The sequence below is a fragment of the Salmo salar genome, chromosome ssa20, assembly GCF_905237065.1.
Source record: "Salmo salar chromosome ssa20, Ssal_v3.1, whole genome shotgun sequence".
Taxonomy (NCBI): domain Eukaryota; kingdom Metazoa; phylum Chordata; class Actinopteri; order Salmoniformes; family Salmonidae; genus Salmo; species Salmo salar.
Window position 1 is genome coordinate 7,036,722 of NC_059461.1, and position 111,221 is coordinate 7,147,942.

At 42.6% G+C, this 111,221-nt stretch overlaps 2 protein-coding genes and 1 pseudogene across 9 annotated transcripts; 1 reads left to right on the forward strand and 2 right to left on the reverse strand.

Annotated features, from left to right (window-relative positions):
* Nucleotides 1–39,349: 39,349 nt before the first annotated feature.
* LOC123729326 (COMM domain-containing protein 10-like) lies at nucleotides 39,350–48,867 on the reverse strand (annotated as a pseudogene).
* A 3,103-nt stretch (nucleotides 48,868–51,970) lies between these two features.
* Nucleotides 51,971–108,454, reverse strand: LOC100196459 (adaptor-related protein complex 3, sigma 1 subunit). Of its 7 annotated transcripts, none has more exons than XM_045702923.1 (8): nucleotides 108,179–108,454; nucleotides 63,515–63,606; nucleotides 62,239–62,350; nucleotides 62,022–62,093; nucleotides 61,275–61,382; nucleotides 59,812–59,879; nucleotides 52,931–52,944; nucleotides 51,971–52,551 (listed from the first exon to the last, which is right to left on the reverse strand). In XM_045702923.1, coding segments are annotated over exons 2-8 (513 nt in total). In that variant the 5' UTR covers nucleotides 63,517–63,606; nucleotides 108,179–108,454; the 3' UTR covers nucleotides 51,971–52,414.
* LOC106580183 (cysteine dioxygenase type 1) lies at nucleotides 97,077–109,663 on the forward strand. Of its 2 annotated transcripts, XM_045704293.1 has the most exons (6): nucleotides 97,077–97,355; nucleotides 99,013–99,090; nucleotides 99,694–99,848; nucleotides 106,837–107,006; nucleotides 107,893–107,928; nucleotides 108,333–109,663. In XM_045704293.1, exons 1-6 carry the CDS (start codon nucleotides 97,186–97,188, stop codon nucleotides 108,360–108,362), a joined length of 639 nt encoding a protein of 212 aa, XP_045560249.1. In that variant the 5' UTR covers nucleotides 97,077–97,185; the 3' UTR covers nucleotides 108,363–109,663. The 2 variants fall into 2 exon arrangements, with proteins under 2 accessions (XP_045560249.1, XP_014016430.1); XM_014160955.2 differs by lacking the exon at nucleotides 107,893–107,928 and having other exon boundaries at nucleotides 97,078–97,355.
* The last annotated feature ends 1,558 nt before the right edge of the window (nucleotides 109,664–111,221 follow it).

Below are 111,221 nucleotides of genomic sequence, written 5' to 3' on the forward strand. Positions count from 1 at the left end.
AACCTTTCCAGAAATAAGTCTCTCACCGTTGCCGCTTGCTATAGACCACCCTCCGCCCCCAGCTGTGCCCTCGACGCCATATGTAATCTGATTGCCCCCCATCTATCTTCTGAGCTCGTGCTGCTAGGGGACCTAAACTGGGACATGCTTAACGCCCCGGCCATCGTACAATCTAAGCTTGATGCCCTCAACCTCACACAACTTATCAATGAACCTACCAGATATAACCCCAAATCCGTAAACATGGGCACCCTCATAGATATCATCCTAACTAACTCGCCCTCCAAATACACTTCTGCTGTTTTCAACCAAGATCTCAGCGATCACTGCCTCATTGCCTGCATCCGTAATGGGTCTGCGATCAAACGACCACCCCTCATCACTGTCAAATGCTCCCTAAAACACTTCTGCGAGCAGGCCTTTCTAATCGACCTGGCCGGGGTATCCTGGAATGACATTGACCTCATCCCGACAGTAGAGGATGCCTGGTTGTTCTTTAAAAATGCCTTCCTCACCAACTTAAATAAGCATGCCCCATTCAAAAAATGTAGAACCAGGAATAGATATAGCCCTTGGTTCACTCCAGACCTGTCTGCCCTTGACCAGAACAAAAACATCCTGTGGCGTTCTGCATTAGCATCGAATAGCCCACGTGATATGCAACTTTTCAGGTAAGTTAGGAACCAATATACACAGGCAATCAGGAAAGCTAAGGCTAGCTTTTTCAAACAGAAATTTGCATCCTGCAGTACAAACTCAAAAAAGTTCTGGGACACTGTAAAGTCCATGGAGAATAAAAGCACCTCCTCCCAGCTACCCACTGCTCTGAGGCTAGGAAACACTGTTACAACCTATAAATCCACTATAATTGAGAATTTCAATGAGCATTTCTCTACGGCTGGCCATGCTTTCCACCTGGCTACCCCTACCCCGGTCAACTGCCCGGCACCCTCCACAGCAACCCGCCCAAGCCCCCACCATTTCTCCTTCACCCATATCCAGATAGCTGATGTTCTGAAAGAGCTGCAAAATCTGGACCCCTACAAATCAGCCTGGCTAGACAATCTGGACCCTCTCTTTCTAAAATGATCTGCCGAAATTGTTGCAACCCCTATTACTAGCCTGTTCAACCTCTCTTTCGTATCGTCTGAGATTCCCAAAGATTGGAAAGCTGCTGCGGTCATCCCCCTCTTCAAAGAGGGAGACACTCTAGACCCAAACTGCTACAGACCTATATCTATCCTACCCTTCATCTCTAAGGTCTTCGAAAGCCAAGTTAACAAACAGATTACCGACCATTTTGAATCACACCATACCTTCTCCGCTATGCAATCTGGTTTCAGAGCCGGTCATGGGTGCACTGCAGCCACGCTCAAGGTCCTTAACGATATCATAACCGCCATCGATAAGAGACATTGTGCAGCCGTATTCATCGACCTGGCCAAGGCTTTCGACTCTGTCAATCACCACATTCTTATTGGCAGACTAAACAGCCTTGGTTTCTCAAATGATTGCCTCGCCTGGTTCACCAACTACTTCTCTGATAGAGTTCAGTGTGTCAAATTGGAAGGCCTGTTGTCCAGACCTCTGGCAGTCTCTATGGGGGTGCCACAGGGTTCAATTCTTGGGCCGACTCTCTTCTCTGTATACATCAATGATGTCGCTCTTGCTGCTGGTGATTCTCTGATCCACCTCTACGCAGATGACACCATTCTGTATACTTCTGGCCATTCTTTGGACACTGTGTTAACTAACCTCCAGACGAGCTTCAATGCCATACAACTCTCCTTCCGTGGCCTCCAACTGCTCTTAAACGTAAATAAAACTAAATGCATGCTATTCAACCGATCATTGCCCGCACCTGCCCGCCCATCCAGCATCACTACTCTGGATGGCTCTGACTTAGAATACGTGGATAACTACAAATACCTGGGTGTCTGGCTAGACTGTAAACTCTCCTTCCAGACTCATATTAAGCATCTCCAATCCAAAATTAAATCTAGAATCGGCTTCCTATATCGCAACAAAGCATCCTTCACTCATGCTGCCAAACATACCCTCGTAAAACTGACCATCCTACCAATCCTCGACTTCAGCGATGTCATCTATAAAATAGCCTCCAACACTCTACTCAACAAACTGGATGCAGTCTATCACAGTGCCATCCATTTTGTCACCAAAGCCCCATACACTACCCACCATTGCGACCTATATGCTCTCGTTGGCTGGCCCTCACTTCATACTCGTCGCCAAACCCACTGGCTACAGGTTATCTACAAGTCTCTGCTAAGTAAAGCCCCGCCTTATCTCAGCTCGCTGGTCACCATAGTAGCACCCACTCGTAGCACGTGCTCCAGCAGGTACAGTATATCTCACTGGTCACCCCCAAAGCCAATTCCTACCTTTGGTCGCCTTTCCTTCCAGTTCTCTGCTACCAATGACTGGAATGAACTGCAAAAATCTCTGAAGCTGGAGATTCCCATCTCCCTCACTAGCTTTATGCACCAGCTGTCAGCGCAGCTCACAGATCACTGCACCTGTACATAGCCCATCTGTATACAGCCCGTCTATCTCCCTCATCCCCATACTGTATTTATTTATTTATTCTGCTCCTTTTGCACCCCAGTATCTCTACTTGCACATTCCATCTTTTGCACATCTACCATTCAAGTGTTTAATTACCATACTGTAATTACTTCGCAACCATGGCCTATTTATTGCCTTAATTGCCTTATTTTACCTAATTTGCACTCACTGTATATAAACTTTTTTTTTTCTTTTTTTTCTTCTGTATTATTGACTGTATGTTTTGTTCATTCCATGTGTAACTCTGTGTTGTATGTGTCTAACTGCTATGCTTTATCTTGGCCAGGTCGCAGTTGTAAATGAGAACTTGTTCTCAACTAGCCTACCTGGTTAAATAAAGGTGAAATAAATTTTTTTTTAAAAAACCTTCTTGCCCTTTGTGCTGTTGTCTGTGCCCAATAATGTTTGTATCATGTTTTGTGCTCTTACCATTTTGTGCTGCTGCATTGTTGTTACCATGTTGTGTTGCTACCATGCTGTGTTGTCATGTGTTGCTATGTTGTTGTCTTAATCTCTTTATGTAGTGTTGTCTCTTGTCGTGATATGTGTTTTGACCTATATTTTATTTTTAATTCCAGTCCTCGTCCCCGCAGGAGGCCTTTTGGTAGACCATCATTGTAAATAAGAATTTGTTCTTAACTGACTTTCCTAGTTAAATAAAAAAAAATTCAAAATGGTTGTAAAACATCTCACCCATCTAAACACAATACCCCATAATGACGAAGTGAAAACATGTTTAGAAATGTTAGCAAATTTATTGAAAATAAAATTCTGAAACATCTAATTTACATAAGTATTCACACCCCTAAGTCAATACTTTGTAGAAGCACCTTTGGCAGAGATTACAGCTTTGAGTCTTTCTGGGTAAGTCCAAGAGCTTTCCACACCTGGATTGTGCAACATTTATCCATTATTCTTTTCAAAATTCTTAAAGCTCTGTCAAATTGGTTGTTGATCATTGCCAGAGGTGTAAAGTACTTGAGTAAAAATACTTTAAAGTAGTTTTTGGGGGAATCTGTACTTACTACTTATATTTCTGACAACTTTTACTTGACTATAAGGGCACAAGGCGAGACCCAGATGCAGATGGTTTGAGTCTTTGATATTTATAAATAATCCAAAAGGGGTAGGCAAGAGAAGGGTCATGGACAGGAAAAAGGTCAAAACCAGTTCAGAGTCCAGAAGGTACTGAGTGGCAGGCAGGCTCGAGGTCAGGGCAGGCAGGCGGGTACAGAGTCCATAAAACAAGCAAGGGTCAAAACCGGGAGGACTATCAAAAGAGAATAGAAATGGCAGGAGCACGGGAATAACACGCTGGTTGACTTGGAACATACCAGATGAACTAGCACAGACAGACAGAAAACAGAGGTATAACCTGTTAGGGCTAGGGGGCAGCATTGACACGGCTGGATAAAAAACATACCCGATTTAATCTGGTTACCACTCCTACTCAGTAACTAGAATATGCATATACTTATTACATATGGATAGAAAACACCCTAAATTTTCTAAAACTGTTTGAATGGTGTCTGTGAGTATAACAGAACTCAAATGGCAGGTCAAAACCTGAGAGATTCCTTTACAGGAAGTGGCCTGTCTGACCATTTGTTGAACTTCTTTTCCATCTCTATCATTTACTAAGGATCTCTGCTCTAACGTGACACTTCCCACGTCGTCCATAGGCGCTCAGAGCCCGGGAAAAAACAGAATGTCGTCATTCCAGCCCCAGGCTGAAACACATTATCGCCTTTCTCAAGTGGCTGATCAAGAGACACTAGCTTATGCGCGTGACCCCGACCGCCCCCGCCTTTGGGATTTTTTCCTCTGTTTGCCGAAAAGGAGATTCCCTGTCGGAATATTATCGCTTTTCTACGAGAAAAATGACGTAAAAATTGATTTTAAACAGCGGTTGACATGCTTCGAAGTACGGTAATGGAATACTTAGAATTTTATTGTCACGAATTGCGCCAAGCGCGTGACACTTCTTTACTATTTCGGATAGTGTCTGGAACGCATACGAACAAAACGCCGCTATTCGGATATAACGATGGATTATTTTGGACCAAACCAACATTTGTTATTGAAGTAGCTGTCCTGGGTGTGTATTCTGACGAAGACAACAAAAGGTAATGAAATTTTTATAATAGTAAATATGATTATGGTGAGTGCTAAACTTGCCGGGTGTCTAAATAAGCGAGCCCGTGATGCCTGGGCTATGTACTTAGAATATTGCAAAATGTGCTTTCACCAAAAAGCTATTTTAAAATCGGACATATCGAGTGCATAGAGGAGGTCTGTATCTATAATTCTTAAAATAATTGTTATGCTTTTTGTGAACGTTTATCGTGAGTAATTTAGTAAAATGTTAGCGAATTCCCGGAAGTTTGCGGGGGTATGCTAGTTCTGAACGTCACATGCTAATGTAAAAAGCTGGTTTTTGATATAAATATGAACTTGATTGAACAAAACATGCATGTATTGTATAACATAATGTCCTAGGGTTGTCATCTGATGAAGATCATCAAAGGTGAGTGCTGCATTTAGCTGTCTTCTGTGTTTTGGTGACATTATATGCTGGCTTGAAAAATGGGTGTCTGATTATTTCTGGCTTGGTACTCTGCTGACATAATCTAATGTTTTGCTTTCGTTGTAAAGCCTTTTTGAAATCGGACAGTGTGGTTAGATTAACGAGAGTCTTATCTTTAAATGGCTGTAAAATAGTCATATGTTTGAGAAATTGAAGTAATAGGATTTTTAAGGTTTTGAAAATCGAGCCTCAGGATAGCAGTGGCTGTTACGTAGGTGGGACGAATTCGTCCCGCCTAGCCTAGAGAGGTTAACTACACAGGGGATAATGGGTGACACCTGGAAGGGGTGGAGACAAGCACAAGGACAGGTGAAACAGATAAGGGCGTGACAGTACCCCCCCAGAGGTGCCACCTGGCATCCTACCCAGGTGCATACCTGATTGACCGGGTGCCGGCGGTGGAAGTCGGCGATGAAGACTGGGTCCAGCATGTCTCTAGCAGGGACCCAGCACCTCTTTTCTGGGCCATAACCCTCCCAGTCAACCAGGTACTGGAAATCCCTGCCCCATGGTCGAACACTCAGGAGGCGTCTCACTGTGTACGCCGGATGGCCATCGATGACATGGGGCGGAGGGATGGGCCTGGAAAAAGAAGACAAAGGGCTGTGAGACACGGGCTTAATCCTAGACACATGGAATGTAGCGTGAATACGGAGAGTCTGGGGTAACAAAAGACGAACAGCAGAGGAACTAAGGACTCCAGAGATGGGGAAAGGGACAATAAAACAGGGGGAAAGTTTGCAGGACTCCACCCGAAGGGGCAGGTCCCGTGTGGATAGCCATACCCTCTGCCCAATGCGATAGCGAGGAGCTGGAGTCCGGCGGCGATCAGCTTGTCGACGATACCTGGAGTTGGTCTTGTAAAGCACCACCCGGGCTCTTCTCCGGGTACGCCGACAGCGGTGGAAGAACATCTGGGCCGATGGTATGTTGACTACCTGCTCTTGTTCATGGAAGAGCGGAGGCTGATACCCCATGGAGCACTCGAAAGGGGAGAGTCCCGTGGCCGAACAGGGAAGAGTGTTCTGGGCATTCTCCACCCAAACCCGTTGTCGGCTCCAGGTAGTGGGGTTCGTCGAGACGAGGCATCCTAAGGTTGTTTCCAGGTCTTGGTTTGTCTGCTCTGACTGGCCGTTGGATTGGGGATGGAATCCGGAGGACAGGCTGGCCGAAACGACCCAATAAGGGTGCAGAACGCCTTCCAGAACTGAGACGAGAACTGAGGACCCCAGTCGGAGACCATGTCCACCGGGAGTCAGTGGATCCTGAAGACCTGCTGCACCATGAGCTGGGCCGTCTCTTTGGCAGAGGGTAGTTTGTTGAGAGGAAAGAAATGGGCGGCCTTGGAAAACCGATCCATTACTGTCAGAATGACGGTGTTGCCATCAGATGGAGGGAGCCCAGTGACAAATTCCAGGGAGATATGGGACCAGGGACGATGAGGGACAGGTAGTGGCTGAAGGAGACCGGAAGGGGCTTGCCGTGGAGTCTTATTCTGAGCACAAACGGTGCATGCGGCGACGAAGGCAGATGCGTCAGGAACCATTGTGGGCCACCAGAAACGTTGTCGGAGGAAGTCCAGGGTTCGACGGGAACCCGGATGACAGGTAAGCCTGGAGGAATGAAGCCCATTCCAGGACCGGACTGAATTAGGGACAAACCGGTTAGCCGGGCCCCCTCCTGGGGCAGGCTGGGAGCATTGTGCCTTGCAGACCAGGGTCTCAATATCCCAGCACACAGCAGCCGCAAGGCATGAGGTAGGGAGGATGGTCTCGGAGTCAGAGGATGTGGCAGTGGGACTGTACAGGTGAGAGAGGGCGTCAGGTTTAACATTCTTGGACCCTGGGCGATAGGAAATGGTGAATAACAGAGCCCACAGGGCCTGCTTGGAGTTAAGGCACTTGGCTGTGCGGAGATATTACAAATTCTTGTGGTCGGTCCATACCAAAAATGGATGTCCTGCTCCCTCCAGCCAGTCTCTCCACTCCTCCAGTGCCATCTTGACCACCAGGAGTTCTCGGTTACCCACATCGTAGTTTAATTCTGAAGAGTTGAGACGATGGGACAGGAAGGCACAGGGATGGAGCTTTGGGTCCTGGATGGATCACTGGGACAGGATAGCCCCCACTCCAACGTCAGAAGCATTGACCTCAACCACAAACTGATGGGATGGGCCGGATGGACGAGGATGAGGGCCGTAGTGAACCGCCACTTCAGATCATGCTGGGTCTGTACATACTATAAGGGAACAAGGCGAGATCCAGATGCAGACACGGGAGGCCGATGGTTTGAGTCTTTGATATTTATTAATAATCCAAAAGGGGGAGCAGGCAAGAGAATGGTCGTGGACGGGAAAAAGGTCAAAACCAGTTCAGTGTCCAGGAGGTACTGTGTGGCAGGCAGGCTCGAGGTCAGGGCAGGCAGAATGGTCAAGCAGGCGGGTACAGAGTCCATAAAACAGGCAAGGGTCAAAACCGGGAGGACTATCAAAAGAGAATAGAAAAGGCAGGCGCACGGGAAAAGCACACTGGTTGACTTGTAACATTCGAGACGAACTGGCACAGACAGACAGAAAACACAGGTATAAATACCCAGGGGATAATGGGGAAGATGGGTGACACCTGGAGGGGGTGGAGACAAGCACAAGAACAGGTGAAACAGATCAGGGTGTGGCACTTGACTACATTTCTAAAGAAAATAATGTACTTTTTACTCCATACATTTTCCCTGACACCCAAAAGTACTTCAATGCTTAGCAGGACAGGAAAATGGTCTAATTCTCACAGTGTGTGAATTGAATCATTTTCCTGCCTCTGATCTGGCGGACTCACTAAACACACATGCTTTGTTTGTAAATTATGTCTGAGTGTTGGAGTGTGCCCCTGGCTATCCGTAAATAAATTTAAAAAACAAAGATAATTGGGCCATCTGGTTTGCTTATTATAAGGAATTTTCATTATTTATACTTTTACTTTTGATACTTAAGTATATTTCAGCAATAACATTTACTTTTGATACTTAAACCAAATACTTTCATACTTTTACTCAAGTAGTATTTTACTGGGTGACTTTCACTTTTACTTAAGTCATTTTCTACTAAGGTATCTTTCCTTTTAATCGTATGACACTTGGGTACTTTTTCAACCATTGATCATCGCTAGACAACCATTTTCAGGTCTTGCCATAGATTTTCAAGCAGATTTAAGTAAAAACTGTAATGCTGCCACTCAGGCCCATTCGCTGTCTTCTTGGTAAGTAACTCCAGTGTAGATTTGGACTTGTGATTTAGGTTATTGTCCTGCTGAAAGGTGAATTCATCTCCTGAAAGGTGAACACATCTATACATAAATTGTCATCAGGCAGTAATCATTGTGGTGCCTCTGACGCCTCTTAACTTCCATGACCAATCTTCTCTCTCTGGCTGCTGTGGCTGGGTGCTGTCTGTCTTAGTCTGAGCTCATTTTGAAAGGCTGACTTTGGTAACTCTCCACCGCATGAGAAATCAACTGGCCCTTGTGGTAATGACTGGGAGCTGCTTTTTATTTGTCTGGAAACAAGCGTGAGTGGCTGCCATGTGCTGTGGCCTTAAATGACCATGGGGAGATTCCAGGGTTTCAAAGCCTGCAGTGTTTGAGGGGAGAGCAGATGTCAGAGGAGAGTCTGAGGCCCTCCCTCTGTTTACTCAAGGAATGACACGGAGCTGCAGAGGCTGTAATAATACTCAACACTGATTCAAATCTGTGGTTGAAGAGGCCTGGCCAAAATCAGCATTTCATATGTGGTACATGAGCTGGCCTAGATACATGCAAATGAATCAAGTGGTATTCTTTGATAAAAGTCTGGGAATAAGGATTATACATCTGTTCCTGGTTTAAATCTGGTTAAAGTATTTCCCTAAATATAGCTATATATTATAATTATCGTCACCATATATTATGCACGGCAGGCTCTGACATGCTTAATAGAACATGCTAATTGGATGGAAAATGTTAATCCAAATTGATTCCTTTTTCAGCCAAGTAATTCAACATATACAGTGCCTTCAGAAAGAATTCATACCCTCGAATTTCCCACATTTTCTTGTGTTAAAGCCTGAATATAATTTTTTTTTTACTTTTTCTCTCACCCATCTACATAAGATGCCCCATGATGACAAAATGAAAACATGTTTTGGTGTTTTGGGGGAAAATTAAATACAGAAATATCTCATTTACATAATTATTTACACCCCAGAGTCAATACATTGTAGAAGCACCTTTGGCAGAGTTTACAGCTGTGAGTCTTTCTTGGGAAGTATGTAAGAGCTTTCCACACCTGGATGGGGCAACATTTGTCCATAATTCTTTTCAAAATTCTTCAAGCTCTGTCAAATTGGTTGTTGATTATTGCTAGACAACCATTTACAGGTAATGACATAGATTTTGAAGCAGATTTAATGTTAAGTCAAAACTTTCACTCAGGAACATTTATTGTCTTCTTGGTGAACAATTCCAGTGTAGATTTGGCCTTGTGTTTTAGGTTATTGTCCTGCTGAAAGGTGAATTCATGTCCCGGTGTCTGGTGGAAAGAAGACTGAAACAAGTTTTCCTCTAGGATTTTGCCTGAGCTTGGTCCCAAACATAACACTTTGTATTCAGAACAACTGCTTTGACACATTTTTTGCAGTATTACTTTAGTGGCTTGTTTTAAACAGCATGCATGTTTTGGAATATTTGTATTCTGTACAGGCTTCCTTCTTTTCACTCTGTCATTTAGGTTAGTATTGTGGAGTAACTACAATGTTGTTGATCCATCCTCAGTTCTCCTATCACAGCCATTACACTCTGTAACTGTTTAAAAAGTCACAATGGGCCTCACGGTGAAATCCTTCAACAGATTCCTTCCTTGGCAACTAAGTTAGGAAGCACACCTGTATCTTTGTAGTGACTAGGTGTATTGATACACCATCCAAAGTGTAATTAATAACTTTACCATGCTCAAATGGATATTTAATGTCTGCTTTTTAAAAAATGTACCCATCTACCAATAGGTGCCCTTCTTTGCGAGCCATTGGAAAATCTCCTGGGTCTTTGTGGTTGAATCTGTGTTTGAAATTCACTGCTTGACTGAGGGACCTTACAGATAATTGTATGTGTGAAGTACAGCGATACGGTAGTCATTAAAAATCATGTTAAACACTATTATTGCACAGAGTGAGTGAATGCAACTTATGTGACTTTTTTTTACTCCTGAACTTATTTATGCTTGCCATAACAAAGAGATTGAATACTTATTGACTCAAGACATTTTAGCTTTTCATTGTTGGCCAGGTCACAGTTGTAAATGAGAACTTGTTCTCAACTGGCCTACCTGGTTAAATAAAGGTGAAAAAAAAGATTATTCATTTGTAAACATTTTGAAAATCACAATTCCATTTTGACATTATGGTGTATTGTGTGTGGGCCAGTGACCAAACAATCAAGGGGTGTGAATACTTTCTCAAGGCACTGTATGTTCCACTGCATTAGGTGTAGAACAGGATATATATAGAACAGTGCCCACGTACACTAGTCATTTTAGAACAACAAGTCGAAGCACATCATGGATGGTGCTTGGATGCTTCTCTAACGGTGGCCTATTTACCACCATACTTTGTCTGAAGCATCAGACCTCACTTGTGAAGTCTTTCCAAGCAAGTCATTACCCAGCTAACACATTTGGTTCCTTGGAAGCTGTGGGAACGTATGTTTTTGGTGTCACATTGGTTGTGGGAACGATGCCATGCGTTTCCTGACCGGTAAAACGGATCGTTCTGAGAATAGAAATGAAAATGTATTTTTAAGTTACAGGGAGGTTCTGAGAACGATTTACTCTGATTCCTTGAAAGTTTTCGTGGGAGGTTTTATTAATGTTCTGAGAACAGAAATAATAGGGTATTAGGCGGTTTTTGAATAAATTCCTTAAATCTCTCACTGAATGTTTCAATACAATTTTTAATAACACTGATAGCTTAATTTGGGTTAACTTTTTTCTTACTCCAAGCACAGATAGGGCTCATGGAAATTCATTTCCTTTAGGCATTAATCATGCAAACACATATCTTTTTTACTGTGACACAGCATCAGTGAGATTCAAACCTATAGTCTTCTGTTCTCTACCCATGGAATTAGTCCACTGCGCCACCAGGATGGAGATAGCATTCCATGTTTTACGCATACAAAGTTGATAATTTTAGTCTATTCAAACAGACCCCATTTCAAAGGAAACAAGAAAGGTATAAACGCCGACGTTCTGTACATATCTTTTCCAACTGTCCCGTTATCTGGTTTTTATGTCCATTCTAGAATGCCCTTCTAGCCAATCAGAAACGAGTATTCAACAATGCTGTGGTATAAGCACTCATTAAAGGTGCACTATGCAGAAATCGATCCGCCATTTTCTGGTTGTTAAAATCAAAATAGTTAGCTTAATTTCAGTTTATGTGACAAAACTACCAAGTATAGTGTAGAGAATCATTGTACCATCTAAACCGCTGTGAAATATATTTTCCATTATATATATTGTATTTTCAGCTGTTTGAAGCTGGTGTACAAAACCGAAAGCCAAAGATGCAAAAAATAAACTTTGAAATAGTGCACATAGAACAGATTTCTATGTGAATTTGGTTGGGTCACCAAAAAGTTACACATTGCAGCTTTAAGATCAGGGGTGGCCAATTAGGGGGCATTGCCAACACGCCTGAATATACTTAACAAGATAGAGGATAGAGAGTTTTGTTGATGCTAAAAACAGAATGTATATGTTTTTAAATAACATTCTCAGAACGTTCTGTGAAAGTTACTAAAGATTTCTTGTGGTTTTTATGGAAAGTTTTCACAAAGTTCTCTGAACAATTTGAGAACGACTTTAAATAGAACCATGAGGAAACATTATGCTGAAGTACTGAAATTCCCACAGAAGAACGTTGTTTCTTAACGTTCTCTGAACTATTTGAGAACATTCTCAATGTCAAACCAGTTGGAGAATGTTCCTAGAACATTACCAAAATTCAAATTAAATGTAACCATGTCTGAACTTTTAGGAAATGTTCTATTGAAGTAATTAAAAACCAACAAAATAATGTTTTTTTTGTCAGATTCCTTAACCTTTCGAAGAGTACGTTCTAAATACTAATAACGGCCCTTACAGCATGAGTTGTTTTTGCACGTGATACCAGAATGCTATGCTGCTGTTCTAGAAATGTTGTAGCTATTCTCTGCACCCCTCACTGTATCAAGATCACATTGCCTGCTTCATATCGGGTTTTATAAAACAGTCATTTTTAACCACTCAATCTCTTATGATTTCTTCCTATAGGAGTAGTTGCGAGTATCTATTGTATTATTGATCATTATATCATTGTTATTATCATCTATATTCAATTTATTATTATCTGAAAGAGGCTTTGTTATTAGCCCATCTGAGGGGCTGCGAGTGTGAGACAGGGTGGGAAACCTGAGGTTCTAAGTCCATTATATTTCATACAATAGTGGCAATCAAACAAAGTGAGAATGGGGTATGAGCATATGGAGTGCATTCAGAAAGTATTCAGACCCCTTAATTTTGTCCACATTTTGATACGTTACAGTCCTATTCTAAAATGGATTAATTTTATTTTTTTCACTCAATACAAAAAAATTGAAATATCACATTTACATTCAGACCCTTTATTCAGTACTTTCTTTTTTTCTTTTTCTTTTTTTACCCCTTTTTTTCTCCCCAATTTCATGGTATTCAATTGGTAGTAGATACAGTCCTGTCTCATCGCTGCAACTCCCGTATGGACTCGGGAGAGGCAAAGGTCGAGAGCCATGCGTCCTCCGAAACACAACCCAACCTAGCCGCACTGCCTCTTGACACAACACATATCCAACCCGGAAGCCAGCCGCACCAATGTGTCGGAGGAAACACCATACACCTGGCGACATGGTCAGCGTGCACTGTGCCCAGCCCGCCACAGGAGTCGCTAGTGCGCGATGAGACAAGGATATCTCTGCCGGCCCTCCTTAACCCGGATGACGCTGGGCCAATTGTGCGTCGCCCCATGGACCTCCCGGTCGTGGCCGGCTGCGACAGAGCCTGGGCTCAAACCCAGAGGTTCTGGTGGCACAGCTAGCACAGCTACCTGCGATGCAGTGCCTTAGACCACTGCACCACCCGGGAGGCCCCTATTCAGTACTTTGTTGAAGCACCTTCGGCAGCGGTTACAGCCTCGAGTCTTCTTGGGTATGACGCTACAAGCTTTAAACACCTGTATTTGGGTAGTTTCTCCCAGTCTTCTCTGCAGATCCGGGTTGGATGAGGAGCGTCACTATTTTCAGGTCTCTCCAGAGATGTTCGATTGAGTTCAAATCCGGGCTCTGGCTGGGCCACTCAAGGACATTCAGAGACTCATCCCGAAGCCACTCCTGCGTTGTCTTGGCTGTGTGCTTAGGGTCAATGTCCTGTTGGAAGATGAACCTTCTTCCCAGTCTGAGGTCCTGATCGCTCTGGAGCAGGCTATCATCAAGGATCTCTCTGCACTTTCATCCGTTCATCTTTCCCTCGATCCTGACTAGTCTCCCAGTCCCTGCCGCTGAAAAACATCCCCACAGCATGATTCTGCCACCACTAGGACTGTGGTGGTCACAAAATTGTGTCTGCCGGTGATTGTCAAGCAAATAACTGTCTCACGTTAGTTCACACAAACACATTTAGCATCTCCTGGCTTCCACAAATAGCCTACAAGCCACTGATGCAGACCTTCGGAACATCTACATTTTAAAAAGTTGAATAAATCCATGTAAATCCTGCTTCTTGACACACTGCTCGCTTAACACGGAAGGTAGCCGCATCAATGTGTCGAAGGAAACACTGTCCAGCTAGTGACGGAGTCAGCTTGCAGGCGCCCTTCCCGCCACAAGGAGTCGCAAGAGCGCAATGGGACAAGGAAATCCCAGCTGACCGACCACTCCCCTAACCCGGATGATGCTGGGCCAATAGTGCGCCGCCTCATGGGTCTCCTGGCAAATACACTGCTCAAAAAAATAAAGGGAACACTTAAACAACACAATGTAACTCCAAGTCAATCACACTTCTGTGAAATTAAACTGTCCACTTAGGAAGCAACACTGATTGACAATAAATTTCACATGCTGTTGTGCAAATGGAATAGACAACAGGTGGAAATTATAGGCAATTAGCAAGACACCCCCAATAAAGGAGTGGTTCTGCAAGTGGTAACCACAGACCACTTCTCAGTTCCTATGCTTCCTGGCTGATGTTTTGGTCACTTTTGAATGCTGGCGGTGCTTTCACTCTAGTGGTAGCATGAGACGGAGTCTACAACCCACACAAGTGGCTCAGGTAGTGCAGCTCATCCAGGATGGCACATCAATGCGAGCTGTGACAAGAAGGTTTGCTGTGTTTGTCAGCGTAGTGTCCAGAGCATGGAGGCGCTACCAGGAGACAGGCCAGTACATCAGGAGACGTGGAGGAGGCCGTAGGAGGGCAACAACCCAGCAGCAGGACCGCTACCTCCGCCTTTGTGCAAGGAGGAGCAGGAGAAGCACTGTAAGAGCCCTGAAAAATGACCTCCAGCAGGCTACAAATGTGCATGTGTCTGCTCAAACGGTCAGAAACAGACTCCATGAGGGTGGTATGAGGGCCCGACTCCACAGGTGGGGGTTGTGCTTACAGCCCAACACCGTGCAGGACGTTTGGCATTTGCCAGAGAACACCAAGATTGGCAAATTCGCCACTGGCGCCCTGTGCTCTTCACAGATGAAAGCAGGTTCACACTGAGCACGTGACATACGTGACAGAGTCTGGAGACGCCGTGGAGAACGTTCTGCTGCCTGCAACATCCTCCAGCATGACCGGTTTGGCGGTGGGTCAGTCATGGTGTGGGGTGGCATTTCTTTGGGGGGGCGCACAGCCCACCATGTGCTCGCCAGAGGTAGCCTGACTGCCATTAGGTACCGAGATGAGATCCTCAGACCCCTTGTGAGACCATATGCTGGTGCGGTTGGCCCTGGGTTCCTCCTAATGCAAGACAATGCTAGACCTCATGTGGCTGGAGTGTGTCAGCAGTTCCTGCATTGATGCTATGGACTGGCCCGCCCATTCCCCAGACCTGAATCCAATTGAGCACATCTGGGACATCATGTCTCGCTCCATCCACCAACGCCACGTTGCACCACAGACTGTCCAGGAGTTGGCGGATGCTTTAGTCCAGGTCTGGGAGGAGATCCCTCAGGAGACCATCCGCCACCTCATCAGGAGCATGCCCAGGCGTTGTAGGGAGGTCATACAGGCACGTGGAGGCCACACACACTACTGAGCCTCATTTTGACTTGTTTTAGGGGCATTACATCAAAGTTGGATCAGCCTGTAGTGTGGTTTTCCACTTTAATTTTGAGTGTGACTCCAAATCCAGACCTCCATGGGTTGATACATTGGATTTCCATTGATTCTTTTTGTGTGATTTTGTTGTCAGCACATTCAACTATGTAAAGAAAAAAGTATTTAATAAGATTATTTATTTCATTCAGATCTAGGATGTGTTGTTTAAGTGTTCCCTTTATTTTTTTGAGCAGTATATATTTTCTCTATTTTCTCCAAACGATTTGAAGGAGTGCGGACATGCGGCTATTCTGTGTTGAGCGGTTAACAAAGAAATAGATACTCCTATATGCTTAATTTAGAGTTATTAATGTAACTTTAGTTGTTCTTCATACGTTGGGCTGAATGTTTAGATTTTTAATACATTGTAAGGCTGCATGATGCGACTCTAATGATGATTTGAAAAAGGTTACTTGAACGGCATGAGCTCTGCTTTGTTTTTTGCGCAGGCTGTACAGACTTCATCAGTCTCTCATTCACAATTTGACAAGCACTTGATAATGCCTCAAATTTCCCATCAGCATCCCCTTTGTGGCTGTAATTTACCCTAAAAGAATCCATGCCTTTTGCGGCCAGTGACCGTTGTGCCCTTGGCCCGGAGTGCTGCGTTGTGCACTTTTCCCTAAGTGCTGAGCGCTCCTAAGCACCTCTCACTCGCATGGCTCTCCATCACATGATTGGATCTTTCTCACATGCTACAATTGAAGGCAGACACATCGGGGACGTAACTGTGCGCGTCCTTATCCAATTCCGAGGAAGAAGATATTGGAAGAACTGTCCACGTTTACTTTTCATCAGCCAACAAGATAAGTGAGCCTATGAAGAACAAAAGCACTAGCCTATGTCAATCTCCTATCCCCGATCGTACAAAAGTCGACCTATTCTATTCTGTGTGAGAAATAAATATTCCAAACCTAGTCTGGGACAGTTGTGGGATGTAATAGATCCCTAATTAATACAACCACTAGCATTAAAAAAACTTTTTTATGCAATGTGGCTGACTCAACAGGTCAGAACATTTAGCTAAAAATGTTGAAAAACTATTAGGCTATTTCTTCACATTATAAGCGCAGCAATGCACACATGGCAGTAGGCTATAAACGTGAATGTTCCTTTAGTGGGAAAACACCGTTATCAAAAGTGACCGCAAATACGATAATGCATGTAATGCTGAACTGAAACAGTTTTGTGAAAAGGAATGGTCCAAAATTCCTCCTGACCGTTGTGCAGGTCTGATCTGCAACAACAGAAAACGTTTGGTTTAGGTTATTGCTGCCAAAGGAGTGTCAACCGGTTATTAAATCCAAGGGTTCACATACTTTTTCCACCCTGCACTGTGAATGTTTACACAGTGTGTTCAATAAAGACATGAAAATGTATAAGTTATTTAATTTATTTAATTAATTGCATTTATTCTCCCATGGAAAAACGAGGCTACAGCGGTGGCTACATTTCATCATCATGTCAATGTATTATCACCACTGGACATGTAGCCAGATACCTGCCTCGTCAGCAAGCGGGGAAGATATTTCGCAATGATCAAATGCGGTGAGTATTATGGCTTGGATAGGTTTTAGCCTGGTCGGGGCAGAGGAGAGTGACGGCAGGGTGGATCATGTCACGTAAGCAACAAGTGAGGTAGTTTGTGTGTGTGATCAGATTGAATGGTGTGTGTATGCAATAAGCTATATCAGTGGAGGCTGCTGAGGGGAGGACGGCTCATAATAATGGCTGGAACTGAGTAAATGGAATGGCATAAAACACATGGAAACCATGTGTTTGATGTATTTGATACCATTCCACTATTCTGCTCCAGTCATTGCCACGAGCCCGTCCTCCCCAATTAAGGTGCCACCAACCTCCTGTGAGCTATATTGTATGCAGAGACCATGGCAACTGTGGGGCGAGGTTGTAGATATAATGGGTTATGATTAGTTTATGATTAGATATAATCATAAACAAAGGAGCTAGACGGGATTATCTAGGTTTATGCTTTGGCGACATCAACGGGCTGAATGTTACGTGGACCAGTTATGGCTCTTCTTCCAAAATGTGGTTACATTTGTCTAAACTTCAAGTATTACGAACTATATTCCTAGAAAAAATCTTTGTAATGTAACAACTCAAATCATGCCTTTTAATCTACAGTAGTAGCCAGCTGATGAAACATGCTAGACTAAAGGTTGTTGGCTTTAGTATGAGGAAAATATGATTTTGAAAAGCTTTCTTGAAATTGCTAAATCATGATTGTGAGAATGCATTACAAATCAAGGAATATCAAATTAATTACATACTTTTCTTTTTCTATGTTTTATTTCAGCAATGGTGACCAGGAATTAAACAAAGTATTTCATTTGAGGTAAACAAACATATGTTAGATTTCAATTTTTTGTATTTTATTTGTTATTTACTTTTTACACTTCCCCAATCCCCCTCACCCAGCACGCATCAAACACCTCAAGTCATGTATTTCAATACATTTTACAATTACATTTTTTTAAAGATCAGCATAAAACATCAGTTGCCACCCCCCAGATGTAACTACTCCTTCTCCTATCAGTCATTATATACAGGTCATAGGTCAATCAGCTATTCTTGTCAGCCACTACAGGCCTACTTTTCACTCAGTGGTACTTGAGGGTGTGGTACTTGCCAAAGCAAGGGACTGCACACAGGGCTGTGTTACAAGTAATATGTTATTGTTGTACTGTATGTGTGTTTATAGCTTTGTTTAATGCTGTGTTAGTGTATGTAAGTTGTTTTGTCTGAAACTTTGTTCCCCCTGCTGCTATTGGACCAGGTCTCTCTGAAAAAGAGATGTTATCTCAATGAGAAAAACCTGTATAAAGGTAAAAAAACAACAACAAAAAAACAAGGCTCACACATGTACTTGTACTACACACATTTACTGGAAATGGGTAGGGCTGCTGTAGCAGTTGTTCACAAAGACAGTGTGCCCCATTTTGATGCTGGTCATGATCACTGATCCAGATATGCCAAGACCCTCAACATGCCTTATATACAGCATGTGATGGTACCGGTGTAGATGATCTGGTCCTGTCAGAGTAACATAAAACAAATAACTACAGTCCAAATCTTTGGCACTTTGATGGGATGCATTGGTGGAATGCAAGCCTCCCTTTCCAAGCCATGAGAGACTCCTCAATGCACAAGTACCTGTGAGGCAAAAACACACTTCCAAATGCCCTGGTCAAGCTGCCCAGGACATTCCACATTTTGTGAAGGGGGTCGGTGTGCTTGGCAGTGGCGTTGTTCAAAGTGGATCCCTCTCAGCAAGACAAGAAAGAGGTCCTGGGAGAAAAGGGTTGGAAAAATGGGGTCTGCAGCATTGGGTGTGGTCCAGTAGTCCCTCACAGAGCCCTTCTTCACTAGCCACATCATCAGCACCGTGATCAGGAAGGTATTCATTTCACTGATGGTAGTGTAGACCGATTTTGAGACTTTCCCTTTTACGCCAATGGCAGTCTTCTCTTTCAGTTTAAGAGCATACCTGCATATTTAAGTAGGCTAAAATCATTCTGAATTTTTATACATTTTAAAAGAGAGCCTTGCGTTTTTCTCTAATATGATAATGGGCATACCTGTTGTTTTTTTGCAGCGCACTCCACCAATTCCTCATCAAGGAAGAGTTTAAAACACTCTGCCTCTGAGGGGGTAGGCAGGGTGCTCTGTACGCCAGACAGGGTGTCATCGACATCTATCTCTGATGGTGTGAAGTGACAGGATCTCCAGCATCCTCCTCAACTTCAAACTCTTCTCCCTCACAGTCCACAAGATTGGCAGTGCACCAGCATCTTGGGAAGGTGAGGGATGCTCATTGCCTGCAGGGTCTGTCAAGAGTTACGTTTTTCTGTCAGGACTGAGCTCAGGCCCCACCAAGGGTTTTATTCTTATTCATTTGATAAACTTCTCCTGTTTTTCCCCCATTTATTGATAAATCCCGCATCATAGTAATATTTCCTCCTTCATATCCCCCAATGATACATTTCCCCACTTCTACCCCCCAAAGATTTGACCCCCCCCCCCCCCACACACACACACACACACACACACACACACACACAAATGACCCCACCTAAAATTGTTTCACCCAATTCTGGCAACCCTGGTTAGCTTTCGTGACAAGTTGTTTACAGTTTTTGACAAATCACAAAGCAAATAAAAGGTTATCACCTTACATATTATCACCTGTCAAAAACTGTAAACGACTTGTTAAATCATGTGCTTCTGTCAGGGGTGCGTAACTGGTGGCATGGAAGTCAAACGCAGGAGAGCAGAACTTGGTAAATAGCCGGAGCCGTTTAATGTACATAACTACCGGCATACAAAAGTAGCAAAACACATGGAAAACAAAACCCGTATCGCACCAGTCACATAAAGCACACGTACTTACAATAAACAATTCCCGACAAGGACATGGGGGAAACAGAGGGAACATATACAACATGTAATTAGGTCATTGAAACCAGGTGAGTGTGACAACCAGACAAAACAAATGGAACATGAAAAATGGATCGGCGATGGCTAGAAGACCGGTGACGTCGCCCACCGAACACCACCCGAACAAGGAGAGGAACCGACTTCGGCAGAAGTTGTGACAGCTTCAGTTTTACGTTTGTACGTCCAATACCAGATGCGGAGGTCCTGGGCTGGCATGGTTATACAGTGGTCTGTGTTTGTGAGGCCGGTTGGACGTACTGCCAAATTCTCTAAAATGACATCGGAGGCAGTTTATGGTAGAGAAATTAACATTTAATTCTCTGGCAACAGCTCTGGTGAACATTCCTGCAGCCAGAATGCCAATTGTACGCTCCCTCAAAACTTGAGACATCTGTGGCATTGTGTTGTGTGACAAAACTGCACATTTTAAAGTGGCCTTCTATTGTCCCCAGCACAAGTTGCCCCTGTGTAATGATCATGCTGTTTAATCAGCTTCTTGATATGCCACACATATGCTCACTAACAGAGATGCTCACTAACAGGGATGTAAACAAATTTGTGCACAACATTTGAGAGAAATAAGCTTTTTGTGCGTACAGAAAAGTTATGGGATGTTTTATTTCAGCTCATGAAACAAGGGACCAATACAAAAATGAAGATTTGTAATATGCTGAAAAGTGCCCAAACTAAGTTGATCTTATTCGGGCAATGGCCTGTAACGGCTGTCTGAAGAGAGTAGACCAAGGTGCAGCGGAGTTAGTGTTCATCATGAATATTTAATTACGTAAGAACACGATACAAAAAACAAGAAAAAACCGACAGCCAAACAGTACTGACAGCTAACACATTGAACAGAAACAATTACCCACAAAACCCGAAGGAAAAACATGCTCCTTATGTGTGACTCGCAATCAGCAACAACGAGCTTCAGCTGTGCCTGATTGGAAGCCACACACGGCCCAAAACAAAGAAATACAAAAACATAGAGAAAGGAACATAGAATGCCCACCCAATGTAACACCCTGGCCTAACCAAAATAAAGGACAAAAACCCCTCTCTATGGCCAGGGCGTTACATGGCCGTAGCTATCTTTGACATTGTTTATTTGCATGTTATAGTGAATGGCATTCTGGGATTAGGGAGTGTTCGCTTGTCAAACATAAACAAACGGCTGCCATCATAAAGAATTTAGCCGCTGTTAGGTTAGCTGACACGTATCTGTTTTCTAAACAATATTACATTTCTCCCTTGTGCTCACCAGAGATGTGGTACATTGTAAACAAGTCTAGCTGTTAGGTTGCGCTGAAAGAAAACAAAACATAAGTTAGCGACCTGTTATTTAGACTGGCTTATAGTTTGGCTGTGGATTTGTTCCGTGTGATCAAATCAAATCAAAATGTATTTGCCACATGCGCCGAATACAACAAGTGTAGACTTTACCATGTAATGCTTACTTACAAGCCCTTAACCAACAGTGCCGTTCAAGAAGAAGAAAATATTTACCAAGCAGGCTAAAATAAAAAGTAATAATAAAAAGTAACACAATAAGAATAACAATAACGAGGCTATATACAGGGGGCACCGGTACCGAGTCAGTGTGCAGGGAGGGGTACAGGCTAGTTGAGGTAATCTGTACATGTAGGTGGGGGTGAAGTGACTATGCATAGGTAACAAACAAACAACTAGTAGCAGCAGTGTACCTGATGCTTGGATGATGAAGTTCAGTTTTATCTTTACAATAAAAGTTGTGAAGACCATTATTTTCCATCAGTACAAAACGTTGTTTAGATGCTTTTCATACAACAACGCTATTTAGACGCATTTGTTGCATCATATGTAGACGTTCTGTTGATACTGCTCCAATCACATATTTTTGCGATGGTACGCTGCAGGGACCACTCAACAATGATCACTATATGTGATCGTATGCGTCAAAAGGTTAAAGGTTAAAAGCCAAGCAACTACTCTGCACCATTCCCAGAAAGTTGTGGGAAGGGTGTTTGCAAAATAACCAGAGGACAACCACGCTCTCACCAAGCTCTAAGAAACATATGGTTCTCAGAACGTTATGTGCTAGCTGGGTACTGTGTTTTGTTTATCTTCACCTTGTGGCCTCAAAGGACAACATACCTTGTTAGGGAAGCATTAAAACTGGAAATAAGCCATACATTTCTGCTGTCCACAAAGCTAGTTATTTACATGGTGCAGCTCTCACAGAGGGCACATCACCCTCATTAAGACAATCGCTCAGGACCAGATTAGCACTGCATTAGCATACAGGAGGTTCCTACAATATAATTACTTTCCATTTCACTGTAAAGTGCAGAGATGGAAATAATTGTGAGAAAATTGATTAATTTCAGGGTGAAATAAAATCAATTCATATCCAGAGTTAGTGACTCACTACAATGGCACCCTGAAGCTTTTTCGTGAAGCGAAACGTCGGACAGACCTTCGTTAACCAACTCAAAGGAGCTCTGGCCTGGATATTGTTTTAATGACGCAGGCTACAGCAGACAGGAAAGAGAAACTTCCCCCCTTCTAATTAGTGAGAAGTGAAGGGAAACAGAGTTCCAGTAGGAGGAACGGTGGAACAATGAGTCTGTACAGAGAGAGTACCACGAGGCCAGGCACCTCCAGCAGCCTCCGTAATAGTCATGTGCTGCTCATGTCCCACTGCTCTCCATTGAAATTCCTCTCCAATTTGAGCTCCTGGGGCCAAGTGATGATTAGTTAAAGGTTGGCCAGTTCATTAGAAGCCAGTCCATGCTCATACCAGCCAGGTCCCACTCGGAGAGTGTGAAACCTAACTCCTAATGAGGTCTACCCCTCTACGTGCTCAACTCATGTAGTTATTCACCTTTAATCGGTTCTTAAAGTATATCTTTCAGATATTCTTTGAGATAAGAAATGATTGGTTGATTTGGATGAATTTGGAGATGCAGTGCTATATACAAGAATCACATTAGGTTTGATCGTTACTATGATAAAGAAATCAAGCGAACCGCACTGAGTTCACAAAAATGTCACTTTGCTGGAATTCATTTTCAAAATAATATATAATATATGCATCATGTACAGTGGATTTGGAAAGAATTCAGACCCCTTGACTTTTTTCACATTTTGGTATGTTACAGCCATATTCTAAAATGCATTAAATTAGATTTTCCCTCATCAATCTACACACAATACACCTATAATGACAAAGCAAAAACAGATTTTTAGAAATTTTAGCAAACTTAAATACCTTATTTACATAAGTATTCAGACCCTTTGCTATGAAACTCGAAACTGAGCTCAGTTGCATCCTGTTCCATTGAGGTCAAAGGAATTGTCTGTAGAGCACCGAGACAGGATAGTGTCGAGGCACAGATCTGGGGAAGGGCACCAAAAAAGATTCTGCAGCATTGAAGGTCCCCAAGAACACAGTGGACTCCATCATTCTTAAATGGAAGAAGTTTGGAACCACGAAGTCTCTTCCTAGAGCTGGCCGCCTGGCCAAACTGAGCAATCAGGGGACAAGGCCCTTGGTCAGGGAGGTGACCAAGATACCAATGGTCACTCTAACAGAGCTCCAGAGTTACTCTGTGGAACTCTGGAGAGGACAACCATCTCTGCAGCACTCCACCAATCAGGCCTTTATGGTAGAGTGGCCAGACGGAAGCCACTCCTCAGTAAAAGGCACATGACAGCCCGCTTGGAGTTTGCCAAAAGGCACCTAAATACTCTCAGACCATGAGAAACAAGATTCTCTGGTCTACTGAAACCAAGACTGAACTCTTTGGCCAGAATGCCAAGTCTGAAGGAAACCTGGCACCATCCCTACGGTGAAGCATGGTGGTGGCAGCATCATGCTGTGGGGGATGTTTTTCAGTGGCAGGGACATTAGTCAGGATCCTTGATGAAAACCTGCTCCAGATCACTCAGGACCTCAGACTGGGGCGAAGGTTCACCTTCCAACAGGACAACGTCCCTAGGCACATAGCTAAGACAATGCAGGACTGGCTTCAGAACAAGTCTCTGAATGTCCTTGAGTGGCCCAGGCAGACCCCTGACTTGAACCCGATCGAACATCTCTGGAGAGACCTGAAAATAGCCGTGCAGCAACGCTCCCCATCAAACCTGACAGAGCTTGAGAGGATCTGCAGAGAAGAATGGGAGAAACTCCCCAAATACAGGTGTGCCAAGCTTGTAGCATAATACCCAAGAAGACTCGAGGCTGTAATCGCTGCCAAAGCTGCCTCAACAAAAGGGTCTGAATACTTATGTAAATGTGGTATTTAGGTTTTACATTTTTAATACATTTGCAAAAATGTTTTGCTTTGTCATTGTGGTGTATTGTGTGTAGATTGATGATAAAAAAAATATTTATTCAATTTTAGAATAAGGCTGTAACGTACACTGTAACAAAATGTGGAAAAAGTCCAGGGGTATGAATACTTTCTGAATGCACTGTATAAACCTATTAATGAGATTACTAAAAGACTTAAAATGAAATAATAATAATAATACTGTCAGAAAGTTTAAAAAAAACTCAACTCTCAGCAATATTACAAAAGTACTCTTCAGCCTTTCATAACCAAATCAAAAAAGTTCAGTAGTTGACTTCTGAATGTAAAGCAGCACCCCTCTGGTCACCTTTGAGCTGCTCCGTCTTTCATACCTAAGTCGGGACAAAGACAGAGACGTGATCGAGGAGACCTGTGCCCTTGCCAAGATGTCAGAATTGCTTGAGTTGTTTTTCTACCCTATTTCTCCATCTCAGGCCAGGCACAGTCACATCAGACTTGTCATGCAAACTCTGTAAAGGTCTAAAAATGTTGAGGTCTGATGGTTTCTCTCAGAAATTGATGACTTCAGGTGACTGTTTTAAATAGAAATTCACAGTGCTACAGTGTATAGGTTACACTGCAGACTGGCATCTGACCATAAACAGAGCGAGGGATAAGGTAGACCCTAAAAGTGAAGGCGAAATTGTCTCCTTTTGAGTACTTCTTCCAGCACAGCTGTGACTAAAAGGATTCTGGGGCTTTTGACGTAATGGTGAGGAAACTGCCTTGTTGGAGTAATTGCCAAAGGCAGAGAGGGCTTTTTTACTCTCTTCCCCATCTTATCTCCTCATTCTGCTAGACACCAATGTGCCTTTTTAGGGGCTGCAGAGCTTGGCGTCTTATCAACGATTCCCAGGTCCCTGCAATGCAGAGTCGAATCCACTGTCAAAACCATCCCGTATCATTCCTTCACCAGTACAATTAAGCTGAAATACACATTTCTGGTTACAGATTTATCGCGCTCAACAAAAGTCTGACGTCTACTGGATTCCATTCCTACAGAATTCCAAGAGTATATGAAACCTGTCAAAGGAACTGACCCAAGAAAGTCACTAGGAGTGGGAACATCTCAATCTAGACAGGAGCCTTAATGAAATTAGATTTGAAACACATACTGGTCATTACCATACAGATAAATGATTCATACAGAGGCAATAATTGGGAGAGATGGAGTGTTAATTTATGAAGGTAAATGACACAACATGGCAGACCAGGGTTGAATATGCATCAAAAATATTTGAAACACCTGGTGGCATGCAGATTAAGCACCTGGTTCCATTGCGTCAGAAAACCTAAATCATATAAAATAATGCATATCGAATACTATTTGAATAACACACTAGATTGCATGGTCCAAAATATTACGCATCTTACATGTATAAAAACGCTCCTGTTTACTACAGTAGGTCTCACATCGTCATCTATTCACCATTGCTTATTTTCTTATTTCATACATTTCACATACTGTGAAGTGACCAAAAGAGGCAAGGTATTTTGAGCAGTGTAATCTAGTACGTGCAGTAGACAGAATTCGTCAGATACTGACAATGCAAAACAAAAGCAGGGAACTTCCTGTAAAAGTGCTGCTATTTGATGCATGACTGAGGCAGATCCATGACAAGAAAAGACAGGCAGGAGTGTTCGTCGTCCATTGTTCACAGGCTATCCAGATATGCATGCAATCAAAATACCCATATTGTGTTATCATCTCAACCTGCTCAAGTTTAGACAAAGTTGTAATCACAGTGTTGCCTAGAGAGACTTTTCCACTTCCTTGTAGCTCCCCATTGCCATGTTTTCCATCCTGTTGGGAAAGTGACAACCAAATGAGAAGGTGATAGTGTGGGGGGCCAGATGGGGGTGGGATTAGAGCCAGAGAGAGGGTGTATGCAGAGCCCAACTCTTGGCCAAAGACCCAGGATAGATGACCTGCAGGATGCATTACACCTAGAGAGGCATCCTGTCTAGGCCACAGCCTTGGAAATATCACACGCCTACAGAAAGAGCATGGTTTGACAGTTGTAATAAGCTACTGAGAAGAACAATAGATATGAGACCTCCTACAGCATGTTTTGTCTTGTAAAAAGCACAGTCTGTGTAGAATACAATAATAGCACACAAAAATGTACCTAAATCCGAGGAGCTTATGTAGAAGCCAAAGTCCTCATATAGAAACGAACAATTCAGATATAAAATATTTGGCTTGCCTGCTTACCAGTTGGAAGAATCAATGTTGAAATGAATTATCAACACATAGCCTATTTATAATACCAAATGTACTTTAAAAAAACATGTTTGCAGTGAACAAACAAGTAGCTAGGAGCTGCTTGGCGTGGTATGAAACTTTCATGAATCTACCATTCATAGCTGTAGGGATTTGAGGAGTACATCATTAGTGTGAGCAGAAAAAGGTCAGTGTGACACTAACATTAGCTCATAAATAATAATTAAGTGATACAGAAATTAGAATGTATAATTACACTTCTCAACAGTATTGTGTGACGAGCTGTAATGTAATTTTCTCATGGAGAATATATATTTTCAGAGTGGTTAAAGTCTAGGCAGAGGAGCGTAGTGCGTGCGTGCGTGCACGTCTGTTAGTCTTTCAGGTTAACTGCAGTTCACTTCGCTATCACCCATCTTCAGCAGCGCATGATATTTGGTTGCTGCTCCGATGACATTTAGGAAGGACCAAGAGGGACCATCACTCAGACCATTAAACAGATGCGGTATTACACATTAACTACAGTAGGTAGGAGCAGTTTTAAACAGCCTCCCTAAAATGTGGGGTGCATAATTAAAGAGGGCACAGCAGAGCACCTTGCGGAGCACCTTGATGAGGCAAACACATTTGCCTGAATGGTCAAAAACAAAAGTCAAAATGTGAAAAGTCATGCTATATCAGCACCTTGGGGCTTAACTCATCCTTTGTGAGTCTACTCCTTAACACACAACTCTAAAGGTTAGGGTTTCAGGGGCTACACACCTCAACATAGCTCAAGCAACGGCAAGCCTGTCCTGTATGTCCTATGGGAGGTAAAAAAAAGGGTCACTTACTCTGGCTTATGAAGACAATGGGTAGTATTCTAGTACTGTATAAACCCTTGAATGGTACTTCAGGACAATCAAAGAAGCAACATTATGTAATATAATCTTGGCTAGCCATTTGCGGTTCAGTCTGTAAAACCAGCTGTACTGACCACTGTGGAGGATAGTTTTCATGAAGCGCAGAATGAATGTACAGTATTTGACTTTGAGTGACAACTTTATTGGGACTTTAAAACGGGGAGGCGTGAATGTATAAGACGTGGTTCTTAGTCTACTGCTATTCTAACCGGATCTGTTTGAAAGGCAATGACACTGACAGACTATGGGAATGCAGTCTAGTTCCCCAGGCCCCTAACCTACAAATTGTTTTGGCATGATTAAAGTAGAATTCATCAAAGAACGGACTGTTTTACTGTTTTAACGTTCAGGTTAAATCCTATGCATAAAGCACACAATGTATTTAAAGTATGACAGGCCCCAGTCAGGCAGCAGCCCCTGAGAAAGCAAAGAGAAAACAAAACAAAACTACCTTAATTCATTCTTTCTGCGTTAAAGCTAAGGTCTATTGATTCAAATCCAGTATCAATGTCATTGCTTGAACAGCGTAATGTCCAAATAATCTTCCTCTTAAATACAGTAAATCATAAATAGTTGATCCGTCATGTTTATTTTACACTATTTTTAGAGTTTAAATGAGAGGTGTTTGATACAAACCTTAGTTGTTGAGTTCGAATCACTGGATATTAGCTGAGAGCTTCACACTCTCTACAATATGGGCCTCTTATGTTATGCCTCTCTCCACGTCATTAGCTAACTAGCGACGCCACAACAATAAACAAGGTTTCCCTCACATCTCAAACATCTTTCATTTAGCTTTGTTTGCGAGAGCCATATCTCAGCGCCACCTATCTGCACTACCTTCGCTATCTAGCTCGCCCAAGAATGCATTGGAATTTAGAATTGCTTTGATGAAGCATTGATGCAATAAAGCTATCTGGTCTCATCATGCAGAGCTTGCTTGCTTTTCTAAGCCCCGTCTCTGCCGAGCAGATCCTAGCGGATAAACTCCAACAAGGAGTGGGTTCCAAGTATTGTGTCCACACAGCCTTTGTGATCCAACAACCGATAAGAACCCCTGCTATTAATAGAACAATAATGGAGACCTTTGGCAGAGCGGGGAAAATGACAGGGAATGTAAGTAAATTGCTTACAAGTTAATTACAACCAATCCCATATATTCATTGAAAAGGTGCAGTGCAGCAGAAAATGAACGCTTAATGCTTTTAGAAGTTCAGTGCCACTGTAAGCAACATTGCCATTACTCAGATTTGATGATGTTAAGAGTAGATACACAGGGGCCAAGGACAAGAGAGCTGAGCAGGAAAGAGATCCGTTTATAGCTATGGATGGATGGAGTATTCCTAATCGGTAATACAGTACTGTACTGACGTAGGCATGCTTTCATTAACCCAATGTTGTACAAAAATATACAATTATCAAACTGATGAGAGCTGAAGAGAGACCTGAAAAGAGCTGCCACAGTATTCTTCAAAAACTCGCCTAAATTGTTTATGACAAGGGGGGAAAAAATACATTTAGCTTAACCAACCAACACACATTTCAGAGCTCGTTTTAACAAAGCTTTTCAAGCACATCTTATGTGCTGTCCCAAATTTAAACGATGAAGCTTTGATGTCGAAAACGCCTTGTTTGTGTTATGGTGGGGATTCAACACTGACGGCACACAGACATGAAACAAAAATGGCTTCTAGAGAGCGGGATGCTGTGGGCATCTCTTTAGGCACTCCAGTGAAGCCTGCCGAGCCATTTCCCATGGAGCAATCTAACGGGAAGAGCTGAGCATGAAAGTGACATATTGATGCTGCTTCCTGTGTCTATAATTCATCTGGATGCTCTAAACAAAGGTCTGAGTGTGGGGTTTGATCAGACATGCAATGGGGATTTGCCACTGAATAAAACAAAAACAACACCCCTTTTGCTCCTTTGGACATATATCGAACACAGTATATTAGAGCGAGAAGGTTATGCATACACCGCCCACTAGTGCCAGGTAAATAGTGAATCGTGATCAAAGAAAGGTAGGTACACAGGTAGGAATAAAGCAATCTATTGGTTGCTGTCACGCTCGTAGAAAAGGTCGGACCAAGGCGCAGCGTGATTTGAGTTCCACATTTTTTATTACTGTGAAACTTAAGCAAAACAATAAACAAACTACTACAAATGTGAAAACCGTAGTGCACAAAACACTAACAATATCCCACAAAACACAGGTGGGGAAAAAGGCTACCTAAATATGATCCCCAATTAGAGGCAAAGTTTACCAGCTACCTCTAATTGGGAACCATACAACTCACCAACATAGAAATACAATGACTAGAACACCCCCCTAGTCACGCTCTGACCTAAACACCATAGAGAACCAAGGGCTCTCTATGGTCAGGACGTGACAGTTGCATGTAACAAAACAACATATTTCTCAGATAAAACTGTCTTAACATCACTTCATCTTTCTGTATATAATATTAGGTTATTATTAGATATATAGATCTTCTCACGTGTTACATGCGGCTGATAATGTTAAGCTCAAACATTTTTAGCACTTGTGTGCGTCATAGGGCGATTAACAAGAAGTATATTGTTAATAATTCTCAGGCGAGCAAAGCAGATGCCTGTGATTGTGGAGATGGAGAGAGAGAGAGAGAGGCGCCTTTCTAGCCAATGCATGGATTCCCTGCATCTATTCATATGTCATGACTCATCTTCTGAATGCCCCAAAATAGCTTGGCACAAACATTATTCAACCCTTTCCACTCACTCCATTTCAGATCTCTCATTGAGCCCATTCGGAAGCCACGCTGTGGATAAAGGTCTGTCTGAGGATGTTTTCACATATAGTCCTTTTTAAAATATCCAATCTCAGTCCTCTTTAAAATTAACTTTGGGGTAAAAAAAAAAAGCTAAATAAGTCAGTTCTTTGTATTCACACTTCCCTTGCATTTGAATGAGGACTCAACTCTTTGCCAGTACACTTCAACTATTTTGTGCTCCGAGTCCCCTTTGCATTCACATTACTATGTTTGGAAAGGAACCAAGATCTTTTCCCGACATTCACTCAATGCACTGTACACCCAATGTAGGCTACTGCCCCTTTAAGAGAAAGAACTGATTTTGTACCCTATGTTGTGATTCTCACAAAATATGTTGTAATCTCACATTATTCAAACCCCACAATCGAATAAACAGTGTATGAAGATCTCTTAGCCTATAGAGCACATATTGCAAACAAATAATCTGAGCTAAAAACTCCACACATATATTGTGCAATTTCTGTGCATCCATGACAATCGCTAATTGATATCCAAAAAACAGCACCCATTTTTTCCCCCGAACCTGCACATAATCATATTCTCTCTTTTGTGGCACCATTGTGAGAGTTACGGCAGAAGAAACAGTGTTGCAGTAGTCTAGTGTGTGGTGCAGGAATAATGACAAGCAAACTTGGGGAGCTTTGTGTTCACATTGCCCTAAAAAAGGGAACAAGACCATGGAATACAAGCGAACCGAACTCAGACCACCTCTCGAGATGGTCTCAGTTCAGTTCGCTTCAGGGGCTCTTTTGAGGGGTCTGAGTTTCTTTGGAGTGTTCACGCTGCACACAAAAAATGTGAAAACACCCTGACACCGAATCCATTGTGGCTGTAGATCGTGAGTGATACATTAACTTTGGGATTTTTGGTAGTGAGGCACTTTATCTACTTCCTCAGAGTCAGATACCCATAGACTTCCAGTCATTAGCACTGGCTCGCAAAACCACCTCTAACTTCCTTCATACTGGACATTGAGACATAAAAATGGTATCCACGAGTTAATCTGACTCTGGGGAAGTAGATAAAGTGCCTCATTGCCAAAAAGTATCCTTTTAACAACAATAGCACACACTTGGTGTGCTGTTGATTAATATTCAAATACACTTTCATCAAATATTAATGTTCTACAATACATTTTTAGGATGTGAAAATTAGAGAATATTGCCTTACAATATTGCCTTGTGTCTTACAGCCTCGCTACAAGTGGTTCAGGATGGAAAGCATGGTAGAGACAATTTACACTGAACAAAAATATAAACATTGGTCCCATGTTTCGTGAACTGAAATAAAAAGATCCCAGAAAAGACCATACGCACAAAAATCTGGGCACAATAGAAGGTGACTCTAAAATGTGCAGTTTTGTCACACAACACAATGCCACAGATGTCTCAAGTTTTGAGGGAGTGTGCAATTGGCATGTTGACTGCAGGTATATCCACCAGAGCTTTTGACAGAGAATTTTATGTTAATTTCTCTACCATAAGCCGCCTCAAATGTCATTTTTGAGAATTTGGATGTATGTGCAACCTGCCTCCCAACCGCAGACCATGTGTAACAATGCCAGCCAAGGACCTCCACACCGGTTTCTTCACCTGCGGGATTGTCTGAGACCAGCCACCCTGTCAGCTGATGAAACTGTGGGTTTGCACAACTGAAGACTTTCTGCACAAACTGTCTGAAACCGTCTCAGGGAAGCTCCTCTGCTTGCTCAACAAGGCAGGTCCTACAGATTCTAGTTTAATCGCAACTGGACTACTGTTCAATTGGCTCAGAACAGGGCACGGAAAGCTAACATTAATAATATGCATGTAAATATCTCATGGCTCAAAGTGGAGGAAAGATTGACTTTGTTATTACTTATTTTTGTAATAAGTGTTGACAAGCTGAATGCACCGAGGTGTCTGTTTAAACTACTAGCACACAGCTCAGACACCCATGCAGACCCCACAAGACATGCCACCAAAGGTCTCTTCACAATCCCCAAGAGCACACTTTGGGAGGCTCACAGTACAATATAGAGCCATGGCCTATATGGAACTCGATTCCACATCAGGTAACTGATGCAAGCAGTAGAATCGGATTTAAAAAACAGATAAAATACATCTTATGGAACAGCGGGGACTGTGAAAAGACACACACAGGCACAGACACACATACACATGACACGCAATCTACACACACGTGCACATGGATGTTGTATTGTAAATATGTGGTGGTGTAGTGGTGGCAAGAGGGAACACACTGAATGTGTTAGGTGTTATGAAATGTAATGTCATGTAGTATTTTAAACTGTATGTAACTGTCTTATGTTGCTGGACCCCAGGAAAAGTAGCTGCTACCTTGGCAGCAGCTAATGGGGATCCATAATAAATACAAATACCAGGGTCTAGACCTGACTGCAGTTCAGCATCGGAACCGAATTCAGTGGGCAAATGCTCACCTTCGATGGCCTCTGGCACGCTAATGAAGTGTGCTCTTCACGGATGAATAATGGTTTCAACTGTATCAGGCAGAAGGACGAGCAGTTTGCTGATGTTAACGTTATGAACAGAGTGCCCCATGGTGGCAGTGGCTTTATGGTATGGGCAGAAACAAGCTACGGACAACGAACACAGTTACATTTTATCACTGGCAAGTTCAATGCACAGAAATACAGTACCGTGATGAGATCCTGAGGCCCATTGTCATGCCATTCAACCTCCTCCATCACCTAATGTTTCATCATGATAATGCACGGCCCCACGTCGCAAGGATCTGTACACAATTCCTGGAAGCTGAAAATGTCCCAGTTCTTTCATGGCCTGCATACTCACCAGACATTGAGCTTGTTTGGGATGCTCTGGATCAACATGTAACCACAGTGTGTTCCAGTTCCAGCCCATATCCAGCAACTTCGCACAGCCATTGAAGAGGAGTAGGACAACATTCCACAGGCCACAATCAACAGCCTGATCAGCTCTATGTGAAGAAGCTGTGCCGTGCTGCATGAGGCAAATGGTGGTCACACCAGATCCTGACTGGTTTTCTGATCCACGCCCCTACCTTTTTTTCAAGGTATCTGTGACCAACAGATGCATATCTGTATTCCCAGTCATGTGAAATCCATAGATTAGGGCCTAATGAATTTATATAAATTGAGTGATTTCCTTTTATGAACTGTAACTCAGTAAAATCTCAGTCAAAAATTGTTGCATGTTGCGTTTATATTTGTTGTGTAATTCTGCCAAGATAAAACAGTCAAAAACAGGACTAGTGTAAGTCATAACAAAATGATTATAGGGAGCTTTGCCTGATACGGACTAGGCACTATACACTTACACCGGTGCCAACAGCCAACCCCACAGCCCTTTCAAGAGCAGCTCACGCTGGAAACAATGCGCTCAAACGAAATGACAGAAACAGCAACATGCCAAGTGTCTGTATACACATGGACCCACCGCGGCCTCCATTTTGAAACAATATACATTTAGTAGCATGTATGCTTTGACCCAGGGAGGAGGGATAGGGGAGGCTGATGGCTGCTATTCATAACTGTAGAGTCTCTTCTGTGTGGCAAGCCTAGTGATTGCCTAGGCAGCCAGCTTGAGCCCTTTGGTATGCAGACACTGCGGCTGTGAGAGTTGGAGAGCCTTGTCCGTTTTTACAGTATGGTTGTTGGAAACAAGCATCTTCCAGGTCAAACATCTACAGCTGCCTCCCTCTCCAAATCCAAAAGGTTTAATCAACTTAATATAACCCATTGCTGGACATAAAGGTGTGCCGCCAACAAACGATATATTGTATCCAACTGCAGCACTGTTATCGTCGCATTTATTTAGCAAAAAATACAGAACAAAGAAAATAGGCTACATATAACAGTTCATGACATAATAAATCTTGGCTGACAGCCCTGAAAATGCATTTAATTTACATGCAGTTATAATATTATTCATTATATACCTGTGGCATGTCAATTTTAAGTAGTGAGGTAAATCGTGTGCATGGCAAAACGCCAAGATTTTATTCCCTAGATAACATGCAGAATCATTCAACAGTATCCTCTAAGACATTAAAATGTAGTAGGTCTATGCTATAAAAATATCACACAAAAAAAGATATGCATTGGCAAGAAAAAGTATTTGAACCCTTTGGAAATACCTGGATTTCTGCATAAATTGGTCATAAAATTTGATCTAATCTTCATCACAACAATAGACAAACAAAGTCTGCTTAATACTAATAACACACAAGCAACTAATGTTTTAATGTCTTTATTGAACACACCATGTAAACAATCACAGTGCAGGGTGGAAAAAGTATGTGAACTGCTTGACACTCCTTTGGCAGCAATAACATCAACCAAACATTTCTGTAGTTGTGGATCAGACCTGCACAATGGTCAGGAGGAATTTTGGACCATTCCTCTTTACAAAACTTTTTCAGTTCAGCAATACTCTTGGGATATCTGGTATGAACTGCTCTCTTGAGGTCATGCTACAGCATCTCAATTGGGTTGAGGTCAGGACTCTGACTGGGCCACTCCAGAAGGCGTATTTTCTTCTGTTGAAGCCATTCTATTGTTGATTTACTTCTGTGTTTTGGGTCGTTGTCCTGTTGCATCACCCAACTTCTGTTGAGCTTCAATTGGCGGACAGATAGCCTAACATTCTCTTGCAAAATGTCTTGATAAACTTGGGAATACATTTTTCTGTCGATGATAGCAAGCTGTCCAGGCCCTGAGACAGCAAAACAGCCCCAAACCATGATGCTCCCGCCACCATACTTTACAGTTGGGATAAGGTTTTGCAAACTTCAGACGTGCATCAATGTTTTTTTTGGACAGCAATGGCTTCTTCCGTGGTGTCCTCCCATGAACACCATTCTTGTTTAGTGTTTTACGTATCGTAGACTCGTCAACAGAGATGTTAGCAGGTTCCAGAGATTTCTGTAAGTCTTTAGCTGACACTCTAGGATTCTTCTTAACCTCATTGAACATTCTGGGCTGTGCTCATGCACTCATCTTTTGCGGCCACTTCTAGGGAGAGTAGCAACAGTGCTGAACTTTCTCCATTTATAGACAATTTGTCTTACTGTGGACTGATAAACATCAAGGCTTTTAGAGATACTTTTGTAACCCTTTCCAGCTTTATGTAAGTCAACAATTCTTAATCTTAGGTCTTCTGAGATCTCTTTTGTTCGAGGCATGGCTCCCATCAGGCAATGCTTCTTGTGAATAGCAAACTCACATTTTGTGAGTGTTTTTTATAGGGCAAGGCAGCTCTAACCAACATCTCCAATCTCGTCTCATTGATTGGACTCCAGGTTAGCCGACTCCTGATTCCAATGAGCTTTTGGAGAAGTCATTATCTTAGGGATTCACATAGTTTTTCCAACCTACACTGTGAATGTTTAAATGATGTATTCAATATAGACAAGAAAAATATAATAATTTGTGTGTTATTAGCTTAAGCACACTATGTTTGTCTATTGTTGGGACTTAGATGAAGATCAGATCAAATTTGATGACCAATTTATGCAGAAATCCAGGTAATTCCAAAGGGTTCACATACTTTTTCTTGCCACTGTATAAGGGAAAACTGTCATTACATGGCTGTTGACAGTACCAGGTCTGGCAAAGAAAACCATACCGTAATTATTATTAGAAGGAAAGAATGGTTAACTACCCTTTCACAACCATTATGTGTTACCCAAAATAATTCTACAAAAAAATAAATAAACGGTTATGGTATATCAATACAGAAATATGCCTTTGTTTAGATGAAAATTTCTGATTTTTCTTCCCATTCTGCAATTATCAGGGCTTGTTTGAGATGTCAGAAAGCACATAAATGTGTACTAACAGAGAGAGAGAGTCCTCCAGAATACCTAATACAACACCTCTAACAAAAACATTGGCTAACACCTGAAAATCACGCTTTGCTACTGCAGTAAGAAAAACTGTCATTTGGTAATTTACAATCGACTGAAAAAAACGTGTTGTATAGTGCAATAAAATGAGCTCAGATGTGAGAACCAAGATCTGACACCAAACAAGTCAAACAAATGGGAATTAAATGCCACCTTCCCCGCTCATGTCTGCATGTCAAACGTGTATCGTGGGTGTGCTAAACACCCACAAATCCCCAAGCTCTTTAAAAAGCACAGAATTGGGGGATAAAAAAAAAGAGGAAAAGGAGGAAAGAGGGGAAACAATGGTCCCCAGAGCAAGTAAAGCTGTGACATCATTGTATGGGTAAGAGGACTATTATGCCACTGGGCTGTACACATCACCAGAGGAATGGATAATCACGGAACAATGGACGCCCTGAATGGGATCCCAAAGGAGAAAAACAAGTCACCAAGGAGAAAGGAGCCCAAAAGATGGCTGCACAAAGCATCCTGGACCATGGAGAGGAAGACAAGCCTCAGACAGGGCTTTATTGTGCTATGTGACGGGAGGGAGTTTGAAGGGATTTCAGTCTGTCTGCCTACCACCATTTTGGTTTAAGCTATCCAATGTATTGCTCGCCTAACATATACCGTCAAATAACAGGAAGAGGTTTTATTTCTAAGACTGCTTGTTAGTTCTGCATGTTTGGGTCGGGAGGGACGGGGGAAGATGGAAACAGAGCTTTGTGCAACTTTCGGGGCTGTGTGTTTGAAACTTGTAGTGATCGTCTGTGGCAGAGACATGTGTGGATGTTTTGAATAGGGATGATCACAGCGCCTCTTCACAAGTCAAAATGTGATGTTTAATTGCATTATTTATCTCTAGGTGATAATAAATGAGGTCACAGCCTTCACTGGGAAAATTCCAACAAAGAGCTTCCGCTCCTCAGTGGCTGAACCCAGAAAAAATAAATTAGAATCAGCAGTCTTTCAAGTCAGACGCTTTGATACAAAACAAGTAGGTTCGATGAAATAGAATTAGTTAGCGCTCACTGGCTGGGAAAAGCATTACAAGGAAATGGAAACCAACAACACCTCTCATTAATAAGTCACAATGAAGTAATAGAAAAATACAAGTAGGCATCATCTATTTATGGAATCTATACCAAGTAAGATGCTAGAAAAGGTACACTGTAGAGGTAGGATGCAGGATTAGTAAGGTGGGCAGAGTTTTGAGGAGGCGACAAAACAGTTCCGAGGAAGAGATGACCACATGTTTGGCTAAAAGTCACCCAAATTCCATCGTAATCAACTTAATACACAATCAACCTAATATACTGTACCTTAGACCATCAGATCAAAGACCAGTAAAGGAATAGCCAATCGATGACTACTGAAGGTTACATTATATTATCACACTCACAGGTTTACAATAAATATTTAAATGAGCTATGTCTACAAACACATATGTATAATGAATGAACTAGTCCCCCAAGATAGTCCATTTAGAGCGGTGAGCCATTGAACACTCTAATGCTGAGGGACAGAGAGATGACAGCGAGACCACCAGAGTTCTGAAGGATTTTACTTTCTCAGAGTCCTCCAAGGTACATCTGAGAGACTGTTTGTGTGTGTGTGTGTGTGTGTGTTAGAGATAATGTATATTCAGCTGCTCACTGACTGGCTTACATTTACATTTTACATTTTAGTAATTTAGCAGACGCTCTTATCCAGAGCAACTTACAGTAGTGAATGCATACATTTCATTTCATACTTTTTTTTTTCTGTGCTGGCCCCCCGTGGGAATCAAACCCACAACCCTGGCGTTGCAAACACCATGCGTTGCAAACACCATGCTCTACCAACTGAGCTACAGGGAAGGCTGGCTTGGATGGAGAGGAGACGTTTCGTTCTGTACACTGGAGGTCTGCCTGCTTCACCTCGGGATTGGGCTGACAAAGCACGACACTGATCAGGTGGGAGTTCTCTAACTCTGCTGCTTGGCTTCCAAATCAATAATGTACAGCTGTCTTCATCCACCACCACCTCTCCTCCTCCTGTTTCTTCCCTCTCTACTGGAGACACTACTGGAAGATTATGAGGGTATTATCAAGCCTTCTCCTTTCAATCAACAATATCGCTACATTTATTTCTGAGATAGTCCTTATTTTGTTATAACGTGCATGCAGAATAACTTCAGAATTTAATTGCATGAAATATTTTTATTTGTTAATGATATTGTGATACTGTGGAGCCAAACAAGACATACAAGATCTACAACAGAGAGAAAAATTAAGTAACTCAACTTAGAAGAAAAACAATGTGTGTAGCCATACACTTGATCTCCAGGGTAAATTTGAACCAGTAAACCATTCCTCTCTGTAGACAGGAGAGAGCCTGGGAAAGCCAGTATATGTTGTGGGGCAACAGTGCCCCCTCTTGGGTGTTAGAGGAACCGCCTCTCAACAGATTGGTGAACTGTGGGCTGGCTGCTCCCATTAGCTTGGCTTGCCTCAGGCCTGTAGCAATCTATTCCCAACAGGGCCCATGTAAGTGGATTTAAATAAATTAATTCATGTTTTACTTGCTTGGGAGAAAAAAAATAATTGTATCGTATGCATGTCAGAGAGACAGAATACTAAACAATACATAATAAACAACAATTGATAAACCTGGTGTTACCATAACAACCAAGGGAACCATTAGGTTAATGTTTTTTGATGAAAAGCTGCAGATGCTGTCCATTTAGATGGACATGTACGGCCTGCTGATACTGTACAGATACAGACTCCCGTAAGACCAAAAGGAAAACTGGCCCTCGAGGCCATCGTTAACAAGCTACCTGCTCTCTGGTTTCAGGTCTACTTCAGTGTCAACAGGGACAAATGCAGAATTAGCATCCATTTGGAAGCCTGGATGGATCCCCTGAGTAATGCTAAGTAAACAGCCCCTCTGTTTTGAGCAGGTAACAAAGGACAGTATGTGTGTGTGTGTGTGTGTGTGTGTGTGTGTGTGTGTGTGTGTGTGTGTGTGTGTGTGTGTGTGTGTGTGTGTGTGTGTGTGTGTGTGTGTGTGTGTGTGTGTGTGTGTGTGTGTGTGTGTGTGTGTGTGTGTGTGTGTGTGTGTGTGTGTGTGTGTGTGTGTGTGTGTGTGACAGTGTGTGACAGTGTGTGACAGTGTCAAGTATTTACCTCAGAATCCTAATTTCTGACACCGAGCTCCAGCACTGCATCTGGATCCTTCAACGTGGCTTGAGTGGACTGGGCCATCTGAATGTTATGCTGCCATCCGGCATGCTCCAGCTATCAACCACACAGACGTGACAATAAACAATTAAACAAATAAACAAACACCAAACAAATGGATACAAACTATATGAATAACATCAGGTAATTCATTGTCATTGCATTGCCATCTTAAACAAAAAATCAAAAGAAACGTAAGAAACTATATTAAGAAACCATCTTGAGAAACAATTGTGATTAGTTGGATGGCACAAGACAGCACATTTAGAGCAGAGGCCTAAAAGGACCGCTAAGTGGCTGATTTTTAAATGGACCGTCCAGTCTGCATTAACAGTGGCATATAATAAGTGTACTGAGAGGAGGGAGAGCGCTAACAGTTGTATGATGCAGAGTGGGATTATAAACCAGGAGTTATCTCTGTGTGGTCCCAGGTCGTCACAGCACCAGGTGTGATGACACCAGCCCCAGCCTCCCATGGGGGACAACGCTATGTCCCAAATGGCACCCTATTCCCTACTTTTGACCCTGGCCGATAGGTATTGCACTATATAGGTAATAGGGTGCCATTTGGGACACCCCCAAAGACTGCTGTCGCTGAGGTTATCATGACAACATCACAGGCTATGGCTGCTTTTGAGTCTCTATTCTATGGTTTTAAAGCGGCAATCAGCAGTTGAAACAATAACAAAGTGTTCCCCTCGCCACTGTTTCACTAAAGAGCTGAGGGATGGAGAAATGCAACCAATCTCAAATTCATAGATAGAGCTAGGGACTGACAATCCATGATACCAAAATGATAGTTTTAACAATGTTTTGAGGCTATACAGTGTTTGTTTACATTACCTTTCTTTACAAATATTGGAGAAAACAAGCTTATATTTTTGATTCTGATGGGGGGTACCACAGTTGAACTAAGCTCATGAGGCATTTTTAAGTTATATTCTTCAAGAATCAATGGGTACATATGCATAATTTATAAGTCACAAAATGGATGTAGCAACTGCACATTTTTCCTTTAACCTACACAGGGATTTTTTTATCATCCTTTATGTTCAAATGATCAGTTGGATCTGGCAGTTTCCTATGCATGCCAGTGTTGATCGGGGATCCAGCTCAACTGGACTGGTTTAATGTCACAAAAAAGTGCAAACGTTGGCTGCTTTCATTGCAAGGCCACCAGAAATGTATACCTCACATATGTAAGTACACAACCCAAGAATGCAATTATGTACGCAAAATGCCTGTTCTGCCTTCTTGGGTCGCAAAAATACCCAAATGTGTATGGAGACATAATTTGCAACTCGATGCAACTATGCAGGATTGCCATTTTGCGTAGCTTGTTGCATTCATGCGTTTTGGACATTTTGAAGTTATAATTTAGGCTTTATCATCATTGCAGGAGCATACTTATTGCACCGCCCTTGCAATTTTTTTTGTAGGAGACTCGGGAAGTTTTCCTCACCATTTTGGGGGTGAAAATTCTCTGCCAGACCTTCTCCACGACATCTGGGCCGGCAGTGGTCCAGGCCTGGCAGAAGGCCTCCACCTTCCCTGGGGAGAGATGGATGTTCTCAAACTGCTGCTTCAGGGAGGCTGGCTTAACATTATGATAAACAGCCTGCAGAGGGATAGAGAGAGGATCTGCATAGGACTCAAGGTACTTTTTTTCTTGGCCTTAGCTAAATAATAGCCTGGGTACCACACCTGGTGGCAAGGAGTGGAATAATAGCTGAACAGACTGGTACCTAGTCTAGCTCAAAGCATGTTCTGCATCTTATCTGCATCTTATCTCATGCATGATAGTAGTCACTTGACAGTATTGTTCTGCAAAACACGTATTGTATTGTACTGAGCATTAACCTAAGCTTTACTTCGTTTTACGTGGCCATACCAATACATTGTTGTTTTGCCAATTCTACACATGATACCTCACTTCATATTGCACAATGGAGATACCTACCTTAAGGTAAAGTTTCTGCAGAATTTGTGGTCAATTTAATTGATGAAAGTCAGTTTGGCTGGCAGCTGCCGCTGATAAAACACACTTATCCCAATGATGCTTCTCAAAACATATTGTTACCTCTCTTTAGGCATGACTTCTTTTACATTGTAAAAACCATTATCACCAATAGCGTCATAATAAAGTTGCAGTGTGCATACTTTGGATACTTGTGCACAGTTTATACATAATTCTTTGAATTGCTCTGCATGTGACAACTAGAAATTCTCCCTCAGCTTCAGACTGGGAAACAGTACACTAAAGGCTGGAGTGGAAAGGTAGGTTAACGGAGCAACAATGAATTAAAGATTCTTTGTTCCAGCTACAGTTGAGGCGGACATCGAGGCCCACCTACCTGTTCAAGAATGAAGAACCAGGCAGAGGGCCTGCTTGTCCAATGACAGAGCACTCTGCAGTTTCTGTTCTTCCTCCTCACTGAACATGCGCTCTTCCTGAAGGAAACGACTAACTAGAAACTTCTTTAAAAACGTGCACTGGGCAAATAATGATTAAAGTAAGCTGAAGTAAAATTATTACAGAGCCTGATGTTTGATGGCACTAGAAAAATGGATGATAACTAGAATGCACCATTCTAGACAAGAGCATTTCCATCGAAAGTTCATAGGAGCATATCAAATTTGGTGTCAAATGAAAGCTAAGAGTCAATATTTTTGAAAAAGAAAAAGTCTTAAAAGGTATCAGAAACGCATCAAAACACAATCATGTTGACATAAAGATCCCTACCAACTAATATCAAGACTTTTGGAGAAATTGTTTACCTTTTGTACGTTTAAGAAATATTGCCTTGTGCCTTGTAACTCGTTACCTTAAACCCACATATCTTTAAGATATTTTCAAATTTCTCTCCCTCATGAGGAGGGAGGATAATGCAAGTTCACAGAAGTAATAAGTAATGGTAGACCGACTAATTAGTTAGTGATTTTACTGAAATTTGTTTATGAATTATTAAGTGATTAAACTCGTAATTCCATTACCAAATTGGTAATGGAATTACCAACAAATCAGTAACTAAAATGGGAAATAATAGTCACAAACCATAGTTGGGTCACCTGCTACTGTCCTCCCTTCCCCTGGCATACTGTTATGTTCAGCTGATAACTGCTTTTTTTCTCTTTCTGTTGTCTGGTGGTCAAATCTCTGGACAACCCCTCCCTCTCTACCTCCCTTTCTCACTCTCCAGTTAATGTCACCTCTCCCAGGTCTTACTTACTTATTTACTGCAACCAGCATCCTCACCCACTGAGCACGGACCCATACCGGACATCCATGGACATTGAAAAGTAGTTGAAATTTGGTCAGTCCACCCTGACCTTGATGTTAACGTCCTGCAGATGGACCGGCCTGGACCAAATCTGAAGCTATCATAGAGGTACAGTATGTTTCACAAGTTTGGATTTGTACAGTACAGTACAATGAGTAGAGCACAGTAGAGTACAGTACAATACAGTAGTGAGTAGAGCACAGTAAAGAAAAGTAGAGTATAGTACAGTAGAGTAGTGTACAGTATATTGTAATGTACTCTACTGTACTAAACTATAGTCTACTTTACTAACCTCTACTGCACTGAACTCTACCCTGCTGTATTGTACTGCACTGTACTCTACTGTGCTCTGCTGAGCTGTGAGGTCCAAACTTGTGAAACATGAGGAGATTCATATCCATAATTATGCATTTCTGTGTAGTACAGATCAGGTACCCATGATGTAATTCTGTTACTGTACTTCCGTTACAGGGTGTAAATCCAATTCACTTACTGTAATTCAATAACCAAATTCAAAAAAAATTTAACTCACGGTGCCATGTTATAGCTGCCACCCCATTCTTACTGCAGACATCTGTGAATCTTAATTAGGAACAGATATTTAATCGAGTTTTTGGAAAAAGTGGTCGCATAAAAACCTATGGGAAATGTTACTGCAATTACATTACCAAAGTTTGCATCTGCACAGTTCTTCCACTAAATTCATTTTAGTCAATGGTTTTTGTTTGGCATACATTTTAAAGTGAAAGAAACTGAGTCAAAATGTAATTCCGTTACCGTAGAATTGCCCACAACCCATATGAGGCTTATCATGCATGATGCAGTTTGTCTAGCCTGGGTGCGAGTCTAAAGCCGTTTACTACATACGTGATTTGAGGAGTTAGAGAGGTAACTTTGGTCAACTCGGAGTTCAACTCGGGCTAACCGGCACCACGAAAGTGGCTCACCTTTTACCCAGGTGCATTTCTATGGCAATGAATGGATTGATGTTTCAGCATTGTCTCAATGAAGAGTTTGGCTTTCGACATGCACCTACAGTTACAAGACTGCTAGCCCATACAAGTGCTTGGGAGTATGGCTGGGCGGTTCACTGTCCTTCCCTCAGCACATATCAAAGCTGCAGGCTAAGGTTAAATCTAGACTTGGTTTCCTCTATTGTAATCGCTCCTCTTTCACCCCAGCTGCCAAACTGTCAATTAGCCTATCAGAAGCTTCTAAAGCCATGACATCATTTTCTGGAATTTTCCAAGCTGTTTAAAGGCACAGTCAACTTACTGTATGTAAACTTCTGACCACTGGAATTGTGATACAGTGAATTATAAGTTAAATAATCTGTCTGTAAACAATTGTTAGAAAAATGACTTGTGTCATGCACAAAGTAGATGTCATAACCGACTTGCCAAAACTATAGTTTGTTAACAAGAAATGTGTGGAGTGGTTGAAAAACGAGTTTTAATGACTCCAACCTAAGAGTATGTAAACTTCTGACTTCAACTGTATCTTCATATCAGCGAGAAATAATTTTCAAAAAACAAATGTTTAAAATTACTACACGTTTTATAGGGTTAGGGTTAGTGTTCCCACAGCCAAATCTCCATGTTTTAGCACTTTACGGAAGATAAGAGGCGATCACCAGTGCTAATTAGCTATCTAGTGTGCTCAAACACCTGTGTGTAAGCGTAACTGGGTTTCGAAAAACATATCGCCAGCAATGGTTATTGACGTTTCTGAACATTAAAACAGAGAGTTGGGATTGTAGTTTACATGGTCCCACCGGTAATTGGTGCTTATAACTGAGAACCCTTGTGATAAGACAGAATGCCTTGTTAATGCCTTGGGTTCTCGAGAGCAACAAGCCTGCTAGAGTTAGCAGCAGGCAGGCGAGGAACTCAGTCGGGGTCTCAACTTAATGTTGCGAGTTAAAACAGTACGATACACAAGGTGCAATTTCAGCATCTGGTTGTGCATCAGCAGATTTTCTCTTATTTCAGTCACTGATAGTCGCTCAATTTGCCCATGTCAGCAAAACATTTTTTAGATTGGTATATTAGTCTAGAAGCCAGCTATCTAAACTTGTAGTAATCATGGTCGAATTACCAGCCAGGGGGCCCCCACACATTTTGTTAGTCAGTCCCATTCAGATATCATATTAAAAACGGCAAACATTTCTCTCCACCCTCCAGCAAAATGTGTAGAATTGCAGGAAATTAGCTGTAAAACAGAAAATGTTCCTCTTCACCTCCTTGGCAAAATGTGTAGAATTGTAGCAAACTTGGGGGTGGATGTGGGTACGCAGACTCCAGCGCAACTGCGGCCCCTCATGAGTTCAGATTTTTTGTGGCCCCACCCGCATCAAAGTTGCCTATCCCTGTGGTATGGGTTTGTGACCAACCAGAAACAAGTTACGGCAATTCTACACCATATGTGGAGACAGCTAGCTTCAGGTGAAGTTTCTGCAGAATTCGTGAAAGAAGTCTGGATAATCTATTTTGGTCAATTGTGTTGATGGGAGTGACCGCTTCATTTATGCTGTGGATTTAATAAACATGTCAGCTTGTGCACACTAAACTAGCTAACATAGATGAATGAAACTGCTCTCTGAACAGATGGACATGACTATATTTCTCTTGTAAATATTGCTATATACCCTCGTGCAATTTTGTAAAGATTCACTAGCAAGATTACATTTTTGCACTTCTCTTTAGCTACAATATGTATCTCTTAGACAGCTGGGCTAACAGGGCTAGCTAGACGTTTCTGATCAAACATCAATCAGTCATGTTACCATGTAGAAAAAGCGTGAACTAGCTGCCTACCTTTGTTTCTTTGATGATGGCAGCCATCACTGTCTTCTGTTTGTTTAACAAATGAATGATTCGTTTCAAAGCTGAAATCTGTCACTGCAACACACAGCCCTCTTCCTCTTTTCTCTTCTTGTTGTGATACGGTCGGTGCTATCCGGACTCCTTGGGACATCCCTACCCCATTGAAGTTCAAATTAAAAATGGTTAAAGAGGCATGGAAACACTTTAGGAAGTACATTTACATTTAACATTTAAGTCATTTAGCAGACGCTCTTATCCAGAGCGACTTACAAATTGGTGCATTCACCTTATAATATCCAGTGGAACAACCACTTTACAATAGTGCATCTAAATCTTTAAGGGGGGGGGGTTAGAAGGATTACTTTATCCTATCCCAGGTATTCCTTAAAGAGGTGGGGTTTCAGGTGTCTCCGGAAGGTGGTGATTGACTCCGCTGTCCTGGCGTCGTGAGGGAGCTTGTTCCACCATTGGGGTGCCAGAGCAGCGAACAGTTTTGACTGGGCTGAGCGGGAACTGTGCTTCCTCAGAGGTAGGGAGGCGAGCAGGCCAGAGGTGGATGAACGGAGTGCCCTTGTTTGGGTGTAGGGCCTGATCAGAGCCTGAAGGTACGGAGGTGCCGTTCCCCTCACAGCTCCGTAGGCAAGCACAATGGTCTTGTAGCGGATGCGAGCTTCGACTGGAAGCCAGTGGAGAGAGCGGAGGAGCGGGGTGACGTGAGAGAACTTGGGAAGGTTGAACACCAGACGGGCTGCGGCGTTCTGGATGAGTTGTAGGGGTTTAATGGCACAGGCAGGGAGCCCAGCCAACAGCGAGTTGCAATAATCCAGACGGGAGATGACAAGTGCCTGGATTAGGACCTGCGCCGCTTCCTGTGTGAGGCAGGGTCGTACTCTGCGAATGTTGTAGAGCATGAACCTACAGGATCGGGTCACCGCCTTGATGTTGGTGGAGAACGACAGGGTGTTGTCGAGGGTCACGCCAAGGCTCTTAGCACTCTGGGAGGAGGACACAAGGGAGTTGTCAACCGTGATGGCGAGATCATGGAACGGGCAGTCCTTCCCCGGGAGGAAGAGCAGCTCCGTCTTGCCGAGGTTCAGCTTGAGGTGGTGATCCGTCATCCACACTGATATGTCTGCCAGACATGCAGAGATGCGATTCGCCACCTGGTTCGCCAAGTAAAGCGAAGGAAAGAGATGTATTCCATCCACTAATATTGAACATGTGCATTTAACGTAGAAACATCTCAGTTTTCCATTCCCCTTTAAGGTAATGTTTAAGGTTAGGTTTAAATAAGGGCTATGGTTAGGGTAGGAGTTCGGATTAGGATTTACAGTAGGGACGTCCCAAGGATCTCGGATAGCACTGACCATCAGGGTTGACAGGTCAAGCTAACATTTCTATCACAATGACCACTTAAAACCCGCCCAAAAGGCCTGAAAACTAGCCCACATTTGTTTTCACAGCAAGAGGAGTTGCCATATTTATATAATAAACCTTTTTTCCATAACATTATTGAGCCAATTTAGAAGGAATATCAAATCTATATGTCACATGCGCGGAATACAACAGCTGTAGACCTTACCGTGAAATGCTTACTTACAAGCCCTTAACCAACATTGCAGTTAATTAAGAAAATAGAGTTAAGAAAATATTTACTAAATAAAGTAAAAAAACAAAAATTATAAAAAGTTACTACCTTTACATGGTACCATGTACAGGTAGTACCAGTACCGAGTCAATGTGCGGGGGTACAGGTTAGTTGAGGTCATTTGTACATGTAGGTAGGGGTAAATTGATTATGCATAGATAATAAACACCTACTAGCAGCAGCGGGGGGGGGTCAATGCAAATAGCCAGGTGTCCATTTCATTATTTGTTCAGCAGTCTTATGGCTTGGGGGTAGAAGCTGTTAAGGAGCCATTTGGACCTAGACTTGGCGCTCCGGTACAGTTTGCCGTGCAGTAGCAGAGAGAATAATTATTGCGAGCTATGACATGACGTAATAAAGAAATTTGAATGTCGCAAGATTAAATATAATTCGCCATCATCAAACTCAACAGATCATTGTCCATCAGTGGATGTCGATTTAACTCGTTTGACTGCTATGGTTAAGCAATAAACTACAAGGGGGCCTTGACGCAATGCGGAGTGACTGGATACATATACCAAAAACCCCTAGGGTGCCTTATTGCCATCATAAACTGTTTTTTTGGCATACCAATGGTATATGGTCTGATATACCACAGCTTTCAGCCAATCAACATTCAGGGCTCAAACCAGGTTTATAATTGAAAATAAATCCCTTTTGCACATGTGCATAACTATACATAAGTATTGGGAAGGAATACTCTTTGGGAAGGAATACTGTCACTTCCAGGTAGATGTTTGTCCCCCTGTGTGCTGACAGTGTCAGGTTCTTGTCCAGTTCTGGCATTTAGGACGCCACAGACTAGTACTATCCATGTCCCTGGCCCTGGAAATGGTTGATCTCCCCTCTAGGATGGAGAAGCGGTCTTCATTAAAGTATGGGGATTCTATTGGGGGGATATAGGTCGAACACAAGGACATTTTTCGCTGTTGAGATAATTTCCTTATTAATTTCTAGCCAGATGTAAAATGTTCCTGTTTTGACTAATTTAATAGAGTGGGTTAGGTCTGCTCTATACCAAATTAGCATAGCCCTGAGTCTCTTCCCTGTTTCACACCTGGTAGTTTGGTGGATGGGACTACCAGATCTCTGTAACCTAGAGGGCAACCAGTGGGTCAGTCTCCTCTATACCATGTTTCTTGTAGGATGACAATGTCTGTATTTCCAAACTCTTTGATGAAGTCTGGGTTCCTGTTCTTTAGGCCAAAGGCAGATGATCTCAGACCTTGTATATTCCAGGATGAGATAGTAAAAGCTTTGTGTTCCATAGTGTCTAGTGTTGTTTTCCTGTGGTTTAGGCCCGGACCATTACAGTAGGTGTAAGCAGAGCATGTTGAGCATCTGATACATACCTCTTAGGTCACAGTATGAGGCTTGGGCCTGTTACTCTGCTCACGGCCTGGGCACATGTGCGGCTATCATGTTGAGGTCTTTGCTGCAGGGGCGGGGGGCAGATGTGGCATAGGTCTGATCTGGGGGGCCTATAATGTGTGGCCAGGGTTTGTTTGGGGTGGTCTCAGCTGGTTGGGGTGTGGCTGGTGAAGCTGTGGTCTGGGTGTAGGTCCTCTTGGCGTGGGTTCTCTCGGTGCAGGTCCTTCGGGAGGGGGTCTTGAAGGACTGAGAGGGTGTCTCACTGGTCTGGGCAGGGTGTCCGTTGCTCCTGTGTGAGGTGCTGGGGCTGCGGTTGAGGTTTGACATCCTTCAGGGTCCTGGCAAAAGTTGGGATTGCTGCCTTGTAGAGGTGGACCTGGTCGTAAAAGCTGTTCCTAGTCAATGGTGGAGTGGTGAGCCAAGTAGACATCAGGTTTTGAGGCACAGTGTTTTCGTGGTAGCAGGGTGGAGATAACCATTTGCGCGTTGGAGAAAGTGGAAGAAGCTTTTTCAATCACTCCCTTGAGTGCTGTGGCCTCCCTTTTCTTGCTGGGCCCTCAGGTCGTTTGTGCGTGTGTGAATTATCATGTGGCTGGGGGACCCTAGTCTGTCCTCTGACAACCGCTCCAGGGCATGCCTAGTGTTTGAGCACCAGAGTTTAGCCACTTTTTATTTGGGAAAGTTCTCTCGTTTGAATATTTTTGCCATTTGAGTCAATGAGGAGCATAATTTCTGGCTTTTGTGTGTCCACAGTGGGTGTGTGGGGGTTGTCAGGAGGGCTATCAGGGGGACTGTTAGGAGGGTGGTGGGGTCTGTTGGGATGGTGGGTCCTGTGTTGTCTGTCCCATTGTGGTTTTGAGGTAGTGGTCCAGGTCTGAGTTGGGCTGTTCTGCTGGCTTCTCTGTGGGAGTGTCCTGCTCTCTGTCACACCTCAGCTTTCTCACCTTCTCCTTCTTAGGGATAGGCGTCCCGTCAACGGGACAGGTGTCAATCACGCAGCGCCTTGTGTCACGATCGCAGATTTTAAAGAAACAACAAATGTCGGTACATACAAGTGTCTTATATTGGCTGAAAGCTTAAATTCTTGTTAATATAACTGCCCAGTCCAATTTACAGTAGCTATTACTGTGGAAAAAAATGCCATGCTAATGTTTGAGGAGAGCTCCAAACAACAAAACACTTTTTTCCCCACGATAGGTTTGATAAATTCACCTCTGAAGGTGAAATGTGTACTTACATTCTGAACTCTTGCTCTGATTTATCATCCAAAAGGTCCCAGAGATTACATTTACATTTAAGTTATCCGTCTGAAACTTCGCACATACACTGCTGCCATCTTGTGGACACCATTGGAATTACAACCAGACTGATGGCTAGATTTGGGACCTTTCTGTTGCATTTCAAAGATGGTGGTAGAAAGAAAAGAAAACTGTTGTTTTTATCTTTGTTTTTCTTCCACCAGATCTATTGTGTTATATTCTCCCACATTTCCACAAACTTCAAAGTGTTTCCTTTCAAATGGTACCAAGAATATGCGTATCCTTGCTTCAGTGCCTGAGCTACAGGGAGTTAGATTTGGGTATGTCATTTTAGGCAAAAATTAAAAAAAAGGGGGCTATCCCTATTAATGCTGTTAGCTGTGCCACTCCCTCCTCCTCCACTGCATTTACCTGTGCCATGTGTTACTCTCCCTCCTCCTTCACTGCATTTACCTGTGCCATGTGTTCCTCTCTCACCTCATTCCGGAATGCAGCCAGCTGTCTCAGACAGGTGTCCATCTCTACCTTCAGCCCTCCGGGTCTTGTTGTGGGGGCTGTTGTGCTGGTCTGTTTTGTGGGGTCTGTTCTGTCTGGATTGTGTGGTCTAGCTCTCTGAGCTCCACCATGTCGCTCCAGCTCTGTGAATTGTTCAATGATGGAGAAGTGCAGTCCAGCTGACGACTATCCTCGTCTGCAGGACAGTTTGAGGAGGTGATCAGACTCACTCAGGATGGGGGAGTCATCACAGAGAGAGCTTTTCCTGCTGTGCTCGCTCTCTGATCCCGTATAAGTCCAGCTGGAACTGCTTGAGGATGCCCTGCACCATTAATGTCCCAGACTTGTTTCAATTTCCTCAATGTCTAGTATTTTGAGTTTCCACCCTGGGCCAATACCCTCTCTCTTGACATAAGGGTAGTGTGCTCCTCTAGCACTGTCCATGCCAGGGGATGGTTTGTGTGGAAAATTAAGTTTCTTACGTTCTCCTCTTTGTAGCAGTCAGCAAATAGTGTTTCTGGATTGTCCTTAAGTTTATTTTTGTAATTATTCCGTGCAGTATATTTAATATACTGTGATGACATCTGCACAGGGTTAAGCCATAGCGCAGGGGGGATTCAAAGACCTCTGCATTTGGTTAGGCTCAAGAGTTTTCATATCTCACTTCAGTGCTAATTTAAGTTGCAGCCAGGTCTGTTCCGTCCTAGCAGCTTGGTAGCCTTATTTACTAGGCTTTAAATAAACGAAATTACCTAGAGATTGTCTTTTACTTTTTCAGAAGTAGGTTCAGACTGAACATTACTCAGTTGTGTGTTGGATGGTATTTCCAGGTTTTGGTTTGTTAGAGTCTTTCTGATAGTCCTTGGTAGTCAGAATCTATTCAGGTCATTTTGTCCAAAATCAAGGTTTAGGTATGGAATTTTGATGTAGAGGGTATAGGTCCTGTATAAGTCCTTGTGGAAAAAAAATCCAAGTTTTTCTACATTATTCCAACAATAATTATATTTTTTTGCAAAGGAACTCATGACTTCTCTCTCTCAGCAACAGCCTGCCTCGCTTCCTGACAGTCATCATGGCACAGTGAAATAGTGTTATAAAGAGAAATGCCTTGGCAGCCACAGTGAAAAAAAGAAATTGCCCAAAATCCTGCAACCAACACATTTTCACACACGACTTCATTTTCAAAGTAGGCCCATTTATTAGGAAAACCAGACATGACAACCCTGCTGACCATTGTGAATTGCTGCATTCGCGACCAGCGTATTGCACACTTCATTGAATCACTTTATTATACAACAAATACGAAATCAACTGAATAGGACATTGTCATCTATGGTCCTATTACTTGTTTTCATAGAACCGGCTATGAAAGAAAGTACATTTTTACTAATTGTGTTGCGCAAGAGCAGAGAAAAGCAGTCACGTGCCATTATAAGCTGTGCTGTCACTGGGACACGTGATGGCCAAACTGCACCTAATAAGTGTAAACCACAGTACATTGTGAATCAATTATTAATTGCATTGCAAAAAGTCTCAATCATAGGATATTTACTGTCCATAAGATGCAAGCTACTTGGATCAACAGCGGTCCAACTTGCTCTTCTTTCAGAAAACCTATCAGGCACTATTACACAATTGTATAGTATGAAACCAGGTTCACTGCAAACACATAGGCATAAAATGATTCAATACTTTATTGAGTTGCAAAAAGGAGAAAAACTTACATGCACTGATTAAAATCAAGAGAAAATAATTTGATAAGACAAGATCATTTAAAATGTTGTATACAGACAAGACAAAGAAATACAATTCCATCATATTGTATATAAGAATATTCTGTTCAGTTTGCTTTACAAACTACTAAGGTATGGATTTCCAATACTGTAGCAGCCAATACATAATGGAACACCTCCAGTGAGGGTAGAGGAATGTAATAAATAAATACTTAATTTTCTCAAACAAGCCACATCAATGACAGCCATTTAAAACAAGGAAACAAAAGAATGATTTAACACCAAAGGAATTCACACAGTACCTTCCTTCATGATCTTTGTTGATATTTGTTTTGATTTTGGTAAACAAATTGCATCGTAAACATTGGTCAACTTCTGCACAGTGGGTCATGCCGCTATTTGAAGGAGGGTAAGTTTGGCACTTTTATACTGATGTCTCCAATGTTGATGTTTCTGGGCATTTCGGGAAGGTTCATGTTCTTTACGGCAGATACAGCACGAGCAGGTGCACCTGCAATACCAGCCTACACACAAAACACAGTTAAGAGTCACCAGAAACGCTTACAAACATATTGCACATTACAACTTTCCCACCACCAGACCTAATCACAATGGACAGGGACACACAACTCCACAGTACTAAATATAAAAGCACTATACGGAGACAGTCACCAACAGACAAAATGCAAAGCATCAACTATTAACAGACGTGTGCAAATGTACATTCAAATGCCTAGCTTCATATGCACATGCATTATTTAATTCATTTATGATTTACATCACAACCAGAGCCAATTATGAATCAACTTTGAGAACATAGTGCTACATTCATAAATCTTGAAATATTCAATAATATTGACTTTTAAAAAGACGGAGGCAGCATTGCTTGAAAAGTGAACCCACCAAATTCTGGAGGACTGATGAGGATAAAATGCAAGGAGAGAATTGGGTAAAGAAAAAAATTGAATTTGATATGAGAAGGAAATGAAGCTATAGATATGTATAGAATCTTTATTGAATTCCGAAAAACAAATTTGAACATGACTGAAGTGAAATATCTTATTTATGCGTCTTAGGAAAGAGGAACAAACTAGAGCAATATCAGATGGCCTAAAGGAAATTATCACATTGCACTAAGATGTATTTTGCTACATATTTATATATACTGTATTTATGTGAAAAGTTCTCAGATTAAAATTGTTCTCTGTGAAATATAACACAATTATGACAATTCAGTATAGTTTCGTAGTCCTTTTTCTGGCCATTCCTAAAGTACAATAAACAGACTGTTTCACTGAAAGTGGATTTAAAAATTTGAGAACTTTTTCAAGGATATACAGTGCATTCGGAAAGTATTCAGACGCCTTCCCCTTTTCCACATTACAGCCTTATTCTAAAATGGATTAAATATTTGTTTTCCAATCTACACACAATACCCCATAATGACAAAGCAAAAACAGGTTAAGATATATATATATATTTTTTTTTTTACAGAAATACCTTTACATAAGTATTCACACCCTTTGCTATGAGACTAGAAATTGAGCTCAGGTGCATCCTGTTTCCATTGATCATCCTTGAGATGTTTCTACAACTTGGGTGTCCACCTGTGGTAAATTCAATTGATTGGACATGATTTGAAAAGGTACACACAACCAGTCTATATTAGGGCTGTGGTGGTCACAACATTTTGTCAGCAGGTGATTGTCAAGCAAATAACTGCTGGTCTCACAGTAATTGACCTTTAACACAAACACACCATCTCCTGGCTTCCACACAGCCTACAAGCCACTGATGCAGACCTTAGGAACATCTACAGTTTAGTCAATCAATGTAATATAGCATACACCTTAACAATAAATCCATGTCTAAAGAAACATGATATGAAGAAAATGTAGTCTATTTCAGAAGAAAAGAATCCCAAACTCTGAGTTGTCCTTATGTTAGGTCCTGATCTGGCTATGCCATATGGCTGTGGGCTACACTAGTTCATTTAGCAGACAAGGTTTGCTTAGAATTCCGTGGCATTATTTTATATTATGAAGAATACAATTGAACAAAGCTGAATAAAATAGAAAGGATATTTTCTCCAAACAATGAGGGAGTGCGCATATGCGGCTATTCTGTGTTGAGCGGTTAACAAAGAAATAGGTACCCCTTTATGCTTCATTTAAAGTTAGGTAACTAGTTCTACAAACGTTAGGGTATATGTTTTGATTTTTAATACATTGTAAGGCTGCTTGAAAGGCATGACCTCTGCTTTGTTTTTGGCGCAGGCTGTACACACTTCAGTCTCTCATTCACAATTTGACAAGCATTTGATAATGCCTCAAATTTCCCGGCAGCATCCCGTGTGTGGCCGAAACGCCCCCTAAAAAATATACATGCCTTTTGCAGGCTAGTGGCCATTGTGCCCTTGGGCTATATATAATAATTATAATTTCCTTCTCCCCGAGTGCTCCAAATCTGGGGAAGGGTACCAAAACATTTCTGCAGCATTGAAGGTCCCCAAGAACAAAGTGGCCTACATCATTCTTAAATGCAAGAAGTCTGTAACCACCAAGACTCTTACTAAAGCTGGCCACACAGCCAAACTGAGCAATCGGGGTAGAAGGGCCCTGATCAGGGAGGTGACCAAGAACCAGATGGTCGCTTCAGAGTTCCTCTGTGGAGATTGGAGAACTTTCCAGAAGGACAACCATCTCTGCAGCACTCCACAAATCAGGGCTTTATGGTAGAGTGGCCAGACGGAACCCACTCCTCAGTAAAGGCACATGACAGCCCACTTGGCGTTTGCAAAAAGGCAACTAAAGGACTCTCAGACCATGAGAAACAAGATCCTCTGGTCTGATGAAACCAAGATTGAACTTCTTGGCCTGAATGACAAACGTCACGTGTGGAGGAAACCTGGCAACATCCCTATGGTGAAGCATTGGGGTGGCAGCATCAAGCTGTGGGGATGTCTTTCAGCGGCGGGGACTGGGAGACTAGTCAGGATCGAGGGAAAGATGGACAGAGCAAAGTACAGAGAGATTGTTGATGAAAACCTGCTCCAGAGCACTCAGGACCTCAGACTGGGGCGAAGGGACAAGTCTCTGAATGTCCTTGAGCCCGGACTTGAACCCGATCAAACATCTATGGAGAGACCTGAAAATAGCTGTGCAACGACGCTCCCCATCCAACTTGACAGAGCTTGAGTAGATCTGCAGAGAAGAATGGGAGAAACCCCCTAAATACAGGTGTGCCAAGACAAGGCTGTAATCACTGCCAAAAGTGCTTCAACAAACTAGAGTCTGAATACTTAATGTTGGGGCTAGGGGGCAGTATTGAGAATTGAAAAAAAAATATGTGCCCATTTTTAACTGCCTCCTACACCAACTCAGAAGCTAGGATATGCATATTATTAACATATTTGGATAGAAAACACTCTGAATTTTCTAAAACTGTTTGAATGGTGTCTGTAAGTATAACATAACTCATATGGCAGTCAAAACCCTGAGACAAATTCTGACAGGAAGTGGATACCTGATGTGTTGAATTACTTTTAAGCCTATGCCATTGAAACACACAGGGACTTAATCATTGAGCACTTCCTACGCCATCCACTAGATGTCACCAGTCTTTACAAAGTGGTTTGAGTCTTCTACTGTGAAAACTGACCGAACAAGAGACTTGGAACGTTGGTCATAAGCGGATGGCCAATACTACTCTGGCGCACGAGTGCATGTTTGGGTACTCTCGTTCCAATACGTTTTAAAAGAGAATACAATCGTCCGCCTTGAATATTATTGAAGTTCTGATTGAAAAAGGCCCTAATGATTTATGCTACACAACGTTTGACATGTTTGAACGAACATAAATATTTTTTTTTCCCCCTCTGATGAAGACAAGTCCGGCGGGCGTCGTTCATGTTTTTGAATAGCCTACAGGACGCGCTAACAACACAGAGCTTTTTGGACATAAATTATTAGCTTTTTCGAACAAAACTACATTTGTTATGGACCTGGGATCCCTGGAAGTGCCTTCTGATGGAGATAATCAAAGGGATTATTTACATTGTATTTTTGATCTCTCCAACATGGCGCCTAGTCTGTATCGCAAAGCCTATTTTTCTGGGCGCAGTACTCAGATTATTGCAAAGTGTGATTTCCCAGTAAAGTTATTTTTAAATCTGGCAATGCGGTCGCGTTCACAAGATGTTAATCTATAATTCTTTGAATGACAATATAATATTTTACCAATGTTTTCGAATAGTAATTATTTAATTTGTTGTGCTGATTGACTGGCGGTATTGGAGGGAAAATATTTCCTCAACGCCATAGTAAAACGCTGTTCTTGGATATAAATATGAACTTGATAGAACAAAAAATGCATGTATTGTCTAACATAATGTCCTAGGAGTGTCATCTGATAAAGATTGTCAAAGGTTAGTGCATAATTTTAGCTGGTTTTCTGCTTTTGGTGACGCCTGTCTTTGCATTGACAAAACATTACACACAGCTATTTTCAATGTACAGTCCTAACATAATCTAACTTTATGCTTTCGCCGTAAAGCCTTTTTGAAATCGGACAACGTGGTTAGATTAAGGAGATGTTTATCTTTCAAAGGGTGTAAGATAGTTGTATGTTTGAGAAATTTGAATTATGACATTTAATTGTTTTCAAATTTGGTGCCCTTGATATTTCACCTGCTTTTGATAGGGTGTACCAGGGGTGGGACGCTTGCGTCCCACTAGCCCATAGAGGTTAACTGAAATATTAACTTCTCTAGGGCCAGTGGGACGATTTCGTCCCACCTACGTAACAGCCAGTGGAATCCCGTGGCGCGTTATTCAAATACCTTAGAAATGCTATTACTTCAATTTCTCAAACATATGACTATTTTACACCATTTTAAAGACAAGACTCTCGTTAATCTAACCACACTGTCCGATTTCAAAAAGGCTTTACAACGAAAGCAAAACATTAGATTATGTCAGCAGAGTACCCAGCCAGAAATAATCAGACACCCATTTTTCAAGCTAACATATAATGTCACATAAACCCAAATCACAGCTAAATGCAGCACTAACCTTTGATGATCTTCATCAGATGACAATCTTAGGACATTGTTATACAATACATGCATGTTTTGTTCAATCAAGTTCATATTTATATCAAAAACCAGCTTTTTACATTAGCATGTGACGTTCAGAACTAGCATACCCCCCGCAAACTTCCGGTGAATTTACTAAATTATTCACAAAAAACATAACAATTATTTTAAGAATTATAGATACAGAACTCCTCTATGCACTCGCTATGTCCGATTTTAAAATAGCTTTTTTTGGTGAAAGCACATTTTGCAATATTCTAAGTAGATAGCCCAGCATCACAGGGCTAGCTATTTAGACACCCAACAAGTTTAGCCCTCACCAAAGTCAGATTTACTATAAGAAAAATGTTATTACCTTTGCTGTTCTTCGTCAGAATGCACTCCCAGGACTTCTACTTCAATAACAAATGTTGGTTTGGTTCAAAATAATCCATAGTTATATCCAAATAGCGGCGTTTTGTTCGTGCGTTCAAGACACTATCCGAAAGGGTAAATAAGGGTTACGCGCCCGACGCGTTTCGTGACAAAAAAAAATCTAAATATTCCATTACCGTACTTCGAAGCATGTCAACCGCTGTTTAAAATCAATTTTCATGCCATTTTTCTCGTAAAAAAGCGATAATATTCCGACCGGGAATCTGTGTTTTAGTTCAAAGAGAGAGAAAGTAAAAACATGAGGTCGCCCCGTGCACGCGCCTCAGTCTGATGGTCCTCTGATAGACCACTTACCAAAGGCGCTAAAGTTTTTCAGCCAGCGGCTGGAATTACATCATTCAGCTTTTTCCCGGGTTCTGAGAGCCTATGGGAGCCGTAGGAAGTGTCACGTTACAGCAAAGATCCTACATTTTCAATAAACAGAGCCAAGAAGCCCAAGGAATGGTCAGAGAGGGTACTTCCTGTACAGAATCTTCTCAGGTTTTTGCCTGCCATATGAGTTCTGTTATACTCACAGACACCATTCAAACAGTTTTAGAAACGTTAGGGTGTTTTCTATCCAAAGCCAATAATTATATGCATATTCTAGTTTCTGGGCAGTAGTAATAACCAGATTAAATCGGGTACGTTTTTTATCCGGCCGTGTAAATACTGCCCCCTAGCCCTAACAGGTTAAATGTACTTTAAAAAAAAAAAAAAAGTAATACATTTGCTAAATTTTCTAAAACACCTGTATTTGCCCCATCATTGTGTGGTATTGTGTGTAGATTGAGGATATAAAAAAATGATGTTTTAGAAAAAGGCTATAACGTAGCAAAAAGTGAAAAGGAGTTTGAATACTTCCCGAATGCATTGCACTGTAATATATTAGAATTGTAACAACTCAGTGGAAACACGCTGAGGTAAGGACTTACTAGTTGTATCGGGGGTGACAAGGTTAACAGGACTTACTTGTTGGTAATGGGGGGTGACAAGGTTCAGTGTATGTCATATTTTACAATGTTCAATCTAATGTTTGATTAAAATGTACAGGAAAGTGTATAGCGACATACTATTTCCATTGTATTACCTAATGACATCATCCATTTGGGGAATTGCTGTAATACTGCATCACAGGACCATCTCAATTTAACCAGCATGGCTACCACAGCATTCTGCAGTGATACACCATCCCATCTGGTTTGTGCTTAGTGGGACTATCATGTTTTTCAACAGGACAATGACCCAACACACCTCCAGGCTATGTAAAGGCTATTTTTCCATGAAGGAAAGTGATGGAGTGCTGCATCAGATGACCTGGCCTCCACAATCCCCCGACCTCAACCAAACTTGATGGGTTTGGGATGAGTCGGACCACAGAGTGAAGGAAAAACAGCCAACAAGTGCTCTGCATATGTTGAACTCCTTCAAGACTGTTGGAAAAGCATTCCAGGTGAAGCTGGTTGAGAGAATGCCAAGAGTGTGCAAAGCTGTCACCAAGGCAAAGGGTGGCTACTTTGAAGAACCTCAAATATATTTGGATTTATTTAACACTTTTTTGGTTACTACATGATTCCATATGTGTCATTTCATAGTTTATGTCTTCACTATTATTCTGCAATGTAGAAAATAGTACAAATAAAGAAAAACCCTTGAATGAGTAGGTGTTCTAAAACCTTTGACCGGTAGTGTATCTTTCCACACTATGAAGTTAGAATAATTCTGTGAAATGGTGAAAATTATGATAATGCCCTTTTAGTGTAATTGCGGTTTGGCCTGCATGGTGAAATCACCAGGTGGTAAATTAGTTGATAGACCAATAAGAAAAAGCGCCAAACCTCTGCCAATAACGGTTATTTTTCAGGTTTTCCACTCCCCACAAAATTCTTGAGAAATTGCTCTTTACTATGAACCCATTTATTTTTTGACCATTTTAATATATACAAAAATATTATTTTTCTTAAATCACTGTAAGGTACTTATGTTACCCAGAAATGGTTTAATATTGGAGATAAAAACAGCTGCATTGGGCATTTAATTAAAAACATCGCAATGAAATACATGGAAGTTTCAAATGATAATTGAAACATGTTAACCAATTTCCGAAATAGCCAAGTCATTTGTGGTTTCAATGCTCCTTTTAAGTACCATTGATACATTTTAGGGTATGCTGTTAGTGATGTCATTTTGTTATTAAGTGGTCAGTCTATGGAGAACTACGGATAGTGTAAATAAATTTGGGAAGTTACAGTACTTGTTGGAAATTTAGCAGTACCTGTGTCTACCTGTCCTGTCTGGGAGACTGAAAGATAAATGTCTGTAAAGAGAGAAGAATGGAAAGAACTAGAAAGGGTCAGGGGAAAAGAGGAATGAGGAATGTTGTTAAAGCAGATCAAAGAAATTACAGTTTATATAAATAGAAAGTGATAAGACCTATCGTAGACCGCATTCATAGACTGCACTGAGAGAGGCCTCAACACCTCCAAAGGCATAGCAACACTTCTGATGTTTCATATTGATGAGCATGTGAAAGTGAACTAAATACAGCCGATCATTCTTCACCAATTTGTATTGACTTTAAAAAAAAGTTTTACACACTACTAGGAATTTATTTTGTTTACGTCATTATTTATGGCTCTGAATTAGCGTTGAAGTTTGAATGATCATGACTATACTAACACTGCGGTCTAGGGTAGGTCCAAGAAGGAAAAGACGGAGCACATCTGATGTTTGTTGAGCAGTCAAAGACTTGGCGTACAATACAATAATGATTCCATTTAAAATCAACCACACAATACGGACAAAAGTTGTTACCAAAGCATGGTTTCCATTGTTAGATACAGCCCCATTGCTACAGTGAGGTAATATCTGTAAATGTTAGCCAATGGTGCAGCACCAATTTGATATAAAGATAAGTTAACAGCAACTTACACATCCGTAGGACTTTTGAGTCACACCATGTAACCTTACATTGTGCAGTAAGCAAACAAAACCTAAAATAACTCCTCAAAAGAACTGATAAACATTTGGGGCATTCAAATATTTGGCTTCATATCCATTTATTTAACTGGAATATTTTGTGTGTGTCAATTAAAAAATACACAGGGTCTTGTATTTAGATGGATCAGAATACACCTAGTCAGTCATAATGGCATTGTTCTGCCATTGTTAAATGGCAATGATTCCATAAAATTCTCTGGCTGTAACAATCGGGTTTTCATGAATGATGACATTTAGAAATTGTATTCAAAGAGATCTGAGAACAAAAATGTCTAGGCCTTAATATCTAGACTTGAACATCGAATGTTGTTAATTCAACATCGCTCTCTGACCACAACTAACCATTCAACAGCCATAGAAACACTACCAACATCTCCCCATTTAAGCAAATACGTCAACACGAGATGTCCAGTCTGTAGAGTGGGATGAGCAATGCATCTCATGAGTGTGTGATTGTTGAGGATCAAGATTCCGCAGATGCATTGGACAGTGTGTAAATTTAGATTCCAGAGAAGAGACAATCGGTATCTGTAATGATGATTATAACTTAGGGGTAGGAAGGAAGATAAATGTAATTCTGTGTGGTTCAGCAGTGCAGTAGCGGAGGGCCAGAGAGCACAAACACTCAGAGTCAGGAGCATCACAAGGGCACTGGAGGGGCATGCAGGTTCCAGCATACACACATGCCTACACATACCTGGAGTATGAGAAATCAGAACGAATTACTACTACTCTTACCTCCGATTTCTCCATTTTGTTTTGGGCGTCCACCTGTGTGATGATCTCATTCATGTTGGTCTCCAGCACCATTCCTCCCATCACCATCTCTGCCAGTATATTGTGTACCTACAGGTTCAGTCCAAAATGTTCTATTTATAGGCTCTTCTCAGACTGAGAAAACATCCTACTGCTTTCACCCAAAAGAGATGTTTTAGGGGAGATTATTTTCTGTGCCTTTCATATACTTGGAACCTGCTGTAGAAAAAAGGTTCACACAAACTCGGTCCTCTGTACACATTAATATCAATGGCATCTGTGTGTGAAATGTTGCAACCTGTGCAGAAAGTACTGTAATATCATGCTTCGCTGCCACAGACTTGGCTAGACATTCACAATAGATTTTCTTGTGACAAAAGCCAGCAGGGCCGAAGCATTGTCACAGGGATATCATTAAGATGACGCTGATAGACACAACCACCCTGTTTCTACAAGGATTTTGCTGCATACATGCATTTCGCTGCACCCGCTATAACATCTGCTAAACTGTGTACACGACCAACTTTGATTTGACGGGAGATGAATTCAGACAGCCTTATTAGTAAACAAATGACACTATAACACAGTGAGTTTCTATGGGAAGTCAGACATTCATTGTGAGCATTTAATGCCGCTGTTTGGGGCAAGGTTGACTTACATCCTTGGTATAGTAAATATAAAAATGAAGGATGAAATAATAGGATATAGTTGATAAAATAATTCCTCTACCTTGTCCACGTGGAAAATTAAGTCAAGTTCGCAAACATTCTCAAAGCATTTGTCCAGAGTTTCCACAAACACCTGTGGAGAGACGATCACACTCACTGAACAGTGTAATAATTTACCATCCACCGAAAACTATCTAAAATTGTGGTACCAAATGGTCGTAGTTGAACAATATATATATTTTTTAAATACAATTCCCCTAAGACTTTGGAAACATTACCTGGATAAGGTCAAGGATGCCAAGCTCACTCTCCGAGGAATCGACGCAGAATACGAAGTAGAGCGTAGCATAGTGTCTGTAGATGAGCTTGTTCTCTGACCCACCGATCAACCTAACGACACAAAAACAAAATGAAGGGACAATCAATACTCTGAACAGGGGTGTACTCATTAGTGCAAACCATAACAAAACCTTGAATGAAAAAGTGTTTCTAATTGGGCAAATTCAGGTAGGTCCTGTCCAGCCCGTATGCATGAGTTTGGAGTCTAGTAAATAAACCCCAGTTGGTGTGCGTTTGCCTGGGATCTGTGAAGACTGGCATGCATGTGGAAGTGAGCCAAGGTTGGTTAACAGAGATCAATGCAACAAGACATCTGTCCTGTGTGCTTACGCTACAAACTGACACATCAGCAGCACTGTCTCCTAGTACTTCACCTCTACATCGGAACAACAGTCCACACGACAAGGGGCACACACTCACGCGGCACCAATCAATGCATGGGATAGCCCAGTGTCATGTTAATTACTCAACACTCATTCCATGATGTGAAACACAGCCAAGCATGCTGGTATGATGAACAAGTAAAAGGGTCACGTGTCTAGCGCAAGTACAGAAGCCTTGAACAATCTTTGTAAGGCCTGGTAAAAACATGACCTGGATCTGCTTGAGCAACATCATACTTGCTGATGAGCCTAAACAGTAGCAACAATCATATACCAGGGATCTATTTACTAAGAACCAAAAAAAAAAAAAGCAAACAGGCCAAAACAGAGGGAGACTAAACTGAACTTGTCCAATAAGAAAGGCTCATTCTCGATGCAAAACATTTTGCTACGGTGTGCACCAATGATCACACCCCAATTGTATTATTCTGTTGTGTGAGAGGAGGTTCCATAATGCAATAGCCTGCTTCATGAATAATTAAATATTTAACTATTCATGATGATCCAATTTCTCTCCCCCCCAAGCTGGCCACCATCTGATACCACTCTCCCTCTGTCCCTTAGCTCTCCCATGCAGTGCAATGCGTCATGGGGATGTTGCATCATGAAAAGCTGATTGAACTCGTGGAGCGTTTTGTTGAGCAGCCCACATCATAAGATCAAATCGTTGGTTTGTATCAGTTGTACATGACATTGAAAAGGTGATGCATTTCATTGTTACATGAGCAGGAAATGTTAAGACAAAGCCTTCTATATCAATAGGGTCCAATATGTGGGGGTTATTGTTTTCAGTACTTGTGGACAGTTTATGACGTCTTAAAAGAAATCTTACATTCCACCTTCTAGGAAATTGCACACGTTCTCATCCCTTTTGGATACCAGATGAAATGTTTCTCTGATGATTTGTTGTTCTGTGTCTTCACTCTGTGGAACATAAAGGACAAACAGTCAGTGTGGATGAGAAAACAAAAATGTAAAGCTTTTGGTATAGGTCTGCAGAACATTTGTTTAAAACTATCCATTCTTTTGTTCTGATAATTTACTGATGGCTGAGACTACCATATTTCACACGAATAACCTGGAAAAGTAGCAGTACATCCAAATGGTCACATAACCATGCATTTTTTGTGAAATTGAAAGCAGTAACTTCCCTCAATGTACAACCCTCAATGAGCTTTACTGACTAAGCCCAAGAAAAAAAATGTATTAAAAAAAGTTAAGATACACTACATAACCAACACTACATAACCAACACTACATAACCAACAGTATGAGGACACCTGCTCATGAAACATCTCATTCCAAAAATCATGGGCAATAATATGGAGTTGGTCCCCCCCTTTGCTATTATAAACAGCCTCCACTCTTCTGGGAAGGCATTTCACTAGATGTTGGAACATTGCTGCAGGGACTTGCTTCCATTCAGCCACAAGAGCATTAGTGAGGTTGGGCACTAATGCTGGGCGATTAGGCTTTGCTCGCAGTCAGCATTCCAATTCATCTCAAAGGTGTTCGAAGAGGTGGAGGTCAGGGCTCAGAAGCCAGTCAAGTTCTTCCACACGATCTCGACAAACCATTTCTGTATGGACCTCGCTTTGTCTATGGGGGCATTGTCATGTTGAAACAGGAAAAAGGGCCTTCCCCAAACTGTTGCCACAAAGTTGGAAGCACAGAATTGTCTAGAATGTCATTGTATGCTACAGCGTTAAGACTTCCCTTCACTGGAACTAATGAGCCTAGCCCGAACAATGAAAAACAGCCCCAGACCATTATTCCTCCTCCACCAAACTTTACAGTTGGCACTATGCATTCGGGCACGTAGCGTTCTCCTGGCATCCGCCGAACCCAACTTCATCCGTTAGACATCCAGATAGTGAAGCATGATTCATCACTCCAGAGAACGCGTTTCCACTGGTCCAGAGTCCAAAGGCGGAGAGCTTTACACCACTCCAGCCGATGCTTGGCATTGAGCACGGTGATTTAGGCTTGTGTGCGGCTGCTCGGCCATGGAAACCCATTTCATGAAGCTCCCGACGAACAGTTATTGTGCTGACGTTGCTTCCAGATGCAGTATGGAACTCGGTAGTGAGTGCTGCACCCGAGGACAGATGATTTTTACGCACTTCACGCTTCAGCACTCGGCGGTCCCGTTCTGTGATCTTGTGTAACCTACCACTTCATGGCTGAGCCATTGTTGCTCTTAGACGTTTCCACTTCACAATAACAGCACTTACAGTTGACCGGGGCAGCTCTGAACTCTTTAGTAAGGCCATGCTACTTCCAATGTTTGTCTAAGGAGATTGCATGGCTGTGTGCTCGACTTTATACACCTTTCAGCAATGGGTGTTGCTGAAATAGCCGAATCCACTAATCTGAAGGGGTGTCCACATACACGTATATATTTTACTTTGACCTAGCTAGCTTGCTACTCAAAACACCCAGCTCAAGCAAAGAGAGACGCTATGGCTATCCAACCCTGGAATTCTTCCAAGTCAAGGTAATCTTTTGGTTTAATTAAATGTATTGCCACTGGGGCCCGCTGGTGTAACTGCTAAAGTGCTTGATTGTGGAGAGTTTACTAATGCGTTACTTCTATTAGCTATATCTACTACGACGTTAGATATGGTGACAACGATGTAGTTTGTGTGTAGCGGTTATGATATGAAGGTTTGGCAAAAAAAAATCTCCTGGTTACAGACAGCTGATGTGTTGTGCACTGAAGTCCACAAGCAAAGGGAAAAAGTGAGATGAGGAGAGCGCGTAGATGCGGGACAGAATTACAATGAGTATAGTGATCATGCTGTTAGTATGTGGCTGCTATGAAAGCGAACTGTGTTTGCGGGTGATAAGGGGTGTATTCATTCCACCGATTCTGTTGAAAACGTTTATTAAACTGAAGCAAACAGAACGAAAAACAGGAATATACATACCCAAATTTGTCTAATAGAAACTTTCGTTTGCAACTTTTGGAGTAATGATTACGCCCTAGATCAGCTAGATGCAGGCAAGAGTGTGCAGGGAGATATTAAATGTGTCACCATCTGTCACCTTGATTACAATATTATTTTTTTTAAATGTTAAACTCTCCACCTATGTTGTAAACGTTCATTCGTAGGCTAGGTTGTAGCAACCTCATGTTGAGTATAGGGAAATTTGAGTATCATATAGTAGCCTAAATCTATTAACATTACATTGAGCTGGGTGAATAGAACATGAATGACAGTCATCTAATATGCTGTAATAGAAATAAGTTCATGCTCAAATAAAAGTATCATCCTCCCTCATCTTAAATGGCACCGAAGGGCAAGTAGGTGGCGGGCGGGTTGAATAACGAGAAAACAACGCACTAAAAATCCAGAAATGAGCCTCTCAAGTAGCACAGCAGTCAAAGGCTTTGGCCGGGGGCATTCCTTGGCTCATTGCGCTCTAGCAACTTGTGGCAGGCTGGGCACCTGCAAGCTGACTTCGGTCGTTGGGTTAAGCAAGCAGTGTGTTAAGAAGCAGTGCGGCTTGGGGGGGGGGGGTAAAAATTACACAAAAAAAATATATTCCATCGATGTAGAATTCATGTGCAATTCAAATCTAAAGTGCATACGGAAAGTATTCAGACCTCTAGCCTTTCTCCACATTTTGTTACAGCCTTATCTTCCCCACACACACACACACACACACACACACACAAAGCAAAACCTTTAATTTTGGCAAATGTATTACAAATATAAAAAACAGAAAATAAACTTTGTATGAACATAAGATTCAGACATAAACTGAACAAGTTTCACAGACATGTGACTAACAGAAATTGAATGTGTCCCTGAACAAAAAGTGTGTGGGGGGGGGGGGGTGAAAATCAAAAGCAACAGTCAGTATCTGGTGCATTAAGTACTGCAGTGCATCTCCTCCTCATGGACTGCACCAGATTTGCCAGTTCTTGCTGTGAGATGTTACCCCACTCTTCCACCAAGGCACCTGCAAGTTCCCGGACATTTCTGTGGGGGGGGGAAATGGCCGTAGCCCTCACCCTTCGATCCAACAGGTCCCAGACGTGCTCAACGGGATTGAGATGCGCGCTCTTCGGTGGCCATGGCAGAAAACTGAAATTCCTGTCTTGCAGGAAATCACGCAAAGAACGAGCAGTATGGCTGGTGGCATTGTCATGCTGGATGTCTTCACTGTAACGCACAGCGTTGAGATTGCCTGCAATGACAACAAGCTCAGTCCAATGGTGCCGTGACACACCGCCCCAGACCATGATGGACCCTCCACCTCCAAATCGATCCCGCTCCAGAGTACAGGCCTCGGTGTAACGCGTATTCCTTCGACGATAAACGCGAATCCGACCATCACCCCTGGTGAGACAAATCCGTGACTCGTCAGTGAAGAGCACTTTTTGCCAGTCCTGTGTGGTCCAGCAATGGTGGGTGTGCCCATAGGCGACGTTGTTGCTGGTGATGTCTGGTGAGGACCTGCCTTACAACAGGCCTACAAGCCCGCAGTACAGCCTCTCTCAACCTATTGCGGACACTCTGAGCACTGATGGAGGGATTGTGCGTTCCTGGTGTAACTCAGGCAGTTGTTGTTGCCATCCTGTACCTGTCCCGCAGGTGTAATGTTCGGATGTACCGATCCTGTGCAGGTGTTGTTACACATGGTCCGTCACTGCAAGGACGATCAGCGTCTCACTGTACGGACATCGCAATTTATTGCCCTGGTCACATCTGCAGTCCTCATGCCACCTTGCAGCATGCCTAAGGCACGTTCATGCAGATGAGCAAAGACCCTGGGCATCTTTCTTTTGGTGTTTTTTCAGAGTCAGCAGAAAGGCCTCTTTAGTGTTTTAAGTTTTCATAACTGTGACCTTAATTGCCTACCGTCTGCAAGCTGTTAGTGTCTTAACCGTTCCACAGGTGCATGTTAATTGTTTATGGTTCATTGAACAAGCATGGGAAACAGTGTAAACCCTTTACAATGAAGATCTGTGAAGCTATTTGGATTTTTGCAAATTATCTTTGAAAGACAGGGTCCTGAAAAAGGGACGTTTCTTTTTTTGCTGAGTTTAAATAATTTACATAAGTAATCAGATCCTTTACTCAGTACTTTGTTGAAACACCTTTGGCAGCGATTACCACCTCAAGCCTTCTTGGGTATGACGCTACAAGTTTGGCACACTTGTATTTGGGGAGTTTCTCCTATTCTTCTCTGCAGATCTTCTCAAGCTCTGTCAGGTTGGGTGGGGAGCATTGCTGCACAGCTATTTTCAGGTCTCTCCAGAGATGTTCGATCGGGTATTTGTCCCGAAACCACTCCTGCATTGTCTAACATGGAACCCAAACCGCGTGCGCCATCGTGCGGTCTCGTGCATACATTTATTTTGTCCCCCTACACCAAACGTGATCACGACACGCAGGTTAAAATATTTAAAAAAACTCTGAACCAATGACATTAATTTAGGGACAAGTCAAAAAGCATTAAACATTTATGGCAATTTAGCTAGTTAGCTTGCACTTGCTAGTTAATTTGTCCTATTTAGCTAGCTTGCTTTTGCTAGCTAATTTGTCTTGGGATATAAACATTGAGTTGTTATTTTACCTGAAATGCACAAGGTCCTCTACTCCGACAATTAATCCACACATAACACGGCCAACCGAATTGTTTCTAGTCATCTCTCCTCCTTCCAGGCTTTTTCATATTTGAACTTATATGGTGAGCGCATCTACACTTTCATAGTTTTACCACGACAACCGGCAAAACAATTCGTCTTTCAATCACCCACGTGGGTATAACCAATGAGGAGATGGCACGTGGGTACCTGCTTCTATAAACCAATGAGGAGATGGGAGAGGCAGGACTAGTCTACCAGTCCCTGCCGCTGAAAAACATCCCCACAGCATGACGCTGCCACCACCATGCTTCACCGTAGGGATCGAGCCAGGTTTCCTTCAGACGTGATGCTTGGCATTCAGGCCAAAGAGTTCAATCTTGGTTTCATCAGACCAGAAAATCTTGTTTCTCATGGTCTGAGAGTCCTTTAGGTGCCTTTTGGCAAACTCCAAGCAGGTTGTCATGTGCGTTTTACTGAGGAGCTGGTTCTGTCTGGCCGCTCTACCATAAAAGGCCTGATTGGTGGAGTGCTGCAGAGATGGTTGTCCTTCTGGAAGGTTCTCCCATCTGCACAGAGGAACTCTGTAGCTCTGTCAGAGTGACCTCTGTCAGGGACCTTCAATGCTGCAGTATTTTTTTGCCTCGACACTGTCGTGTCTCGGAGCTCTACAGTCAATTCCTTCAACCTCATGGCTTGGTTTTTTCCTCTGACAGGCACTGTCAACTGTGGGACCTTATATAAACAGGTGTGCCTTGTTTAATCAAGTTGTAAAAACATCTCAAGGAGGATCAATGGGGTGTGAATTAGAGGTCGACCTATTAATCGGAATGGTCGATAGATTAGGGCCGATTTCAAGTTTTCATAACAAAAAAAAATAAAAAAATCCACCGATTTCTTTTTCTTTTTACACCTTTATTTAACTAGGCAAGTCAGATTAAGAACACATTCTTATTTACAATGACGGCCTAGAAACGGGGGTTAACTGCCTTGTTCAGGTGGGATTCGTTTTTGCAACCTTCAGTTATCAGTCCAACGCTCTAACCACCTGCCTTACATTGCACTCCACAAGGATTAACAGGCTGACTACTTGTTACGCGAGGGCAGCAAGAAGCAAAGGTAAGTTGCTAGCTAGCATTAGACTTATAAAAAACTATCAATCTTAACATAATCACTAGTTAACTACACATGGTTGATGATATTGATGATATTACTAGTTTATCTAACGTGTCCTGCGTTGCATATAATCGATGCGGTGCCTGTTAATTTTCATTGAATCACAGCCTACTTCGACAAACGGGTGTTGATTTAACAAACGCATTTGCGAAAAAAGTACTGTCGTTGCACCAATGTACCTAACCATAAACATCAATGCCTAACAGGAATATTTAGACTTAGTCACCCGTTAGATAAAATACGGAACGGTTCCGTATGTCACAAAGAAAAAAACTTTTGTTTTCGAGATGATAGTTTCCCGGATTCAACCATATTAATGACCTAAGGCTCGTATTTGTGTGTTTATTATATTATAATTAAGTCTATGATTTGATAGAGCAGTCTGAGTGAGCGGTGGTAGGCAGCAGCAGGCTCGTAAGCATTCATTCAAACAGCCCTTCGCTGTGCTTCAAGCATTGCGCTGTTTATGACTTCAACCTGGGTGGGTATAATTTGTGGAATGTTCCAACAGGAATCTATTCCAAAAACTTCGTAAACAAGGTTTCCAAAAAACAACACATACAAAGTTGTATAGCGGCAGAATAAGATACCAGGTAGGGAGTGGTCCATTTCATTGCGTTTTTCACTCATCACGTTTATTCCAAAAAATGTCTCTCCTCACATGTCTGTTTGCCTATGGACAAACATTAAGAATAAGCTACGTGGTGAGTTGATGCCTATTCGGCAGCTAGTTAGCTAGGTTTGTATGCGTTGCTACTTTGTATGCGTTGTTGGTTGGCAACCTTTTACTTTACGTTTTTTGGAACAGATTCCTGTTGGAATGTTCCACAAATTATACCCACCCCTTCAAGCCTGTCAACTCCCAAGATTAGGCTGGTGTAACCGATGTGAAATGGCTAGCTAGTTAGCCGGGTGCACGCTAATAGCGTTTCAAACGTCACTCGCTCTGAGACTTGGAGTAGTTGTTTCCCTTCCTCTGCATGGGTAACGCTGCTTCGAGGGTGGCTGTTGTCGATGTGTTCCTGGTTTGAGCGAGGAGAGGGACGGAAGCTATACTGTTACACTGGCAATACTAAAGTGCCTATAAGAACATCCAATAGTCAAAAGGTATATGAAATACAAATCGTATAGTCCTATAATAACTACAACCTAAAACTTCTTACCTGGGAATATTGAAAACTCATGTTAAAAAGGAACCACCAGCTTTCATATGTTCCCATGTTCTGAGCAAGGCACTTAAACATTAGCTTTCTTACATGGCACAACATATTGCACTTTTACTTTCTTCTCCAACACTTTGTTTTGCATTGTTTAAACCAAATTGAACATGTTTCATTATTTATTTGAGGCTAAATAGATTTTATTGATGCATTATATTAAGTTAAAATAAGTGTTCATTTAGTATTGTTGTAATTGTCACTATTACAAAAAATAAAATTAAAATTAGCCGATTAATCGGTAGCGGCTTTTTTTGGCCCTCCAATAATCGGTATCGGCGTCGAAAAATCATAATCGGTCGACCTCTAGTCTGAATACTCTCTGAATGCACTGTATAGGCTACATTGAGTTTTTTTCCATTATCTTTATCTGCCGTTACTGCATAGCCTAAACTTTAGCGCGCCAAATACACACTGATTTTTTTACCTTTATTTAACTAGGCAAGTCCGTTAAGAACAAATTTTTATTTTCAATGACGGCCTAGGAACAGTGGATTAACTGCCTTGTTCAGGGGCAGAACGACAGATTTGTACCTTGTCAGCTCGGGGATTCGATCTTGCAACCTTTCGGTTACTAGTCCAACGCTCTAACCACTAGGCTACGCCGCCGCCCCTCCAAATGCTTTTGGGAGAAGTTAACGTTGATCCACTGAAGCAAAAAGGACAATGTTGGACAAAAGATGCTAAATGGAAATGTTGACTATAAATAGAAGTGAGGGCCAGAACACTAGTCTAATGTTTGGGAAAGATTTGTGGTAAAAGAGAATGATTGCAGTGCCACTATGTTGTGTGTGATGATTGTGAGGCACTATACAAATTCAACAGTCTCTAGATAGGGACTTCAAAATGGCACGTCAAGGGAACTGTCCTGTTCAGATGGGTTAAATCTAATAGTAGCCTAATTGAAATATGGATACTGACTGTAGGTCTATAACCTCTCACATAGCCTAAGTTAAATGTTAACTCCTGCAGAATTCAGCATTTTTTGCAGTAAAATTATGCACAAAATGTACATTGAGTCGGTAACAGGAGTGGAGAATCGGGATTTATTTTCTTTCAGCATCTTGAAAGAATGAATGCGCGGTTAGGGACCGTCAGCAGAGTTGGCAGTGCTATCTTTATCAGCATCATAAAAGCTAATAGTATTTCAACTACATAAAATATGCACCCAAGCTGAATTGAAATCTTATTAAAATTGTTTTAACAGCTTTTATTTTCCTTAAAACCAGTCAAACTGATGTAATTTGGACATTTTGCACAGAAAGTTGTTCCTGTTTTTTTTTTTTTTTATTATTGCATTTTCTCCTCCTATCCCTAAACATCTATGCTGAGCGAGAGAAGCAGAGATTAACTTCTTTGGGATAGGGAGCGGTATTTTGACGTCTGGATGAAAAGCTTGCCCAAAGTAAACTGCCTGCTACTCAGGCCCAGAAGCTAGGATATGCAAATAATTGCTAGATTTGGATAGAAAACACTAAAGTTTCTAAAACTTAAAATAATGTCTGAGTATAACAGAACTGAAATTGCAGGCAAAACCCTGAGGACAAACCATTAAAAAAAAAAAATTCAGCATACCACTGATTTCAATGCCTGCCACTTTTATAATGGAGCGAAATCGTCCCCGATTGCAGTTCCTAGGGCTTCCACTAGATGTCAGTCTTTAGAAAGAGTTGCAGGATGTTTTTTGGAAAAATGAGTTGTAGTTTTTCTAAGTGGCTCCCATTTTGGCTGTAGTGTTTCCAAGCGCATGGCCGAGAGAGCGCGTTCTTTTTGTTTATCTCCAGTAAAGAAAATAACGATTCTCCGTCTTAAATTTGATTGCATATTAGGGTACCTAAGGATTGATTATAAACGTTGGATTGACTTGTTTGGATAAGTTTATTGGTAACGTTTGGGATTCATTTTGTATGCATTTTGAAGGAGGGAAACCGAGTGGATTATTGACTGAAGCGCGCCAGCTAAACTGAGTTTTTATGGATATAAAGAAGGAATTTATCAAACAAAAAGGACCATTTGTAATGTAGCTGGGACATTTTGGAGTGCCAACAGAAGAAGATCTTCAAAGGTAAGGCATACATTATATCGCTATTTCTGACTTTCGTGTCGCAACTCCCTGATTGAAAATGATTTATTATGCATGTGTGTGCTGGACGCTGTCCTCAGATAATCGCATGGTTTGCTTTCGCCGTAAAGCCTTTTTGAAATCTGACACCTTGGCTGGATTAACAAGTTAAGCTTTATTTTGATGTATTGCACTTGTGATTTCATGAAAGTTTAATATTTATAGTAATTTAATTTGAATTTGGCGTTCTGCCTTTTCACCGGATGTTGGCCAGGTGGGACGCTACCGTCCCACGTATCCATAAGAAGTTAACTGCCTTGTTCAGGGGCAGAACGAAAGATTTGTACCTTGTCAGCTCGGGGATTCGATCCAGCAATCTTACGGTTACTGGCCCAACGCTCTAACCACTAGGCTTACTTCCTCCCCGGAGTTACCTCAGGATCCGATCTTGAATAGGAAGCCCCAAAGCAAGGAGGAGCTGGAACCTCTGGATCCAGGGCAGCAAAGCTGTTTCTGGTCTGTGTCAGGTCCAGGCTCAACATCTCCAAGGATACCCCTGTTGCCAGAGGACGCTGTCTTCAACTTCCATGGCGAGTGATGTATCTCCATGGCTGGTTGGTTGTGTCGAGAACAGCTCCGTTCTCCAGGGAAGGGAAAGACCCTGTCGGGGATGGAACCCTGCTGGGCACCGGCCAGTCGCCTGTGGAGAATCGGCACGGCGGCGACACTTCCACCAGACCAGAGCGGTGTTCGGCTACTGGGGTGCAAGAAAATGTAGGCGGGCGTGGATTCCCCAGTAGCTTGTGTAGGTTTGCTACTTGCTTGCTAAGAGTAGCCACTTCGCCCCTGTAGTCCGCCGCAAGTAAGCAGTTGCTACATTGAAAGTCAGCGCGGTCCACATTGTCCCGGAACAAAGAAAAGTAAACACAGCTCCTGCAGTGCTGGAAAAGTTCAATAGCGACCTCCATTTGAGCCCGCCGAGCCAGCTAGGCTAGCTGGGCTTCCGTGTCTCTCCCCATCTGCGGAATCTGGAGGGATACCGGGACAGACAGCAGCGCTCACAGCAACTAAGTCCAACAGAGCCGCAGGATCCAAAATAAAAAGTATATAAAAACAATAAACCAATGTTTCTCGTTCAGCTTTCGACATTCAAACATATGTCGCGCTCAGAAGTGTTGTCATTCAACTAGAGAACTTGTTTTCATGCAAATATTTTGGCGTGAGAAATACTGCACCAAAACATCTTATTTACATATATACAGTTGAAGTCGGAAGTTTAGCCAAATACATTTAAAAACTCGGTTTTTCACAATTCCTGACATTTAATCCTAGTAAATATTCCCTGTTTTAGGTCATTTAGGCTCACCACTGTACTTTATGAATGTGAAATGTCAGAATAATAGTAGAGAGAATTATTTATTTCAGCTTTTATTTCTTTCATCACACATTCCCAGTGGGTCAGAAGTTTACATACACTCAATTAGTATTTGGAAGCATTGCCTTTAAATTGTTTAACTTGGGTCAAATGTTTCAGGTAGCCTTCCACAAGCTTCCCACAATAAATTGGGTGAATTTTGGCCCATTCCTCCTGACAGAGCTGGTGTAACTGAGTCAGGTTTGTAGGCCTCCTTGCTCACACACACTTTTTCAGTTCTGCCCACAAATTTTCTATGGGGTTGAGGTCAGGGCTTTGTGATGGCCATTCCAATACCTTGACTTTGTTGTCCTTAAGCCACATTCCAGCCCACTTCCTCCACATACAACACCCGCTCTGCCAGTCACATTCTGTTAACGGTCCCCAAAGCGCACACATCCCTGGGTCACTCATCTTTTCAGTTCTTTGCAGCTAGCGACTGGAACGAGCTGCAATAAAGTTTTACAATTTTATCTCCATCTCTTCATTCAAAGAATCAATCATGGACACTCTTACTGACAGTTGTGGCTGCTTTGTGTGATGTATTGTTGTCTCTACCTTCTTGCCCTTTGTGCTGTTGTCTGTGCCCAATAATGTTTGTACCATGTTTTGTGCTGCTGCCATGTTGTTGCTACCATGCTATACTGTTGTCTTAGGTCTCTCTTTATGTAGTGTTTCTCTTGTCGTGATGCGTTTTGTCCTATATTTGTATTTTATAAAACATTTCATTTTTAATCCCAGCCCTCATCCTTTTGGGAGGCCGACTTTCCTAGTTAAATAAAAGTTGAAATAAATCAAAAATAAAATAAATAGATGTTAGAACATTGCTGCAGGGACTTGCTTCCATTCAGCCCCAAGTATTAGTGAGGTCGGGCACTGATGTTGGGAGGTTAGGCCTGGCTCGCAGTCAGGGCCCTGTGCAGGCCAGTCAAGTTCTTCCACACGGATCTCAACAAAAATGTCTGTATGGACCTCGCTTTGTGCAGGAGCATTGTCAAGCTGAAACAGGGTCTTCCCCAAACTGTTGCCACAAAGTTGGAATCACCGAATTCTCAAGAATGTCATTGTTTGCTGTACTGTTAAGATTTCCTTTCACTGGAACTAAGGGGCCTAGGCCGAACCATGAAAAACAACCCCAGACCATTATTCCACCGCCAACAAACTTTACAGTTGGCACTGTGCGTTCGGGCAGGTAGTGTTCTCCTGACATCCGCCAAACCCAGATTTGTCCGTCGGACAGCTAGATAGTGAAGTGTGATTCATCACTCCAGAAAACACGTTTCCACTGCTCCAGAGTCCAATGGCCGCGAGCTTTACACCACTTCAGCCGATGCTTGGAATTGCTTACAGTGAGCTCCCGACAAAGTTATTGTGCTGACGTTGCTTCCAGAGGCCGTTTGGAACTCTTGTGAGTGTTGCAACCGAGGACAGGTGATATTTACAAGGTTCAGCACTCGGCGGTCCCGTTCTGTGAGCTTGTGTGGTGGCCTACCACTTCGTGGCTGAGCCGTTGTTGCGCCTAGACGTTTCCACTTCACAACAACAGCACTTACAGTCGACTGGGGCAGCTCTAGCAGGGCAGAAATTTGATGAACTGACTTGTCGGAAAGGTGGCATCCTAAGACGGTGTCATGTTCAAAGTCACTGCTCTTCAGTACGGGCCATTCTACTGCCAATGTTTGTCTGTGGAGAATGCATGGCTGTGCTCAATTTTGTACACCTGTCAGCCATGGGTGAGGCTGAAATAGCCGAATCCACTAATTTCAAGGGTGGGGGGGATGTGTGTTGGAGGTCGACCGATTATGATTTTTAAACACCGATACTGATTATTGGTGGACCAAAAAACCAAGCCGATACCGATTAATCGGCCAATTTATATATTTAAAAAAAGGGCGGGCTGACTACCTGTTATGCGAGTGCAGCAAGGAGCCAAGGTAAGGTGCTAGCTAGCATTAAACTTATATCTTAACATAATCACTAGTTAGCCACACATGGTTGATGATATTACTAGTTTATCTAGCGTGTCCTGCGTTGCATACAAATTAACAGGCACCGCATCGATTATCATTGAACCACAGCCTACTTCGCCAAACGGGTGATTTAATAACAAGCGCATTCGTGAAAAAAAGCACTGTTGTTGCACCAATGTGTACCTAACATTAACATCAACGCATTACTTAAAATCAATATACAAGTATATCTTTTTAAACCTGCATATTTAGTTAATATTGCCTGCGAACATGTATTTATTTTAACTAGGGAAATTGTGTCACTTCTCTTGCATTCTGTGTAACACAGTCAGGGAATATGCAGCAGTTTGGGCCGCCTGGCTCGTTGCTTACTGTGTGAAAACCATTTCTTCCTAACAAAGACAGTCAAGTTCGCCAAACGGGATGATTTAACAAAAGCGCATTTTCAAAAAAAGCACAATCGTTGCACGAATGTACCTAACCATAAACATCAACGCCCTTCTTACAATCAATACACAGAAGTATATATTTTTAAACCTGCATATTTAGTTAAAATAAATTTATGTTAGCAGGTAATATTAACTAGGCAAATTGTGTCACTTCTCTTGCATTCATTGTACGCAGAGTCAGGGTATATGCAAATTTGGGCTGCCTGGTTCGTTGCGAACTAATTTGCCCAAATTTTACATAATTATGACATAACATTGAAGGTTGTGCAATGTAACAGCAATATTTAGACTTATGGTTGCCACCCGTTAGATAAAATACGGAACGGTTCCGTATTTCACTGAAAAAAATAAACGTTTTGTTTTCGAAATTATAGTTTCCGGATTTTACCATATTAATGACCTAAGGCTCGTATTTCTGTGTGTTATTATAGTATAATTAAGTCTATGATTTGATTGAGCGGTGGTATGCAGCAGCAGGCTCGTAAGCATTCATTCAAACAGCACTTTCGTGCATTTGCCAGCAGCTCTTCGCAATGCTTCAAGCATTGCGCTGTTTATGACTTCAAGCTTATCAACTTCCGAGATTAGGCTGGCAATACTAAAGTACCTATTATAACATCCAACAGTCAAAGGTATATGAAATACAAAATGGTATTGAAAGAAATAGTCCTATAAGAACTACAACTTCTTACCTGGGAATATTGAAGACTCATGTTGAATGGAACCACCAGCTTACTTTCATATGTTCTCATGTTCTGAGCAAGGAACTTAAACGTTAGCTTTTTTACATGGCACATATTGCATTTTTACTTTCTTCTCCAACACTGTGTTTTTGCATTATATAAACCAAATTGAGCAAGTTTCATTTTTTATTTGAGACTAAATAGATGTTATTTATGTATTATATTAAGTTAAAATAAAAATGTTCATTCAGTATTGTAATTATTACAAATACACACACACACACACACACACACACACACACACACACTATATTGTGGCAAACCTCTTCAAAGTTAGGAGCGTTTGTCACAAATTAAGTGGGAAACTGTCACCAAAGTCAGCCCAGAATGAAAGTTATTTCGAACATGACAGTACCTGTGTGTTTGTTTCGCTGTCCTGGTCCACCCAGGCCGCAGGTAAGGTCAAGGATAGCAGGGTTCGGTACACAAATCTGGTTCTCGGTAGGTCCAGGTCTAAACGCCAACAGGTAAGTCCAAAACAGTCCAGCTCTTACACGGTAAATCCAGCCAATGTAGATTGTTTCTTTCTCTATGGTTCATAGATCCTTCCCGCCCTCTCTCTCTCTCTCTCTTCCTGGTTTTTCTTGAACCTTTTATCTGTGGGTCGGCTCCACCTTCTGAGGGTTCCCCTTGCTTCTGGGAATTGTAGTTTTGGCAGTCGGCCATTTTGTGATCTGTAGTTCTGATCGGGGTGGCCATTTTAGTGATCGGGCAGAGCCCGTTTATTAGTTCTGCCCTCACATATCTGCCATTTATCACTTGACCCCCTTCTTTGCCACAATATACACACATACACACATATACACATACATATATACACACACATATACATATACACATACATATATACACACACATATACACAGACATATACATATATAGCTCAAAAAAAGGGAACACTTAAACAACACATCCTAGATCTGAATGAAAGAAATAATCTTATTAAATACTTTTTTCTTTACATAGTTGAATGTGCTGACAACAAAAATCACACAAAAATAATCAATGGATATCCAATTTATCAACCCATGGAGGTCTGGATTTGGAGTCACACTCAAAATTAAAGTGGAAAACCACACTACAGGCTGATCCAACTTTGATGTAATGTCCTTAAAACAAGTCAAAATAAGGCTCAGTAGTGTGTGTGGCCTCCACGTGCCTGTATGACCTCCCTACAACACCTGGGCATGCTCCTGATGAGGTGGCGGATGGTCTCCTGAGGGATCTCCTCCCAGACCTGGACTAAAGCATCCGCCAACTCCTGGACAGTCTGTGGTGCAACGTGGCTTTGGTGGATGGAGCGAGACATGATGTCCCAGATGTGCTCAATTGGATTCAGGTCTGGGGAACGGGCGGGCCAGTCCATAGCATCAATGCCTTCCTCTTGCAGGAACTGCTGACACACTCCAGCCACATGAGGTCTAGCATTGTCTTGCATTAGGAGGAACCCAGGGCCAACCGCACCAGCATATGGCCTCACAAGGGGTCTGAGGATCTCATCTCGGTACCTAATGGCAGTCGGGCTACCTCTGGCGAGCACAGAGGGCTGTGCGGCCCCCCAAAGAAATGCCACCCCATACCATGACTGACCCACCGCCAAAACGGTCATGCTGGAGGATGTTGCAGGCAGCAGAATGTTCTCCACGGCGTCTCCAGACTGTCACGTGCTCAGTGTGAACCTGCTTTCATCTGTGAAGAGCACAGGGCGCCAGTGGCGAGTTCTCTGGAAAATGCCAAACGTCCTGCACGGTGTTGGGCTGTGGACGTTGGGCCCTCATACCACCCTCATGGAGTCTGTTTCTGACCGTTTGAGCAGACACATGCACATTTGTGGCCTGCTGGAGGTCATTTTGCAGGGCTCTGGCAGTGCTCCTCCTGCTCCTCCTTGCACAAAGGCGGAGGTAGCGGTCCTGCTGCTGGGTTGTTGCCCTCCTACGGCCTCCTCCACATCTCCTGATGTACTGGCCTGTCTCCTGGTAGCGCCTCCATGCTCTGGACACTACACTGACAGACACAGCAAACCTTCTTGCCACAGCTCGCATTGATGTGCCATCCTGGATGAGCTGCACTACCTGAGCCACTTGTGTGGGTTGTAGACTCCGTCTCATGCTACCACTATAGTGAAAGCACCGCCAGCATTCAAAAGTGACCAAAACATCAGCCAGGAAGCATAGGAACTGAGAAGTGGCCTGTGGTCCCCACCTGCAGAACCACTCCTTTATTGGGGGTGTCTTGCTAATTGCCTATAATTTCCACCTGTTGTCTATTCCATTTGCACAACAGCATGTGACATTTATTGTCAATCAGTGTTGCTTCCTAAGTGGACAGTTTGATTTCACAGAAGTGTGATTGACTTGGAGTTACATTGTGTTGTTTAAGTGTTCCCTTTATTTTTTTGAGCAGTGTATATTATATACACACACACACACACACACACACACAAAAAAAATATTTAAAAAAATAAAATAAAAAAATAATAATAATCGGCATCTGCTTTTTTTTGGTCCTCCAATAATCAGTATCAGCGTTGAAAAATCATAATCGGTCGACCTCTACTTTAAACCCCTTATTCCCCTTTGAGACCACTCTTTCAAAGTCACAGATCTCTTCTTCTAGCCACAGTAGCCAAAATAATGGGCAACTGGGCATTTTTATACATGACCCTAAGCATGATGAGATGTAAATTGCTTAATTAACTCAAGAACCATACCTGTGTGGAAGCACCTGCTTTCAGTATACTTTATAGCCCTCATTTACTCAAGCATTTCCTTTATTTTGGCAGTTACCTGTATGTCCAGTGTCATGATGCCTGGCCACAACTGTTCATCAAGAAATGTTATTTTAATGTTGCCAACACGTCTTACAAAACATAAAAACTATTGGAAGATATTAGTTGTTCCATATATTTTGACTACAGTACCAGTAAAAAGTTGACACCTACTCATTCAAGGTTTTTTCTTTATTTTGTACTATTTTCTACATTGTATGAAATAACATATGGAATCATGTAGTAAAAAAATTTTTTTTTTTTTAAAAAGGGTTTAACAAATCAGAATATATTTTATATATGAGATTCTTCAAAAGTAGCCACCCTTTGCCTTGACAGCTTTCCACACTCTTGGCATTCTCTCAACCAGCTACATGCATTTCAATTAACAGGTGTGCCTTGTTAAAAGTTAATTTGTGGAATTTCTTTCCTTCTTAATGCGTTTGAGCCAATCAGTTGTGTTGTGACAAGGTAGGGTTGGTATACAGAAGATGGCCCTATTTGGTAAAAGACCAAGTCCATATTATGGCAAGAACAGCTCAAATAAGCAAAGAGAAATGACAGTCCATAATTTCTTTAAGAAATGAACTCTGATGCATTTATTTGGGCTGCAATCTGAGGTGCAGTTAACTCTAATGAATGTATCCTCTGCAGCAGACGTAACTCTGGGTCTTCCTTTCCTGTGGCAGTCCTCATGAGAGCCAGTTTCATCATAGCGCTTGATGGTTGTTCCGACTGCACTTGAAGAAATGTTCAAAGTTCTTGACATTTTCCGGATTGACTGACCTTCCAAGTAGCAGACATCTCAACATCAACTCTTCTGAGGAGACTGCGTGAATCAGGCCTTCATGGTCGAATTGCTGCAAAGAAACCACTACTAAAGGACACCAATAATAAAAAGAGACTTGCTTGGGCCAAGAAACACGAGCAATGGACATTAGACCGGTGGAAATCGGTCCAAATTTGAGATTTTTGGTACCAACCGCCGTGTCTTTGTGAGACGCAGAGTAGGTGAACGGATGATTTCCGCATGTGTGGATCCCAACGTGAAGCATGGAGGAGTAATGTGTTATTTCATAGTTTTGATGTCTTCACTATTATTCTACAATGTAGATAATAGTAAAATAAAGAAAAACCCTTGAATGAGTAGGTCTGTCCAAACTTTTGACTGGTACTGTATGTCCTTTGACCTATGTATGTACGGCAGGCCAGTGGTCGAAAATAGGTCATTGATGAAAGACGAAATTGTCGTACCTTGACATGAATGGTGTATGACAGCTGACGACCTTAGAATTCCACTTCATTCAGCAAGAAACAAACTACGGTTGCGGTGGGCTAAGGAAAACACTGAACACTGGAGAATTGGAAAAACATTGCGCGTCTGATGAATCCAGTTTGCAGCTGATGGGAGGACTAGACTGTTGGGAAAGTATTCCAGGTGAAGCTGGTTGAGAGAATGCCAAGAGTGTGCAAAGCTGTCATCAAGGCAAAGGGTGGCTACTTTGAAGAAACTCAAATATAAAACATATTTTGATTTGTTTAACACTTTTTTGGTTACTACATGATTCCATGTGTTATTTCATACTTTTGATGTCTTCACTATTATTCTACAATGTAGAAAATAGTAAAAATCAAGAAAAACTCTTGAATGAATAGGTGTCCAAACTTTTGACTGGTACTGTAAACTGAACAAAAATATATGTCAAAGTGTTGGTCTCATGTTTCATGAGGTGAAATAAAATACCCCAGAAAGGTTCCATACGCACAAAAAGCTTATTTCTCTCAAATGTTTCACAGAAATTTGTGTACATCCCTTTTAGTGAGCATTTCTCCTTTGCCAGGATAAGCCATCCACCTAACAGGTGTGGCATATCAAGAAGCTGATTAAACAGCATGATCATTACACAGGTGCACCTTGTGCTGGGGGCAATAGAAGGCCACTAAAATGTGCAGTTGTGTCACACAACAATGCCACAGATGGCTCAAGTTGAGGGAGCATGCGATTGGCATGCTGATTACAGGAATGTCCACCAGAGCTGTTGCCAGAGAATTGAATGTTAATTTCTCAACGATAAACTGCCTCCAACATTGTTTTAGAAATTTGGCCAACCGGCCTCAACCGCAGACCATGTGTAACCAGGCCAGCCCAGGACCTCTACATCTGGCTTCTTTACCTGCAAGAATATCTTAAACCAGACACCCGGACAGCTTATGAAACTGAGGGGTATTTCTGTCTGTAATAAAGCCCTTTTGTGGAGAAAAACTCATTCTGATTGGCTGGGCCTGGCTCCCCAGTGGGTGGGCCTATGCCATCCCAGGCCCACCCATGGCTTCGCCCCTGCCCAGTCATGTGGAATTCATAGAGTAGGGCCTATAGTTAAATTGACATTTCCTTATATGAACTAACTCAATAAAATCGTTCACTGTTGCATGTAGTGTTTATATTGTTCAGTATAATATGAGTTGGTTTGGAGTGATATAACATGATTAGACACATTCATAATCCATTGTAGTCTATGTCAAGTGATGACTAAAGAAACAAAATATTTAAAAAAGCAGTTTGGTGGGGGATCAACTACAATCACATGTAATAAGGCAAAATGGGTGAACTTTCCCTTAAATTGGTTTTGGGAAACCGGCCCTGGTCTCAAATTACACCGTTTCAGAATATGACTAGCACCGTTAGCTAATGTTTGTTTTCAATAATGATACAGTTAATTAGCACAACGAAGTTTTAGCTAACAACATTGCCATAGTTAACTCGTTAACGTTAGCTAGTTGTCAGCCCAAAATGAAATAGCTAATGTTAGTTAGCTATGTCACATTAAACAAAGCTTTTGTATAAGTAACGTTACACGAGAATCCCAGTGTAGTTAGCTAGCTTGTTACTCTTAACTTTACTTAATTCCTAACGTACAGTAAGTAACGTTATCTAGCTAAATCATTTTAACGTTAGCTGTGTGACAGATTTGCTTGCTACTAACTGTTAGTAGATTAGAAACAATCGCATACTCACGTAATGCTCGTAGAATTTAGAAAGCCGAGGTTTTCCATGGTTGTTGAATATTAGTATGGCTTTAATCATGTTGTTCTGTTTTATGAGGGGCGAACAAAAATTGTATACCTGGGACCCTAAAATCCGTTTCAATCTAGCTAGCTAAAACGGCTAACAGGCTAAATTACATGTCGCTTCTAAATCCAGTTTTTGCGGAAATAGTCCACGTTAAAAAACATGAATCTTCTTCTAACTACAGCAGCCGTGGTGGGTCAAACTGCGATGGTAAACGTTTCATTTGACCAGTCAAACCTCAACCACCTTTTTGAAGACACTTGAGACAGCTGGAGATGTCCCATTTTACTAGATCTGAAACCACTGGATAGTGTTACCAAAATGGCGGAAAAGTCTGAGCGATCTTCTTCTTCGTGTAGTTTTCCGGCAGACTAGTCGCTTTATTATTGCATGTTGCTGACTTTCACAGAGTGTGAATAGCACATTTTCTTTACAACCCCTGTAGTTCTTCTGCACTAAAATTTCAGTCACCCCAAAACGTATCTGCTGTTAACCCACCAAATCAATCTTCTGGGATTTCCATTTAATCTGTGCTGTACAATTAATGACCATAGCAATAAATCCGACCTTATTAAAACTCATCCTCTCTGGTTCTTTCTTTTCATGCCTAGGCCTACGCACTGGGGGCTTGCAGTCAAATAACTCACCCTTATGATATCCTTTATTCTTTTCACTTCTTCTGCATAGGAAACATTCTGCCCCACTCGAAACTCTGGCAGTCTCAACCTGCCTCTCTCTTATAGTGCACTTCGGATCACCAGCTGCATGGTCACCCCTACAGTTGACACACAGTGCTTTCTCTATCACAACTTTACACTCCATCTGACTATGCCCTCCTGCACATTTCTCACATCGTGGGATCTCTCTTCTACACACTGCTGCAACATGTCTGAATCCTTAGCACCTGAAGTTCAGAACAGTCCCTCACATAATAGCAAATATAAACAAACCTGACCTTATCAGGTAGAAAATATGTGTCAAAGCTCAGTGAGACAGACAGGTTATTCTCAGTTACGCCATTGGGTCTAAGTCTCACCAAACGGTGGGCGTCACAAAACACCAGGAATATTATTTTTCATTTGATCCACCTCTACCCCACTAATCACTCAGGTTGAACCCTTTGACGCATGACTCGAAGCGGCAGCTTCCTCTGGGTGGAGCATGCACAAAACATTCCAAACAATTCCAATTCTCGAAACATTCACAGATGTAACCATTCCCAGTTTGTCCTTAACCAAGCTTGACACAACGTATGGGTTAGCCAAAAAGCAAGAATACACTCTTTCCAAAAATGTCACTCCTACCAGTCCAAACTGCCAACTGACTCTATTTCAAGATCCTCAAGAGAGCAAGTAGACTTATAGGTAAGTTTACTTGGTTTGTATCCAGGAGACGAAGGTCTGAACTTAGCGCCATTCTTGCGCCCTCGCGTCATAGCACTTCTTCTTAGCCAATCAGAAGAACACAATCTTTTTGCTTACACCTAACATACGGGGTATCTTGAGGGGCCATCAAGAAGTGTGCAGGATTTGAGGCAAGGGGTTGATTTTGGATAAAAGGGGCCTTGCAGAAGGTTTTTTCATAAACTGAAACATGCTTGAGTAATTTTGTGGGAGAATGGAAGTATAAAGAAAAATGTATGGAGGGTCTTGCCATCTCTGGCAGACTGCAGACCATTTTATGTGTTTTCCTCTTAGGGATGACTTTTATGATATTAACAAAATAAGATATTTGAAGAATGATTCATGAACAAGTGGAGTTGCAGCCATGGTCCATGTCATAGGCCTGAAAATAACGTCATGCACACTACCCCCTAACTCAGGTCGCTCTCCCCTGCTCAGGAGTTCCATGCATCAACCAATGGTTGTGTGCCACGTCATTGACTGTGTCATCGACTGACAGATAGCTATATCATATGATGTGGTTAGCTGATACGTAAAAAAATATATATCGAGGCGTAAAATCTGGCAGGTGTCAACAATGTCTGAGCAGAGGAACGCGCCCTCAGTATTTGCAAATAATGACAAAAAAAACTTGTATAGGTTTGTCCCTGTGTGTTACACTGATTCTTTAAACCCCATTCTCTCTCTCTCGCTCTGTTTTCCCCCAAGATGAACCAGTCCATCAGATGTCAATGTTGAGTCTGAAGTTCAGTGCCGGGGGAGTCATTGCCTTCGGGCAGACTGTCTTAACCATAGGGGGCTGGGCTGCTGGCTCCTATGGCCAGACCCTTTCAGATTGCGAGAAAATGTGCCTGTTTTTAAGATTTCAAATAAATCAGAACAGAAGGGAGCTACCATTCCCACTGACAGGTGACTTCTAAGCTGTGACTCAGCACAGCTTTCAAAGATCTGCCATTTCGGGGTGTTTGAGGCAAACACTTGCAGCCCACAGATTGATATTAATCCAAAATGTAATCAGCTGTTAAGAATGATGTAACTGTCATCCACTTACATTTTTAAAAGTTATCTGGGCTGATTACAATTTGTTCATTTTTGTCATCTGAATTACGTAATACATTACAAGTAATCCGTTACTACCCAGCTCCTCCAACACTTCACTGAACTGATGCCCATATTCCAACCATGACCACTCTCCAACGTCAAACTCCTCTCTCTCTGTCTTTCTTTCTCTCTCTCTTCTATGAGTGAATTTGTGTGAGTCATCAGGTTTCCAATAAATTTTGTTGTACAATAGGAAAAACTACAGGCTAAAGCCTACAGCTACAATAACATTTTTATTTTTTAAATGGGCCTATCCATATCATGTCAGCATTTCCTATTTGGTCCAGTCTTTTCATTTAGTAAAGTAGTGAAATAGCTGTGTGGGAGAATGACATCCCCATTATTCCCATTTACCTGATGAATCGGAAACAGCAATCTTCTGGTTAGGCCTACACCCATACTTCCCACAAGTGCCATTGTTTTCATTTTTGGACATGTTTCACCTAGGTTAAGCCTCTAGGTGGAGCAAGAGCCCGATTGATTTAGATTAATAAGCAAACAAATATACACTGTACAAAACATTAAGGACACCTGCTCTTTCCATGACATAGACTGACCAGGTGAATCCAGGTGAAAGCTATGATCCCTTATTGATGTCACTTGTAGAATCCACTTCAATCAATGTAGATGAAGGGGAGGAGACAGGTTAAAGAAGGATTTTTAAGTCTTGAGACAATTCAGACATGGATTGTGTATGTGTGCCATTCAGAATGGGCAAGACAAAAGATTTAGGTGCCTTTGAACGAGGTATAGTAATAGATGCCAGGCGCACCGGTTTGAGTGTGTTAAGAACTGCAACGCTGCTGGGTTTTTCACACTCCTGTGTGTATCAAGAATGCTCTACCACCCAAAGGACATCCATGCAACTTAACACAACTGTGGGAAGCATTCAAGTCAACATGGGCCAGCATCCCTGTGGAACGCTTTCGACACCTAGGGATACCTAGTCAGTTGCACAACTGAATGCATTCAACCAAATTGTATCTTCCGCATTTAACCCAACTCTGAATCAGAGATGTGCATCCACGTCACCCACGCCCGGGGAGCAGTTGTTGTTAGGGGTTAACTGCCTTGCTCAAGAGCAAAGTATCTTAACTGGGCTTTGGGCCACCACGAGTTGCCAGAACAGCTTCAATGCTCCTTGGCATAGATTTTACTAGTGTCTGGAACTCTATTGGAGGGATTCTACACAATTCTCCCATGATAAATTCCATCATTTGGTGTTTTGATAGTGGTGGAAAACGCTGTCTCAGGCGTCGTTACAGAATGAGTCTGCCATAAGTGTTCAATTCGGTTGATATGGTGACTGAGACAGACAAACACACACACACTTTAAATCCCCTTTTCTCCTTTGCGACCCCTCTTTCAAAGTCACTGAGATCTTTTCTAGCCATGGTAGCCAAAATAATGGGCAACTGGGCATTTTTAAACATGACCCTAAGCATGAAGTGATGTTAATTGCTTAATTAACTCAAGAACCATACCTGTGTGGACGCACCTGCTTTCAGTATACTTTATATCCCTAATTTACTCAAATGTTTCCTTGTTTTTGGCAGTTACTTGTATGTCCAAAGTGTCATGATGCCTGGCCATAACTGTTCATCATGAAATTCAATCTTAATATTGCCAATATTTCTTACAAAAGTGAAAACTATTGGACAAAATGATTAGTTCCGTATATTTTGACTATGTCCTTCTGACCTATATATGTATACATCTATATGCCTATACTGTACACAGTTAATTTCTTCCCAGTTAATTTCCAGTAGCTGGGAACAAATGGCACCATGTCTGGATAACCTACAGGCTGTTTTTGTGGTGGGAATTAAGATCCATGATTAAACGTTACATGGTGATTTCAATTTAGTCACCGTGTAGTTTGGGGAGGATCCATGGAAGGTGTGCAGAAAGTATAGCAGTGGGTGAAAAAGGATATACAATGGTAATAATAACTAAAGACAAATGTTGACAATAAGCAAAACTATATGACCAAAAGTATGTGGACACCTGCTCGTCAAACATCTCATTCCAAAATAATGGGCATTAATATGGAGTTGGTCCCCTTTTCTGCTATTACAGCCTCCACTCTTCTGGGAAGGCTTTCCACTAAATGTTGGAACATTGCTGTGGGGACTTAATTCCATTCAGCAACAAGAGCAAGGTTGGGCACTGATGTTGGGCAATTAGGCCTGGCTCACAGTCGGCGTTCCAATTCATCCCAAAGTTGTTTGATGGGGTTGAAGTCAGGGCTATGTGCAGGCCAGTCAAGTTCTTCGAACACCAATCTCTACAAACTATTTCTGTATGGACCTCGATTTGTGTGTGGGGGCATTGTCAAGCTGAAACAGGAAAAGGCCTTCACCAAACTGTTGCCACAAATTTGGAAGCACAGAATCGTCTAGAATGTCATGGTATGCTGTAGTGTTAAGAATATCTCTTCACTGAAACAAAGTGGCCTAGCCTGAACCATGAAAAACAGCTCCAGATCATTATTCCTCCTCCACCAAACTTTACAGTTGGCACTATGCATTCTGGCAGGAAGCGTTCTCCTGGCATCCACCAAACCCAGATTCGTCCATCGAACTGCCAGATGGTGACACGTGATTCATCAGTCCAGAGAACTCATTTCCACTGTTCCAGAGTCCAATGTAGGCGAGCTTTACACCACTCCAGCCAATGCTTGGCATTGTGCATGGTGATCTTAGGCTTGTGTGCGGCTGCTCGACAATGGAAACCCATTTCATGAAGCTCACAACAAACAGTTCTTGTGCTGACATTTCTTCTAGAGGCAGTTTGGAACTCGATAGTGTGTGTTGCTACGGCGGTCCTGTTTTGTGAGCTTATGTGGCCTACCACTTCGCGGCTGAGCCACTGTTGGTCCTAGACATTTCCACTTCACAATAACAGCACTCTAGCAGGGCAGAAATTTGATGAACTGACTTGTTGGAAAGGTGGCATCCTATGATGGTGCCACATGGAAAGTTACTGAGCTCTTCAGTGAGGCCATTCTACTACAAATGTTTGTCTATGGAGATTGCATGGTTGTGTGCTCAATTTCATATACCTGTCAGCAACGGGTGTGGCTGAAATATCCGAACACTAATTTGAATGGGTGTCCACATACTTTTGTATATACAGTGTATAACCAAATTATATCCTTCAACCGTAATAATGCCTGAGCAATAAAATGTCTCAGTTTAAACCCTTTCTCTGGCAATGACTGGCATTGAACCCAGATCATCATGTGCTGCAAATGTTGCAAGACGCTGAGCTAAGCATTGGCAATAGATCAGGGAACTGACCCAAGTCTGACCCAAGTCTCAGACCTGTTACTCATTGCATGTGCATGGTTCAATTCCAGTCACCACACCCTCACGTCACAGTTCACCCCCCTTTGACCTCCTCGCCCTCTCCACACAGACCCCAGCAGCTGATAAACTGACTGAAGGTGGAAGGTGGAGGTGGAAAAAGTACTAAATTGTCAAACTTGAGTAAAAGTAAATATACCCTCATGGAAAATGACTCAAGTAAAAGTGAAAGTCACCCAGTAAAACACTCCTTGAGTAAAAGTCAAAAAATATTTGGTTTTAAATATACTTAAATATCGAAAGTAAAATTAAACTGCTGAAATATAATTAAGTATTAAAAGTATAAATAATTTTAAATGTCTCATATTAAGCAAACCAGACTGCACCATTTTCATATATATATTTTTTTTACAGATAGCCAGGGGCACACGCCAACACCCAGACATAATTTACAAACAAGCATGTGTGTTTAGGGAGTCCACCAGATCAGAGGCAGTATGGAGGACCAGGGATGTTTTCTTGATAAGTGAGAGAATTGGAACATTTTCCTGTCCTGCTAAGCATTCAAAATGTATTTTTGGGTGTCAGGGAAAATGTATGGAGTAAAAAGTATATTATTTTCTTTTGGAATGTAGTGACGTAAAAGTAAAATTTGTAAAAAAAATATAAAGAGTAAAGTACAAATCAAATTTTATTTGTCACATGTCTCGAATACAACAGATAAGCTTTACCGTGAAATTGTCACGTCCTGACCAGTATAAGGGGTTATTGGTTATTGTAGTTTGGTCAGGACGTGGCAGGGGGTATTTGTTTTATATGGTTCGGGGTGTGTGTATACTTAGAGGGGTGTTGAATTGATGTGTTCCGGGGTTTTTGGTTTATGTTCTTGTTTTGTATTCTAGGTTGTCTATGTTGTGTATTTCTTTGTTTGCCTGGTGTGGCTCTCAATCAGGAACAGCTGTACATCGTTGTTTCTGATTGAGAGTCATACTTAAGGAGCTCGTTTTTTCACCTGTCCCTTTGTGAGTAGTTGTCTTTGCACTGCTGTTAGTTTAGCCTGCGAAACTGTCATTCTGTCGCTTCTTTGTTTTCTTGTTTTTTTCCGTGTTCCCGTTTAAATAAAATAATGATGAGCACGCAACCCGCTGCGCCTTGGTCTCTACATTACGACATTCGTGACAGAAATGCCTACATACAAGCCCTTAACCAACAATGCAGTTTTAAGAAAATAGAGTTAAGAAAATATTTACTAAATAAACTAAACATAATATTTTTTTAATAAAAGTAACACAAGAAAATATTAATAATATGACTACAGTATATACAGCGGGAACCGTACCGAGTCAATGTGCGGGGGTACAGGTTAGTCGAGGTAATTTGTACATGTAGGTAGGGATAAAGTGATAATGCATAGATAATAAACAGCAAGTAGCAGCAGTGTAAAAACAAAGCGGGCGTGGTCAATGCAAAGAGTGGCCATTAATTGTTCAGCAGTCTTCTGGCTTGGGGGTAAAAGCTGTTAAGGAGCCTTTTAGACCTAGACTTGGCACTCCGGTACCTCTTGCCATGCGGTAGCAAAGAGAACAGTCTATCACTTGGGTGACTGGAGTCTTTGACCATTTCTGGGGACTTCCTCTGACACCGCCTATTATATAGGTCCTGGATGGCAGGAAGCTTGGCCCCAGTGATGTACTGGGCTGTACGCACTACCCTCTGTAGTGCCTTATGGTCGGATGCCAAGCAGTTGCCATACCAGGCGGTGATGCAACCGGTCAGGATGCTCTCGATGGTACAGCTGTATAACCTTTTGAGGATCTGGGGACCCATGCCAAATCTTTTCAATCTCCTGAGGGGGAAAAGGCGTTGTCGTGCCCTCTTCATGGCTTTCTTGGTGTGTTTGGACCATGATAGTTTGTTGGTGATGTGGACACCAAGGAACTTAACTCTCAACCCTCTACACTACAGCCCCTTCGATGTGAATGGGGGTATGTTCGGCCCTCCTTTTCCTGTTGTTCACGATCATCTCCTTTGTCTTGCTCACATTGAGGTAGCGGTCTCTGACCTCCTCCCTATAGGCTGTCTCATCGTTGTCGGCCTACCACCGTTGTGTCGTCAGCAAAACTTAATGATGTTGTTGGAGTCGTGCTTGGCCACTCAGTCATTGGCGAGTACAGTAGGGGACTAAGCACCCACCCCTGAGGGGCCCCGTGTTGAGGATCAGCGTGGCAAATGTGTTGTTGCCTAGCCTTACCACCTGGGGGGGCGGTCCGCCAGGAAGTCCGGGATCCAGTTGCAGAGGGAGGTGTTTAGTCCCAGGGTCCTTAGCTTAGTGATGAGCTTCGTGGGCACTATGGTGTTGAACGCTGAGCTGCAGTCAATGAACAGCATTCTCACATAGGTGTTCCTTTTGTCCAGGTGGGAAAGGGCAGTGTGGAGTGCTATTGAGATTGCGTCATCTGTGGATCTGTTGGGGCGGTATGTGAATTGGAGTGAGTCTAGGTTTTTCAGGATGATGATGATGTTGATGTGAGCCATGATCAGCCTTTCAAATCACTTACTGGCTACCGACGTGAGTGTTACGGAGCGGTAGACTTTTAGGCAGGTTACCTTCACTTTCGGGGGCACATACTAATATAGCCTGCTTGAAACATGTAGGCATTACAGACTCGGTCAGGGAGAGGTTGAAAAATGTCAGTGAAGATACTTGCCAGTTGGTCCATGCATGCTCTGCGTAAACGTCCTGGTAATCCGTCTGGCCCCACGGCCTTCTGAATGTTGACCTCTTTAAAGATCTTGCTCTCATCGGCTACGGAGAGCATGATCACACAGTCGTCTGGAACACCTGGTGCTCTCATGTATGCCTCAGTGTTGCTTGCCTCGAAGCAAGCATTAACGGCATTTAGCCCATCTGGTAGAACTGTCTGGGTTTCCCTTTGTAGTCCGTAATAGTTTCCAAGCCCTGCCACGTCCGACGAGCGTCAGAGCCGGTGTAGTTGGATTAATTCTTAGTCCTGTATTGCCGCTTTGCCTGTTTGATGGTTCGTCTGAGGGCATAGCGGAATTTCTTATAAGCGTCCAGATTAATGTACTGCTGCTTGAAAGTGGCAGCTCTAGCCTTAAACTCGGTGCGGATGTTGCCTGTAATCCATGGCTTCTGATTAGTATATGTACGTACAGTCACTGTGGGGACGATGTCGTTGATGCACTTATTGATGAAGCCGGTGACTGAGGTGGTATTTAAAAAAATAATAAAGTCAGTTAAGAATAAATTCTTATTTACAATGATGGCCTAGGAACAGTTGGGGGCAGAACTACAGCTTTTTACCTTGTCAGCTCGGGGACTCGATCTAGCAACCTTTTGGTTACTGGCCCAACGCTCTAACCACTAGGCTACCTACCACCCCTGTATACCTATATACTCCTCAATGGAATTGGATGAATCCCGAAACATATTCCAGTCTGTGCTAGCAAAACAGTCCTGTAGCGTCATCTGACCACCTCCGTATTGAGCCAGTCACTGGTACTTCCTGCATTCGTTTTGCTTGTAAACAGGATTGAGAAGGATAGAATTATGGTTAGATTTTCCAAATGGAGGGCGAGGGAGAGCTTTGTACGCATCTCTGTGTATAGAGTAAAGGTGGTGTAGAGTTTTTTCCTCTGGTTGCACATGTGACGGATTTAAGTTTGCCTGCATTAAAGTCCCCGGCCAATAGGATCGCCACTTCTGGAGGAGCATTTTCTTGTTTGCTTATGGCCTTATACAGCTTGTTGAGTGCGGTCTTAGTGCCAGTGTTGGTTTGTGGTGGTAAATAGACGGCTACGAAAAATATAGATGAAAACTCTCTTGGTAGATACTGTGGTCTACAGCTGTCACGCCCTGACCTTAGAGATGTCACGTCCTGGCCAGTATATAAGGTTAATTGTTTTGTAGTTTGGTCAGGGCGTGGCAGGGGGTATTTGTTTTATGTGGTTCGGGGTGGTGTGTTTGTGTAAAGGGTGTTTGATTTAGTATTTCCGGGTTTTGGTTTATGTTTAGTTAATTCTATGGTTAGTCTAGGTTGTGTGTTTCTATGTTTGGTTGATTGGGGTTGGGACTCTCAGTTGAAGGCAGGTGTTGTCTATCTGCCTTTGATTGAGAGTCCCATATATTAGGGTGTGTTTGTATGTGTGATTTGTGGGTGATTATTCTGTGTATAGCCTTGTGCCTTACCAGACTGTTTATTTGTCGAGTGTTCGTTTTTTGTGTTTTGTTATTTTGTATGTTCATTTTTGAGATTAATTAAAAATCAAGATGAGCATTCACGTACCTGCTGCGTCTTGGTCCATTTTTACAGAAGACAATTGTGACAAGAGAGAGGTTTTATTCCTCTATTTGTTAGGTCAGGGTGTGATGTGGGGTGGGCATTCTATGTTGTATATTTCTTTGTTTTGACCGAGTAGGGTTCCCAATCAGAGGCAGCTGTCTATCGTTGTCTCTGATTGGGAATCATACTTAGGCAGCCTTTTCCCACCTGTGTTTTGTGGGTAGTTATTTTCTGTTTAGCAATCTGTGCCTGACGGAACTGTTCGCTTTCGTTTAATTATTTTTTTTTATTATTATTTCTTGTTTGAGTGTTTCTTGGTAATAAATATCATGAACACTTACCACGCTGCGTTTTGGTCCACTTCTTCTTCAACTACAAACGACGGCCGTTACAGAACTACTCACCACCAAAGGACCAAGCAGTGTGGTCAGGATGAATGGACCTGGGAGGAAATCCTAGACGGGAAAGGACCCTGGAGACAGGACGGGGAGTATCGGCGTCCAAAGGAGGAAATAGAGGCAGCAGAACGGTGACGCTATGAGGAACTAGCACGGCAACAACGGAAGCCCAAGAGGCAGCTCCAAAAAAAACAATTGGGGGGGGGGGGCACACGGGGAGATTGGCGGAGTCAGGGTTGAGACCTGAGCAAACTCCCCATGCTTACCGTGGGGAGCATGTGACCAGTCAGGCACCGTGTTATGCTGTGATGCGTACTATATCTCCAGTGCGCATTCATAGCCTGGTGCGCTCTGTGCCTGCACTCCGCATTTGCCGTGCTAGAGTGGGCATTCAGCCAGGACGGATTGTGCTGGCTCAGAGCTCCTGGTCTCCAGTACGCCTCTTCGGTCCAGGATATTCTGCGCCAGCTCTACGCACTGCGTCGCCAGTACGCCTTCACAGCCCAGTTCATCCTGTGCCAGCGCCCCGCACTTGCCGGGCTAAAGTGAGCATCCAGCCAGGACGGGTTGTGCCAGCCATATGCTCCAGACCTCCAGTGCGCCTCCACGGCCCAGTATATCCTGCACCAGCTCTATGCACTGTGTCGCCAGTGTGCCTTCACAGCCCAGTTCGTCCTGTGCCAGCGCCCCGCACTTGCCGGGCTAAAGTAAGCATCCAGCCAGGGCGGGTGGTGCCAGCCCTACGCTCCAGGAGTCCAGTGCGCCTCCGCGGCCCAGTATATCCTGTGCTAGCTCCACGCACCCGGTCTCCAGTGCGTCTCCCGAGTCCGGTGAGACCTGTTCCGGCTCCATGTACGAAGCCTCCAGTGATGATCCATGGTACGAAGCCTCCAGTGATAATCCATGGCCCGGAGCCTGTAGTGATGATCCATGGCACGAAGCCTCCAATGATGATCCATGGCCCAGAGCCTGTAGTGATGATCCATGGCCCGAAGCCTCCAGTGATGATCCATGGCACGAAGCCTCCAGTGATGATCCATGGCGCGGAGCCTGTAGTGATGATCCATGGCACGGAGCCTGCGGCGACGGTCCCCGGTCCGGAGCCTGCAGCAACGGTTCCCAGTCAAGAGCCTGCAGCGACGGTTCCCAGTCAAGAGCCTGCAGCGACGGTTCCCAGTCAAGAGCCTGCAGCGACGGTTCCCAGTCAAGAGCCTGCAGCGACGGTTCCCAGTCAGGAGCCTCCAGCGACGGTCCCCAGTCCAGAGTCTCCAGCGACGGTCCCCTGTCCAGAGTCTCCAGCGGCGGTCTGCGGTCCAGAGTCTCCAGCGGCGGTCTGCGGTCCGGAGTCTCCAGCGGCGATCTGCGGTCCGGAGTCTCTAGCGGCGGTCGGCGGTCCAGAACCTCCAGTGGGGGTTCCCAGTTCAGAGCCTCCGGCGATGATCCACGGTCCTGTTCCTCCGGCGACGATCCATGGTCTGGTTACACAAAAGCGGAGGGATCAGCAAGCGGAGCGGGGGCTACGCCCCGAACCGGAGCCACCACCAAGGGTAGATGCCCACCCGGACCCTCCCCTATAGGTTCAGGTTTGCGGCCGGGAGTTCGCACCTTTGGGGGGGGGGGGGTACTGTCACGCCCTGACCTTAGAGAGACGTTTTATTCCTCTATTTGTTAGGTCAGGGTGTGATGTGGGGTGGGCATACTATGTTGTATATTTCTTTGTTTTGACCGAGTAGGGTTCCCAATCAGAGGCAGCTGTCTATCATTGTCTCTGATTGGGAATCATACTTAGGCAGCCTTTTCCCACCTGTGTTTTGTGAGTAGTTATTTTCTGTTTAGCATTCTGTGCCTGACGGAACTGTTCGCTTTCATTTTGTTGTTTTTTTGGTTATTTCTTGTTTGAGTGTTTCTTGGTAATAAATATCATGAACACTTACCACGCTGCGTTTTGGTCCACTTCTTCTTCAACTACAATCGACGGCCGTTACAACAGCTTATCATGAGGTACTCCACCTCAGGGGAGCAATACCTTGAGACTACCTTAATCGCGCACCTGCCGTTATTGACAAATAGACACACACCCCCGCCCCTCATCTTACCAGACGTGGCTGTTCTGTCCTACCGATGCACGGAAAACCCAGCCAACTGTATATTATCCGTGTCGTCGTTCAGCCACGACTCAGTGAAACATAAGATATTACAGTTTTAATGTCCTATTGTCAATTTGTAAGTCGCTCTGGATAAGAGCGTCTGCTAAATGACTTAAATGTAAATGTAAATTGTTGGGATAGTCTCACCCTGTTCTTCGCCCTCTGTATTTCCTTTTCTTCATGCGAATGACAGGGATTTTGGCCTTCTCTGGGAGCAACATTATATCCTTTGCGTCCGACTCATTAAAGAAAAAATCTTTGTCCAGTTCGCGGTAAGTAATTGCTGTTTTGATATGCAGGAGCTCTTTTCGGTCATAAGAGATGGTAGCATCAACAATATGTACAAAAAACGTTACAAACAATGCGAAACACACAAAAACAATTGGTTAGGAGCCGTAAAACAGCAGCCATCTGCTCTGGCACCATTCTATATACCCCCAAAAAATATTTAAGTAGTACTTCAAAGTGTTTTTACTTAAGTAATTTACACCACTGTGAATCTGTGACATTGTACCAATGTGATCAAGTTGTTTGTAACTTTGCTCCACGAGATTGTGTTAGCCCACTGAGCTAAAGCCTTTACTCGAGGCACCAACGCATCTTTTCAGGTCTCAGTGTAGTTCACTGCCCAACCGCCATTACACTTAAATGACTGGGTGTGAGCTCCAAATTGGTAGTTTGCACAGATGTATGAAAAGCTTAGGTGTTGTTATGATCTGATAGACTTTAAATAGGCCTATTTTCCATATTTAACCAACAATGATAACAAAATATTATCTTGAGTTTTCTTAATGCTGTTATTAGCATAAAATAATAACTAATAGTTATTATTACAAATCAATATCACTGTCTGAAACAGAGAAATATAATTGTTTTAAATGTATTTAATTTTCTCACAAGTGATATGTTGTTTTGTTATTAGGCTACTAAAACTCTGCTCTCTCTCTCTGACTCGTTGACTCAATTCCTAAGACCTGCCTCATTAAGAGGGCAAGGGGGCTATTGTAGACAGTCAAATACAAATAAAAGAATGATGAAAAGAAAGGAACGATTTTGTTAACAGCTGCGGCCAAGGCAAGGATTGGTCCAAGTTCTTGATGTGGGGGTAAATAATTAATAATATTTTAACACCAATAATTTAAGTGTATCTTGTAAATAAAATACCTTGTATTATTTACAATGTTAATGTTGATTTTAATATTGATGTTATTCCCATAAAGGGTTTTCATATTTTAACTAATATGTTCACCCTTTTTCATAATGGTACAGTCCAACAACAGTTGGCCCCAAAAAGAGTAGGCGACGCTATAAAGACTAGGCGATGCTCAAAAGTTAGTTAGAAAGCAAGCTTGCCGGGATAAATACGCACTTAAACATGGAGCAAACCGAAGTGATGAAACCAGAAACTCTTGATGAGCTGATCAAAGTTTTGCATAAAATCTTTGAAAGTGACAATATCAATGTGGAGGAGGTGCAAAATATAATGGAAGCATATGACAGCAATCCACAGGAATGGATGAAATTTGCAAAATTCGACCAGTTCAGGTAAAAAATAAACGAATAAATAGGCCTATGTTTATTATTTTGAAAAGTATATTTATGGCTCCTGTATTGTCGAGATTGAGTAGGCCTGTTTAATTTAAAAGTTATCCTATGGCCTGATGATAAAAGTACTATTTTTTTTTTTTTAAATCGGTACAAAAAACATCACTAATTAGGCTATATGCAGTTACCACCTTATCGTGAAATCCTGCAACTAATAGTATTACAATGAATTGCAAAAACTCCAGTTATTACCTTGAAATTGGTGGGGTGCTGGTGCAAACTTTAACTTCAAAGGTGTAGCACAAGTGATCAGCAGGCAAAATCCCTAAACATATTCAACGCATGACAAAGGCTTCTTCTCAGGGGATTTAACGGGAATTATATTTACATTTTATTTAACCTTTTATTTAGCTTAATGTGATGTCTCATAATATATTTGCAATTATTGATTGTGTTATATATTGTTAATATAGCCTACATGTTGCATTTTATCTGCAAAACTCATTTGAATAGGCTACTAAAAAGCATAATTATATTAAACTTTTGCCATGTAAAAAGGTGTAAGCAATAGATTTAATATTTGTTAATTATAGCCTAGCATCCGTGCTCTCACTTTAAAACGTTCAAAAAATTACATTCGAAGATGTTTAGAATTGAAGGAGACTTTCAAAATGAGTTTCATTGTGTGCTTCAACAAAAGAAAACGCTCTATCCACAGTTTTCCCGGCTTGCACCATAAACTGGGGGTTGTTTTGGTTCTTGTAGGAGTAAATCGAGGGTGGGAACCCCTCCGCCAATCAGAATTTAGAGACAGATTCCTTTTGCGTTTGCGGTATGGTCACACAATCAGGGTTGCAGCTGCCACAAAAACACGATTTTCTATGCGCTCAAAAACGTGACTGGTGTACCCATCGACTTTCGTGCAAACGAGGGAACAACATGTCTGTAATGGTTCGAATTACTTTATAGACGTAATGCACGTGTTACTTACAGCATATGCGCTATTAAATATAATTTATGATTAGAGACATGAACTGGGCCATATGAGGTTCTATATCATCTGATATTAATACTCCTTTTTCAGTACTCCTAATACATGTTTATAGGTCAGTCACTTATTAAGAATTTGAGAGTAGCATTTGTAGGTCTTTGGACAGAACTGTGGAAATTATTGGATAAAACAGTGTGGAGCTAAAACATAATTTTTAAGTTTTCTGAATGAGTCACACCACTGAGAACAAAATACATTGCAATCCATCTTCTTGCACTAACTGTAACTGTAATGACTGTAGACTCAAGATAATTATGCCCCAACTGACTGTGCAAACTAATGAGCTTTGCATTCAAGAATGTGAATGTCACTACTTGGCATTAGCATTTGTGCCAGATGTTTTTCATGTACAGTATTGGGGTAATCAGAAATCAGTTTGTGGCTATAGCATATGATTCAGTTTCCTAAATTTCAGTGAACAAAGGCAGTGGATGTCCTACCTTTGTTCTAGTCAAAATCATGAGTTGACACACACCCAAAAATGTTGGAGTGGTAGTCATTTAAAAGACAGTCGCACACCCTATATATGCCCCCAATAATTTAATGGGTAAGCACTACCTTTGTTCTAACCCACACTTCTGTTTGTGTTTTATATTTGTGTTCCAGGTACACAAGGAACCTGGTGGATGAAGGGAATGGAAAGTTCAACCTCATGATACTCTGTTGGGGAGAGGGTCACGGCAGGTAAGACATTTTTTTGAAAACAATGATGCAAGTTATTTGATCTGAGGCAATGAAATCCCTCTACTTCAGAATTAATGTGGTAATTAAGGTGCTATGTCTGTAACAGTGTATATATTGGCATTGTCATAAATATTGACAGAACCAGTGTTATTACAATATGACTTGTCAGATAGAACAGCAGTATAGGTCTAGTGAAATGAAGAAACAGGCTCCAGGTAGAAAGTGTATGGAGATAACAAAGTCCAATGTTCTTGTGAAAGTCAACGTTATGCAAGTTTCATAAAGATAAATACATTTTTGGTAACCATATAATAAATTGCCCTTTTGAAACTTAACAGATATGAACAATTGGTCACGTTGCTTTAGGCACAGAGAAAGGAACACTATATTGGATTGTAGCTAATATAGTTTGAGGAGTTAAGTTATACTTTTTGTCAGTAGATGTGTAATATCCAACACAAAAGGCAGAGTTTCCCTTTAAACAGGACTTGTATTTTAGAACTAATGGTGGTGTACATGCATGTAACCACATGTTTGATTGCTGAGCCCCACATAACACTGTTCTGGCACATTCTAAGACTGTCTGTTTTCCACCACTTGCAGCAGTATCCATGACCACACAGACTCCCACTGTTTCATGAAGTTGCTGCAAGGCCAGCTGAAGGAGACGCTTTTTGAATGGCCCGATAAAAAAACATGCAACATGGTTCAGAAATCTCAGAGAATCCTGCAAACAAACCAGTGTGCCTACATCAATGGTAAGACAGTTTAGTATTTCTTCAACATTGTGTGTCAGACAACATGAGGAGGCATTTGTTCATATGATTTACATACATAATATCGTCACGGTCTGATGAAAATGTCGTAATGCAATTTCTCATTCTTTTTTTATTTATTGAACGCAGCAACTTCCCTCAATGTACTCTGAACATATCATGATTCTAGGACCAAGAACATTTATAAAAATAGCTTCTAAAGTTTCATAATTGTATGTTCGTTAATAGGAAAATATGGTAAAGTTTTCATCAGACAGCGACGATATGCATGTATATCTTTATATACATTCACTTACTGAATATCTTCACTTTCATTTATTTGATTGACTGAAATCTGGTTGTATATGTTAAAAAAGGATGGTACGTATTATACAAATTCTTAATGTATACTCTGGGACTCTGTGCTTTGTTTGGGTCTATGTGCTGTGCTTGGTGTGAAATTACCATAAGCGGAACTTACAGCTATGTGATACATGAATGTAGAGGTCGACCGATTATGATTCTCTACCACCGATACCAATACCGATTAATCAGCCAATTTTTATGTATATATATATATATATATATATATATATATATTTGTAATAATGACAATTACAACAATACTGAAAGAACAATGATGTCAGGTGTGTGCGTACTGGTAGCGAAGTCAGGTACAGAAGAGCAGCGATTTGTAAACAGGCGCACACGTTATTGAGGCAAAAGTGCAAAACGCGCAAAACAGTCACAAGAATTATGTTTAACAATAAACATCTTCCTGAAATGCCATGGAAGAAACAAACCAGTCTGGCGCGTCAACAACAAGCACGTAACACAAACAATCCTACACAAAGATATGATGGGGAACAGAGGAATAAATACATGTATATTGATTGGGGAATGAAAACCAGGTGTGCAGGGAACAAGACAAAACAAATGGATACATGATAAATGGAGCGGCGATGGCTAGAAAGCCGGTGACGTCGACCGCCGAACGCCGCCCGAACAAGGAGAGGAGCCGAATTCGGCGGAAGTCGTAACGGTACCCCCCCTCCCTGACGCGCGGCTCAAGCGGTGCGTCGACAGACCGAGGCCCCTGAGGCTCCGGCCTCGGGGACGACCCGAGGGCGAGGCGCAGGGCTATCCGGCCGGCGATTGTGGAACTCACGCAGCAGTTCAGGGTCCAATACATCAGCCACCGGAACCCAGCACCTCTCCTCCGGACCATACCCCTCCCACTCCACGAGGTACTGAAGGCCCCTCGCCCGACGCCTCGAGTCCAGGATGGAACAGACAGAGTACGCTGGGGCCCCCTCGATGTCCAGAGGGGGCGGAGGAACCTCCCATACCTCAGACTCCTGGAGCGGACCAGCCACCACCGGCCTGAGGAGAGACACATGGAATGAGGGGTTAATATGGTAATCGGGGGGAAGCTATAACCTGTAACATACCTTGTTCACTCTTCTCAGGACTTTGAATGGCCCCACAAACTGCGGACCCAGCTTCCCGGCAGGCGGAGGGGCAGGTTTCGGGTCGAGAGCCAGGTGCGAACACCGGGGACTCACTGCGGTGACGGTCCGCGCTGGTCTTTTGGCACAGCGCGGCCTGCTGGAGGTGACCATGGGTGGCCTCCCAGGTCTCCTCCGCGCGTCTGAACCAATCGTCCACCGCAGGAGCCTCGGTCTGACTCTGATGCCACGATGCCAGAACCGGCTGGTACCCCAATACACACTGAAAGGGGGAGAGGTTAGTGGAGGAGTGGCGGAGCGAGTTTTGCGCCATCTCTGCCCAGGGCACGAACGCCGCCCACTCCCACGGCCGTTCCTGGCAATAGGACCGCAGTAACCTGCCCACATCCTGGTTCACTCTCTCCACCTGCCCGTTACTCTTGGGGTGGAAACCCGAGGTGAGGCTGATCGAGACCCCCAAACGTTCCATGAACGCCCTCCAGACTCTCGAAGTGAACTGGGGACCTCGATGAGACACTATATCCTCAGGCACCCCGTAGTGCCGGAAGACGTGTGTAAACAGGGCTTCCGCAGTTTGTAGGGCCGTAGGGAGACCGGGCAGAGGGAGGAGACGACAGGACTTAGAGAAACGATCCGCAACGACCAGGATTGTGGTGTTTCCCTGTGAGGGAGGAAGATCCATTAGAAAATCCACCGAGAGGTGTGACCAAGGCCGTTGTGGAACGGGTAAGGGATGTAGCTTTCCTCTGGGCAGATGTCTAGGAGCCTTACACTGGGCACACACCGAGCAGAAGGAAACATAAACCCTCACGTCCCGAGCCAAGGTGGGCCACCAGTACTTCCCAGACAGACAGCGACCGACCCCCGGATGACCCGAGGAGGGTGATGTGTGGGCCCAATAGATCAACTGGTCATGGACAGCAGACGAAACGTACTGACGCCTGACGGGACACTGGAGTGGAGCGGGCTCTGTACGCAATGCCTGCTTAATGTCCGCGTCCAGCTCCCACACAACCAGCGCTACCAGGCAGGAGGCCGGGAGAATGGGAGTCTGATCCATGGGCCGCTCCTCTGTGTCATACAGCCGAGAGAGTGTGTCTGCCTTCACATTCTGGGAACCTGGTCTGTAGGACAGGGTAAACACAAAATGGGTAAAGAACATGGCCCACCTTGCCTGACGAGGATTCAGTCTCCTAGATGCCCGGATGTACTCCAGGTTGCGGTGGTCAGTCCAGATGAGGAAAGGGTGTTTAGCCCCCTCAAGCCAATGTCTCCATGCCTTCAAAGCCTAAACCATAGCCAGCAGCTCCCAGTCCCCCACATCATAGTTCTGCACTGCCAGGCTGAGCTTCTTCGAGAAGAAAGCACAGGGGCGGAGCTTCGGTGGCGTGCCCGGGCGCTGAGAGAGAGCACGGCTCCCATCCCAGCCTCGGACGCGTCCACCTCCACTATGAATGCCAAAGAGGGATCCAGATGGGCCAGCACGGGACCGGAGGTAAACAGAGCTCTTAGGTGCCCAAAAGCCCTGTCCGCCTCAACCGACCACTGCAGACGTACAGGACCCCCCTTCAGCAGTGAGGTAATGGGAGCAGCCACCTGGCCAAAACCCCGGATAAATCTCTGGTTGTAATTGGCAAACCCTAAAAATCGCTGCACCTCCTTTACCGTGGTGGGAGTCGGCCAATTACGCACGGCTGCTATGTGGTCACTCTCCATCTCCACCCCTGATGTAGAAATGTGATACCCTAGGAAGGAGACTGCCTGCTGAAAGAACAGGCATTTCTCAGCCTTCACGTACAGGTCATGCTCCAACAGTCGTCCAAGTACCTTGCGCACCAAGGACACATGCTCGGCGCATGTAGCGGAGTATATCAGAATGTCATCGATATACACCACTACACCCTGCCCATGCAGGTCCCTGAAAATCTTGTCTACGAAGGATTGGAAGACTGATGGAGCATTCATCAACCCGTACTGCATGACGAGGTACTCATAATGCCCTGAGGTGGTACTAAACACCGTCTTCCACTCGTCTCCCTCCCGGATTCGCACCAGATTGTACGCACTCCTGAGATCCAGTTTAGTGAAGAACTGTACCCCGTGCATTGACTCAATCGCCGTGGCAATAAGAGGTAGCGGGTAACTGTACCTCACCGTGATTTGATTGAGACCTCTATAGTCAATGCATGGGCGCAGACCTCCATCCTTCTTCTTCACAAAAAAGAAACTCGAGGAGGCGGGTGAAGTGGAGGACCGAATGTACCCCTGACGCAGGGATTTGGAGACATATGTCTCCATAGCCACTGTCTCCGCTTGTGACAGGGGATACTCGTGACTCCTGGGAAGTGCAGCATCTATCAGGAGATTTATCGCACAATCCCCCCGTCGATGGGGTGATAATTGAGTCGCCTTCTTTTTACAGAAGGCGAGAGCCAAATCGGCATATTCTGGGGGAATGCGCACGGTGGAGACCTGGTCTGGACTTTCCACCGTGGTAGCACCAACGGAAACCCCTACACACCTCCCCGAGCACTCTCACGACTACCCCGTGAGAGCCCTCTGTTGCCAGGAAATGGTGGGGTTATGACGAGCTAACCAGGGAAGGCCTAGTACCACGGGAAACGCAGGAGAGTCAATGAGAAAGAGACTGATTCTCTCCTCGTGACCCCCCTGCGTCTCCATGGCCAGGGAGATGGTGGCTTCCCTGGTTAGCCCGGAGCCTAATGGTCGACTATCCAGAGCGTGAACCGGGAACGGTCTATCCACAGGAATAATGGGGATCCCTAAACTAAGAGCTAACACTCTGTCGATAAAATTCCAAGCTGCGCCTGAATCGACAAGCGCCTTATACTGGGAATGCGGGGAGAACTCAGGGAAACAAACAGGTACAAACAGGTGGACAACAGAGGATTCTGGATGAGAGTGGTGCAGACTCACCTGGGGTGACGCCAGAGTGCCCTGCCTGCTGCCTCGACTCCCAGAGGGACCAACCCGGCACCGACCGGCAGTGTGCCCTCTGCGGCCACAGATGGTGCACGTGAAGGCCCCTCCTCCAGCCTCCCTACGCGCAGCCCCTCCCAACTCCATGGGCATGGGAGCGGGAGTGCTGGGAGATGGAACCGACAGAGCCCCCTCAGGACGTCCACGGATGACCAGCAGGTTATCCAACCGGATGGACAGATCCACCAGTTGGTCAAAGGTGATGGTGGCATCCCTGCAGGCCAACTCCCGTTGGATGTCCTCACGTAGGCTGCATCGATAGTGGTCAATGAGGGCCCTGTCGTTCCATCCTGCTCCGGCGGCCAAGGTCTGGAACTCCAGCGCGAAATCCTGTGCGCTCCCCTGCCTCAAATGGAAGAGTCGTTCCCCCGTCGCTCTACCTTCGGGCGGATGGTCAAAGACGGCCCGGAAGCGGCGGGTGAACTCCTCGAAGTGGTCCAATGCCGCGTCTTCTTCTCCCAACACGGCATTTGCCCACTCCAGAGCTCTCCCTGAGAGGCATGAGACGAGGGCGGATACTCTCTCCCTTCCTGAGGGAGCTGGGTGAACAGTGGCCAGGTATAGGTCCAGTTGTAAAAGGAACCCCTGGCACTGTGCGGCCGTCCCATCCTACTCCCTGGGAAGGGAGAGATGCATCCCACTGGAGCTGGATCCGGATGGGACGGGTAGAGGTAACCCCGGTTGCGCTGGTCGAGGCGCTGGAGAGACTTCCTGTCTCTCCCAGCGGTCCATAGACTGGACAACGCGATCCATCATGGCACCGAGATGATGTAGCATTGCCGCGTGTTCCTGGACGCGTTCCTCGACTCCTCTGACCGGGGTACCTGCTCCTGCTGACTCCATGGTGGTTGTAGGCTTCTGTCAGGGGTGTGCGTACTGGTAGCGAAGTCAGGTACAGGAGAGCAGAGATTTGTGAACAGGCGCACACGTTATTGAGACAAAAGTGCAAAATGCGCAAAACAGTCACAAGAATTATGTTTAACAATAAACATCTTCGTGAAATACCATGGAAGAAAACAAACCAGTCTGGCCTCGTCACATAACACAAACAATCCTACACAAAGACATGATGGGGAACAGAGGAATAAATACATGTATATTGATTGGGGAATGAAAACCAGGTGTGCAGGGAACAAGACAAAACAAATGGATAAATGAGAAATGGAGCGGTGATGGCTAGACAGCCGGTGACGTCGAACGCCGCCCGAACAAGGAGAGGAGACAACTTCGGCGGAAATCGTGACAAATGAACATTTGTATTTTTATTTAATATAATACATAAATAACATCTATTTAGTCTCAAATGAAACATGCTCAATTTGGTTTAAATAATGCAAAAACACAGTGTTGAAGAAGAAAGTAAATGTGAAATATGTGCCATGTAAAAAAGCTAATTTTTAAGTTCCTTGCTGGTGGTTCAATATTCCCAGTTCTTCAATATTCCCAGATAAGAAGTTTTAGGTTGTAGTTATTATAGGAATTATGACGCGTCGACTATTTCTCTCTATGCCATTTGTATTTCATATAACGTTGACTATTGGATGTTCTAATAGGCACTTTAGTATTGCCAGCCTAATCTCAGGAGTTGATAGGCTTGAAGTCATAAACAGCGCTGTGCTTCAAGCATTGCTAAGAGCTGCTGGCAAACGTTGAATGAATGCTTATGAGCCTGCTGCTGCCTACCACCGCTCAGACAGACTGCTCTATCAGGATAAGAGCGTCTGCTAAATGACTTAAATGTACATGTAAATCAGACTTAATTATAATATAATAAACACAGAAATATGAGCCTTTGGTCATTAAATTAGTCTAAATATTGCTGTTACATTGCACAACCTTCAGTGTTATGTCATAATTATGTCAAATTCTGGCAAATTAGTTCGCAACGTGCCAGGCGGCCCAAACTGTTGCATATACCCTGACTCTGCGTGCAATGATCGCAAGAGAAGTGACACAATTTGCCTAGTTAATACTGCCTGCTAATATTAATTAATTTTAACTAAATATGCAGGTTTAAAAAAATATACTTCTGTGTATTGATTTTAATAAAGGCATTGATCGTGCAACGATTGTGCTTTTTTCGCGAATGCGCTTTTGTTAGATCGTCACCGGTTTGGCGAAGTAGGCTGTGATTCGATGATAAATTAACAGGCACCGCATTGATTATATGCAATGCAGGACAAGCTAGTTAAGCTAGTAATATCATCAACCATATGTAGTTAACTAGTGACTATTTGAAGATTGATTGTTTTTTATAAGATAAGTTTAATGCTAGCTAGCAACTTACCTTGGCTCCTTGCTGCACTCTCGTAACAGGTGGTCAGCCTGCCACACAGTTTTCTCGTGGAATGCAATGTAATCGGCCATAATTGGCATCCAAAAATGCTGATTACCGATTGTTATGAAAACTTCAAAATCGGCCCTAATTAATCATCCCACGCCGATTAATCGGTCGACCTCTACGTGAATGTTTCACATTCTGGTTCCATATCGTGTAAATGTTTGATGTTTATCTCTTTTAGATTCCTTTGGGCTGCACAGAGTAGAGAACGCCAGTCACACAGAATGTTCGGCCAGTTTGCACCTGTACAGTCCCCCCTTCAATACCTGCCAGACCTTTGACCAGCGGACTGGACACAAGAACACTGTCAAGATGACGTTCTGGAGCAAATTTGGAGAGAGGACTCCATTTGTAAGACTTCTTTCAGAAATTGACCAAACACAGAACCATAGATGTATAGCTTATCATAGCCATATCATTACCTGCTCTTCTAACTGCAAAATTATCTTATTAAGTGTTAACACCCTAGATATTATCTCCAATCACTGAGGTAAAGTTGTACAACTTTCTTTTACCTAAGCGGATAAGTGCATCACCCAAGCCACAGGAGAGTGATGCAATTTGTGAACATATTGGTGAAAGGTGCCATAAATTTGTTTATATTATTCAAGTGGCTTGCTGTTGAAAGTTTACAGAGTACCGTCAGGCATTATATTTCATTCGATTGTCCCAGAACTTTATTGAAACAATGGGACACCTGTTGTTGTCCCATGAATGACGCATGGATGTCTGAAAAAAAGTCCTTTAAATGGCTGGCAGCTTATCTTAGGTAGTTAAGATGGAATTACAAAAACAACATACTTTGAAAGCTGTAAAAACCTGATGGTGTGTGGACCTTCATTAACTAACAGCATTGTTGTAAAAAGTATTGTTCAACTTGTTGTAAAAGTTAATGTTTGGTGACTATAGGATAATGAGATGATATGTGTTTTGGTATCTAAACATCATGACAACACACCTGGTTTGTGAGCTCTTCACACTATTCTGTAAAGCTTATCTATTCCGTTGCTTGCAGACACATCCGTACTGTTAAGGCTACATTTACTTTTTCTTCCAAATGTTTACAGATGTTTAATTACACAGGAAGTCTAAGTCGTTTCCTCCCATTTAAATAACAGTACAATCAACAATTCAGTGACACTCCCCTAGTATTTTAAAATACATTTACTGCATTTTCTGTGCGTTTAAGTTTATATTTCAAAGTTAGTTTAAGAATTTCAGGACTCTGTTTCCACAGGCCGCCAGATGTGTAACAGAAAGACTATTCCACACGGTAATAGCTTTTAATCTATAGAGCAGGTTGGAGTCTGCTTTTAATGTTCAGGCTAGCTGTGTGCTGTTATGCTAGAACAGAACCAGACTAGTTCTGCTTGGGGTTTGCCAACAGCAGAGAGCTTATCTAAAATCCACAAATTGCACAAGTTTACCTTGACCAAACCACTGTCTGGCCAGCACTATTACAACATTGCTTGCATATAGGATAAGATAAGAGTATGGGCACACAATGATCTACTACCACTTACCTTACCACCTCTCCCCTCAATGAATTGACAAAATAAATGCTTATTCAGGTTTCAAATATTGGTTTAGTGCTGGATTCCTCTCATATTTCTCCTTTGATGCATATTATGATGCTTCGGGCTATTGTCTAACTTACTGCTCATTTGTCTTTTACAGGAAACCACAGTCTCACAAGAAAATAACTAAGAAGCTGAAGACATTTGCGTTTGGAATGACAATGTTGTAAATTCAGTCAACATGACACTGCAAAGAAGCAAAATGCGGACCTACAACTAAACAACCGTTTATATTGGAGCGGACAGTTCAAAAGGACATGTGGGTAGTTAGAATGGCTTTATCACTGCCCAGTGTGAGCTTGGCAAAAACTGATGAGCACAGGATGAATGCATGAATAGGCTCAGCCATGGATTGAATCTGCTCTTTGTTTGGTAGGCCTGAGGAGACCCCTTCCCAATAACAGCATTCCTATGTGTCTATGACCTCTGTAACCACACTTTTGGACTGTTACGGCGGACAGTTGAAGTGTATAATGTATGAGTGGAAATAGGTTGTCTATTCAATCACATAAAGTGATGATCTAAAGCATTCTGTGATCAACAGTTTTACACTCAATGGAGCACTTTTATTGCGGTATAGATTTTTACACAAAATTATCTTAACACTTGTCAAAATAGTGATGTAACATGAAATAGTTTGTAAAGTCAAATTAGAGCATTTGGCAAAGGTAAAGCTTTATAAATGTATTGGAAAATACGATGCCTGTAATTTATATTTGCTGTGTTTAGTTTTTGGGGATGAGAAGGGGTGTTAATTGGTATTAGCTATTTCAGTGTCATTCTTGAATGTGTTTCATTGGTTTCAACCTATGTATTAGGAGACCAGTCAAGGAGAGTCTGGACTTTAGGGGCAGGGTTGTATTATAATAAAGACAATGCTCTCACTTTTTCTCAGGATTTTGCCTGTTGTTTTAATTGTAGATGTATTTATATAGTTGATAGTTTACAACATAGTGCCACAATAGCATTGTCAGTTAAAGAGATTCTACAGTACTTTTGTATACTTTTTAGCCAATAGTTCTGAAAGTAGCGCTAACGAGACAAAAGTGGTCCCCGGAAATTGTGTACTACGTCACATGTGCAGATATGTGCACCACATCATTGCTCTCGCTCTGCTGTGTGTGCAACTTGTTAGCTGTCACTCAAATGGCGAGGGGCTGAAGCTCATTGGCAATAACTCGAATTGCTAGGGGGCTGGCCCATGGGGAACATTTTGGGATTTCATAGCTAATTGAGGTAAGACAGTAATTCTGATCATAGATTATGCATGTATGAACTAAACATTGACATATCCATCCCAAATCTGGAGGCTTAAATAATTAGTAGTTGCAAAAATTACGCAACATGACTTTAAAATGCATGATAAGATATTGTGAATGATAAGCCTTGCTTTGACTGTTGACCATTAAACATTACATATGTCATGAGAAATTGTGTGTGTGTTTATTTTATCAATCTGTACTCTCCAACAAACAAAATGTTTTTGACATTACTGATATAAAACCACTTACTTTATATATATTTATATAAGTTCTCACTTAACAAATGTTTGCATGTACAGTACATTTGTTCTTGAAACTATCTTTTATGAATGTGTTAAAATCTGATTTTGTCCCAGTATTGAATGTGGTAAAGTCTTGTCCTGGTATATGCTACACTGGATAAAAGTGTTTGATAAGAGTCCAGTTTTAATGAGGTGAATTAATAAGGCAATTGTAACTGAGATAGGAAGAACACTTTAAATGTACCGTAGTTTGTGTTCATTGTGTGCCTAATGACATTTGAATGAAACTTCAGAAAATAACTTGATAATGGAAGTATAGTTCCTCTACCAACATTATCCTAATGCCAGTAATTCAGCTAACACGCATGTCCTCAAACATAGCAATATATCAACTCATTGATGGTGAAATGGACTGCACACACAACATACTTTAAGCAAATGTTTTTCACAGGGTAATAGTTGGTTATTTGGTGTGTGTAGGTACATACGTGCGTATATCAAACTGTTTTTATAATCTCAGCATGATACAGTAATCATCGACTGACAATGGATTAATAGCAGTTTAAGGATATCAAATCAAATGTTGTTCCTTCTACTGTGCCAGTGACTGTAACAATCTTGCTGGCTTGGAAATATCAGATGGGCGGGGTTTTGGTCTAGCACCAAAGTACATCATGTACACAAGCAACAGCTAAAATTAGTGGAGTTAACTTCATATGGTGTCAGAATGAGTATAAATGTGTAATATAGGTTTCAATATGAGTTTGAGTTAAAAGACAAAGTTCATTATATTTCATAACCATAGTCTGTTCCTTTCTTAACGTAACCTTGCCTATGACCACAAACAGAAAAGAGTTTCAAGCTGTGCCAGAGCACTGTAGTTTTACAGCCCCGTCAGTAATGTAGCTAGGGGTCAGACAAATGCCATAATTTGCCACGTTGCTCATTTAACTCTTCATGGTTCAGAGGAGGCTCATTAGTATCCTATTAATAACTAAGAATTTCTAACAGACAGTGAGAATGAGTTGTGTAAAACTAAGGATGTGTCCAGTAGAAACTTTGTGACCATAATGCGACCAGAACTGAACATATAAGGAGTTTGTCACAGATAAAAATTGTTACTGCATTGTGGTGGACTAAAGCCAAAGTTGCATAACCTGGAGAGTACAGCATGAATTGTGCCAGTGTGCACCTTTTATTGGAGGGCATATTAACCTACCACACATATTAATGGAACCTATTCCTAGGAACCTTGATCTGAAATCTGATACTTGTACTGGAAACTCAAATTAAACTTGATGAACACATGAGTTTGAAAACTGAGTAAGCAAAAATTGACACAGTCATTTTCTAATTGGTATAACCATAGAAAAATAAAGAAGCTATTAATATGAGGAAAGATACATATAAATGGCGGTGACTATCTTATATGTACTTTGAAAACTAAAGTGAAATGTTCACTTATGTGATAAGGTATACAGTGCA

Bases quoted from the DNA above. Each gene is read 5' to 3' on its own strand.
- LOC100196459 (XM_014160057.2), bottom strand. From the start codon at position 83,164: ATGATTAAAGCCATACTAATATTCAACAACCATGGAAAACCTCGGCTT. The intron at 61,383-62,021 runs GTAGAGGAATTA...CTGAACCTGTAG, and splicing joins TAATTTTCCACGTGGACAAG to GTACACAATATACTGGCAGA. The intron at 59,880-61,274 runs GTAAGAGTAGTA...GACCCTTTCTAG, and splicing joins ACAAAATGGAGAAATCGGAG to TTCTTTCCATTCTTCTCTCT.
- LOC106580183 (XM_045704293.1), top strand. From the start codon at position 97,186: ATGGAGCAAACCGAAGTGATGAAACCAGAAACTCTTGATGAGCTGATC. The intron at 99,849-106,836 runs GTAAGACAGTTT...TATCTCTTTTAG, and splicing joins CCAGTGTGCCTACATCAATG to ATTCCTTTGGGCTGCACAGA. The intron at 107,929-108,332 runs GTAATAGCTTTT...TGTCTTTTACAG, and splicing joins CAGAAAGACTATTCCACACG to GAAACCACAGTCTCACAAGA.